The following is a 143499-nucleotide window of genomic DNA, read 5'->3' as shown; positions in this document are numbered from 1 at the left end:
CCTCCTTAGATCCTTCGCTCCTTCTCTCCTGCCTCCTTAGATCCTTCTCTCCTTCTCTCCTGCCTCCTTAGATCCTTCTCTCTTTATCTTCTGCCTCCTTAGATCCTTCTCTCCTTCTCTCCTGCCTCTTTAGATCATTCTCTCCTTCTCTCCTGCCTCCTTAGATCCTTCTCTCCTTCTCTCCTGCCTCCTTAGATCCTTCTCTCTTTCTCTTCTGCCTCCTTAGAACCTTCTCTCTTTCTCTCCTGCCTCCTTAGATCCTTCTCTCCTTCTCTCCTGCCTCCTTAGATCCTTCTCTCTTTCTCTCCTGCCTCCTTAGATTCTTCTCTCTTTCTCTCCTGCCTCCTTAGATCCTTCTCTCCTTCTCTCCTGCCTCCTTAGATCCTTCTCTCTTTCTCTCCTGCCTCCTTAGATCCTTCTCTCTTTCTCTCCTGCCTCCTTAGATCCTTCTCTCCTTCTCTCCTGCCTCCTTAGATCCTTCTCTCCTTCTCTCCTGCCTCCTTAGATCCTTCTCTCTTTCTCTCCTGCCTCCTTAGATCCTTCTCTCTTTCTCTCCTGCCTCCTTAGATCCTTCTCTCCTTCTCTCCTGCCTCCTTAGATCCTTCTCTCCTTCTCTCCTGCCTCCTTAGATCCTTCTCTCCTTCTCTTCTGCCTCCTTAGATCCTTCTCTCTTTCTCTCCTGCCTCCTTAGATCCTTCTCTCTTTCTCTCCTGCCTCCTTAGATCCTTCTCTCTTTTTCTTCTGCCTCCTTATAACCTTCTCTCCTTCTCTCCTGCCTCCTTAGATCCTTCGCTCCTTCTCTCCTGCCTCCTTAGATCCTTCTCTCCTTCTCTCCTGCCTCCTTAGATCCTTCTCTCCTTCTCTCCTGCCTCCTTAGATCCTTCTCTCCTTCTCTCCTGCCTCCTTATATCCTTCTCTCCTTCTCTCCTGTCTCCTTAGACCCTTCTCTCCTTCTCTCCTGCCTCCTTAGATCCTTCTCTCCTTCTCTCCTGCCTCCTTAGATCCTTCGCTCCTTCTCTCCTGCCTCCTTAGATCCTTCTCTCCTTCTCTCCTGCCTCCTTAGATCCTTCTCTCTTTATCTTCTGCCTCCTTAGATCCTTCTCTCCTTCTCTCCTGCCTCTTTAGATCATTCTCTCCTTCTCTCCTGCCTCCTTAGATCCTTCTCTCCTTCTCTCCTGCCTCCTTAGATCCTTCTCTCTTTCTCTTCTGCCTCCTTAGAACCTTCTCTCTTTCTCTCCTGCCTCCTTAGATCCTTCTCTCCTTCTCTCCTGCCTCCTTAGATCCTTCTCTCTTTCTCTCCTGCCTCCTTAGATTCTTCTCTCTTTCTCTCCTGCCTCCTTAGATCCTTCTCTCCTTCTCTCCTGCCTCCTTAGATCCTTCTCTCTTTCTCTCCTGCCTCCTTAGATCCTTCTCTCTTTCTCTCCTGCCTCCTTAGATCCTTCTCTCCTTCTCTCCTGCCTCCTTAGATCCTTCTCTCCTTCTCTCCTGCCTCCTTAGATCCTTCTCTCTTTCTCTCCTGCCTCCTTAGATCCTTCTCTCTTTCTCTCCTGCCTCCTTAGATCCTTCTCTCCTTCTCTCCTGCCTCCTTAGATCCTTCTCTCTTTCTCTTCTGCCTCCTTAGAACCTTCTCTCCTTCTCTCCTGCCTCCTTAGATCCTTCTCTCCTTCTCTCCTTCCTCTTTAGATCCTTCTCTCCTGCCTCCTTAGACCCTTCTCTCCTTCTCTCCTGCCTCCTTAGATCCATCTCTCCTTCTCTCCTGCCTCCTTAGATCCTTCCCTCCTTCTCTTCTGCCTCCTTAGATCCTTCTCTCCTTCTCTCCTGCCTCCTTAGATCCTTCTCTCTTTATCTTCTGCCTCCTTAGATCCTTCTCTCTTTTTCTTCTGCCTCCTTAGATCCTTCTCTCCTTCTCTCCTGCCTCCTTAGACCCTTCTCTCTTTCTCTCCTGCCTCCTTAGACCCTTCTCTCTTTCTCTCCTGCCTCCTTAGACCCATCTCTCTTTCTCTCCTGTCTCCTTCTCTCCTTCTCTCCTTCTCTCCTTCTCTCCTGCCTCCTTAGATCCTTCTCTCTTTCTCTCCTTTCTCTTTAGATCCTTCTCTCCTGCCTCCTTAGATCCTTCTCTCCTTCTCTCCTGCCTCCTTAGATCCTTCTCTCCTTCTCTTCTGCCTCCTTAGATCCTTCTCTCCTTCTCTCCTGCCTCCTTAGATCCTTCTCTCCTTCTCTCCTGCCTCCTTAGATCCTTCTCTCCTTCTCTCCTGCCTCCTTCGATCCTTCTCTCCTTCTCTCCTGCCTCCTTAGATCCTTCTCTCCTTCTCTCCTTTCTCCTTAGATCCTTCTCTCTTTCTCTCCGAACCTTTTAACTCAGATTTTCTGTTTCCTAGTTCCTCTTTAGCCTCTAACCTCGTGTTGTCTTCCTTACTGCTTCTCCGGACCTCCTCTCTCGCTTCCTGCCTGTATACTCCCCCCCCCTTGACCCCGCCTACTCCCCCCTGACCCCGCCTCCTCGCTCCTGAAGTCCTTGCGATGTACGAGAACGTGTTGAAATGTCCGACGCCGGGCTGCTCCGGTCGCGGACACGTCAACAGCAACAGGAACTCACATCGAAGGTGAGGCTCGAACACATGACCGGCAGAGCTCGCACGACACAGAGGGCAGAGAAACAGCGCCACCTTCTGAATATATATATATGTAGTTTTTGACTGATCTCATATAAACTCCAGTCTGATTAGCTCTGATCTGTATTTCGTTCTGATCTTCTCTGTGGGATAGTGACTGTGTCCTCTCTGCCCTCAGTCTGTCGGGATGTCCCATCGCTGCCGCGGAGAAAATGGCCAAAGTCCACGAGAAATCCAACTGCGGCGACATCGGCAGCAGCGGGAGCGGCGGCGGCGGCGGAGGAGGAGGAGGCAAGAGCCAGACGTCAGACCGAGTCCTGAGGTGAAGAACGGGAGAAACAGAGCCACTCCAGGGCGGGGCACTTTCCCTGACCTCTGACCTTCTGCTCCTCAGACCCATGTGCTTCGTGAAGCAGCTGGAGATCCCTCAGTACGGCTTCAAGACCAACGTCCCGACCACCACGCCGCGCTCCAACCTGGCCAAGGAGCTGGAGAAGTACTCCAAGAGCAGCTACGACTACAGCTACGACGGGGCCTACAGGAGGGGCCCGACCCGGGGCCCCCGAGACGGCTCGCCCCGGCACTACGACAGTGAGAGGAGGGGGGGTCACATGTCTGTCTCATCTGGTTCTGTATCAGTGAGAAGAGGGGGGGTCACATGTAGAGGAGGGGGGGTCACATGTAGAGGAGGGGGGGTCACATGTCTGTCTCATTTGGATCTGTATCAGTGAGAGGAGGGGGGGTCACATGTAGAGGAGGGGGGGTCACATGTAGAGGAGGGGGGGTCACATGTCTGTCTGTTGTTCCTGTATCAGTGAGAGGAGGGGGGGTCACATGTAGAGGAGGGGGGGTCACATGTAGAGGAGGGGGGGTCACATGTAGAGGAGGGGGGGTCACATGTCTGCCTGTTGTTCCTGTATCAGTGAGAGGGGGGGGTCACATGTAGAGGAGGGGGGGTCACATGTCTGTCCTGACTGATCACTTTCTTCCGTGTGGTCAGTGAAGCGCCCGGGCCGCTCCAGCCCCTCCAGCTCTTACGCCCCGTCCACCTCGTCCTCCGCCTCCTCCACCTGCAGCAGCTTCGACTACAACCACGACATGGAGGCGGCTCACATGGCTGCGACTGCCATCCTCAACCTGTCCACCAGGTGTCGCGCCGAGCACGCCCGCCTCACACAGGTAACCACGCCCCGCTCCATACAGGTACTATCATAGCCACTTTAGCATAGGGACCTCTGATGCTAACTATCATAGCCACTTTAGCATAGGGACCTCTGATGCTAACTATCATAGCCACTTTAGCATAGGGACCTCTGGTGCTAACTATCATAGCCACTTTAGCATAGGGACCTCTGGTGCTAACTATCATAGCCACTTTAGCATAGGGACCTCTGGTGCTAACTATCATAGCCACTTTAGCATAGGGACCTCTGGTGCTAACTATCATAGCCACTTTAGCATAGGGACCTCTGGTGCTAACTATCATAGCCACTTTAGCATAGGGACCTCTGGTGCTAACTATCATAGCCACTTTAGCATAGGGACCTCTGATGCTAACTAACCGGTGATTAGGAGCTATGTGCCGTCCCATAAGCCACTGCGCCTTTTGTTTGCCTGCACTCCACCAATAACTTTAAAGAAGAAGAAAAGCAGCTGTTGGTGATGTCACTTCCCTTTCCCCTGTTTAAGGACGGACGGATTGTTCAAATGCAGCTGAAGGTTTAGTTCCCTAACACAGATCTAACAGTCGACCCCTGAAAGGTTAAGGGTCAGAGGTCAGTGTTAGTGCTTAGAGGCTGTGATGTGATGGTTTCAGACGCAGCCACGCCCTCCTCACACAGGTACCACACCCCACCTCATACAAGTAACCCCCCCCCCTCCCCATTTTTATTGTTTTTTGTTAAAGTGCACACACAAACCCAAAAATAGCAAAGACATTCACGGAAAAAATAAATGCATAAATGTCACTATGCAGTTTGTAGCAAGATTTTTAAACTAAAAAAAATAAAGAGAGATTTTCTGAAAATATGAATAAATTTGACTTGACTAACTTTGTCAGCACCAGCTTTGAGTCTGGGCAACACGTCCGTTTCTTTTCCCCACATTTTTTTTCTTCCTTTTTTCCCCTTTCCTCTTTTCTCCTTCTTATTCCTCAATGCAGATTTTCATGACATTCTTTTGTTAGAATCCGAAAACATAGTATTGTCTTTCTGTCGCCTGTCTAACCCAGAGCCCGGTGGGGGACCCGGAGGACAGCGTGTCTCTGGACGTGGGGGGCCTCCAGGGGGCCGCCGAGGGGCCCGAGGATCCGGAGGGCAGTGGGACCGTCCTGACGCCCCTTCAGCCCATGTCGCCCCAGCGCCAGGTCCTGCACAGTCAGCGCTGCTACGGCCTGGACACGGAGTCCTGGGAGCTGCCCCTGGACTACAGCAAGATCAAGACCGACAAGGAGGTACGAGTAACGCTCCTCATCCTCGCCCTCATCCTCATCCTCGCCGCCGCCGTGAACGCCATCAGAGGACGTTTAAAGGAACAGGACACCGTTCTTCCACACTGAGATCTGTTCTTACCTGAGCTTAGACGAGTTGATCCGTACCTGTCTGGTCTTTGTGCCGTGGAAGAGCTCTTTCGCTTCTAACTTCACCCTGTTTGGAGCCATAGGAATACACTGGGAGAGGCCAAATGCAAACGACATCTTTGGTCGTTTTGCGTGACTGAGCGCACACACAAAGACCAGGCAGGTGCATGTAACGCTTTATGACTAGAAGGGTCGACTGTAACCAACCTGTGCCAGAAGAAGATTCGGCCACGGAGCCAGAGTGTGTGAATAAAACACATATACAGGAAGGAATGTTTCAAAAAATAAAATAAATAATAATAATAATAATGATGCATCGGTTTTATATCGCGCTTTTCTAGACACTCAAAGACGCTTGACATTGCACTATTCATTTACTCCATACTCGGTGGTGGTAAGCTACTATTGTAGCCACAGTTGCCCTGGGGTAGACTGATGGAAGCGAGGCAACCAGTCTGCGCCATCGGCCCCTCCGACCACCACCAACCACTCACTCACTCACTACATTCGCTCAGGCTTCCTGGTGTTACTAAACGGTCTCCCATCCAAATACCGACCAGGCCCTTCCCTGATTAGCTTCCAAGGTCTGACGGGATCGGGCAGAGCAAAGGCTGTGTGGCCACATAATAAATATACAAATACAAATAAATACAACAAATACAAATCAAAAACAATGCGGTGCAGAATGCACTTCAAAGAGGCTGTTTTTCTTTGAGTTTTCAGTTCAGTTCAGGTTCGTTTGGCAGGTCATTAGCTCGCCATCAAGAGGAGAATGTTGAAAGGTTGCGATTCGAAAAGGTCTGATGGTTCGATTCAGTTCTTTACAAAAAACCCGACCTGGAAAGAATGAAACAAATGAGCAGATGTATCATTAAGCTAAATTATCTACATTTACCTCTGTAGATTTTACAGATATTTTACAATCATGTGATTTATTTACGGTATTTATAACCATAAATTACATTGAAAATAACTATTTAACTGCTAAATAGTTGTACAATACAGTTTCATTACATTAGAAAACCATGTCTCAAATCAAGTGCACTTCAAAGGTTCAGAATACTCAAGAAATCCAAGAATAAATAAAATTACTTGAGTAGGGATTAAAATACTCAGATTCTCAGGTCTATAAAGTTGCGCAACAATAGGAAAAAAAACACAAAGCTACGTCGAAAAGCCAAAAAGTAAATAAAACAGAAACTCACAGCCGCTTTAATCACAAGCACAAAACCGGTGCAAAAGCGCAAAGCCAAGGGTCGCTTCTAGTAAAAGAAAGCGTTCCCTGCCATTCGCCACCAGCCACAGTCACAGGGAGGAGTGGGGGGGGGGGGGAAGTGACCTGGGATTAACCCCACAGGTAAAAGGAAACAGGGCTGTACGGGAAGCAGACCCGCAACATTAAAACTGCTTCAGGAAATGCGGGTCACACACACATCAACTCGTCTAAGCTCAGGTAAGAACAGATCTCAGTCTGGAGACGCGGTGGCCTGTTCCTTTAAGAGACTTCCTGTTTCGATCCGGCGCACCAAAATAAAAGCACCATCGTATTCATTATTTCAGCAGTTCATAAGTTCAACTTTCTATCTGCGTAACTATTACAAAACCTGCTTTCAACTCTTTTTGTTTTTCGTTCAGTCCCGGTCTGGCTCGTTTCAGGGCGAGGACCTGGACCCGTTCGCGGACCTGGACGAGGAGAGCCGTTTCCATGACGACCTGGCGCCCGGCTCCAAACATCGCTTCGGCTCCTGCAAAGAGCCCAAGAGGGAGCTCCTCGGGTAAGACCGGAATGAATGAAGGCTCTCCGCAAGGCTCTGTACTGGGGCCCATGTTATTTACTAATAAACATGTTATTCTGCTGACGATGGAGAGCTGTGTGTCTTGAATCTCCAGGCTGTGAATGAGAAGTGTCTTTGTGTTTCTTACTCCTCGTGCCCTCCGTGTGTTGCAGGCTGCCCAGTTGTCCGATGGCAGATAAAGGCCAGAGGAACCTGCTGTCGTCCAACGCCCCGGAGCTCAAGTGAGTGCTTCTCTTCCCCCTCCTTGTGCCTGTGGAGCTCCCCGTTCACTCTGTCCTCTCTCTGGGCTCAGGTGTCCCACTCCCGGCTGCGACGGCTCCGGACACATCACGGGGAACTACGCGTCGCACCGCAGGTCCGCCATCGGGGGCTCGCTCTCTGCCGCGTTAGGAGGACATCAGGGCGTACTGACCGTGTCTTCTCTGTGTCTCTGAGACAGTTTGTCCGGATGCCCTCGAGCCAAGAAGAGCGGCATCAAGATCCTGCACTGCAAAGACGACAAGGACGAGCAGGAGCCCATCAAGTAAGAGCTCCACGTGTGGGAATCACATTTACCGTCACACACAAACATGCAGGTGTCCAGGTTCAGTATAGAGGAATCAATTTGAAACCTTTGCTGTAGATTACTCTGTAAATATGAGTTTAAAAAGGAACTGTAAGAAGTGCGGGAAAGGCTGTGTGTGCAGAAGGCGGTCTTGTACAAACGTCTTCATGTCTGTCTGTCAGTGCAGGTGTCCGGTCCTGGTTAAGTCTCTGTCCTTGCAGGTATTCAGTCCTGGTTAAAGCAGTACTAAGTAACTTATTTACCTTAATAAATCCTCCCCGTAGTCCCTGTGGGGGTAATACAAGTGTTAATGGGATGATTGGAGGGTCTTTCATCGCCCCCTGGTGTCTCTGGCCAGAAAACCATGTTTGCAACTTGACTGCCCCCTGTGCGGAGAAAGCAATACACACTAATGTAATCACGAAGAAGAAGCTAACATGCTAACGGGCAAAGCTAACTGCGGGCTAACGTCACTTTAAACAGTATTTACAGCCAAGTTTGTGTGAAAAAAAATATTTCCGTATAATTGGATGCACAGTAACCCTCTCTCCCTTCGCCTTTCCTGTCAGTGTAGTATTTACTCACCAAGACAATTAATAAGTTAAAAAATCGTAACTTGCTACTACACCTGCAGTTACGCTTATGGCCTCTAGGGGGAAGAGTTACTTTGTACTGCTTTAACTCTCTGGGCCAGATCTTGTGACTGGCTCAGTCCGTGCGTAACTCTAAACGCAACGTGGCACACGCGTGATGTTGCATGTGGCGCAGGTTTAGGCGGCGCCACACGGGAGAGGGCGTTATTTAAGAAACAGAGGCCGACTGAGGCGTGGTTCAATACAAGCAGCACTCGCGCTGCTCTTCTGTGGCACCTTCACATTATGTTCCTCTTTACATCGCGCTGCCTCGTCTTCTTCCTTAGAATCGACGTCAAATTGAAAACAAAAGTGAAATTGCCTTGAAAAGTCTGAGCGTCGGTTACGCACGGGCTGACTTTGATACAGTAGATCAACGCGAACACCAAAACAACAGTTTTCCATAAATAAACCACACATGCCTTAAGTGCCACAACACCAGGTCTGATCTGAGTTTAAGGAAACGTTTCCATCGTGTGTCAGTCTTTACCTCCTGATGTTGCTCCTTGTGGAGCCACAGCTCAGTCCAAAAGAAAGAAGCGCATTTTACAGGGCGCAGAGCAACTTTTTGTTACTTTTCTAATTCAGCCGCTCCAAGAAATGTTCCAATTCGCTACAGTTTTCTTGTAACTGCTGCATAACTCTGCAACTCCTCTGCAGCCGACATGACAGTTTCTGATCAGTTCAATCCTGTACATTTGGTAACTTTGCGCATTCGAACGGTGTCCAGCGCGAGGCGGTACCTCTCTGTCCCGCCCGCTCACCTTCGATCTGCAGCAGCGGAGGGACACTTTTATTTCTTTAATCTTTATTAAACATTGCGCTGCATCAGAATGTTACGCATGTACAAGAGAACCCCCCCTCGCAAACCACCGCCTCCCGCAGGTCTGGGGAAAGTATGGGGAGGGGCCGGCACCACAACATCGCAATGCGAGTCTGTCCCCCCTCCTGTCCTGCCCACTTTTTGCGCCAGGTATGACACTGAAGATTGCAAGGAGCGCCACCGTCTGCGCAGTCGTCTGCTCTACAGCCTGCCCTATGAACCACAAGATCTGGCCCTCTGTCCTTGCAGGTGTCCTGGTTTAGTCTCTGTCCGGTCCCGGTTATATCTGTCCTTGCAGGTGTCCGGTCCTGGTTAAGTCTCTGTCCTTGCAGGTGTCTGGTCCTGGTTAACTCTCTGTCCTTGCAGGTGTCCTGGTTTAGTCTCTGTCCGGTCCCGGTTGTATCTGTCCTTGCAGGTGTCCTGGTTAAGTCTCTGTCCTTGCAGGTGTCTGGTCCTGGTTAAGTCTCTGTCCTTGCAGGTGTCTGGTCCTGGTTAACTCTCTGTCCTTGCAGGTGTCCGGTCCTGGTTAACTCTCTGTCCTTGCAGGTGTCCGGTCCCGGGGTGTGACGGTCAGGGTCATGTGACGGGGAAGTACGCCTCTCACCGCAGTGCGTCGGGCTGCCCTCTGGCGGCCAAACGGCAGAAGGACAGCTACATGAACGGCTCCCAGTTCAGCTGGAAGTCGGGCAAAACCGACGGCATGACGTGCCCCACGCCGGGCTGCGACGGGTCGGGCCACGTCAGCGGCAGCTTCCTCACGCACCGCAGGTACGACAACCCTCCAACCGAAACGTGGTCGTGGGCGAGGGTTCAAGGTCGGTTTTTAGACGAGCGAGAAGAAGCAAAACCTAAAACAACCCAGAAATCTACCATGGAATAATCCGGGACGACTGGTTGTTGTGGCCTATTTAGTTAATCTGGATTTACAGGACATGAAGCTCACAAACCCTTTGACACCAGCGTGATAATGTCCAGAAGGTCCTGGTGGAGCAGGTTCTGGTCTGCACACGTGTGTTTGGTGACGCCGTCTGTGGAGTCGGTGAGGCCAGGTTTTTGGTCTCCCTATCGCCGCACTAGGAGCGCTGTGATTGGCCGAGTGTCACCGGCTGGATATCACTGTGTATTTGAGTTATTAAACTCTACATTTGGCTTTATCCCTCACACTAACTTAGCTAAACACGCTGCTCACTGTTTTATCAACGAACCAGAAAAATATACAAACTTCTCTGTGACACAAAAAGGCGACAGGGATGCACCAATCTGATACTGGTGTCGGCTACAAATATACCACAAATACTGAATCGATGCCAGTTTTGGCTCTTACCGCTTGAAAAACACAAATCTAAGTGAACGGAAATGATGTACGTCATTATGAAGTTCAGGAACCCGGAGAATTCCATCGCTGAGTTAGTTTTAAACCTCCACAACAGTATGTTAAAGCTAGAGGAAGTATGCTAATGCTAACGTCAACTAATCACAGTGGGGACAGAAGCTATGATAGAAATAGTGCGACTGCTGGAGTGGTCAAGTGTTTGTGTTTTAGTTCATGAAGTCACTGATCTGCTCATATTTGTAATGATCAAATCATCAGATATACTGCACCACATTATAGCGACATATCCTCAGTAGTCCCTGGATACATAATGCTAATACTGTGTCTGCAGCTTATCCGGGTGCCCTCGCGCCTCGTCGGCCATGAAGAAGTCCAGACTGACCGGGATGGACATGATCACGCTGAAGCAGAGAGCCAGCAAAGGTCTGTTCATGTTTACCTTCATCACAGAGAGTTCCTGATGCTAATGATCCTGATGCTAATGATCCTGATGCTAATGTTCCTGATGCTAATGATCCTGATGCTAACGTTCCTGATGCTAATGATCCTGATGCTAATGTTCCTGATGCTAATGTTCCTGATGCTACTGTTCCTGATGCTAATGATCCTGATGCTAATGATCCTGATGCTAATGTTCCTGATGCTAATGTTCCTGATGCTAATGATCCTGATGCTAATGTTCCTGATGCTAACGTTCCTGATGCTAATGTTCCTGATGCTAATGTTCCTGATGCTAACGTTCCTGATGCTAACGTTCCTGATGCTAACGTTCCTGATGCTAATGTTCCTGATGCTAATGTTCCTGATGCTAACGTTCCTGATGCTCATGTTCCTGATGCTAATGTTCCTGATGCTAATGTTCCTGATGCTAACGTTCCTGATGCTAATGTTCCTGATGCTAAGGTTCCTGATGCTAATGTTCCTGATGCTAACGTTCCTGATGCTAATGTTCCTGATGCTAATGTTCCTGATGCTAATGTTCCTGATGCTAACGTTCCTGATGCTAACGTTCCTGATGCTAATGTTCCTGATGCTAATGTTCCTGATGCTAACGTTCCTGATGCTAATGTTCCTGATGCTAATGTTCCTGATGCTAATGTTCCTGATGCTAACGTTCCTGATGATAATGTTCCTGATGCTAACGTTCCTGATGCTAATGTTCCTGATGCTAATGTTCCTGATGCTAACGTTCCTGATGCTAACGTTCCTGATGATAATGTTCCTGATGCTAATGATCCTGATGATAATGTTCCTGATGCTAATGTTCCTGATGCTAACGTTCCTGATGCTAACGTTCCTGATGCTAACGTTCCTGATGCTAATGTTCCTGATGCTAATGTTCCTGATGCTAATGATCCTGATGCTAACGTTCCTGATGCTAACGATCCTGATGCTAATGATCCTGATGCTAATTTTCCTGATGCTAACGTTCCTGATGCTAACGCTCCTGATGCTAACGTCCCTGATGCTAATGTTCCTGATGCTAACGTTCCTGATGCTAACGTTCCTGATGCTAATGTTCCTGATGCTAACGTTCCTGATGCTAACGTTCCTGATGCTAATGTTCCTGATGCTATTGTTCCTGATGCTAATGTTCCTGATGCTAATGTTCCTGATGCTAATGTTCCTGATGCTAACGTTCCTGATGCTAATGATCCTGATGCTAACGTTCCTGATGCTAACGTCTCCCAGGGATCGAGAACGACGAGGAGATCAAGCAGCTGGACGAGGAGATCAAAGACCTGAGCGAGTCCAACGGTCGAGTGGAGTCCGACATGATCAAGCTCCGGACTCAGGTGCCGTCTCTGAACACGGACTTACCGACATACGACACGTGTGTGCCATGACTCTGACACGTGTGCCATGACTCTGACACGTGTGACTCTGACACGTGTGACTCTGACACGTGTGTACCATGACTCTGACACGTGTGACTCTGAAACGTGTGCCATGACTCTGACACGTGTGACTCTGACACGTGTGACTCTGACACGTGTGTACCATGACTCTGACACGTGTGACTCTGAAACGTGTGCCATGACTCTGACACGTGTGACTCTGACACGTGTGACTCTGACACGTGTGACTCTGACACGTGTGACTCTGACACGTGTGCCATGACTCTGACACGTGTGACTCTGACACGTGTGACTCTGACACGTGTGACTCTGACACGTGTGACTCTGACACGTGTGCCTTGACTCTGACACGTGTGACTCTGACTCTGACGTGTTCTGACGTGTGCAGATCACCACCATGGAGACCAGCCTGAAGTCTCTGGAGGAGGAGAACAAGGTGATCGAACAGCAGAACGACTCACTGCTGCACGAACTGGCCAACCTCAGCCAGACGCTCATCACCAGCCTGGCCAACATCCAACTGCCCCACATGGTACTTTATACTATATCTGTATACTGCACCAACATCCAACTGCCACACATGGTACTTTATACTATATCTGTATACTGCACCAACATGCAACTGCCACACATGGTACTTTATACTATATCTGTATACTGTGTCAACATCCAACTGCCACACATGGTACTTTATACTATATCTGTATACTGTGTCAACATCCAACTGCCACACATGGTACTTTATACTATATCTATATACTGCACCAACATGCAACTGCCACACATGGTACTTTATACTATATCTGTATACTGTGTCAACATCCAACTGCCACACATGGTACTTTATACTATATCTGTATACTGTGTCAACATCCAACTGCCACACATGGTACTTTATACTATATCTATATACTGCACCAACATGCAACTGCCACACATGGTACTTTATACTATATCTGTATACTGTGTCAACATCCAACTGCCACACATGGTACTTTATACTATATCTGTATACTGTGTCAACATCCAACTGCCACACATGGTACTTTATACTATATCTGTATACTGTGTCAACATCCAACTGCCACACATGGTACTTTATACTATATCTGTATACTGTGTCAACATCCAACTGCCCCACATGGTACTTTATACTATATCTATATACTGCACCAACATCCAACTGCCCCACATGGTACTTTATACTATATCTATATACTGCACCAACATCCAACTGCCACACATGGTACTTTATACTATATCTGTATACTGTGTCAACATCCAACTACCACACATGGTGCTTTATACTATATCTATATACTGCACCAACATCCAACTGCCCCACATGGTACTTTATACTATATCTGTATACTGTGTCAACATCCAACTGCCACACATGGTACTTTATACTATATCTATATACTGCACCAACATCCAACTGCCCCACATGGTACTTTATACTATATCTGTATACTGTGTCAACATCCAACTGCCACACATGGTACTTTATACTATATCTGTATACTGTGTCAACATCCAACTACCACACATGGTACTTTATACTATATCTATATACTGCACCAACATGCAACTGCCACACATGGTACTTTATACTATATCTGTATACTGCGCCAACATCCAACTGCCACACATGGTACTTTATACTATATCTATATACTGCACCAACATCCAACTGCCACACATGGTACTTTATACTATATCTGTATACTGTGTCAACATCCAACTGCCACACATGGTACTTTATACTATATCTGTATACTGCGCCAACATCCAACTGCCACACATGGTACTTTATACTATATCTGTATACTGCACCAACATCCAACTGCCACACATGGTACTTTATACTATATCTATATACTGTGTCAACATCCAACTGCCACACATGGTGCTTTATACTATATCTATATACTGCACCAACATGCAACTGCCACACATGGTACTTTATACTATATCTATATACTGTGTCAACATCCAACTGCCACACATGCTACTTTATACTATATCTATATACTGCACCAACATCCAACTGCCCCACATGCTACTTTATACTATATCTATATACTGCACCAACATGCAACTGCCACACATGGTACTTTATACTATATCTATATACTGTGTCAACATCCAACTGCCACACATGCTACTTTATACTATATCTATATACTGCACCAACATCCAACTGCCACACATGGTACTTTATACTATATCTGTATACTGCACCAACATCCAACTGCCACACATGGTACTTTATACTATATCTGTATACTGCACCAACATCCAACTGCCCCACATGGTACTTTATACTATATCTGTATACTGTGTCAACATCCAACTGCCACACATGGTACTTTATACTATATCTATATACTGTGTCAACATCCAACTGCCACACATGGTACTTTATACTATATCTATATACTGCACCAACATCCAACTGCCCCACATGGTACTTTATACTATATCTGTATACTGTGTCAACATCCAACTGCCACACATGGTACTGTTACTTGTACTCGTACTCTTCCTCGTACTCATACTCTTACTCGTACTCGTACTTGTACTCGTACTCGTACTCTTACCTCTCGCTCTCTTGTGTTACTGTTACTTGTACTTGTACTCGTACTCTTACTCGTACTTGTAGTCTAACCTCTCGCTCTCTTGTGTTACTGTTACTTGTACTCGTACTCGTACTCTTCCTCGTACTCGTACTCTTCCTCGTACTCGTACTCTTCCTCGTACTCTTACTCGTACTTGTACTCTTACCTCTCGCTCTCTTGTGTTACTGTTACTCGTACTCGTACTCTTACTCGTACTCGTACTCTTCCTCGTACTCGTACTCTAACCTCTCGCTCTCTTGTGTTACTGTCACTTGTACTTGTACTTGTACTCTTACCTCTCGCTCTCTTGTGTCACTTGTACTTGTACTCGTACTCTTACCTCTCGCTCTCTTGTGTTACTGTCACTTGTACTTGTACTCTTACCTCTCGCTCTCTTGTGTTACTGTTGCTTGTACTCGTACTTGTACTTGTACTCGTACTCTCACTCGTACTAGTACTTGTACTCGTACTCGTACTCGTACTCGTACTCTTACCTCTCGCTCTCTTGTGTTACTGTTACTTGTACTCGTGCTTGTACTTGTACTCTTACCTCTCTCTCTCTTGTGTTACTGTTACTCGTACTCTTCCTCGTACTTGTACTTGTACTTGTACTCGTACTCGTACTCTTACTCTTACTCGTACTCGTACTTGTACTCTTACTCGTACTCGTACTCTAACCTCTTTCTCTTGTGTCTCCGCAGGAGCCGATGAACGAGCAGAACTTCGACGCGTACGTGACCACGCTGACCGACATGTACACGCACCATGAGCAGTACTGCAGTACTCCGGAGAACAAGGCCCTGCTGGAGAGCATCCGCCAGGCCGTGCAGGGCATACAGGTGTAGCGCCCCCTGGAGGAGGACATACAGGTGTAGCGCCCCCTGGAGGAGGACATACAGGTGTAGCGCATTAGAGGAACAGCACTCTGGAGCCCAGGTTTCAGGGTTCTGCTCCACGACTCTCTGGTGTAGCGCCCCCTGCAGGTGGTCTCATTCCTCGGGGTTCTTTGGAGTCTATAGTTTTTACTTTACAGTAAGGCTGTCTCTACATCATCACGTCTTTTTAGTTACAAAACAAGCCCTGATCCACAGAGCATGTGCCAAACTCTACAAGCCACAGATCCAGACAATTTCACTACAACGCAAAGCAAATCTCTGCCCGACCTGCTGAAGGCCAGACCTGCTGAAGGTCAGACCTGCTGAAGGCCAGACCTGCTGAAGGTCAGACCTGCTGAAGGCCAGACCTGCTGAAGGTCAGACCTGCTGAAGGCCAGACCTGCTGAAGGCCAGACCTGCTGAAGGCCAGACCTGCTGAAGGCCAGACCTGCTGAAGGTCAGACCTGCTGAAGGTCAGACCTGCTGAAGGCCAGACCTGCTGAAGGTCAGACCTGCTGAAGGTCAGACCTGCTGAAGGCCAGACCTGCTGAAGGTCAGACCTGCTGAAGGCCAGGCCTGCTGAAGGCCAGACTCTGCAGGTGAAAATACAGACTTTTCACTCAGTGGTGACGGTCGTTTTCTCCAGGAGGATTTGAATGTGTGCAGGTTTAAGTGCACGTCTATGGAGGGTTCAAATTTTAGTTTTACGAAAATTGTAATAATTTGGCACAAAATTTCATTTGGTCGTTTCGATCAAAAAAGTCAATCACACCCGGGCCGTATTTTTCACGGTGTTGCCGTAGCGATGACCCGAACGTCCCATTTCCTGTCCTGTTTCCTCCAAAGTTAACCTGGTGAAAATGATCTACAGAAGTGTGGAATCAAAAGTTATTTAACGTACTTATCCTTCACATAAGCTTCAGTTTGCACTTGTGATACAAGTTCATACACAACTCAATCACTGCAATCGCCGTAAATATTGCAAATTCCAACTAAGACCCTTAAAGCAGCACTAAGTAAGTTGTTTGCTTTAATAAATTCTTCCCGAAGTCCCTGTGGGGGTAATACAAGTGTTAATGGGATGACTGGGGGGTCTCTGGCCAGAATAATACCGGAACAACCAATGCACACTAATGGAATCATGAAAAAGACGCTACCAGGCTAACGGGTAAAGCTAACTGTGGGCTAGCGCCACTTAAACAGTATTTACAGCCAAGTTTGAGAGAAAAACAATGATCTCCATTATGTAACTGGATGAACAATTTCCCTCTGTCCCTTTGTCTTTTCTGTGAAGTATTTACTCTCACAGACAATTAATGAGTAAAAAACACAACATGTACGACACCTGCAGTGGAGCTCATGGCCTCTAGGGGCAAGAGTTACTTAGTACTGCTTTAAATAAACAACAACATAAAAACAGTACCACACGTTTGTTAAAGAGGGGGTGTTCTGCTTTTTCCAGTCCCATAGCTCCAGTCTATATCTCACTACAATGATGACAAACCTTCTGTTGGTCTGTAAATGCAGTAAATTAGAATAACTGCCTTGTATAAAATGTCTCTCTCAAAATGGCTGTAGTGACTGTCTTGAAATAGGCCTCTGTCTCTTTAAGAACCTCTGAGCCTTTAGACACGCCCCCTCCACACGCTGTCTGTGGCATCAGTGGGGAGGGGGTTCTGCTGAGGAGCAGTGGTTGGTTACTCGGCTGGTGACGAAAGCTCGGAGGCGTCTCCAGGAGGTGGGGGCGTTCCTAGGAGGACTCAGGCAAACCTATCCCTAAAATGGCCGCCATCAGAGTTTTTACAGATTACTCAGAAATCCGTGAATGTGCCAAGGCAACACTTCAGCCATGTTTTTAATGAGGGAATGACAGAATAACAGGATGGAAAGCTTGAAAAAGTCCATTTTGCAGAATACCCCCCCTTTAAGTGTGAATATGCGAGAAAAAAACATTAAAAACTCTTGAAAACAATAATCAATATTTCTGAAACTCAGCAGAGAGTTACTGAACCAACTTATTTCTGAGACTCGTGAGTCAAAAATGCCGCAGCTACTGCTAAAAAGTATTATTTACTAAAGTCACTACTTCCTAGGTTAGCGTAGCAGCGTTAGCATTTATCTCCCCTAACCCGGAAGTACAGATTTAGGTAAATATGACTTTTATAGCAGTAGGTTCAGCATGTTTGGCTAATGAGTCTGAGAAATAAGTAGGTTCAGTAACTCTCTGTGGAGTTTCACAAATATTGATTGTGGTTTTAAAGTTTTTTGCAGTTTCTCGCACATCTGTGACGTCACCGCTTCACAAACGTTAAGCTTTGAGGCTCTATCTTCATACAGACGTTTCACATTGACGTCACTGATGATTCAGTTTCCCGTCTTCACCTGCAGCGTCTCAGCGTCACCAAACGATTGAGCTAAAACCTGAGTTTGTGCCTAAAGAACTGCCGTGTCTGTGATTCCCGTGATGATTCCCGTGACGAGGAGAACACGCGTGTGAGGCAGCCTTACTGTGAAACCATTTTCTATTGATTTTTTTCACGCTTTAAGAACATTTTGTAAATCTTCATACGACTTTGGCACCGTGTGTTTACATCTGTACATCTGTATATCTGTATCTACCGCTCGCTCCATTTCCTATTTATTAATTTATTATGAAAAAAGACAAAAATACCTGAAGGGCAATCACTGGGAAAAATCCAAGAGGTTTTTTTACGGCTTTAAAGTCTGACGGACTCTAAAACTCTGTGTTGGTGTAAACGTGACCATCATTTTCTACGGTGCTTCGACTTTGTGTTCACGCGTTTGGAGGAAAAGACCAGCGGGAAAAGAAAAGGAGACAATCCGCCATTTTGAATTGCGTTAGCGGTTTAGCGTTAGCAATATTAGCTCGGTTAGGATTTGCGTTTTCGGGGAATATGCAATTTCTTAAAGACGAGTGCGAGGAGGTTTTTACTCAAATGCGTTTTGTACAAATGTTTTACTACAATCAACGGGACGCGGACGACGATTTGCACAGACGGCGCGAGTTTGGTGCTTTTTTTTCCGATCTCGGTGTTGGTTTTAACGAGAAAAGTGAAGCTGGTGTTTGTAGATACGTAGATTGTGGAGGTTTTTCTTGGAGACTTTACAGGGTCAGACACAGACTGAGACGGGACGAGCTCCAGAACCAACGTTTCCACAGACACAGTGTGTTTAAACCCGGGCCTCACTGACGCCGTAAACATGGAGGCTGTAAACCTCCGGCATGTTCTCACCAAACACGTCAAAGGCGTGTGCACCAAACACGTCAAAGGCGTGTGCTTTAGTCTGTGCTGGACCAGCTTCTAGGAGCGTCTAGGTCTCGTAGCAAGATCTGAAACTCTTTTCAAGCTTTGGACACACGTCCAGCGCCTCCAATGCCTCCAGCGCCTCGAACACGTCCGACTCTAGAGCTGGGACCAGGGCCGGATTTATGCAGGGCTTACAGGGGCCAAGCCCAGGGGCCCGGCAGCCTGAGGGGCCCCTGGACATAAGGAGAAAAGAAGAGAGTTCCCTCTCCCTTTGCAGACTCCCTCACATGTACCTGAGACTAAACCAGGTCTAAAGCAGGACTAAACTAAGACTAAACCAGGACTAAACTAAGACTAAACCAGGACTAAACTAAGACTAAACCAGGACTAAACTAAGACTAAACCAGGACTAAACTAAGACTAAACCAGGACTAAACTAAGTCTAAACCAGGACTAAACCAGGACTAAACCAGAACTAAACTAAGTCTAAACTAAGACTGAACCAGGTCTAAACCAGGATTAAACCAGGTCTAAACCAGGACTAAACCAGGTCTAAACCAGGACTAAACCAAGTCTAAACCAGGACTAAACTAAGACTAAACTAAGTCTAAACCAGGTCTAAACCAGGACTAAACCAAGTCTAAACCAGGACTAAACTAAGACTAAACTAAGACTAAACCAAGTCTAAACCAGGACTAAACCAGGACTAAACCAGGACTAAACCAGGACTAAACCAAGTCTAAACCAGGACTAAACTAAGACTAAACTAAGTATAAACCAGGACTAAACTAAGACTAAACTAAGACTAAACTAAGTCTAAACCAGGACTAAACTAAGACTAAACTAAGTCTAAACCAGGACTAAACTAAGACTAAACCAAGTCTAAACCAGGACTAAACCAGGACTAAACCAGGACTAAACTAAGACTAAACTAAGTATAAACCAGGACTAAACTAAGACTAAACTAAGTATAAACCAGGACTAAACTAAGACTAAACTAAGTCTAAACCAGGTCTAAACCAGGACTAAACTAAGACTAAACTAAGTCTAAACCAGGACTAAACTAAGACTAAACCAAGTCTAAACCAGGACTAAACTAAGTCTAAACCAGGTCTAAACCAGGACTAAACTAAGACTAAACTAAGACTAAACTAAGACTAAACTAAGACTAAACCAAGTCTAAACCAGGTCTAAACTAAGCCTAAACCAGGTCTGAACCATTTTCTCAAAGTAAATGCACCTATTGGTTTGTTAAACTGCACGAGAATGCACCAAATTGCACCATTAAAATAAACAGGATCTCTGTGGGAGGACCCCCAGACCCCGCTCTTAAATGAGCCCCCCCTCCAGTCTGGCCGTAGCAAAGGTTCTTCCGCGAGGGCCACGGAGCTCAAACTGGGGTCATTATGTTTATATTTTTAAACTAGAATATGTTCAATTAGTTACTTGAACATGTTTAAGTCATAGACGATATGGGGGCCCGAAAACCTTTAGCCCCGGGGCCCATTCGACTTAAATCCGGCCCTGGTCGGGACTGTTGAACGTTTTGCCAAAATGTGCAGCTCGAAGCTCAGGCCCAGCTTAATGGTACCACAGGCCCCGGGGCCCCACCCGGCCCCTAACTCTACCCTCTGCTGCTCCTCCCTGTTTCCCTCTGGGCCAGGTGGGCGGGGCTACTCCAGGTCCACCCAGGAGCTTCAGAAAACACGTCGTCTTCTCCAATAAGCACAAACCCAAACGGGAGCCGACCATCAGGGCAATGCTGACAAAAAGTCACATCCTCATATTTTAAGTGCTATTTTCCACACAATTAAGAAAATAATCACGTTTTATCCGTTATTCTAACCCCAGAAGTAAACGTAATGAAGCCCCGCCCCCTCTCAGTCTGTGTCCAGCGTGTTTTTGTGGTAAACTGTACAAACCTGTCGTTCTGAATGTGAACCTGAGCCACGCGGCGACGCCTCAAACCTTTTACTCCGTCGTTTCTGGAGGAAGTGAAAAGAAAAGAAAAGAAAAAAAGTCCCTCCTTTGGACGGAGGCGAGCGGCGCGCGGCCTCGGAGGAAATGCATGCACTTTATCTGTCAGAAATCTGTGAAGCTCGAACTGTGAAAAATCAAAAGTCAATGCGGAGAATCCTGGAAGAATCGGAGAAGTTTTCAAATCCCAGTTCAGTTTGGAAACTACGTCAACGTACTGCATTCGTTTGGCTCATTTAAGCTTCTGTTTTTATGCCCTAGATTCCAGCACCGGGAGATTCTGAGCAGGTTTGTGCTGGGGTTAGGGAGCGTCAACAAATGTTTGTGCTTTGTGCTGGGGTTAGGGACCGTAAACAAATAACCATACCAGCAACTCAATGGGAAACAAAGTCATTTTACATCAATATCTGGAGGGACATTTGACCCAGTGACCCCAAACCAAGTAGCTTATATGAGTTTTGTAGGTCTTAGCTTTCAAATGAGACGTTTCACTGGGTGGCAGATGACATCACAGCGTTCTAAAGGCCAATACTATTGTATGGAGGAAAAATAATTTTGTTTTTGAGGACATTTTTGGTCTAGAACAGAAAGATCCTGGACCCGGTGACTGATATTAACCTCTTAACTCCCGCCTGAACCGAGAGCATTTTCTCCAGTTCAGCTTTACCCAAATCCTGTAGGCCAGTGTAACGCCTCATTTGAAAGCTAAGACCTACAAAACTCATCTAAGTGGATCTTTTTCCTCACGTCATCAGATTTTTTTCCATCCTTTTTTGGGGGGGTATTCAACTCATTTTTGCAACTTTTTAGTAATTTTTTTTTCTTCATTTTTTTTTTCATTTTTGTCACATTTTTGTCATTTTTTGTCAGATTTTTGTCATTTTTTCGTAATTTTTTTGTCATTTTTTGTCCATTTTTTGTCAATTTTTCGTCACTTTTCGTCACAAGTGTTAAAAAAAAAAATTGGTATTCAAGTCATTTTTGTAACTTTTTTGTAATTTTTTTTTCTTCATTTTTTGTTGATTTTTTGTCTCATTTTTGTAATTTTTTCGTAATATTTTTGTCATTTTTTGTAAATTTTTCGTCACTTTTCGTCACAAGTGTTAAATTAAGTATTTTCCTCCCCGACATGTTCCTCCATGTCCTCATGTGTAGAATGAGCTCAGACCTGTTCACCACAACTGCCTCTAAAATCCTGCCCTGTCACTCAAAACGGTGTTAATTCTGGTCTGAAGTGCCGTCATGCACGAGTTTAATGTAGAAGCTGCAGTTACACGTATGACCTGAGGTGGCAGTAGTGAGTATAAAATAGCCAACTTGCATCTAACCCCTTTAACCCTTAACTCCCACCTGAACCGAGCACATTTTCTCCAGTTTGGCTTTACCCCAATCCAAAAGCTTCTGGAAAAAAGGTGAGAAAAAGCAACAAAACTGAGACGAAAACAATGATGGAAATGTGACAAAAAAAGTGACGAAAAATGGATGAAAAAGTGACAAAAAATTGAAAAACAAAATACAAAAATTAGACGAAAAAATGACAAAAATGTGATAGAAAATGGACAAAAAGTTGACGAAAACAATGATGAAAATGTGACAAAAAAGTGAGAAAAGTTTGACAAAAAAGTGACAAAAAATTGATGAAAAATGGATAAAAAAGTGGCAAAAAAGTGACAAAAAAGTGGCATAAAATTGACAAAAAAATGACCAAAAAAATACAAAAATTAGACGAAAAAACGACCAAAATGTGATAGAAAATTGACAAAAAGTTGACGAAAACAATGATGAATATGTGACAAAAAAGTGAGAAAAGTTTGACAAAAAATTGATGAAAAATTGATGAAAAAGTGGCAAAAATGTCACAAAATGTCACAAAAATGACCAAAAAAAATGACCAAAAAAATGACAAAAAAGTGACAAAAAATTTGACCAAAAATTTACCAAAAATTTACCAAAAAAAATACAAAAATATCCTCACTGTCCCGAGTACAAACAGGATTATATTCCTCATAAAAATAAAGTCGAACTGGAGAAAATGTTCCTGGTTATGGCGGTTATGGGGGATGTTTTTCCATAGAGTTAAGTAATTTGTTGACGGTCCCTAACATGTTCTCATTAAAACAGAAACTTTCATTATTCAAGTGAATGTAATACGTTGCCATAAGGAACAGCTGCGGATTATTCTATCATTTTTTTAAAAGTTGACTATCATTTTTAAGTGTTTTTTTTACAATATTTATCCAAAATGACGACATATTTTTTTATTTCTTGTATTTATTTATGTGTTGGAAATGTGCGGCGTGAACCTGAAGGAGTTTTCCTGAGAAGCTTTCCTTTTATTTCCTGTACATTTCGACCGACCTTGATGTTTTTTGAAATGAATAAAGCACAAACTAATTTCTGCCATTTTTGAAGTACTCACCGACGACGACCGCGCAGTACTGGGACTTTTCCTGCTGCGCGTACTGCAGTACTTTTGGGGGCCAGTACTTTGTGACCGGGGCATGTTTCCGTTTAAACTCATACCAGTGGATTTTTGTTTGTTGTGAAAACACTGCTGCTGTCAATAAACGCTCTTCAAACCTCAGCCTGGCCTCGTCCTTCAGGGTCAGGAGGGGGCGGGGCTGATCACGGGGTCATGGGGAGGTCACGGGGTCATGGGGAGGTCACGGGGTCATGGGGAGGTCACGGGGTCATGGGGAGGTCACGGGGCACGGCGGTTAGCACGGTGGCACAGGGGGGTTTCTCCAGGTGCTCCATGTCCTACGCCGATGCTGAGGAGCCGATACTGAGGAGCCGATGCTGAGGAGCCGATACTGAGGAGGCGATACTGAGGAGTCGATGCTGAGGAGCCGATACTGAGGAGGCGATACTGAGGAGGCGATACTGAGGAGTCGATGCTGAGGAGTCGATGCTGAGGAGCCGATACTGAGGAGGCGATACTGAGGAGCCGATGCTGAGGAGTCGATGCTGAGGAGCCGATACTGAGGAGGCGATACTGAGGAGCCGATGCTGAGGAGTCGATGCTGAGGAGCCGATACTGAGGAGCCGATACTGAGGAGCCGATGCTGAGGAGCCGATACTGAGGAGCCGATACTGAGGAGCCGATGCTGAGGAGCCGATGCTGAGGAGCCGATACTGAGGAGCCGATGCTGAGGAGCCGATGCTGAGGAGCCGATACTGAGGAGCCGATACTGAGGAGCCGATGTTGAGGAGCCGATACTGAGGAGCCGATACTGAGGAGCCGATACTGAGGAGCCGATACTGAGGAGCCGATGCCGAGGAGCCGATGCCGAGGAGCCGATACTGAGGAGCCGATACTGAGGAGCCGCGATGCTGTGGAGCCGATGCTGAGGAGCCGATGCTGAGGAGCCGATACTGAGGAGCCGATGCTGAGGAGCCGATGCTGAGGAGCCGATACTGAGGAGCCGATACTGAGGAACCGATACTGAGGAGCCGATACTGAGGAGCCGATGCTGAGGAGCCGATACTGAGGAGGCGATACTGAGGAGTCGATGCTGAGGAGCCGATACTGAGGAGGCGATACTGAGGAGGCGATACTGAGGAGTCGATGCTGAGGAGTCGATGCTGAGGAGCCGATACTGAGGAGGCGATACTGAGGAGCCGATGCTGAGGAGTCGATGCTGAGGAGCCGATACTGAGGAGGCGATACTGAGGAGCCGATGCTGAGGAGTCGATGCTGAGGAGCCGATACTGAGGAGCCGATACTGAGGAGCCGATGCTGAGGAGCCGATACTGAGGAGCCGATACTGAGGAGCCGATGCTGAGGAGCCGATGCTGAGGAGCCGATACTGAGGAGCCGATGCTGAGGAGCCGATGCTGAGGAGCCGATACTGAGGAGCCGATACTGAGGAGCCGATGTTGAGGAGCCGATACTGAGGAGCCGATACTGAGGAGCCGATACTGAGGAGCCGATACTGAGGAGCCGATGCCGAGGAGCCGATGCCGAGGAGCCGATACTGAGGAGCCGATACTGAGGAGCCGCGATGCTGTGGAGCCGATGCTGAGGAGCCGATGCTGAGGAGCCGATACTGAGGAGCCGATGCTGAGGAGCCGATGCTGAGGAGCCGATACTGAGGAGCCGATACTGAGGAACCGATACTGAGGAGCCGATACTGAGGAGCCGATGCTGAGGAGCCGATACTGAGGAGCCGATACTGAGGAGCCGATGCTGAGGAGCCGATGCTGAGGAGCCGATGCTGAGGAGCCGATACTGAGGAGCCGATGCTGAGGAGCCGATACTGAGGAGCCGATACTGAGGAGCAGATACTGAGGAGCCGATACTGAGGAGCCGATACTGAGGAGCCGATACTGAGGAGCCGATACTGAGGAGCCGATACTGAGGAGCCGATACTGAGGAGCCGATGCTGAGGAGCCGGTGTTTTCACACGTGTGATGTTCCTGATCTGAGTGTCCTGGGTCTGGAACATCTCTGAGGCCTGGGTGTTTCTCCTACAGCCTCATGTTTCCATAGTGATGAAGGTCGTTAGTGTATTTATTTATTTATTTGCTCCTGTAACAGTAAGTGAGGAACACAGAGTTATTTAGATTTAGATTTCTCTCTCCTGAAGGACACTGAGCTTCACCAGAGACGTCTCACACATCCAGGAAACATCTTCACATCTTCACTATCACAGTTTTCCTAATTTTCCAGTCATTTTGGATCATGTTTCTCTGGTCCTCATGAGGCTTTTCTCTCATGTTATTAGACATAAAAGACTCACGTGTGTCATGTATGTGATGTTTCATAGATCAGTTTGGACAGTCCTGGGTCAGGAGAAGAGTTTGGACAGAAGTTACTTTTATGCAGTAATCCCAACAACACTGGTATTCAAGTATTCAAAAGTAAAAGTGTCACATTAAAATTCTATTACTCTCAAATGTACTTAATAAGCAAAGAGTAAAAGTAAAAGTATTCCCCACAGGTTTGTACTTAGACTGGACCTAGTAATACTACTCGAGTAAAGTCTCTACTGAAGTACTGGAGTAGATTTACTTTGACTGTGGAGGCTTGTCTTTGCTGGAGGATCTCAGTGTTATTATGGGATGTCGGGCAGTCGTCGTGGAAACTGAGAAACCCATCCATCACAGCTCGTCTCCCACGGCGACAGAAGCATCTGCTCTCACAGAAACAGAACATTCCCACTGCACGTGAAGGCAGCGTCACCACAGGCCCCAGTCTCCCCCTGGTGGACGGACAGCAGCACGACGGCCCTGAATCTGCCACAGAACTACACATGGGACCTGTGTCTTTAAAAAAACAGCTGTGCCAGAGGTTTGTGTTGAGTCACTGGACACGCCTCCAGTCTGTGGACACGCCCCCAGTCTGTGGACACGCCCCCTCCCAGACCAGGAAACGGAGAGAGAGACAGAGACGGAGAGAGAGCTGCTGCTGACGACTGTGAGGACTCAGCACTCACTCTGAAGACTGAAGACTCTGAAGACTCTGAAGACTCTGAAGACTCTGAAGACTGAAGACTCTGCTGCGACTGGACTGAGGTGAGTCTCGAGTCAAATGCTCTGCAGCTGTTCTTCTGCTCTTTTTCAAAACAAAACCATCAGACTTCATAGAGACGATTAAGTGAATATAGATTCATACATTTACATGTTTTCCTCTAAAGTCCACACGTGTGAGGAGGATCATGAGATTCTCTGTTCCGTAAATGTTCCTCTGTCTGTGGTCTCAGTTTGATCATCAGGCGTCTGGGCTGGAGCAGGACCTGAACTGTCCCATCTGCTGTGAGCTCCTCAGAGATCCTGTTCTTCTGAGCTGCAGCCACAGCTTCTATAAGGTCTGTTTGGAGAACAACCCCCTGAAGACCTGTCTGAGGACCTGCCCAGTCTGTAAGGACCATATCTACATGGATCCTCCACTGAACCTGGTGGAGACGTTCACAGAGGAGAGAAGGCAAACATCTCCACCTCCAGCTCTGCCTGAGTGCAGTCTTCACTCTGAGGAGCTGCGGCTCTTCTGTGAGGACCATCAGGAGCTGGTCTGCCAGGTCTGCAGAGACTCCAGGACTCACAAAGACCACAGCTTCAGACCCATCGAGGAGGCGGCTCAGGAGCTGAGAGAGCAGCTGAGGAGAGACCTCACACCTGTACAGGAGAACCTGAAGGTAAGAGACCTCACACCTGTACAGGAGAACCTGAAGGTAAGAGACCTCACACCTGTACAGGAGAACCTGAAGGTAAGAGACCTCACACCTGTACAGGAGAACCTGAAGGTAAGAGACCTCACACCTGTACAGGAGAACCTGGAGGTAAGACCTCACACCTGTACAGGAGAACCTGAAGGTTAGACCTCACACCTGTACAGGAGAACCTGAAGGTAAGAGACCTCACACCTGTACAGGAGAACCTGAAGGTAAGAGACCTCACACCTGTACAGGAGAACCTGAAGGTAAGAGACCTCACACCTGTACAGGAGAACCTGAAGGTTAGACCTCACACCTGTACAGGAGAACCTGAAGGTAAGACCTCACACCTGTACAGGAGAACCTGAAGGTAAGAGACCTCACACCTGTACAGGAGAACCTGAAGGTAACTAACTCTAACTCTCTCTGATGTTTCTCCTCAGGTCCTGGTTCTTTCTAACTCTCTCTGATGTTTCTCCTCAGGTCCTGGTTCTTTCTAACTCTGATGTTTCTCCTCAGGTCCTGGTTCTTTAACTCTCTCTGATGTTTCTCCTCCGGTCCTGGTTCTTTCTAACTCTCTCTGATGTTTCTCCTCAGGTCCTGGTTCTTTCTAACTCTCTCTGATGCTTCAGGTCCTGGTTCTTTCTAACTCTCTCTGATGTTTCTCCTCAGGTCCTGGTTCTTTCTGACTCTCTCTGATGTTTCAGGTCCTGGTTCTTTCTAACTCTCTCTGATGCTTCAGGTCCTGGTTCTTTCTAACTCTCTCTGATGTTTCTCCTCAGGTCCTGGTTCTTTCTGACTCTCTCTGATGTTTCAGGTCCTGGTTCTTTCTAACTCTCTCTGATGTTTCTCCTCAGGTCCTGGTTCTTTCTGACTCTCTCTGATGTTTCTCCTCAGGTCCTGGTTCTTTCTAACTCTCCCTGATGTTTCTCCTCAGGTCCTGGTTCTTTCTAACTCTCTCTGATGTTTCTCCTCAGGTCCTGGTTCTTTCTGACTCTCTCTGATGTTTCTCCTCAGGTCCTGGTTCTTTCTAACTCTCTCTGATGTTTCTCCTCAGGTCCTGGATCGGAGCAGAGCACAGTTGGAGTCTTCAGAGGCTCATATCACGGCCCAGGCCCGACGCGCTCAGACACAGATCAGAGCTCAGTTTGAGAAGCTGCACCGGTTCCTGAGGGAGGAGGAAGAGTCCAGGATGAAGGCTCTGAGGGAGGAAGAGGAGCAGAAGACTCAGAGGATGAAGGACATGATGGCGGCCGTGAGCAGAGACATGGAGGCCGTGTCCCAGAGCGTCTCAGAGCCAGAGGAGCTGCTGAGAGCCGCAGACGCCTCCTTCCTGCTCCAGTACAAGAGGCTGCAGCGCTGCCCCCTGGTGGAGGAGCCACAGATGGGACCAGGAGCTCTGATAGACCAGGCCAAACATCTGGGCAACCTGGGCTTCAACATCTGGAGGAACATGGAGAGCCTGGTGCAGTTCTACCCTGTGATTCTGGATCCAAACACCGCAGCCTCTCCACTGGTCCTGTCTGAAGATCTGAGCTCCGTGAGAGCAGGAGAGGAGCAGGAGGTCCCACAGAACCCAGAGAGAAGGAGATACGGTGTGGATGGATCTGAGAGGTTCTGCTCCGGGACTCGCAGCTGGGACGTGGAGGTCGGGGGGGCCGAGGACTGGTCTGTGGGCGTGAGCGGGTTCGTTCAGAGCGGAGAGGAGACTGTGGAGGGAGCCTGGTTCATACGTTGCTCTTCAGGTACATACTTGATCTTTACTCCCTCAGACAGAATCAGACGTCTCTCAGTGAAGGAGAAGCTGCAGAGAGTCCGAGTGAAGCTGGACTTTGGCACAAACACACTGACCTTCAGCGACCCCGACTCAGACACAGACCTCCTCAGCTTCACGGAGTCTTTCCCCGAGGGCCTGAGACCATGTTTACGCACAGGAGGGAAGGACGTTCCTCTGAAGATCTCACCGAGGAACATCACTGTGACAGAGCAGGACCTTCTCTTTATGTCGCCTTTACAAGGAGCTTCTAGAATCGGGTAAAGCTGAACTGTTGTGGTCAGTTCAGGTGGAGGTTCAGAGGTTAAGAGATCCTGAAAAACAAAGAGCTTAAAAGGATTTGTACTTTTTACTTGAAATACTTCCTCATCTTCAAGCTCTGACTCTCCTCTTTCCACACATGTAAAATAATCAGACTTTTTAACCCCTTAACTCCCACCTGAACCGAGCACATTTTCTCCAGTTTGGCTTTACCCCAGTCCAAAAGCTTCTGGAAAAAAAACTGTGATGAAAACAATGATGGAAATGTGACAAAAAAGTGATGAAAAATGGATGAAAAAATGACCAAAGAATGACAAAAATGTGACAAAAAAATGACAAAAATGTGACAAAAAAATGACAAAAAATTGATTAAAAAATTGACAAAAAATTGACAAAAATTGACAAAAATGTGACAAAAAATGACAAAAAAAATGACAAAAAAAAGACAAAAAATTGACAAAAAATGACAAAAAATTTATAAAAAAATTGACAAAGAATTGACAAAAAATTGACAAAAAATTGACAAAAAATGACTAAAATTTGATAAAAAAAATGGACAAAAAATTGATTAAAAAATTGACAAAAAATGACAAAAATGTGACAAAAAATGACAAAAAAACGATTAAAAAATTGATAAAAAAAATGACAAAAAAATGACAAAAAATTGACAAAAATGTGACAAAAAATGACTAAAATTTGATTAAAAAATGGACAAAAAAATGACAAAAAATTGACAAAAAAGTGATTTAAAAAAATGACAAAAAAGCTACAAACATGAGTTGAATACCCCACAAAAAAATGATGGAGAAAAAAAAATGTGATGACGTGAGGAAAAAGATCCTCTCGGTTCAGGCGGGAGTTAAGAGGTTAAACATCTTAACCCTTTAATTGCAAACTTTCGGACCCAAAAAATGAAATATTTCCAAAGTGTCAAAGGCAAAATGGGAGGTTTCAGGTCTGGCTGGTGCGGCCTGAGGTCTGTGAACTTTGACCCGCGGGATGTGTTTCAAAGTTAAAATTTGTCAACTTGTCGACTCAGCCCGACCAGAACATTTTTGGAACCTGCACTACGGTAACTTTGGGTCAGAAAGGTTTGAGTTTCATTTTTTTTAAAGGTACACTGCGTTAACATTTTTTCAAACCAACCTGTTTAAATCCCATATTCTACTGCCTTTCGTCACATCTCCATGGAGACGAGCCGGAGACGCACCCACTCCCGGTAAAGTGATGTCATCTCTTAGCAGGGCCGGACCGGGACTTAAAACCGGCCCTGGACTCTGACCAGTGTGGCCCAAATGAGCGTAAATGCACACAGCACAAATACATACTGACATTACCCAAATCTAAAAGCTCCTGAACTGGAGAAGCAACGGTGCAACGCCTCATTTGAAAGCTAAGACCTACAAGAGCGATTGCAACTTTTTGTCATGATTTTGTTGTTTTTTCATGACTTTTGTGGCTTTGTCATTGTGTTTTATCACTTTTTTGTTGCTTTTTTCATTGCTTTGTTGTTGTGTTTTTGTCTCTTTTTTGCTGTTGTTTTTTTGTCACGTTTTTGTTGCTGTTTTTTACGGCATATTTTTGTCCCGTGTTCATCCTCGTTTTCGTTTTTCTGTTTTGGCGCTTTCCTTTTGAGCTTTTAGATTTGGGCAAAGCTCGGTTAAGGCGATAAATTGGAGATTAAGGAGAAAATTGAGAGCTGAGCCGCTCACAGCATAATCACATGTTTGTTTGAGGTATTTTTCAATGCTGAAAATATCTATGGTAAAATAAAAGGTTGTATTTCAATTTTATTTTTGGGGTAAAATTCTACGCGGTGTGGCTTTAAGCAAGGGGAACCCAGGGTGCTGAGGGCGCTGCAGCACCCCCTGGTGGATAGTTTGTGAACTGCAGGCAATATCAACCCCTTAACTCCCACCTGAACCGAGCACATTTTCTCCAGCTTTACCCCCAGTCCAAAAGCTTCTGGAAAAAAGGTGTGAAAATAGCGACAAAACTGAGACGAAAACAATGATGAAAATGTGAAAAAAGTGAGAAAAAATGGACGAAAAAGTGATAAGAATTTGACAAAAAAATTCTAATAATTTGACAAAAAAGTGACAAAAAAGTCCCGAAAATTTGACAAAAATGAGACGACTGCCCAACAAAAAAAGTGATGAAAAAAAATGTGATGACGTGAGGAAAAAGATCCATTTAGATGAGTTTTGTAGATCTTAGCTTTCAAATGAGGCGTTACACTGGCCTACAGGATTTGGGTAAAGCTGAACTGGAGAAAATGCTCTCGGTTCAGGCGGGAGTTAAGAGGTTAATAAACAGGATTTATGCACAGAAAAAGTATTTCGGGGGTAAATTTTGTCCCTCAGCGCCCCCTAACTAAAACATCTTCCAACGGCTCTGGCTTTAAGTAATGTTATTTTCATACATGTGAAGAGTCAGACCTTCAAAATAAAATAAAAGTTTCAAAAATTATCAATCCTTCATTTTTTCATAGCCTTCTAAAGTTTCAAGCACTTTATTTTTTTTGTTTTGCAAAAAATGCTGCGACATAAAAAATTTTTTTTTTGTGTGTGTTTTTGGACAATGGACTGTAGTAACTTTGCAACAGAGAGTTGGCAATGAAAGGGTTAAAAATGTTATATTTTTTATATGCATATAGAGGAGTCAAACCTTCTTTCTAAAGTTTCAAGCATATTTTTGTGCCCACGGGCCCAGAGTTTTTAAAGGTGATGAAGGTTTATAATTTTATTGGAGTAATATTTGACCAGAAGTATCTGTACTTAAACCGACTCTGCATATTGTGTGTATTTTCTATGATACTATTCTGAATAATATGATAAATAAATGTCAGACTCGACCCTGACCTTTCCAACATAGTTCCTGAAATAAAAGAGTTGTTGGTGTTGTGATAAACGCAGTCTTCTCCTGCAGCGCCCTCTAGTGGCCGACAGCAGGAATCACAGACGACCGCAGGGGATTTTTAAACTTTATTATCAAAATACAAATAAAATCAGAAAATAAAAGTTCTTCAGACAAACATAAACAGCGGCTCCTCCTCAGTCCTCGCTCGGCGCCGCTTTAGCCGCTCCCTCTCGAGACAAGCGGTCCGCCTCCTCGTTCCCGTGGTAACCGGCGTGTCCCGGGATGTGCATCTGAAACGGCCGCGGGTTTAAAGGTCAGTGGTTCTGTGGGTCTGTGGGTCAGTGGTTCTGTGGGGTCTGAGGGTCAGTGGTTGGTTCTGTGGGTCTGAGGGTCTGTGGGTCTGTGGGTCAGTGGGTCAGTGGGTCAGTGGGTCAGTGGGTCTGTGGTTCTGTGGTTCTGTGGTTCAGTGGTTCTGTGGTTCTGTGGTTCTGTGGTTCTGTGGGTCTGTGGGTCTGTGGGTCTGTGGGTCTGTGGGTCTGTGGTTGGTTCTGTGGTTCTGTGGTTGGTTCTGTGGTTCAGTGGTTGGTTCTGTGGGTCTGTGGATCTGTGGTTCTGTGATTCAGTGGTTCTGTGGTTCGGTTCTACGGTTCTTACCCACGTGACCTGCAGCTCGGCGTTCAGCGCGTCCAGTTTGATGAAGTCGTCTTTGTTGATGATGTTTCCTCCAGATTTGAGTCTCCAGCCGTTCAGCTTCCAGGTCTTCACCCAACTGGTCACACCTGAGGAGGAGCCCGGCTTTATTATCAGACACATGGGAGACATCGCCCTCTAGTGGAGTCTGATGGATATGTGCATGTTCCTCCAGTCTGTAGCCGCTGCTGTCTCCCACAGAGGAAATGACCATATTTGGATTACAGCCTTTCGTGCTACACGGGGATACTGTCAGTGTCACTGTCAGTATTCGTGAATGAATAAGTGCGGGAACGACCAGGGAGCGACAGACATGTTTTAAACACTTTTTCAAAATTTCCCCACAATGTTCAGAACTTTTTCAAAATTGTCCAAAATTTTCAAAACTTGTTAATAATTTTTCCAAATTTTCCCAAACTTTCCCAACGTTTTCAAAATGTTAAACATTTTCCAACATTTCCAAACTGTTCCAATATTTTCCAAACGTTTTATTTTTCAAAATGTTCCCAGAATTTCCAAACTTTTTTTTATTTTCCAAACGTTCCAAATATATATATATTTTTTTAATGTTCCCAAAATTTCCAAACTTAATTTTTTTTCTAAATCTGTTCCAAACCGTCTCCCACAACCTGTAATCCCATTACTGGATGACCTCTGTCACAGCCTTTCGTGCTACACGTGGATACCAAACCTGTCTTTTAGTATTTGTGAATAAACGAGGCTCGTACCGTTGATGGTGAACTTGCTGTCCGTGTACAGCACCAGTTTGTGGATGTTGTTCTCCTTGGCCAGCTCCAGAGCTCTGCAGGCGGCCTGAGCACAGAGAGTCACGGGTTCAACTCCACACTTCAGCTGCATAAACACCAGCCAGATCAGGGGAAAGTCGTTAATGAGGCCTGACCTGGATCTCCGCTCTCTGATTGGTCTGTCGTCCATCCAGCCGATCCGCCACGTTCCTGAAGGAGAAGAATCCATCACGAACACCTCACAAAGAAAACTCAGAACAACGTCATCGTTTAATCCTGCACGCCGGAGCGTTTTCACCGTCACCATAGTTACCACAGTAAGGTTCATACTGACAGCGGGTGACGTGGGCCCCAGTAAACGCCGATCCCGGCCCGAGCCGAACTCTTCCCGTTGGATGAGCAGCATCCGTCTGTGTACACCACCACGCTGTCCCCTGCAGGCCACAGGGGGAAACGCAGGGAGAGTTACCACCAGAGAGTCGCCCGGACCTTAGCCCCAGGAACTTAGCCCCCGGACCTTAGCCCCCGGACCTTAGCCCCCGGACCTTAGCCCCCGGACCTTAACCCCCGGACCTTAACCCCGGACCTTAACCCCGGACCTTAGCCCCGGACCTTAGCCCAGGACCTTAGCCCAGGACCTTAGCCCAGGACCTTAGCCCAGGACCTTAGCCCAGGACCTTAGCCCAGGACCTTAGCCCAGGACCTTAGCCCCGGACCTTAGCCCCCGGACCTGAGCCCCAGGACCTTAGCCCCCGGACCTTAACCCCCGGACCTTAACCCCCGGACCTTAGCCCAGGACCTTAGCCCAGGACCTTAGCCCAGGACCTTAGCCCAGGACCTTAGCCCAGGACCTTAGCCCAGGAACTTAGCCCCAGGAACTTAGCCCCCGGACCTTAGCCCCCGGACCTTAGCCCCCGGACCTTAGCCCCAGGACCTTAGCCCCAGGACCTTAGCCCCAGGACCTTAGCCCCCGGACCTTAACCCCCGGACCTTAGCCCCCGGACCTTAACCCCCGGACCTTAGCCCCCGGACCTAAGCCCCCGGACCTAAGCCCCAGGACCTTAGCCCCCGGACCTTAACCCCCGGACCTTAGCCCCCGGACCTTAACCCCCGGACCTTAGCCCCCGGACCTCAGCCCCCGGACCTAAGCCCCAGGACCTTAAACCCCGGACCTTAGCCCCCGGACCTTAAACCCCGGACCTGAGCCCCCGGACCTGAGCCCAGGACCTTAGCCCCCGGGCCTTAGCCCCCGGGCCTTAGCCCCCGGACCTGAGCCCCCGGACCTGAGCCCAGGACCTTAGCCCTGGACCTCAGCCCCCAGACCTTACCCATGTAGGTGAAGGCGTCCGCGCTCTGGGCCTCCTGCTTCAGGCGTTTGGAGGGCGTTTCCTCAGGCTCCTCCTCCTTCACGTGGCGCCGCTTCGGCCCCAGGGGGATGTACTCCAGCGGCTCCGGGCCTCGTTTGGGGAGAAGCGTTGGGGACGGCTCCGAGCTCTGGGCTGAGAAGAATAAATCCAGGCTGAAAAATCATCCCAAAGACGTGGAATACGAGTTTCCCCGACCTCAAAAAACACTCACTGACTTACATATGTTGACGTGTTCAAAATAAAAACTATATCTAAAGAAAATAAAAACCCAGTTCACCCGTTTTCACTGTAGGGGGCGCTGCACAGGCGTTCTCTCCTCTGAAAAAGGCCCAGGCGTCTTTCTCTGCACCGAACTTCTTATAAACAGCAGCGGGAAACTTATCCACCTGCGCTTTGCATTCGTCCCTGAACAAAACAAAACAAAACATCAGCATTAGAGAGAGAAAACAAATTAGAACCAACCCCTCCTTAATGAACAACTCTTAAGTTTTCTATTTTACTCCAGCTAAGTAACACATTTGTTATTTCTCCATCCCAAAACCACAATTTAGTGCGTGGTTAGCATTCAGACAACAACAAATGCTTAAATGGAGGTTATTGTGAAGGAGGTTTGGAATGGCAACAGGCAAAGCTCGTTAAATACAATTTCAATCACCACAAATGTGCGGATAACAAACTGGAAGGTGTTTTTACCACGTTTTGTAGACTCCGGGCTTGAACCCTTTCCTCACCGCGTAGTAACACTTTCCCTTCGCCATGACGTCAGCGCCGCTCCAGACCGTCTTCCGAACTGCTCTGAAAAACCCGCCCAGTCTGAACATAACCGGGGTTAAAACGACAGCGGCAAACCCGAGCTCCGAAACATTGCGGCCACGACGTTCAGACGAAAGATACGTCTGATTCGGCTTGATTGGTAAACGTATTTAAATGATGATTCTGAATGAAAAAGGTGAATTGTAACGGAAAAGGTGCTAGCGGATGCAAGTCACTGAAGTAATCTCACCTTTTCGAATCAAAAACAAGATTGTTACGCGACTTGACAAACGTTCATTACATCTTTGACAAACACTGTGATCAAACCGCGCTCAAACTGATGATATAAAGCGGGAAAATGTTGAAGAAAAGACCAAAAGAAGTCAGAGCAACCCTGTCAACAGCAGCGCAGTTCTGTCAACCTTGGCAAATCTCGCGATGACTCTAAACGTTGCATTCGCGAGACACAGAATTTTATTTATTCAGCAAAAAAATCATACATTTACCTAAAATTTTACATCGGACATAAGCTGATTATGAATGTATAGCATTATTATTATTATTACGTTTGTGCCATCGTTGTATTTATAAGTATATTTACTTTGTCAAAAAACAAACAAAAGGCCATGTTTTCCATCATTTTGCTGGATTGGCTTTAACCCCCCTGAACCGAGCACGTTTTCTCCGGTTCAGCTTTACTCAAATCTAAAGCTTCTTGAAAAAATGGATGGAAACAAGGATGAAAACGCAATAAAAGAGCGACAAAAACGTGACAAAAATGCAAAAAGAAATACACAAAAGAGAAACAGAAAGGTAACAAAAATGCGATGAAAAAGTGATGAAAAAATGACAAAAAAGTGGCAAAACTTTTAAGAAAAAATGACAAAAAAGTGACAAAAATGTAATAAAAAGGTGACCAAAATTTTAGGAAAAAATGACCAAAAAAATTACAAAAATGTGACAAAAATGTGATGAAAAAGTGATGAAAAAGTGACAAAAATGTGATAAAAAAGTGATGAAAAAATGACCAAAAAAAGTGACAAAAAATCTATGAAAATATGACAAAAAAATGGCAAAAAAGGTACAAAATTTTGATAAAAAGGTGATGAAAAAGTGACTAAAAGTGACATATATGTGACAAAAATGCAAAAAAAACCCAAAAAAAACCCAACATACACACCCTAAGAGTCACCAAAAGAAAGGTGACAAAATGGTAGGAAAAAATCTTTTTGTTTAGATGAGTTTTGTAGGTCTTATAAGTGGGTAAGAGGTTAATAATTATCAACTTTTCCTGTGTCATATGAACGCACCTTTCTGTATGTGCCGTTTCCGAATCTCGCGAGACCTCTCCTGCCTCTCCGCTATGATTAACGCAACTCTCGCGATGATCCGGTCTCTTCCTTGGCCGTCGTAGACTGAGGTTAGTCGTGACATTTCGCCCAGCGCTCGCATTTCTGCTCAAAAAGTCACTTTAAAACCTTTATATCCCGCCATTTCTGCATCGGAACCCGAGATAAGGCTTTGATACGTTAGATTGAGCGGATAAATGACACCGATGGCTTTTAAAAGTGGTTGAATTTCGCCGTAGTAGCAGCGCGGCGGTGTGTGGAGTGTTAGCCGTTAACCGCTCGTATAACAGGCCGGACATGTGTTAGCACCGGGGCTAGCGCTGACTTTTACCGCAATACTCGCCCTCTGTGTGTGTTTAACACCCGCAAAGAGGATATCAGGCTTGGAAAAATGTAGAGAAATGTTTACAAACCCAGGAAAACGGAGTGCGATGTGTTAGCCTTGAGTTAGCAGCCCGTGGAAAGTCATGCTAACTTCTGTTTTCAGGGTGTTTTGTGCCTAATGCGGGTTTCTTCCAGTTTTGGTTGTTAAAATGTGATCTGTTATGCTTTTTTACTTTGGGAAATGTGCTTTATTTGCTTGTGCAGTAAAGGGAGACTTGCAGAAGTAGGTTAACGTGGTTGTCAGTGCTTAGCTTCTCTGTTAAAGTTATTTTGAAACTGATCTGTAAGTATTATTATAGATTTACTGTTAAATTTGTGTCTCAAGGTTTAGGGAATGCACTCAGAACTTATGCCACTTAAAGCACAACCATCTCTTGGTTCATCTTGACCCATGTGTTTCCTGTTTTTACTCATATTTTTGTATCTTTTCTCTCCAGAGACAAAGGCCATGTTCAGTACAAGCGCCAAAATAGTGAAGCCTAATGGCGAAAAGCCGGACGAGTTCGAGTCTGGGATTTCCCAGGTGAGTTTGCACCGAAACACATTTAAACTGAACTAAAGTGTGCGAACTATGGAGTCATTACAGTGTTTCTCACAACTGTGGTGCTCAGGGTTTCCACAGTCTAGAACAGGGGTGTCCAAAGTGCGGACCTCAGACCAATTTATGGTGGCCCTCGGCCTCTTGCTGTATCAGTACACATCACCAGAGATGGACCTTTTTTATTTGAAATGTAATAATTCTATACAATTCAAACCTAACAACTAACATTGTATTGTGAGACAGAGCTGGCATGAAGGTTTGAAGCTTAAATAGACGTATGGGGCACAATTTAAACCTCTGCTAGTCGAAGGTTTTGCGGCACTAACTACTGATCTACGGCCCTTCACCCCGTGTATGCTTCAATATGTGGCCCCCCATGAAAAAAGTTTGGACACCCCTGGTCTAGAATGATGTTGACTAGTCTGTTAAAGCCTTTAGTTTGTGCATCTATTTATATATTATGTCAATTTCTGACTTCTCTGACCTGTTTTAGTTCATGAAAGTGTTTAAGAATGACATATTTGAGTTATCGGTTAAATGTATGAGTTATTCCCAGTAAAACTAGCATGATCTTTAGTTCAGGTCACATTTTGCCGTCTCCATCTCTGGTTTTGTCTGGACGTGGGTGTTGCCGACAGTTCCGGCCCCCGAGTGGCGTTTGGGCGCGTAGCTCTCGAGCGCAGACGTACAGGTCCCCTTCCACGACGTCCCACACTGAGCTGCCCCGGCTCCGGCTGGAGGGCGGCGCCTGCATATTCCTACATCTCCCAGAGTCCTTTGGGCCGTGACTGGGCAGAACGACCATGCGGGAAACAAACCTTATAACACATGTCTTTGTTGTGATTGTGAGGAAGAGGCTCAAACTTTGATCATAGTCACTGAACTAAAGTAATGTTTGGTCCAGATTAATGTGATGGAGCTTCTTTATATCGAACTAAAGCCACACGTTTCAGCATTTGACCAGCGTGTTTTAAATTGTTTGGGTCGAACGCTGCTTAAGATGAAAAGTCACTAACAAAATCAGAAGTTCAATTTGTGACTCACATGGCCGGATAATTAGGCCGATGTTAGCCCGTTAGCGTTAGCATTCATAACGTAACCTCCCACCTGAACCGAGCACATTTTCTCCCAAATCTCAAAGCTTCTTGGGGAAAGCCTCAAAAACTGTACAAAACTTAACTAAAACTGGCAAGTGTTCAGGTGTCCGTCCTGAGCCGCTGCGACTGAGGGTCATGACCTTAACCTGGCTGCCTCTGCCTCCTCTAATCCTCTGAAATGAAGCAGCACCTCCTGGGTTTGTCCCTGTTTCAGAGCGTGGTGTCCTGCACTGGTCAGCTCGTCCTCCTGCAGCTCCACAAGTCTTTCCCCATTTCCTCGTTTGTCCCTTCCTTGTACCTGTAGCTCCTCTTGTGGCTCCTCCTCCTGTGCTGCAGGTGTGGGGGCTCTCGGTGCCTCTTCAGTGTCTCTAATGGGTTTAGCTGATGAGCTAGCTTTTGTTTACCTTTAAAAACCTGCTTCTACAGGACCATTGTGGACTCTGAAAGTAAATAAATCCATCAAAAGTATCCAGAAAAGCAATATGGAACAGAAACCACAAATGCAGCTGGACTAGGAGAGTGTTTTTGTTAACAAAGACACCACAAAATACAACAAAACATGAAACTAAAATGTGACAAAGCACAGAAAAGGTATCAAATACGACGAAAGACAGTCGGGGGTTCAGAGGTTTCGGTGCAAAACATTTAAATCTGGTTACTGTTTTTTTGATTGGGTTAATTTCACCAAAATCTGCTGCTTGAATCAAACATAGATTAAATTGTCAGGTTTATCTGTTCCCGCTGTTAAAGATGAATGACTGTTTTCACTGATCCGGACTGTTGTGTTCCAGGCTCTGCTCGAGCTGGAGATGAACTCCGACCTCAAGGCTCAGCTGAGGGAGCTGAACATCACCGCAGCGAAGGTTTGTCCTCGTCCTCCCGCTCTTACTCAAACCTCCTGGACGTGGGTGTTGCCGACAGTTCCGGCCCCCGAGTGGCGTTTGGGCGCGTAGCTCTCGAGCGCAGACGTACAGGTCCCCTTCCACGACGTCCCACACTGAGCTGCCCCGGCCCCGGCTGGAGGGCGGCGCCTGCATATTCCTACATCTCCCAGAGTCCTTTGGGCCGTGACTGGGCAGAACGACCATGCGGGAAACAAACCTTATAACTCTGACTGTAGTTTTTCTGTTGATGTTTAACTCTGAAAACTCCTGAAACTTTGATCTTATTGTTAGTGCCGTTAAACGATATCGGTTTGGTGTCAGGGAAAAAACTGCAGACACAAAAAAACATATTTAGATCCAAGTTGTTTATTTTTACATTTTCTTTCCCACACTTTTGCTTTTATTGCCACAATTTCTCCCAGTTTTCCCCCATTCCTTTCCCTAAATATTCCCCCATTTTCCCCACATCTCTTGACATTGGGGATGAACCCGATATTGTACATTTCAGATCTTCCAAACTTTATTCAGGTCTCTGGTTTAAGACGACAAATATGGGTATAGGAGAAAATGATATTTGGTTTTCGTTCCCTTCTCCGATACCTTTACTCAAAGCTCACAATGTGGGTTCATCTATTTTCTTCCACTTGTCCGTTTCCGGGTCGTGGTCACATTGCACCTGCCCTGATGGCGCCTCCTGCAGGTGGTGGGTCCACAGGACGGCCTCGTGGCTCTGGCCGGGCCGGGCTTTGATAAGGGGCTTCTGACTTGTTTGCCCTGGGAGACCCTACAGGGGCACATTCAGGCCCAAACCCTCCACCACGTAAAGGCGGCTCCAGGAGGGGGATATAGATACAGACGCATCTCGTCATAGAAGGGGGCGTGGCTTCACCGAGGGGGAAAATAGAATCTTTAGAGAAGCACAATTTTTCCACTCTTTTTAGCCATTTTCTGGTGGAATATGAACTTATTTATCACACAAATAAAGTCAAGTGTAAATCAGGTCCATATGGATATTTTGTCGCAACAGATTGTTCAGTAGAAGTGAAAAAACGGCAGTTGTAGCAAGCGCTAGCTAACCGTTAGCATTAGCCCGATGCTAACATGTAGCATCAGGTTAGCATTCTCCGTTATTCATGTATTCATGGGCTGTTGAACCACTTTGCTCCTCCCCATGTCTTTGTATCTTTATTTAGTAGAAACTATATTCATAATTCAGCATTTGTTACAGTAGTTTTTGAATAATTTGAGAAAGTTTACATTTTTTTTCAAAATTGTTTTCCCCCTTAACTGTTTTCAAACATGACCATATATGGGCGATTCCAGAGATGCCGTCTGTGTCTATAGGGTTCATCTCCAATATTGAGAAATATGTGGAAAAATTAGCATAATTTTGGAAACTGACAAAAAATAAGGAAAAATTGTGTGTGGAGAAAAAATGGGGCAAAAAAATCTGAAAGAGGGAAATATAAATAATGAGAAACTGGCATAAAATGGGGATTATATTTTCTTTTTAAATAAGGGGAACATATGTAAAATAGAAAATTGGGCAAATATTAAGCAAAAGGGAAACAATCAAGTCCCTGTTACTGCTGTCCCTGGACCAATAGCGTCAAAACTGTGTCTTAAATTTTTGCACATGAGTAGCTCTTTTGCTAATGTTCATGAGTAGATCTTTTACTTTTAAGTTTACTTTTTTAGGTTCCATTTTCCAGCCCTCGCCTGAATAATCCAGTCATAGCTTTGATCTGTCCTACATTCTGGACACACTTGGCTCTAAACCTCACAGTAGAAGCAGACCACAGACTGTGACCCTGTGAGCTGTGAACGATCCTTGTGTCTGTGTTTCCAGGAGATCGAGGTGAGCGGCGCCCGTAAGGCCATCATCATCTTCGTGCCGGTGCCTCAGCTCAAGTCCTTCCAGAAGATCCAGGTGCGTTTGGTGAGGGAGCTGGAGAAGAAGTTCAGCGGGAAGCACGTGGTGTTCATCGCTCAGGTGAGTGGGACGGTTACGAGATCCATGGCCCTGAACAAACGTGATGGTGGTTCCTCTGGACGTGGGTGTTGCCGACAGTTCCGGCCCCCGAGTGGCGTTTGGGCGCGTAGCTCTGGAGCGCAGACGTACAGGTCCCCTTCCACGACGTCCCACACTGAGCTGCCCCGGCCCCGGCTGGAGGGCGGCGCCTGCATATTCCTACATCTCCCAGAGTCCTTTGGGCCGTGACTGGGCAGAACGACCATGCGGGAAACAAACCAAATAACACATGTCTTTGTTGTGTTTGTGATTGTGAGGAAGAGGCTCAAACTTTGATTTAAAACTACACATAAGCTCGTAACTCTTAATACTTAACCTTAAAGTTTCCCACAACTGACTTTGAATTCCTTTGCCTGAACTCTTCTGATATGCAGAAGGGATTGTGAGAGCTAGAAATGAGTGTGGGCCAAAACTAAATCCCAGCACTGCAAAAAATCAATATCAAGCATTGGCTTAAATGACTGGAATTGAGGAAATGTTTCTTGTTTTGAGCGGTTTTCACTCATTTAGACACTTTTCCTGATCGGACCGAGTTTGCTTTGCTTGTTTGAGGACATTTCAGACCAGTTCTAGGGTAAATCTCGCTTGAAATAAGAAAGTAAAATTGCCAATGAGATAAGACCAATTTTCTTTCCCCATTGGCAAAGAAAATGACCTGAAATGAGGACGAAATGTATCGAAACGAGTCAAACATCTCAGAACAAGTGAAATAATCCAGGACAAATGCCCAACAACTTCTTAACTAGTCAAAACAACTAAAATGTGGATTATTGTGCTCAAATTGAGAGGTTTATACTGATCTAGTTAATGACTTTTTGCAGTGAGCTTTAATATACATTTCTTATTGTGACTTTTTACTGCGTGAGTTTCTCAAATCCAGCTGCGGGTTTGGTCTTTGAACATTAAAACTCTGATTACACAGAAACAAGAGGAGCTTCAGACACTGCAGAGGGTTTGGATGAGTCTAATGTAAACTCTATACCTGGTTTATTACAGGCAAGGTTTTCCACACGAATGTCTGATTAACCCCCACCTGAACTGAGCACTTTCTCCAGTTTGGCTTTACCCAAATCTAAAAGCTTCTTGAAAGAAGTGTTGAAATGGCAACAAAATCAAGGCTAACAAAGCAGCAACAAAACCGGACAACGCGGCGAGGAAACAGATCCGTTTAGATCAGTTTCGAAGGTTTTTTAAATGAGGCGTTTCTCTGGCCTGTAGGCTGTGAATACGGCTGCAAATAACGATTATTTTGGTAATCGATTAATCTACACATTATTTTTACGATTAATCGCTTGGCTGTGAAAGATGCAAATTGTATTTTTTCCATTTTTTTATCACATAAAGCTAAAGTGGCGCCGCTTCAGGACATGTTGATGGAGTAAACTTAAAGTAAACGTTTGTACGAGGCTCTTTGTCTCGTCCAATCAGAAGCAGAATTAGCACAAAGACAGATATTTATGAAATTTACAATGTACAAAACACTGCAGACCCAAACTTTAAAAACAAAGTAGGTTTTCATCCAAAATACATAACTGTCATGTCATTTTAGTCTGTGTTTACTAGAAAACGATTAATCCATTACTGAAATAGTTGACAAAGATTTTAGTAATCGATTAATCGATTAGTTGTTTCACCCATAGCTGTGAAGCTTTTAGATTTGGGTAAAACCGACCTGGAGAAAGTGTGCCCGGTTAAAGGAGCAGGCCATACTGAGATGTTACCTGAGCTTAGACGAGTTGATGTGTATCTGTCAGTCATGTGAAGGTTAGCGTTTAGCCTCAGCAAAGGTAAAGCTCCAAACTGGGGTGAGTTAAACAGTTACAGGAGTGTTTAAGCTCCAAGTCTAGTCACACATGAAACGTGTGGATAAAAAGGAACTATATTGTGAGGCGTATGAACACCTGGAGCTGTGATGTTCCTGCGCGGACGTGGAACTTACTGCGAGAGAAGCTAAAGTCGTTCTAATGAAGCTCGATACAGATGTTTTATTTGTCCTTTTGACTTAAACTTGAATAACAGTTTTTATTCCTTTGGTTCCAGAGGAGAATCCTTCCCAAACCCACGCGGAAAAGTCGCACGAAGAACAAGCAGAAGCGCCCCCGGAGGTAGGTCACATGACTCCAGCTCTGGTTTCCTCTGGACGTGGGTGTTGCCGACAGTTCCGGCCCCCGAGTGGCGTTTGGGCGCGTAGCTCTCGAGCGCAGACGTACAGGTCCCCTTCCACGACGTCCCACACTGAGCTGCCCCGGCCCCGGCTGGAGGCGGCGCCTGCATATTCCTACATCTCCCAGAGTCCTTTGGGCCATGACTGGGCAGAACGACCATGCGGGAAACAAACCTACTGTAAACACGACATGGCTCTGGTTTAGTTCGTTTGCCGTGATCCACATACCGACTGACACGATGAATATAAGTGGGGTCTATCGGGGGGAGAAGTTCAGGGACTGACTTTGGTTTCAGCTCAAATATAAGACAAGTTTAAACGGGAGAAAATGTGCTCGGTGCAGGTGGAGGTCGAGAGGTTAAAACAAAATGGTCTTATAGAATATTGTTTCATTGTTCTATAGATACAGACGCATCTCGTCATAGAAGGGGGCGTGGCTTCACCGAGGGGGAAAATAGAATCTTTAGAGAAACAATTTTCCACTTGTTTTTGCCATTTTCTGGTGGAAAATGAACTTATTTATCACACAAATAAAGTCAAGTGTAAATCGGGCCCATGTGGATATTTTCCCCCAGCAGATTGTTCAGTAGAAGTGAAAAAACAGCAGTTGTAGCTAGAGCAAGCTAACCGTTAGCATTAGCCCGATGCTAACATGTAGCATCAAGTTAGCATTCTGTTATTTATATATTTATATATTTATGGGCTGTTGAATCACTTTGCTCCTCCCCATGTCTCTGTATCTTTATTTAGTAGAAACTATATTCATAATTAAGCATTCGTTACAGTAGTTTTTGAATAATTAGAGAAAATTTTCATTTTTTCAAAATTGTTTTCCCCCTTAACTGTTTTAAAAAATGACCATATATGGGCGATTCCAGAGATGCCGTCTGTATCTATTTGTCAAACTTTATTTTCATACCTATAAAACTTTTAACACCACCAGCCCCATTTCAAAGAAGGAAAATAGCAAATAAACATTTTGTAGAGGCTGTAGAAGATCCTGAATGTTCGGAGCCTGAGACCCAGTTTGTTCTGTATCTAAATGAGGATTAACGAGGCTCATGGTTAAATCTGATGCATTTACACCAAAGGAAATGTACAAGTGAAGCAGTGGTTTCGCTGGGATCATATCCTCCTATCATTGTCCTTCATGAATGAATCACGCATTGGAAGCATTTCGTGTATGTCAGGGGAAAATGTAAGATCGCTGGATAAATGGAGTTAAACTAAACATCTGAGTCCTGGAACACGCTGCTCCTCAATATCAGGGCTCAGATCACACGAATACAAATGTAAAGTGGAGCTGATGTTAACGTTCATGTTAAAGAAACGGCAGGTGAACGGGACAATAGGCCTTGATGTGACCTCTGAGATCAAGTATGCAGTAGGTCATGACTTTATATCGCAAAATTAAAGGAATTGTGCCAATATTGAGCATTAACCTCTTAACCAAGTGCGTTTTCCCTTTGTCCAAATCTAAAAGGATGTTTTTTCTTCATTATTTTTAATCCGTTTTGTCAGAATTCGTGGCTTTATGTTTGGGGTTGTCACTTTTTTAGCTTTGTTGTAATGAAAATGCTGCATAAAAGAAACACATGTTTTTTGCTTCTTTTTTTTATCACTGTTGCCTTTTCATGGTTTTTAGGAACAACAAAAATTACTTTAGTCTAAACTTTTTGGGTAAAGCTAAACTGGAGAAAATGCAGGGGCTAAAAGGTTAAAATAAAACTGGCATTAAACACATTTTTGGGGGGAAATGACGGCATTGCTCTCCTGTAGTTGCATAAGTTTGAGAGAGAAGACCTTGAACAATACTTTCTAATCTGAATACATGTCAGGGTTTTTCTAGTACCAAGTTTATCCCATGTTTCCTGAAGTCCTTAAGTGTGTGTGGTCTGTTTCCAGTCGTACCCTGACCTCCGTGCACGACGCCATCCTGGAGGACCTGGTGTTCCCCAGTGAGATCGTGGGGAAGAGGATCCGAGTGAAGCTGGACAGCAGTCGCCTCATCAAAGTGCACCTGGACAAGGCTCAGCAGAACAACGTGGAACACAAAGTAACTGCTTTACGTGTGTGTGTGTGTGTGTGATGAAACCTCCTGGACGTGGGTGTTGCCGACAGTTCCGGCCCCCGAGTGGCGTTTGGGCGCGTAGCTCTCGGGCGCAGACGTACAGGTCCCCTTCCACGACGTCCCACACTGAGCTGCCCCGGCCCCGGCTGGAGGCGGCGCCTGCATATTCCTACATCTCCCAGAGTCCTTTGGGCCGTGACTGGGCAGAACGACCATGCGGGAAACAAACTCATGACTGAATGTTCTGAGCATGTGCAGCTCGGACACGGTTTACCTTGTGTTTCACCTTGTGTTTCACCTTGTGTTTCACCTTGTGTTTCACCTCGTGTTTGACCTTGTGTTTCAGGTGGAGACGTTCTCCGGCGTCTACAAGAAGCTCACGGGGAAGGACGTGGTGTTCGAGTTCCCCGAGTTCCAGCTGTAAATGAAAAGGCCGAATAAATTTGTTTACTGTTAATCTGTCGTCCGCTCTTCATTCACTTTGTCCAAACGGTTTTTAGTTTTGACAATCCGTGTTTTCTGAGGGACCGACGGGAGCTTCGTCTCTAATGTGAGCTTTTTAGTTCCTCAAACACTTTCTGAACTTTACTGTGAGACGTCTGAGGTTTCATGCTTCCAAACAGAACATTTATGTGATTATTTAACCTCTTAACTCCCGCCTGAACCGAGAGGATCTTTTTCCTCACGTCATCAGATTTTTTTCCATCATTTCTTTGTTGGGCGTTCAAATCATTTTCATCTCATTTTTTTGGGGTCAATTTTCCGTCACATTTTTGTCATTTTTTCGTCTAATTTTTTGTATATTTTGGTTAAATTTTGGTCATTTTTTGGTGACATTTTTGCCATTTTTTCATAAATTTTTCGTCACTTTTTTGTCACATTTCCATCATTGTTTTCGTCTCAGTTTTGTTGCCATTTTCACACCTTTTTTCCAGAAGCTTTTGAATTGGGGTAAAGCTGGAGAAAATGTGCTCGGTTCAGGTGGGAGTTAAGGGGTTAAACTTGGCTTTTGAGAAGCTTCAGTCTCACCTGAACCGAGCACATTTTCTCCAGTTTGGCTTTACCCAAATCTAAAAGCTTAAAAATAAGCGCCAAAATAGAAATGAAAACGAGATGTAAACAAAGTTACAAAAAGGCCATAGAACTTACAAGTGGCAAAAACTGGTAAAAAAATAAAGCAAAAAACAATTGGCAAAGCAGAAAAAATTGTCAAAAAAGCAGAAAAAACGAGAAAAAAAGCGGAAACAATTGCCAAAAAGCAACTAAAACCCAACAAAAAGCTGGAAAAATGCAACAAAAATGTGACCGTGATAACTCTCCAGTCAAGCTTTCAAATTTGGGGAAAGCTGAACATGACAGCGGGAGTTAAGAGGTTAAAGGAACAGGAACCGTGTCTCCTCTGAGATGTTCTTACCTGAGCTTAGACGAGTTGATTTGTGTCCGTGGAAGAGCTCGGTCGCTTCTAACTTCACCCCTTTGGAGCCATAGGAATACATTAGGAGAGGCCTAATGCTAACAGTCATATAGTCCCTTTAACCTCTTAACTCCCACCTGAACCGAGCACATTTTCTCCAGTTTGGCTTTACCCCAATCCAAAAGCTTCTGGCAAAGAGTAACAAAACTGATGATGGAAATGTGACAAAAGAGTGAGAAAACATTGATGAAAAAGTGGCAAAAATGGCCAAAAAATGTGACAAAAAAATGACAAAAATTTACCAAAAATGTGATAAAAAATTTACGAAAATGTAACAAAAATTTGAGAAAAACGTGACAAAAAAATGACAAAAAATGTGATAAAAAATTGACGAAAAAATGACAAAGCTACAAAAAAAATATGAAAAAATGACAAAAATGTGACGAAAAAAGACACAAAAAAAAGACAAAAAATCTACAAAAATGAGTTGAATACCCAACAAAACTGATGGAAAAAAAATCAGATGACGTGAGGAAAAAGATCCTCTCGGTTCAGGCGGGAGTTAAGAGGTTAAATAACTGGTTGCCTCCGTTAAATACTGACTGATGTTGACTTGACAGGCTGTGAAAACAAACTTCCTGCCAGGACAATTAAATCTAACACCTAAACACTAATCAGTCCCAAAATACTATTATATTTTCCCAAATCAAAGTCCCCACATTTCAGCCTAAGCGTGAGACAAACTGGGAAAAACGAGCTCTTCAGTTCATGAACGCACCACGAGGTTCTGTTTAAGTTTGAACCAGGCCTGTGGCAGATGCAACGAGACTGAGAGAGTTCATACAGTTTGATGGTCTGCACCAGAAGCTAAAGGTCTTCAGGGTCATGGTTGGATTGACAGAATAGAACTGGCAGTACCTTAAAACCACGATCTAAATTTCTTATGCATCCGGCGAACATCAGCTGCTACAAGTCGACTTTCCAACTCTTCATGACGTTTCTGCTTCACTGAAATAAACCTGATCATTTACAGCAGGTTTTATTCACATGAACTCCTCTCTCGTCTCCAGAAGAGCTTTTACCGTCACCTTTTTAAACAGACTTTATTAGGATTTCCAGAGTGACCTTTTGTGACCCAAGAATCGTGATCTTTTCTGTCCTCAGATCTGAGTAAACTGGACGGGAAGAACAAAAACATTGGAATACTTTGTGAGAAGGACCAGGCACCACTAAAACATTTCAATACTTTAACCTCTTAACTCCCGCCTGAACGAGAGGATCTTTTTCCTCAAGTCATCAGATCTTTTTCCCATCATTTTTTTGTTGGGTGTTCAACTCATGTTTGTAGCTTTTATGTCATTTTTTTTTTGTCATTTTTCGTCACATTTTTGTCATTTTTTCTGTCATTTTTTTGTCACATTTTTGTAATTTTTTCGTCAAATATTTATCACATTTTGTCACATTTTTGTCATTTTTTTGTCATTTTTCGTCACATTTTTTTCATTTTTTTTTTCCGTCAATTTTTTATCAAAGTTTTGTCATTTTTCTGTCACATTTTTGTCATTTTTTTGTCAAATATTTATCACATTTTGTCTCATTTTTTCTTCAATTTTTTGGTCAAATTTTTGTAATTTTTTCGTCAAATATTTATCACATTTCGTCACATTTTTGTCATTTTTTGGTCAAATTTTTGTCATTTTTTCGTCAATTTTTTATCAAAGTTTTGTCATTTTTTTGGTCAAATATTTATCACATTTTGTCACATTTTTTCTTCAATTTTTTGTCAGTTTCTTGTGCCATTTTTGCCACTTTTTTATCAATTTTTCATCACTTTTTTGTCAATGTTTTCTCACTTTTTTGTCACATTTCCATCATTGTTTTCGTCTGTTTTGTTGCTATTTTCTCACCTTTTTTCCAGAAGCTTTTGGATTGGGGTAAAGCCAAACTGGAGAAAACGTGCTCGGTTCAGGCGGGAGTTAAGGGGTTAAGATAAGAAGTGCCTAAGTCTAAAACCAGAAAGCACTTCTTAGTTTGCAAAAAATAATGAGAACCAGAGCAGAATATCCAAAAGTTAACGATCAAGCTCCTCCCCCTCCTCCTGATTGGACCTGACAGGCTGGTTCACAGGAAGAGCTCGTCTCATTGGTCAAAGTGGGAGGAGTTACAAAACTAATCAGTCTAGTCTTAATCAAAATGCAAAACCAGGAAGTCGATTTCACACATTTTATAACATTTGTAAAACTTTTAGACTTTCAGATCATCACTACAAAAGAGAAGTAAAAACACTTTCTTATTTTTACCTCCATTTTAACCAATTTTCCCAAAAATGTTATTTTTTCCCCCCATTGCTTGTGTTTCTTCCCCAATTTCTTTCCCCAATTTTGCCCCAAACATTCCCACTTCTTCCCAAATTAACCCGTTAACTCCCACCTGAACCGAGCACATTTTCTCCCGTTTGGCTTTACCCCAATCCAAAAGCTTCTGGAAAAAAGCTGAGAAAATAGCAACAAAACTGAGACGAAAACAATGATGGAAATGTGACAAAAAAGTGATGAAAACATTGATGAAAAAGTGGCAAAAATGTCACAAGAAATTGACAAAAAATTGTGAAAAAATGACAAATGTGACAAAAAAATTACAAAAATGTGACAAAAATTTGACAAAAAAATTACAAAAAATGACAAAAATGTGACAAAAAAATTACAAAAAATTGACAAAAAAAATGACAAATGAGAAAAAAATGTGATAAATTTCTAAAATTTGACAAAAATGTGACAAAAAAATGACAAAAATTGGACAAAAAAATGACAAAAATTTGACCAAAAAAATGACAAAAAAGTGACAAAAAAGAGTTGAATACCCAATAAAAAATCTGATGACGTGAGGAAAAAGATCCTCTCGGTTCAGGCGGGAGTTAAGAGGTTAAAAACATGTACACCCCCTTCCACTTTTCACTTTTTTCCCCTTTTAAATTTCAATGACCAAAAGCACCAAGAGTTAAATATGAAGATCTTTTATTTCTTTTCGGTTCCTGCTTTGATACTTCAGTTCTTTCGGTTCCTGCTTTGATACTTCAGTTCTTTGGGTTCCTGGCATTGTTAAACCAGCTCCGTGTGAGTCGGATCCTTCAGTGGCTTTGGTTTTATCTGGTCACATGAGTCCGTGTGTCTCTGCGCGGTGAATCAGAGCGGACACTGCTCTGACCCCGCGGCCGCCGAACACCCGTAAGGCCCCCCCCCGCGGTGCTTCCCCATGTGCGCCCGCAGGTTCCGCTTCCCCGCGAAGCTCTTCTCGCACACGGGGCAGACGTGCGGCTTCTCGCTGGAGTGCGTCTTCATGTGCGCCGTCAGGTGGCTGTTCTGGCCGAAGCGCCGGGCGCACACGGGGCAGCTGAACGGCCGCTCGCCCGTGTGCGTCCGCAGGTGCGCCGTCAGGTGGCTGCTCTGCGAGTACGACTTGCTGCAGACGGAGCAGCTGAAGGGCCGCTCCCCCGTGTGGAAGCGCATGTGCGCCGTCAGGTGGCTGTTCTGGGCGAAGGTCTTGTCGCACATGGAGCAGCCGTAGAGCCCCTCCCCCGTGTGCGTCTTCATGTGCGTGTACAGGTGGGAGTTCTGGGCGAAGGTCTTGTTGCAGACGGAGCAGCAGTACGGACTCTCCCCCGTGTGGATCCGGATGTGCTTCTGTAAGTCCCGTTTGCTCCGGTAGCACTTCTGACAAAAGGGGCACTCCTGCCTCCCGCCCTCGGACGCCGGCGCCGGGCCGGAGGAGCCGCTCTCGGCCGCCGGGCGCTCTGCCGCTGTGCCGTAGGTTTCTCCTTCAGCCTCCGTCTCCATCTGAGAGGAGGAGCATCTGAACTGCTCCCAGTCGTCCTCGTCGTCATCGTCCGAGTCAGACGAGCGCTCGGTCTGGCCTTCAGGCTCTGAGCTGACGTCCTCCCCCTGCGACTCCTCTCGGTGCTCAGATTGTCTCTGCTGAAGCAGTGAGGACTGTTCGCTCTTCACACAGACGGCGCTCGACTCCGGGACGGACCTGGAACATGAGGAGAACAAGGATTTAACCTCTTAACTCCCGCCTGAACCGAGCACATTGTCTCCAGTTTGGCTTTACCCCAATCCAAAAGCTTCTGGAAAGAGGTGTGAAAAAGCAACAAAACTGAGACGAAAACAATGACGGAAATGTGACAAAAAAGTGACGAAAAATTGATGAAAAAGTGGCAAAAATGTCGCAAGAAATGGACAAAAAATGGACAAAAAAAATGACAAAAAAATGACAAAAATGTGATAAAAAACAAAACAAAAAAGTGACGAAAAATTGATGAAAAAAAGGACATAAATGTGACAAAAAAAATTACAAAAATATGACCAAAATGTGATTAAAATGAACAAAAAAAAAAAAAAGTAAAATATGTGATGACGTGAGGAAAAAGATCCTCTCGGTTCAGGCGGGAGTTCAGAGGTTAAAGGTGTAAAGTGAGTGTGACGTGTGTGAAGGGGCGGAGCCTACACTGGCAGCGGCTCCTCCTCCTGTTTGACGCTCTGCTCCTCTGGCTCCTCTTCCTCCTCTTTAATCTGTGGCGTCTCTGGGGTTTCCTGGTTCAGATCAGGGCCAGGACTCAGCGACGGCGACGACTGGACACCTGCAGGAGACGACAGGAAAGAGATTCTATGACAGTCTGTGTTTTACTTAATTGACTCTGTGCATAACCTTAAATCATAACAACGCCGCCCAAGAAGTGACTTCCTGTTTCGATCCAGCACGCCAAAATAAAAGCATCTTATTCATTAGTTCAGTTCCATTTTGTTATTAATTTGCTTATCCTTTTGTCCAAATGTTATATTCACAATGTAAATATTCTAAGCAGAAACCCAACTTTACACATGTTTTTAGTGATACTCTCATATATTAAGATTTTGGAAGGTTCTGAAAACAAAAAGGCTCTAAAAACTGTCAGTATTTGCTCAAAATACAATATATTTGTAACTGAATAATTGTATTGTACAATTCTGTTACCCCCTGGCATACTCTGTACTCTGTATATTCATATACTTTTCCAATAAAATGTATTTTATTTTATTGATCTTTAATTACCCAGGATAGTCCCACTGAGATTAAGAATCTCTTTTTCAGGGGAGTCCTGGCCCCAGAGGAGAATCTATTGTACATGTTTTTAGTGGTAGGGGAAACCGGAGTACCCGGAGGAAACCTGCGCAGACACGGGGAGAACATGCAAACTCCACACAGAAAGGCCCCGTCCTCGTGGGAATCGAACCCGGGACCTTCTTGCTGTGAGGCGTGAGCGCTAACCGCTGCACCACCGTGCCGCCGCCCCCCCCCCCCCCCCCCCAAAAAAGTTGTCTTTCTGTCTAATTATTAACAGACAAAACGCTTAAAATGTGTGATTTAATTATATTCCTGTGATGTCGTAAGAACCTGCTGAACTGATGAATGAGACGAGCTGTGCTTTTATTTTGGCGCGCTGGATCGAAACAGGAAGTCACTTCTTGGGCTGTGTTGTTATGCTTTGAAATGATGCACAGAGTCAATTATAGCCTCGTTCTGTTGCTAATTTAAAATCTTTCAATCTTGTTTTGACACAGTTTGATTAAGGCTGAAACTAATCGATTAATAATTCATCGTTTTCTCGTAAACACAGACTCAAGCTGAGCAAAAATGACATAAAACTGTTGTGTTTTTGATGGAAACTTACTTTGTTTTTATAATGAGTGTCCGTTAGTGTTTTGTACATTGTAATAATCGCCGTCTGGTCGGCTTCAGTCACTTTGAACATTACTAAAGACTGACCTGACAAACCATCTCTGACAAAAGCCTCTAAAAGGTCAAAGCAAAAGAAGTTAGATGTTCTCAAAGTGCTGGAGAGGACGGTCAGGAAAAGGCCATTCAAAAGTGTGGAGGGACTGAGGCATCAAGAGCTATTATTAGATATTTTACTTTTTTTCCATCTTGTTTTATCCACAAGCAAAAGTTAAAAAAAAACAAAAAAAAAACAGCAGAGCATTATGTGATCGTGATTAGCGCAGAAGCTTTAGATAAACTTTAACTTTAACCCTCAAACAGAAACAAACCAAAGCTACAACCGACAGGGAGCGTCTTAACCTCTTAACTCCCGCCTGAACCGAGAGGATCTTTTCCCTCACGTCATCACATTTTTTTTCATCACTTTTTTTGTTGGGTATTCAGCTCATTTTTGTAATTTTTAGTCAAATTTTTTTTAATTTTTTTTTATCATATTTTTGTAATTTTGTATCACATTTTGTCACATTTTTGTCAATTTTTCATATTTTTTTTTATCACATTTTTGTAATTTTTTGTCAAATTTTTGTACTTTTTTTAATCAATTTTTTATCACATTTTTGCAATTTTTTGGTAGCATTTTGTCACATTTGTCATTTTTTGGTCAAATATTTATCACACTTTTGTCATTTGTCAATTTTTTGTCATTTTTTTGTCAAATTTTTGTAATTTTTTGGTAGCATTTTGTCACATTTGTCATTTTTCGTCATTTTTTTAATCACATTTTTGTCATTTTTTCGTCCATTTTTTGTCAATTTCTTGTGACATTTTTGCCACTTTTTCATCAATTTTTCGTCACTTTTTTGTCACATTTCCGTCCTTGTTTTCGTCTCAGTTTTGTTGCCATTTTCACCCCTTTTTTCCAGAAGCTTTTGGATTGGGGTAAAGCCGGAGAAAATGAGCTCGGTTCAGGTGGGAGTTAAGAGGTTAAACACTTTCTAAAGAGTCAAATAATAACGAAATAGAGTCAGGCTAACGGATTAGCATGACTCTAATCGGGCAGGGATGCAGATCGCGCACTGACACGGAGCGCAGGCCGAAGCTAGCCGCCGCCATCTTGGATTAGCCCGGTTTGTTTTTCCCTGTTACAGTGGAATTATCTGGTGTTATTTAAACGTTTCCTGCTGTGGCCTCGGTCCTGAACACACGGCACTTAAACCCCGGGGACCCTCACCCGCTGCGGGCTGCAGGAGCGCGAAGAGCCGCTGGTTCCTCTGGTTCCTCTGGTTCTTCTCCTCTTTATACAGGCTCAGCTCCTGCTCGTACTCCGTTATTGTCCTCTCAAACAGCACAAAGATCTCCTCCGCCGCCGCCGAGAGCCGCTCCGTGACCAGAGCCCTGAGAGTCTGACCCCTGGACATGTTTACCACACTGTTTTTAGCTTTAGCTCGGAGCTAACAGCTGCTGCGGGTTTGTCAGGGGACAGGAGCGGCTCTGCGCATGCGCGAGGCCATGACATCAGGAATAATAATAATAATAATAATCAGAGGAGGTAAAGGAGCCAAAATATTTACTCAAGTGAGAGTAACGGTACTCAAGGAAAAAGTAAAAAAGTACTTTGTTACTTAACCTCTTCACTCCCACCTGAACCGAACACATTTACTCCAGTCTAGCTTTACCCAAATCTGATAAAATAGCAACGAAAACAAGAATGAAAAAAGAGCGACAAAAACACGACCTAAGAGTGAAGAAAAAGCAAAGAAAAAAAGAGATAAAAAGAGACAGACGGGTCGTGCTCACTTGCTGTACTTGTCGTGCAGGGGCGGGACTGGGACTGAAACCCAGCCCTGGACTCTGGTCAGTCTGGCCCAAATAAGCGTAAATGTGACACTTCCACAAATACATGTTAACCTCTGACCCCCCGCTTTAACCGAGAGCATTTTCTCCAGTTCGGCTTTACCCAAATCTAAAGGCTTCTTGACTGGAGAGCGACACTGTAGCGCCTCATTTGAAAGATAAAATCTAGAAAAGTGACGGTAACTTTTTGTCACGTTGTCGCTGCATTTTTGTCATGTTTTTGCTGCTTTTTCATTACTTTTTTGTGGCTTTTTGGCGTGTTTTCGTCACTTTTTCGTTGTGTTTTCGTCTCTTGTTTTTCTTTTTTTTACATGTTTTTTCATCGCTCTTTTCATTGCTTTGTCGTAACGTTTTCGTCACATTTTGTTGTGTTTTTGTCACTTTTTTCTTGCTTTTTTGTTGCTTTTCCAGCACATTTTTGTTTTTGGATGCTTTTCTTTTCAGCTTTTAGATTTGGGTAAAGCTCGTTTGCGCCCGGGGGTGAGGGTGAGGTAAAGTGAGAGGCCAGACCAGTGGCCCTTCTGTGCTCTTCCAGAATACAGGACATATGGCCAGTTTTGTTGCTCAATCATTTGGATGTTTTTTCATCTTTGTTGCTCAGTGACTTTTCAGTCAGAGACAGGATTTTCCTTTGCACTTTTGTTTATGTTGATGCTCTTTAATCAAATACACCAAATATAAATATTCAAAATATATTTATTTTGTTTTAAATGGAGGGAAAAAAATCGGATCGAATCGTAAATCCAGTTTTTTACATCTCGCGCTCCTTGTTCTTTATAGAATTATTCTGTTTTCTCTGAAGTTTTTTGAGATTTTCACAATGTTTTGTTTCACACAATTCGTTGAAAATAAATCAGATTTTTCGCTGTGACAAAGTACGAGGTCGCTTTGTTCCCTTAGTTTATTCTGTCACGTTTAGTTATGTTCAGGTGTTCATTGTTTCCACATTTGTCCTTTACTAAACAGTGAAGCTAAACTATCCCGGGTTTGTTTTGTTTGTTTGACATTTTCATTTAAGCATCACACACTCGATTTAGTTTAAAATCTTTATTTTGTGTAAAATGTTTAGTTTGTGCAACACATCAAACGGGTCATACTTACCACCTGGTCACAAAGAGGAGGTGTGGCCTCGTTTGGCAGCCATTTTAAAATCTCGGGGCGTCCCATTGACCAGTCCATGTGCAGGGGGGGGGATTTGTTTTGAGTTTTGTGTTTCTTTAACATTTGTTTGCTTTTGTTCAGTGTTTTGCAGGGCCGGGCTGGGACTGAAACACAGCCCTGGACTCTGACCAGCGTATCTGTGACACTTCCACAAATACATGTTTTAACCTCTGACCCCCTGCCTTAACATTAACGAGTGCATTTTCCCCAGTTCGGCTTTTTATTATTATTTTTCTGATCGGCATCATCAGCAAAAAGAGCGGGAAAGGCGGTCGTAGAAACAGAAGCAAAATCATTCATATAAATAATAATGGTCCCAAAATTGACCCTTGTGGTGCACCATACTCCACGGAATTCCTTTTAGATTCATGTTTTTTTATACTGGGCTTTACCCAAATCTAAAAGCTTCTCGACTGGAGAGCAACAATGTAAAGCCTCATTTGAAAGCTAAGACCTACAAAAGTGATGGAAACTTTTCTTCACGTCGCCACATTTTTGTCATATTTTTGTTGTTTTTTTCTATCATTTTTTGTTGTGTTTTTCTCACGTTCTTGTTGACTTTTCATCCTCTTTTTCTCGCTATTTTGCAGCTTTTCTTTTTAGCTGTTAACTGTCCCAGAAGGCAGTGCGTCATGTGTTCGTCTCCGGGGGGTGGGGGCGTTCCTAGGAGGACTCAGGCAAACCTATCCCTAAAATGGCCGCCATCAGAGTTTTTACAGATTACTCAGAAATACGTGAATGTGCCAAGGCAACACTTCAGCCATGTTTTTAATGAGGGAATGACATACCGTAAATGCTCTAATATAGGCCGGGGCCTTTATTTACTCAAGGGCATCTTGGACCAGGCCTTTATTGGAACCAGGCCACAATTAGAGACAGGCCTTTATTTCTATTAGAGCAAAACGGACGACCAGGAAAACGAAGAAAAACGAGATTTGTTTCCATTTGCACCTAAAATATTAGGTTTATTAATGAACATTTCAAACCCTCTCCCAGCGGCTGGAACATTGACGCCTTTTATTTTGTCGGGACAACAGGAAGTGTTTCGTTGCTGTTAGCAGAGCTTTGACATCAGTGTCACTGCAGGTTTCTGTTTCGTTTTTACCGGACCGGATTATTTGTTGTTATCTCGTGTAAAAGGCGAGTTTAGACGGAGCGTTTGTGTTTGTGATCGATCATGAGACTGACCCGAGAGAAGACGAGACGCTCGCGCTGATGGGAGGAGTTATTTTGAGGCGTGGGACTGACCTGCACACGGAGCAGCTGGACGTGCTTTGAAGACGCGATGGAGACTTTATTAAAACCCTGGAGGGTCACACAACATTTGCCCTGTTTCCAAATATGGTCACAGGAGGTTTGAAAAGTGGCTAAATCTGTGTCAAAGTTACGCTGGGATCAGCTCCTCCGCAGCGTCTCCCTCGGCCCGGGTTCAGTTTGTTACTTCCTGCACGTGAGTTTTCATTTACACCAGTGTGAGACAAACTCCTAACATGGGGAATATTTCTACTGCTATAGTTTCTAATAAAAGCCCCGGCCTGTTTTAGAGACCGGCTTTAATTTGCCTCCGCCAGCCGCAAACCCGGCCCCTGTCGGAGACCCGGCCCCTAATGGAATACAGGGCAGTATTAGAGAATTTACGGTAATAACATGATGGAAAGCTTGAAAAAGTCCATTTTACATAATACCCCCCCTTTAAAGGCATTTTTTGTTTTTGGCGGTGATGACGGTGAGGAGCTCAGACCCGCGGTGTGCGTCACGTGTTATCCGGTCACCGCCCCCAGAACAATAAAACTGTTTCACTGTAGATGTGATGATCAGGATCCAGACTCCGCCTCCGCAGTCACAGGTTCGGGCTCGTCACAGGTTCGGGCTCCGCGTGTTTCCTCATGTGTTTGTTCAGCTTGTACTTCTCCACATAGGTTTTCTTGCAGACGGCGCAGCTGAACGCTCCGCTGTGAGTCCTCATGTGTCTGTTCAGGTCGCTCACCTGCACAAACCTTTTACCGCACACCAAACAGCTGAAAGGCCTCTCCCCTGAGTGATACCGCTCGTGCGCAGCGAGTCCCGCCTTCCTCACAAACGCCTTCTCGCACACGGAGCAGCTGAAAGGCTTCTCCCCCGTGTGCGTCTTCCTGTGCGTCTGCAGGTCACACCTCTCGATGAAGGTCTTGCCGCAGACGGAGCAGCTGTAAGGCCTCTCCCCCGCGTGGCGTCTCAGGTGAATGTTCAGATCGCCCTTCTTGCTGAACGTCTTCCCGCACACCGAGCAGAGGTGAGGCTTCGCCCCCGTGTGCGTCTTCACGTGCGAGTCCCGGTGGAAGCTCCCGATGAAGCGCTTATCGCAGACGGGGCAGCTGTACGGCCGCTCCCCCGTGTGGTGCCTGGCGTGGACCGTCAGGTTCCTCTTCAGGGTGAACGCCTTCCCGCACGCGCCGCAGCTCCACGGCTTCTCCCCCGTGTGGGTGAGCGCGTGCGACTCCAGGAGGCAGCGGTGCGCGAAGGCCTTGTCGCAGCGCGAGCACCTGTACGGCCGCTCCCCCGTGTGGCTCCTCGCGTGCGCGTTCAGCCCGCTCGCTTTGCTGAACGCCTTCCCGCACACCGAACACACGTGAGGTTTCGCCCCCGTGTGGGTTTTCGCGTGCGAGTCTCGATGGCAGCTCTGGAGGAAGGTTTTGTCGCAGACCGAGCAGCTGTAAGGCCGCTCCCCCGTGTGGCGCCGCATGTGAACCGTGAGCTGGCACTTCAGAGCGAAGGTTTTCTCACACCGCTCACAGCTGTGCGGCCGCTCCCCCGTGTGCGACAGCATGTGCGCGTCTAAGTGGCCGCTGTACACGAACGCTTTCCCGCAGATGGGGCAGCTGTACGGCCGCTCCCCCGTGTGGCTCCTCGTGTGGGTGGTCAGGTTGCTCTTGTGGGCGAACGTCTTGCCGCAGAAGGAGCAGCCGAACGGCCTCTCCCCCGTGTGGACTCGGACGTGGATCTTCAGCACGTGCTTCATCCCGAACCTCTTCTTGCACACCGGGCACTCGTGCTTCTTCTCGGCGCCGGCGGCTCCGCCCTCGTGCGTCCTCATGTGACGCGCGAGGACGAACTTCAGGGCGAACGTGGCCGCGCAGACGGGGCAGCTGAAGGGCTTCTCCTCCGCGTGCGCCCGGATGTGGTTTTGCAGGAGCCGTTTGGCCTCAAAGCTCTTGGTGCAAACCGGGCACTGGTGTTTCTTCTGCTTCTCCGGCGCTTCGTCCCCGCGCTGCTCCGGGTGCCGCCGCTTCACGTGAGTTCGTAAATGACTCTTGAGTCTGAACCGGCCGTCGCAGACGCAGCAGCCGTGAGGTTTGACCCCCGTGTGGACCGTCGTGTGCGTCTTCAGGTAACTCTTCTTAGAAAACGCTTTGTTGCAGACGGAGCAGCTGTAAGGTTTGAGCTCTGTGTGGATTTCCATGTGTGACCTGAGGTTGTTGTTCTGGGAAAACGTTTTGTTACAGACGGAGCAGCTGAAAGGTCTCTCTCCGGTGTGAACTCGGATGTGATTGTCTAAACCACATTTCATTGGGAATCTCTTGTTACAAACTGAGCACCGGTGCTTCTTCCTCTCGGCTCCTGCGGCTCCTGGCGGGTCCTCCTCGTGCACAGAGGCGCTGGGCTCTGGGGCAGACTTGCTTTGGGGGAACAGGCCGGTGCTTCGTGCAGCTGGAGGACTGGACGGTTCCCAGTCGTCGTCGTTGTCAGTGTCAGACGAGTGCTCGGTTTGTCTCTCAGTCCCTGAACCGTCCTCACCCTGCGTCCCCTCTCGGTGCTCAGTTTGCCTTTGCTGAAGCAGTGAGGGCTCTTCACTGTTCACAGACTCCGGGACAGACCTGAGAAACGATTAAAAACACAGATTTAAACGTGTAAAGTGAGTGTTTGTCAGTGAAGTGTGAGTGTGAGGTTTACACTGGCAGCTGCTCTTCCTCCTGTTTGACGCTCTGCTCCTCTTCCTCCTCTTTAATCTGCGGAGTCTCTGGGGTTTCCTGCTTCAGGTCAGGACCAGGACTCAGCGAGGGCGTCTGAACACCTGCAGGAGACAACGGGAAACACATTAAAGAGGGGGTATTATGCAAAATGTACTTTTTCCAGCTTTCCATCATGTTATTCTGTCACTCCCTCATTAAAAACATGGCTGAAGTGTTGCCTTGGCACATTCACGTATTTCTGAGTAATCTGTAAAAACTCTGACGGCGGCCATTTTAGGGATAGGTTTGCCTGAGTCCTCCTAGGAACGCCCCCACCTCCTGGAGACGCCTCCGAGCTTTGGTCACCAGCCGAGTAACCAACCACTGCTCCTCAGCAGAACCCCCTCCCCACTGATGCCACAGACAGCGTGTGGAGGGGGCGTGTCTAAAGGCTCAGAGGTTCTTAAAGAGACAGAGGCCTATTTCAAGACATTCACTACAGCCATTTTGAGAGAGACATTTTATACAAGGCAGTTATTCTAATTTACTGCATTTACAACAGAAGGTTTGTCATCATTGTCGTGTGATATAGACGGTGCTGTGGGACTGAAAAAAGCAGAACACCCCCTCTTTAATGTGCAGTAATTAGTCGCACGTGTTTGCGCCTTTACCTTCCCACAGCTCGATAATTGTAAATCATCTTTTCAGAAAATTCAAACTGGAATTCCCCAAGGAACAATCCTGGGTCCCGCTCTCTTTAGTTTAGAGATGCACCGATCCAGCTTTTTTGCTTCCAATACCGATACTGAGGGTTTGAGTATCTGCCGATATCCGATATTAACCGATACCAAGAGACTTTCCTGTTTCTTTTTTTTACCTGTTACGACCGTATTTTCCCCCGTCCTGGAGCTCGGTCCAGACTCTCACAGTTTTAGTCGGTGAAAGTTGTGTTTTAAAGCTGTGGAAGCCAAATGTAGTATCGGTTCAGTGTCAGATATCTGTATCCTAAGCCGATCCCCGATATCGTCTTGTTTCAGTATCGGCTCTGATATATCGGGGCATGAATAATCTCCCTCAGGTCGGTCCCGAAATCAACCTGCAAATGTTCTGACGACGCTGTGGGTCACGGATCGGGAAGAATCGTGCTGTGAAGAACTGACCTCAAACAGTGGGGCGATCGTTCTTTCAGGGTTGTAGCGCCAAAACTGTGGAACAGCCGCCCCTCAGTCTGCGTGTTCTCACTGAGCTGTCCCTCTTTAAGTCTAGATTGAAGACACATCTTTTCAAACTAGCTTTTAAGACTTAGATCGCACTTGTTTTATTGATTGATTTTTTAATATTGTTTTATCTGTCTGTGAAGCACTTTGGTCTTCCTTGTGTTGTTGTAAGGTGCTATACAAATAAACTTTGATTGATTGATTGATTGACCCAGAGTTTAAACTAGAACTAAAATCCACGGAAATGCCTTGAAACTGTTGAAATCCTTGATAACGCCTTGAAACCTTTGAAATTCTTAAACCTGCTGAACTGAATTGGGGGAACTATATTCTAAGGCGTAATAATACCTGGAGTAGTTCAACATCCACACAGTAAAGTGAAGATATTACTGCGCGGATGTAGAACTACTCCTGGTATTATTACGCCTTAGAATGTAGTTCCCCCTTTGGTAGCTTCTGTCTTCACCTGGTTTGGAGCTATAGAGGAGGAGAGGCTAAATGCTAACGCCGCCTGTGTTTACGTGACTGAGGACACGCGTGAAGATCAGACAGATACACATGAACTCGTCTAAGGTAAGAACATGTCTCAGTGTGGAAACACTGGCCTGTTCCTTTAAGCTATTGTTGTATTGATTCAAACTTCAGTTCTCTCTTTATTTGTATCAACACGCATGATTGTCAACACGCAATTCTTCACTTTTTTGTTATTTTTTCATCATTTTTTCATCATTTTTCCATAGTTTTTTCGTACATTTTCCATCATTTTTTTCTTCAGTTTTTCTTAATTTTTTCGTCCATATTTTGTCCTTTTTTCATCACGTTTTCATAGTTTTTTCATATTTTTTCGTCACTTTTTCATAATTTTTTCATACATTTTTCATGCATTTTCTTGTCACTTTTTTTTTTTGAATTGTAGTTTTTTTGGCCTTTTTTCATAATTTTTTCGTACATTTTCCATCATTTTTTTTCTTCAGTTTTTCGTCCATATTTTGTCCTTTTTTCATCACGTTTTCATCGTTTTTTCATATTTTTTCGTCACTTTTTTGTAAATTTTTTGTCACTTTTTCATCATTTTCTCTTTCTTTTAAATTAGTTTTTCATACTTTTTTTGGTAATTTTTCATCAGTTAAAAAAAAAACGTCACTTTTTCAGAATTTTTTCGTCACTTTTTTGTATTTTTTTCGTCACTTTTTTGTCACTTATGAAATAATTTTTTCATACATTTTCTCGTCACTTTTTTTTTTTTTAATTGCAGATTTTTTGTCCTTTTTCATCATTTTTTCGTAAATTTTTCACTTTTTCAGAATTTTTCATAATTTTTTAGTACATTTTCCATCATTTTTTTTCTTCAGTTTTTCTTAATTTTTTGTCACTTTTTCAGAATTTTGTCATCATTTTCTCTTCATTTTTTTTATTGCAGTTTTTCACACTTTTTTTGGTAATTTTTCATCAGTTAAAAAAAAAAACGTCACTTTTTCAGAATTTTTTCGTCCATATTTTGTCCTTTTTTTCAATCACTTTTTCATATTTTTTTGTCACTTTTTAAATAATTTTTCATACATTTTCTCGTCACTTTTTTTTTTTTAATTGCAGTTTTTTTGTTCTTTTTTCATCATTTTTTCGTAAATTTTTCACCAGTTTAAAAAAAAAAATCGTCACTTTTTCATATTTTTTTCATATTTTTTTGTCACTTTTTTTGCAATTTTTTGTCACTTTTTCAGCATTTTTTCCATACATTTTTAATAATTTTTTAGTCACTTTTTCATTATTTTACCAGTGTAGAGCCGTGTAGAGCCAGTGTAGAGCCGTGTAGGGCCAGTGTAGAGCCGTGTAGAGCCAGTGTAGAGCCGTGCAGAGCCAGTGTAGAGCTCTCGGAGGATCTTCAGCGCTTTCCTTCCATCGTCTGTGGCTTCTCTCCTCACGAGGGAAAGGCTTTTCTCATCCAACACTTGAAGAAGCTCCGCATAAGCTTCTTTATTTCTCTCCTCGTTGTATTTCTCCTCTTCTTCTTCTTCGTCTGGCTCGTCCAAAATGGCGCCCTTTAGCCCAAGTTTCCGCAAGTGTCTCAAGAATGTCCTTTCCCACAGCTCGTACTTTGTTTCGTCCCCGTTAAAGAACAAACGGCTCCTCCGGTTTCCTCCGTCCATCTTTTTAAGGACGAGAAAACGGCGATAACTCTGCCTTCAGCGGAGGAGAAACATCATAGCTCTGCGTAACTGTCCCACAAGGCAGTGCGTCATGTGTTCAACTTCCGGTGTTGGACTTTTCAGTGTAAAAGAGGATGGTTTGGACGAGAAAGTATTATTGTTTAACCCCTTAACTCCCACCTGAACCGAGCACATTTTCTCTAGTTTGGCTTTACCCCAATCCAAAAGCTTCTGGAAAAAAGGTGAGAAAATAGTGACAGAACTGAGACGAAAACAATGATGAAGATGTGACAAAAAAACGACAAAACATTGACAAGAAATTGACCAAAAAATGATGAAAAAGTGGCAAAAAATGACGAAAAAATGACAAAAAAAATGACCAAAAAAAAAGACAAAAATGTGACAAAAAAATGACAAAAAAAATGACAAAAAAAAAAGGCAAAAATGTGACAAAAAATTATGAAAAATTTACAAAAAATTGACGGAAAAATTATGAAAAAGAGTACCCTGGCTAACACCTGACAAAAATCACAAGTGATATTTCGTCTGGCGTCACCAATTCATATTCCCGTAGGAGAGGTGTGGTTTACGATGGTCCACAGTCGTTTATTGGGCGCATTCATGCGTCTGCATGAGGCCACAGCCAATCGTATCATCGTATGAAAACTTGTAAACTTTCGACAAAACTATTTAGAACACGGCCTAAAGCTCGATCGAAAAACACCATCGTGTCTGCTGCTGCCATGTTGGATCTACTATGTTTGATAAACTACAAGCTTCCGTATATGGAACAGCTCGTCATCGTCTCGCCGTCCCTCCTCGCTCTGTGATTGGTTCCCAAATCCATGCGAACATTTCGGCCATGGTCCCCAGGCTGTTGTGCAGATCCAAATGATTCGAGCGCTCACAACAGCCGGGCGTTAGCCAGGTTAGAAAAAGAGGCAAAAATGTCACAAAAAATTGACAAAAAGAGGACAATTTTTTTTAACAAAAAATGACCCAAAGAAATGACAAAAAATTGACAAAAATTTGACAAAAAAAAAGATAAAAAGTGACAAAAAATGTACTATTTGACAAAAAAATTACAGAAAAGTGAGTTGAAACCCCCACAAAAAATGATGGGAAAATATCTGATGACTCAGATAAAACAGCGACAAGTAAAAGACTTTGTTTCTAGATTTTTCAATAGTGATTTCAAAGTATGAAGTTCTTTTAACTGAAACTCCTTCTGTAGCTCATGAGTGCGGAGCAGGAGGTCCTGAGAGGAGGAGGTCCTGAGAGGAGGAGGTCCTGAGAGGAGGAGGTCCTGAGAGGAGCAGGAGGTCCTGAGAGGAGGAGGTCCTGAGAGGAGGAGGAGGTCCTGAGAGGAGGAGGAGGTCCTGAGAGGAGGAGGTCCTGAGAGGAGGAGGAGGTCCTGAGAGGAGGAGGAGGTCCTGGGACCTCATGTTTGTAATAAAGCTCCAGGACACACAGTGTTCAAAGCAAAGAATCTGTGGAGCCAATTATGAATATAACGTCACAAATATAACGTCATAAATATAACGTCATAAATATAACGTCATGAATATAACGTCACGAATATAACGTCACAAATATAACGTCATAAATATAACGTCACGAATATAACGTCACAAATATAACGTCATAAATATAACGTCACGAATATAACGTCATAAATATAACGTCATGAATATAACGTCATGAATATAACGTCACGAATATAACGTCATAAATATAACGTCATAAATATAACGTCACAAATATAACGTCATAAATATAACGTCATGAATATAACGTCACGAATATAACGTCACAAATATAACGTCACGAATATAACGTCATAAATATAACGTCATAAATATAACGTCATAAATATAACGTCACAAATATAACGTCACGAATATAACGTCATAAATATAACGTCATGAATATAACGTCACGAATATAACGTCATAAATATAACGTCATAAATATAACGTCATGAATATAACGTCATAAATATAACGTCACGAATATAACGTCATAAATATAACGTCATGAATATAACGTCATGAATATAACGTCACGAATATAACGTCACAAATATAACGTCATAAATATAACGTCATGAATATAACGTCACGAATATAACGTCACAAATATAACGTCACGAATATAACGTCATAAATATAACGTCATAAATATAACGTCATAAATATAACGTCACAAATATAACGTCACGAATATAACGTCACGAATATAACGTCACGAATATAACGTCACAAATATAACGTCATAAATATAACGTCATTAATATAACGTCATGAATATAACGTCATAAATATAACGTCATGAATATAACGTCACGAATATAACGTCATAAATATAACGTCACGAATATAACGTCATAAATATAACGTCATAAATATAACGTCATGAATATAACGTCACAAATATAACGTCACGAATATAACGTCATAAATATAACGTCACGAATATAACGTCACGAATATAACGTCATGAATATAACGTCATAAATATAACGTCATAAATATAACGTCATAAATATAACGTCATAAATATAACGTCATAAATATAACGTCATGAATATAACGTCATAAATATAACGTCACGAATATAACGTCATAAATATAACGTCACAAATATAACGTCACGAATATAACGTCACAAATATAACGTCATAAATATAACGTCACGAATATAACGTCATAAATATAACGTCACGAATATAACGTCACGAATATAACGTCACGAATATGACGTCATAAATATAACGTCACAAATATAACGTCACGAATATAACGTCATAAATATAACGTCATAAATATAACGTCACGAATATAACGTCATGAATATAACGTCATGAATATAACGTCATGAATATAACGTCACAAATATAACGTCATGAATATAACGTCATGAATATAACGTCACAAATATAACGTCATGAATATAACGTCACGAATATAACGTCACGAATATAACGTCACGAATATAACGTCATAAATATAACGTCATAAATATAACGTCATAAATATAACGTCACGAATATAACGTCATAAATATAACGTCATAAATATAACGTCATAAATATAACGTCATAAATATAACGTCACGAATATAACGTCACAAATATAACGTCACGAATATAACGTCACGAATATAACGTCACGAATATAACGTCATAAATATAACGTCACAAATATAACGTCACGAATATAACGTCACAAATATAACGTCATAAATATAACGTCATAAATATAACGTCACGAATATAACGTCATGAATATAACGTCATGAATATAACGTCACGAATATAACGTCATAAATATAACGTCACGAATATAACGTCACGAATATAACGTCATGAATATAACGTCATGAATATAACGTCATGAATATAACGTCACAAATATAACGTCATGAATATAATGTCACGAATATAACGTCACGAATATAACGTCACGAATATAACGTCATAAATATAACGTCATAAATATAACGTCATAAATATAACGTCACGAATATAACGTCATAAATATAACGTCACGAATATAACGTCACGAATATAACGTCACGAATATAACGTCACGAATATAACGTCATAAATATAACGTCATGAATATAACGTCATAAATATAACGTCATATAACGTCACGAATATAACGTCACAAATATAACGTCATAAATATAACGTCACAAATATAACGTCATGAATATAACGTCATAAATATAACGTCATGAATATAACGTCATGAATATAACGTCACGAATATAACGTCACGAATATAACGTCACGAATATAACGTCATGAATATAACGTCATAAATATAACGTCATAAATATAACGTCATAAATATAACGTCATAAATATAACGTCACGAATATAACGTCATAAATATAACGTCATGAATATAACGTCATAAATATAACGTCATATAACGTCACGAATATAACGTCACAAATATAACGTCATAAATATAACGTCACAAATATAACGTCATGAATATAACGTCATAAATATAACGTCATGAATATAACGTCATGAATATAACGTCACGAATATAACGTCACGAATATAACGTCACGAATATAACGTCACGAATATAACGTCACAAATATAACGTCATAAATATAACGTCATAAATATAACGTCACGAATATAACGTCACGAATATAACGTCACGAATATAACGTCACGAATATAACGTCACGAATATAACGTCACGAATATAACGTCACAAATATAACGTCATAAATATAACGTCATAAATATAACGTCACGAATATAACGTCACGAATATAACGTCACGAATATAACGTCACAAATATAACGTCATAAATATAACGTCATAAATATAACGTCATGAATATAACGTCATGAATATAACGTCATGAATATAACGTCACAAATATAACGTCACGAATATAACGTCACGAATATAACGTCACAAATATAACGTCATAAATATAACGTCATAAATATAATGTTATAACGTCACGAATATAACGTCACAAATATAACGTCACGAATATAACGTCATAAATATAACGTCATAAATATAACGTCATGAATATAATGTCACGAATATAACGTCACGAATATAACGTCACGAATATAACGTCACGAATATAACGTCATAAATATAACGTCATAAATATAATGTTATAACGTCACGAATATAACGTCACAAATATAACGTCATGAATATAACGTCACAAATATAACGTCATAAATATAACGTCACGAATATAACGTCATGAATATAACGTCACGAATATAACGTCACGAATATAACGTCATGAATATAACGTCATAAATATAATGTTATAACGTCACGAATATAACGTCACAAATATAACGTCATGAATATAACGTCACAAATATAACGTCATAAATATAACGTCACGAATATAACGTCACGAATATAACGTCACGAATATAACGTCATTAATATAACGTCATAAATATAACGTCATAAATATAATGTTATAACGTCACGAATATAACGTCACAAATATAACGTCATGAATATAACGTCACAAATATAACGTCATAAATATAACGTCACGAATATAACGTCATGAATATAACGTCACGAATATAACGTCACGAATATAACGTCATAAATATAACGTCATAAATATAACGTCATAAATATAACGTCACGAATATAACATCATAAATATAACGTCATAAATATAACGTCATAAATATAACGTCACGAATATAACGTCATAAATATAACGTCATAAATATAATGTTATAACGTCACGAATATAACGTCACGAATATAACGTCATAAATATAACGTCATGAATATAACGTCACAAATATAACGTCATAAATATAACGTCATAAATATAACGTCATAAATATAACGTCATAAATATAACGTCATGAATATAACGTCATAAATATAACGTCACGAATATAACGTCACGAATATAACGTCACGAATATAACGTCACGAATATAACGTCACTAATATAACGTCACGAATATAACGTCATGAATATAACGTCACTAATATAACGTCACTAATATAACGTCATAAATATAACGTCATAAATATAACGTCATAAATATAATGTTATAACGTCACGAATATAACGTCACGAATATAACGTCACGAATATAACGTCACTAATATAACGTCATAAATATAACGTCATAAATATAACGTCATAAATATAACGTCATAAATATAATGTTATAACGTCACGAATATAACGTCACGAATATAACGTCACGAATATATCGTCATGAATATAACGTCATAAATATAACGTCATAAATATAACGTCATAAATATAACGTCATAAATATAACGTCATAAATATAACGTCATAAATATAACGTCACGAATATAACGTCATGAATATAACGTCACAAATATAACGTCACGAATATAACGTCACAAATATAACGTCATGAATATAACGTCACGAATATAACGTCATAAATATAACGTCACGAATATAACGTCATAAATATAACGTCACGAATATAACGTCACGAATATAACGTCACGAATATAACGTCATAAATATAACGTCACGAATATAACGTCACGAATATAACGTCACGAATATAACGTCATAAATATAACGTCATAAATATAACGTCATGAATATAACATCACAAATATAACGTCATAAATATAACGTCATAAATATAACGTCATGAATATAACGTCACGAATATAACGTCACGAATATAACATCACAAATATAACGTCATGAATATAAAGTCATGAATATAACGTCATGAATATAACGTCACGAATATAACGTCACGAATATAACGTCACGAATATAACGTCATAAATATAACGTCATGAATATAACGTCACGAATATAACGTCATAAATATAACGTCATGAATATAACGTCACGAATATAACGTCACGAATATAACATCACAAATATAACGTCACGAATATAACATCACAAATATAACGTCACGAATATAACGTCACGAATATAACGTCATAAATATAACGTCATGAATATAACGTCATGAATATAACGTCATAAATATAACGTCATAAATATAACGTCATAAATATAACGTCATAAATATAACGTCATAAATATAACGTCACGAATATAACGTCATAAATATAACGTCATGAATATAACGTCACAAATATAACGTCACAAATATAACGTCACGAATATAACGTCACAAATATAACGTCATGAATATAACGTCACGAATATAACGTCATAAATATAACGCCACGAATATAACGTCACGAATATAACGTCACGAATATAACGTCATAAATATAACGTCACGAATATAACGTCACGAATATAACGTCACGAATATAACGTCACGAATATAACGTCATAAATATAACGTCACGAATATAACGTCACGAATATAACGTCACGAATATAACGTCATAAATATAACGTCACGAATATAACGTCACGAATATAACGTCACAAATATAACGTCATAAATATAACATAAATATAACGTCATGAATATAACGTCACGAATATAACATCACAAATATAACGTCATGAATATAAAGTCATGAATATAACGTCATGAATATAACGTCACGAATATAACATCACAAATATAACGTCACGAATATAACGTCACGAATATAACGTCATGAATATAACGTCATGAATATAACGTCATGAATATAACGTCACGAATATAACGTCACGAATATAACGTCATAAATATAACGTCACGAATATAACGTCACGAATATAACGTCACGAATATAACGTCATAAATATAACGTCACGAATATAACGTCACGAATATAACGTCACAAATATAACGTCATAAATATAACATAAATATAACGTCATGAATATAACGTCACGAATATAACATCACAAATATAACGTCATGAATATAAAGTCATGAATATAACGTCATGAATATAACGTCACGAATATAACGTCATAAATATAACATAAATATAACGTCATGAATATAACGTCACGAATATAACATCACAAATATAACGTCATGAATATAAAGTCATGAATATAACGTCATGAATATAACGTCACGAATATAACATCACAAATATAACGTCACGAATATAACGTCACGAATATAACGTCATGAATATAACGTCATGAATATAACGTCATGAATATAACGTCATGAATATAACGTCATGAATATAACGTCACGAATATAACGTCATAAATATAACGTCACGAATATAACGTCACAATCGTCCAAAACAGGCTTAAAAGCAGCATCACAAGTTTCTTTCAGGCTTCAAATGATAAGCAAGACTTAATACAAAGTAGAACCCGAGATTTCATTTTAATCAGTGTCTCCGTTTTTTAATATGGGGCTTAACAGATAAACAATCATCAATGAAAATTCCAAGATATAAGATAAGACAAGATAAGATGGATCGAACCCTGGGGTCCACCGGAAGATACTGTTAAAGGATTTTTTATTTTGGACCTTTACACATTGTGTCCTTCTTGCCAGATCATTTTCAGACCATCCAACAGTGTGGCCTGACAATCCAATTGTCTGTAGTTTCTCGCTCAGTACCGAGTGATTCACTGTGTGGAAAGCTTTCGAGAGGTCAACAAAGAGGTCAACAAAGAGGTCAACAAAGAGGTCAACAAAGAGGTCAACAAAGAGGGCGGCACAATGTTGCTTTTTATCCAAAGATTCCATTATGTCATGTAAAACCTTCATGGCTGCTGTTGTAGTGCTGTGCTGCTTTCCAAATCCTGATTGCAAAGGACGATCAGACGCAGTAAGGACCTCTTTTAGTCGGGCACCGACTAAAGACTCTAAAACCAGTCCAGGCCAGGACAGAGAGCTTCGAGACGGTCTGTACTGTCTGCTTTTAGAACATACAGAGGGCCAAAAGTATTTGGCCAGTTACTATTGGATTTGAGTGTGTGTGCATATATGCATATATATATATATGTATGTATTATGGTGCACGTTGCACATGTCCAAATGTTGAACATACAACACATCACATCACCAGCTTTGTCTTTTGAACTGAATGCGTTTTTTTAAAAAGGACGTAGATCCTGTCCATGTCATGACAAGCACAAGGTCAAGCCTGCAGAGGGTGCAGGAAGAAGAATCTGCTAACAATGTGAGACAAGAAGAAAAAGCCCTTCCTGAGGTTTCTATGCAGCTGATACTAAATGTTGCCAGTGTCCCATGTTGTTAAAGACATGGATGTTTCTCACACTGCACATTTACCTATGACTACGTGCTGGAGAGGATAAATATACTTGGACCATAATGGTATTTTTGGAGAATAACCTTGGATTCTTGAGCAGTATATCATTCATACGGTCCCCACATGGACTACTTTCCAAGGTCAAACATTTACAGTGTAAGGAGGTCGGCGATGACAAACAGACTGATATTATGACTGTGTAGCTTTGTTTGGGGTAAGGTATTCCTTTTTAAAGAGCAACTCACCCTCAAAGCCACTTTTTTTTTGCTGATAAACTGTATAAATTAATGTCCTATAGTGTTGTCCACATATCCAGTGCCTCATTTGAAAGCTAAGACCTACAAAAGTTATTGCTGCATTTTTATCCCATTTTTGTCATGTTTTGGTCTGTTTTTATCCCCTTATTGTGACATGTTTTTGTTGCTTTTTCCAGAAGCGTTTGGGTTCAGGTGGCGAGAGATTAAACCTTAAATACGAGACGATGGTTTATTTTATGGTATATTTTAAAAGCGACACAGAGACACCGGTGAAACTAAAGTGTGACCAGACTCAGGACCTGCAGACGGACGTTTGTATCAGTTACATTATTATGTTTAAGGCTCATTCATCCTTCACAAGATGCAAGAACCTGCTGTTCTTGCGCCCTGAGCTGCAGAACAAAATGAAGTCACTTTAGCTTTGGAAACGTTTTATAACTAACGTTTCCAAGACAAAAGTGACTCCATTTTGTTCTGCAGCTCAGGGCGCAAGAACAGCAGGTTCTTGCATCTTGTGAAGGATGAATGAGCCGTTAATCTAATTTTATGAGATTTTTAACTGTGTTTTTTACACTTAATAATCAAATGATGACGAAGGCTTGACATACGTGACTTATGTCATGAGTCTGAGTCACACACGAGTCTCAGATCGAGCGACAGAAACAAAAACACTTTCACCCATTCTCATTCTCTGAGTTTCACCTACATTTGAACCTCTCACCCTTAACCTTCACCGAGGTCAGTTTCACCCAAATCTAAACGCTTCTGGACTGGAGAGCAACAGTGTGACGCCTCATTTGAAAGCTAAGACCTGCACATGTGTGTTTGTGTCACATGTTTGGGTGTTTTGGGTGTTCTTGTGAATGAATAACTGAAGTTACTCATGTCCTAACAAGCGCAGAGGGAGGCGCAGAGGGAGGAGGAAGGCGTGGGGCGAGGTCAACACTCCCGTGATCATCTCATCTGTCTTTCCGATCTGTCCCGTGTTCAGGGCAGGCCTACACGCTCTGTCAGCCTGTAGTCCTGCCCCATCACGGAAACGTCGCGCGCTTTACGAGGGACGTGTCTGTGTGAAGGTGTGTGTTTGCGTGTGTGTGTTTGCGTGTGTGTGTTAGCTTGTGTGTTATCCTATGTCAGCCTGTACTCCTGCCCCATCACGGAAACGTCCCGCGCTTTACGAGGGACGTGTCAGTGTGAAAGTGTGTGTTAGTGTGTGTGTGTTTGCGTGTGTGTGTTAGCTTGTGTGTTATCCTATCGTCCCACGCTTTACGAGGGACGTTCCCGTGTTCAGGGCAGGCCTACACGCTCTGTCAGCCTGTAGTCCTGCCCCATCACGGAAACGTCGCGCGCTTTACGAGGGACGTGTCGGTGCGAAGGTGTGTGTTTGCGTGTGTGTGTTTGCGTGTGTGTGTTAGCTTGTGTGTTATCCCATCATCCCGCGCTTTACGAGGGACGTGTCGATGTGAAGGTGTGTGTTAGTGTGTGTGTGTTAGCTTGTGTGTTATCCTATGTCAGCCTGTAGTCCTGCCCCATCACGGACACGTCCCGCGCTTTACGAGGGACGTGTCGGTGTGAAAGTGTGTGTTAGCTTGTGTGTTATCCCATCGTCCCACGCTTTACGAGGGACGTGTCAGTGTGTGTTAGCTTGCGTGTGTGTGTTAGCTTGTGTGTTATCCTATCGTCCCACGCTTTACGAGGGACGTGTCTGTGTGAAGGTGTGTGTTTGCGTGTGTGTGTTAGCTTGCGTGTTATCCTATGTCAGCCTGTAGTCCTGCCCCATCATGGACACGTCCCGCGCTTTACGAGGGACGTGTCGGTGTGTGTTAGTGTGTGTGTGTTTGCGTGTGTGTGTTAGCATGTGTGTTATCCTATCGTCCCACGCTTTACGAGGGACATGTCGGTGTGAAAGTGTGTGTGTTATCCTATCGTCCCGCGCTTTACGAGGGACGTTCCCGTGTTCAGGGCAGACCTACAAGCTCTGTCAGCCTGTAGTCCTGCCCCATCACGGACACGTCCCACGCTTTACGAGGGACGTGTCGGTGCGAAGGTGTGTGTTTGCGTGTGTGTGTTTGCGTGTGTGTGTTAGCTTGTGTGTTATCCTATGTCAGCCTGTAGTCCTGCCCCATCACGGACACGTCCCGTGCTTTACGAGGGACGTGTCGGTGTGAAAGTGTGTGTTAGCTTGTGTGTTATCCTATCGTCCCACGCTTTACGAGGGACGTGTCTGTGTGAAGGTGTGTGTTTGCGTGTGTGTGTTAGCTTGCGTGTTATCCTATGTCAGCCTGTAGTCCTGCCCCATCATGGACACGTCCCGCGCTTTACGAGGGACGTGTCGGTGTGAAGGTGTGTGTTAGTGTGTGTGTGTTTGCGTGTGTGTGTTAGCTTGTGTGTTATCCTATGTCAGCCTGTAGTCCTGCCCCATCACGGACACGTCCCGCGCTTTACGAGGGACGTTCCCGTGTTCAGGGCAGGCCTACACGCTCTGTCAGCCTGTAGTCCTGCCCCATCACAGAAACGTCCCACGCTTAACGAGGGACGTGTCTGTGTGAAGGTGTGTGTTTGCGTGTGTGTGTTTGCGTGTGTGTGTTAGCTTGTGTGTTATCCTATGTCAGCCTGTAGTCCTGCCCCATCACAGAACCGTCCCGCGCTTTACGAGGGACGTGTCGGTGTGAAGGTGTGTGTTTGCGTGTGTGTGTTTGCGTGTGTGTGTTAGCTTGTGTGTTATCCTATGTCAGCCTGTAGTCCTGCCCCATCACAGAACCGTCCCGCGCTTTACGAGGGACGTGTCGGTGTGAAGGTGTGTGTTAGCTTGTGTGTTATCCTATCGTCCCGCGCTTTACGAGGGACGTGTCGGTTTTCAGGGCAGGCCTACACGCTCTGTCAGCCTGTAGTCCTGCCCCATCACAGTTTCTCCTGATCTACATGTTTTTAGCGTTCGGACAAACCCGTCCCTCGCATTGTCTGCCTCTCCCACTGCCTCTTTTCTTCTGTGTGGTGTCTGTCCCCGGTGTGTCTCCTCCGCCTCCTCTTGGGCGTCTCCGGCGTCTCGGTCTCGGGCTCCTCGTCGTTCTTTGGCACCTCCCTGATTTCAGCGACAGACCTTTTGAATCTGGGATTGTGTAAGTCTTGCAGCTCCCGCTCAGAGACCTCTGTCTGCCTGAGCTTTGTGTCGTCCGTGAGTTGGTCTTTCAACAATTTACTCTTGTCCGTCTTCCCCGTCGCTTCAAACCAGTCCCTCCAGGATTGGACTTGATTCTCTTTGTCCGCGAGCTTCTCATTAGCTTTGGCGAGTTCCTCTTCTCTGTCAGTGAGCTTTGTTTTAGCATCCGTGAGTTGGTCTTTCAACAATTTGATCTCGTCCGTCTTCAATCCCTGGACATCGATTTTCCCAGCTGCCAGAGACTTAAACCAGAGCCTCCAGGATTCGATTTGATTGTCTTGTTCCTTGAGCTTCTCAGTAGCTTCGGCAAGAACCTCTCTAGCCTCGGCGAGCTGTCGCTTCAAAAACTTGACCTGATGGACCTTCATCCCCTCGACATCTATTTTGCCCGCCCTTAGAGACTGGTACCATGCCTGCCAGTGTGTGACCTGGTCCTCTTTCTTTGCGAGCTGGGATTTTACTAATTCGAGCTCTTCTTGAGTCTGGGCGTACCCCTGTCTCCAGCTCTGAACCTGCTGTTCCTTGAATGCTAGCTTGCGGTTTGCCTCAGCTAGCTGCTCTCTGAGCAGTTCCATCTCATCAGTTTGGCTCCGTGCGTCCTCCGGCTTGCGAGAATACCACGTTCTGAGATCAGGGCCGAAGTTGTCGTTGTCGTCCGGGTCGACCTCGGCCTGACAGTAACTCCCGGCCCACAGCTCCTTCCAGCGCGAGTCCATCATCTGCTCCATGTCTGCGTTTCTCAAAGACTTTTGCCTTGTTTATCGGCGGTAATCTGTCGTTTCTCGAACACCTCTGTGCGTAAATGTCAGAGTGAGTATTATCTTAAGATCCCAGAGACAGCACGACGAACGATAATGTCAACATCCCACGGGCCAATCACAGAAGGCGCCTTGTTGCCAGGTTACGCACAGCATTCCGTACCACTACCATATAAGGCACGCTCCGCCCACAGCAGGAAGGAACTTTGGAATGTGGTGTGTTCTTCTAGAGTCACATGACGATGACATCATCTCCGTGACATTTATTTAAAGACTCTTTCGTAAACTCCACTGTCCTTAAAGTGCGCACAACACATTTGGCCCAGTTTTCTTTAGTTTCACTTCCTTATCCGACACTGACAGGAAGTGACATCGATCAAGGCAAACCATTTGAAACCGTTGCCGTGCCGACCATGCCGCGTCAATGGAAGATGGCGGGTGAATGGGGGAAAATGAAATCCAGAGATATGGATTTGAAACTCCTGCTGTCGATCACTGACCTGAATATGAGGAAAACATGTATTGCAGGTTTTCTGTCATTTTATGTTTTGTCAAAATAAGGTGTTATTTCACCGACAACGTCTAAATAATGTCACATTTAAATGTATGGGTTTATTTCGTCACATTTTAGTTACTCTTTTTTTTCTGAGGGAATTTTGAATTGTGTTTAACTTTTGAATAAGCTCTTGATGTTCCTCAAGTCGCTGCCTGTGCTGTAGACCTGTTCTCTTCATAATAGTATTGAGATGTTTCTTATTGATATGACTGTGGCCTCTTTTAGCCTCACTACAACTGTGTAGTAAATATATCTCTTTACTTTGTATTTTCTGAGGAGTTTGTAGTCGCTCAGATGAATTAACCTCTTAACCCCCACCTGAACCGAGCACATTTTCTCCAGTGTGGCTTTACACAAATCTAAAAGCCTCATTTAAAAATAGAAACGCGACAAAAACACAATCATTTAAGCCACGACGCTGGTAAAAGTCCAATATAATACGGCCCTAACTTTAATAAACCTGAACAGTGTGGTTATATTTACAATCTCATAAATAATGTTACAAATCCACACGAGAGTGCATTAGCTGTGAGGGGCGTTAGCAACATTAGCAACAGTAGCAACATTAGCAACATTAGCAACATTAGCCAGTAGCTACAGCAGTTTGATTATTTTCTCTGCAGCTACATTTCGCTCCGTGTGGACCTGCTGTGTGTCTTTATCTTTAGACGCTGGGTTAGTTTTACACATTAATAAAGCTTTTGGGCATAAAACCGCTTCAGAATCGCCATAGCCGTTAGCCGCTAGCTAGCCGCTCGTTAGCAACATTAGCCTATGGCTTGTAAACAGTGCAGACCCAGTGCTGAGGAAAGCTTCAGTTCAGCTTCAGCATCAGTCTGCAAAGTTACGCCAACACTGTGTGAATGTGCAGGAGTCTGAGTTCGACATGACTATAAAGCTAACGTATAGCTAGCCTATAAAGCTAACATATAGCTAGCCTATAAAGCTAACGTATAGCTAGACTATAAAGCTAACGTATTGCTAGCCTATAAAGCTAACGTATAGCTAGCCTATAAAGCTAACGTATAGCTAGTCTATAAAGCTAACATATAGCTAGACTATAAAGCTAACGTATAGCTAGCCTATAAAGCTAACGTATAGCTAGCCTATAAAGCTAACGTATAGCTAGCCTATAAAGCTAACGTATAGCTAGCCTATAAAGCTAACGTATAGCTAGCCTATAAAGCTAACATATAGCTAGCCTATAAAGCTAACGTATAGCTAGTCTATAAAGCTAACGTATAGCTAGCCTATAAAGCTAACATATAGCTAGCCTATAAATAGCTAGACTATAAAGCTAACGTATAGCTAGCCTATAAAGCTAACGTATTGCTAGCCTATAAAGCTAACGTATAGCTAGCCTGTAAAGCTAATGTATAGCTAGCCTATAAAACTAACGTATAGCTAGCCTATGAAGCTAACGTGTAGTTAGCCTATAAAGCTAACGTATAGCTAGCCTATAAAGCTAACGTATAGCTAGCCTATAAAGCTAACGTATAGCTAGCCTATAAAGCTAACATATAGCTAGCCTATAAAGCTAACGTATAGCTAGTCTATAAAGCTAACGTATAGCTAGCCTATAAAGCTAACATATAGCTAGCCTATAAATAGCTAGACTATAAAGCTAACGTATAGCTAGCCTATAAAGCTAACGTATTGCTAGCCTATAAAGCTAACATATAGCTAGCCTGTAAAGCTAATGTATAGCTAGCCTATAAAACTAACGTATAGCTAGCCTATGAAGCTAACGTGTAGTTAGCCTATAAAGCTAACGTATAGCTAGCCTATAAAGCTAACGTATAGCTAGCCTGTAAAGCTAACGTATAGCTAGCCTATAAAGCTAACGTATAGCTAGCCTGTAAAGCTAACGTATAGCTAGCCTGTAAAGCTAACGTATAGCTAGCCTATAAAGCTAACGTATAGCTAGCCTATAAAGCTAACGTATAGCTAGAATGTGCTGTGTGTCGGAGGCTAAACTGAGCGGCTCCGTGCGCGCTCTGCTCCCGTTTGATGCTCGATGGCGGTCAGTGAGGAGAGCGCTGACCTCTCAGGTGGACCGTGTGGTCAGTGAGGAGAGGGCTGACCTCTCAGGTGGACCGTGTGGTCAGTGAGGAGAGGGCTGACCTCTCAGGTGGACCGTGTGGTCAGTGAGGAGAGCGCTGACCTCTCAGGTGGACCGTGTGGTCAGTGAGGAGACCGTGTGGTCAGTGAGGAGACGGCTGACCTCTCAGGTGGACCGTGTGGTCAGTGAGGAGAGGGCTGACCTCTCAGGTGGACCGTGTGGTCAGTGAGGAGAGGGCTGACCTCTCAGGTGGACCGTGTGGTCAGTGAGGAGAGGGCTGACCTCTCAGGTGGACCGTGTGGTCAGTGAGGAGAGGGCTGACCTCTCAGGTGGACCGTGTGGTCAGTGAGGAGAGGGCTGACGCCTGTTTAGACGCAGCTTTTCAAGATGTTAAACCATGTGGAGGTTTGTAGAAGCGACTGTAGCCAGAATGAACCTACTATATCTGGTTGATCTGCTATAGGGGCATATTCTAAAGTATATCCTCAGTGGTTTTCCTGTGAATCATCAGTACAAACAATGTGTTTGCAGGTCACGTGTGTAAAATGTGAAGTCTTTAGATCGACTGACGTGGACAAAGTGTCGCCACAATGACGGAAAAATGTGTTTGGAGAAAAAGGCCTTGAAATGGCATTGTCCCAGTTAAGTCAATGGGGGAACATTGAATCAGCGCAATATTTAAAGGTTATAAAACGTTATAAATGTTATTGTGAAGATTAGGTGTATTTTCTGTTTCCGGGTGAAAGTTTATATGTTCAGAGACCAATGTGGCTCAAAACCTGAACACTGAAAAACATAGTTTTGCCTGTAGTGTCTCCCCTTAAGGAGAGACGCTGCAGGTGAAAAGGGGAAAACAATGAATGTAGAGATTTCATTTTGAAACTTCTGCTGAGCATTACTGACATGAATATGAGAAGAAAAGCTATTGCACGTTTTCGGTCTTTTTATGTTTTCATATAAAAATCAGCCGTTTTTGCATAAAAATGACCAACATAGACGATACATCAGATACATCAAATGGACTTTTTCAAGCTTCACATCATGTTATTCTGTCACTCCCTCATTAAAAACATGGCTGAAGTGTTGCCTTGGCACATTCACGTATTTCTGAGTAATCTGTAAAAACTCTGATGGCGGCCATTTTAGGGATAGGTTTGCCTGAGTCCTCCTAGGAACGCCCCCACCTCCTGGAGACGCCTCCGAGCTTTCGTCACCAGCCGAGTAACCAACCACTGCTCCTCAGCAGAACCCCCTCCCCACTGATGCCACAGACAGCGTGTGGAGGGGGCGTGTCTAAAGGCTCAGAGGTTCTTAAAGAGACAGAGGCCTATTTCAAGACATTCACTACAGCCATTTTGAGAGAGACATTTTATACAAGGCAGTTATTCTAATTTACTGCATTTACAGACCAACAGAAGGTTTGGTCATCATTGTAGTGGGATATAGACTGGTGCTATGGGACTGAAAAAAGCAGAATACCCCCTCTTTAAGTCAAATAAACCTCGACTAAAATGAAAAGACATTTTGTTAAGAGACTAAATGAAAGTGTCAGACTGAGCTCGGCTCCTCTGGGTGTCGTCTGTGTGTGTGTTTCTGTAACGTGTCCTTTAGTCTAAATGTGTCGTTACAGATGGAACAGCTGAATGGTCTCTCTCCTTTATGAACTGGAATGTGTGCTTGTAAATAACGTTTCTGACTAAACGTTTTCTTACAGACGGAACAGCTGAATGGCGTCGTGTCTGTGTGAAGCTTCATGTGTGCAGTTAACCGGTTGTTTCTGGGGAACGCTTTGTTACAGACTGAGCAGCTGAAAGGCCTCTCTCCGGTGTGAACTCGAACGTGGCTTTCTAGAACACTCTTCGTCCCGAATCTTTTATGGCAAACGACGCACTCGTGCTTCTTCTCCGCTTTGTCCCGGGCGGCCTCTCCTGTGTGAAGCCTCATGTGGCGGCCGAGATCAAACTTATGGGAAAACGCCTTCTCACAAACCGAGCAGCCGAAGGGTCTCTCTCCCGTGTGAACCCGGACGTGATTCTGTAGGACCTGCTTCGACACGAACCTCTTGTTACAAACCGAGCACTGGTGCTTCTTCCCCTCGGCTCCCAAGTGGCTTCTCTCATGAGTCGAGAGATTGATCTGTTGGGTGAATGTTTTACTACAGACCGAGCAGCTGAAAGGTCTCTCTCCCGTGTGAACTCGGATGTGATTTCGCAAAACCGGTTTCGACACAAACCTCTTGTTGCAAACCGAGCACTGGTGCTTCTTCTCGGCTCCGTCGCAAGTGCGTTTCCTCACGTGTTCAGCTCCATCGTTCTGGCGTGTCTCGTGCACAGAGGCGCCGGGCTCTGGGGCGGGCTTGTGTTTGGGGAACAGGCCGGTGCTTCGTGCAGCCGGAGGAGCGGGCGGTTCCCAGTCGTCGTCATCGTCCGTGTCAGACGAGCGCTCGGTTTGTCCCTCGGTCTCTGAACTGTCCTGCGTTTCCTCTCGGCGCTCGGTTTGTCCCTCGGTCTCTGAATGTGGCTCTGAGCTGACGTCCTCTCCCTGCGTCTCCTCTCGGTGCTCGGTTTGTCCCTCGGTCTCTGAATGTGGCTCTGAGCTGACGTCCTCTCCCTGCGTCTCCTCTCGGCGCTCGGTTTGTCCCTCGGTCTCTGAACTGTCCTGTGTTTCCTCTCGGCGCTCGGTTTGCTGAAGCAGTGAGGGCTCTTCGCTCTTCACACAGACGGAGCTGGACTCTGACCTGAAACATGATTAAAAACACGGATTTAAAAGTGTAAAGTGAGGATTTGTGATGTTCACGGTGATGTTTACACTGGCAGCTGCTCTTCCTCCTCTTTGATCAGAACTTCCACGATCTCCTCTTTAATCTCTGGGATCTCCGGGTCAGGACCAGGGCTCAGCGAGGGCGTGTGGACACCTGCAGGACACAGAGAGAACTACATCATTATGGGGGTTTTACAGATGACTCGTCTGAATCTTCCTCTGTCAGAACGTCACAGGTTCAGTTCAGTGAGGAAGATGATGAAGACGATACAGACGGGCTATTGTTGCATCACTGAGTCAGAATGTTTATCTGAAACAGAAACAATGAAATAAATATGAATGAACTTGTTGGTGCCAAGAGGAACACGTTTTACTCTCTCTCTCTCTGCCTGTAAAACGACGTCTCAAAATGAACATCATTGTTTTAAGTAAGGACTAAACATCTCGGAGCCGCGTTAGTCGGTTCTAACGCCCGACACAGTGTTGTTCCTCCTGCATTATAACGTCTAACGCGGCTCCTCGTTGTTTAATCCGCTTATACCAGGGTCCCACAAACCTAACATTTATAATAAATGTGTTTTTCATTGACTAAAGTCACTAAATCTGCCAGACTACGGGACTATTTTGTGTGGGTTATTAGCCGGTCACTGAAGGCTGGTCTCAGAGCGAGTCATTCTCCGCAGCTATTACGAGGATCTCAGTCAGGCTCAACGACACAACATCAGCACAGAATCACAACACAACAGGACTAACCCGGAAACACTTTATGCGGCACTCGTGGGCAGGAGTTATTTACCTTTTACGCTGTTTAACCTGAAGCTAAAGCTAGCTAGCTCAACCAGCTCAACTGTTTATGGAAACAGCTGCGGTGGAGTCGCTCACACCTGGGCCCCCCCAACTCAAACTTTTATGTTTGACTTTACTAATCCAGACAAATATGCTTCACCTCTGAACTCCCGCCTGAACCGAGAGGATCTTTCTCCTCACGTCATCAGATTTTTTTCCATCATTTTTTTGTTGGGGATTCAACTCATTTTTGTAACTTTGTTGTCATTTTATGTCACATTTTTGTCAATTTTTATCAAATTTTTGTCATTTTTTTGTCACATTTCCATCATTGTTTTCATCTCAGTTTTGTTGCTCTTTTCACAGCTTTTTTCCAGAAGCTTTTGGATTGGGGTAAAGCCAAACTGGAGAAAATGTGCTCGGTTCAGGTGGGAGTTAAGGGGTTAAAGAAGAGACACATTTATCTCCTGTTTGGGCTCCTCAGTGACTCCACATACGAGAGGAACATCTCCCTGAGCTCAGTCCAGGCCTGGTGATGATGATGTTCACGAGCTCCCCGGTCTGCAGCGCCCTCTGGTGTTTGGACGGGACGCTCCACAGCCTGAAAACACCTGGTAGTCTCACCAGTGAAGAGCCAGTGTAATCAAATCAAATCAAAACACCTTTATTCATCCCAATGGGCAATTCTGTTCACTGCTCTCTGGTCATAAACACAGTAAATGGAGACACATACGGCTATTGTCATTTGTGTAGAGCTCTCGGAGGATCTTCAGCGCTTTCCTTCCATCGTCTGCGGCTTCTCTCCTCACGAGGGAAAGGCTTTTCTCATCCAACACTTGAAGAAGCTCCGCATAAGCTTCTTTATTTCTCTCCTCGTTGTATTTCTCCTCTTCTTCTTCTTCGTCTGGCTCGTCCAAAATGGCGCCCTTTAGCCCAAGTTTCCGCAAGTGTCTCAAGAATGTCCTTTCCCACAGCTCGTACTTTGTTTCGTCCCCGTTAAAGAACAAACGGCTCCTCCGGTTTCCTCCGTCCATCTTTTTAAGGACGAGAAAACGGCGATAACTCTGCCTTCAGCGGAGGAGAAATCACACCAGCGGTAACGTCAAATGGAGACGTTCGTCCAACTTCCGGTGTTGGACTTTTCAGCGTAAAAGCTACGTTTGAAAACCTGATCGAGGCTGTTATTTCTTTTACAGTTTCGTGATACAAATACACCTCATGTACAGGCGAAACTCGGAGGAACAGAATATCCTTCAAAAGTTCAGTTATTTCAGTATTCCAACTTAAAATGTGAAACTAATATATGACGTAGACTCAAAGTGACACATGTCGAGCCTTTGTTATGATGTCGATGATTATGGTTTACAGTCCATTTTCGCAATATTCTAAATTTCTGAGATATTTTATTTGTTTCTTATTACTGTAAACTGTAACAAAGGCTCGACATGTGTCACTTTGTTTGTAATGAGTCTATATCATGTATTAGTTTCACATTTTAAGTTGAATTACAGAAGTGAATAAAAGTAGTTTCCCGAGTTTCACCTGTATATCGTTTTCATTCATTTTTTGTCATTTTTTCGTAAATTTATCGTAATTTTTTTGTCAATTTTTTATCAATTTTTTATCATTTTTTCGTAATTTTTTCGTAATTTCTTCGTCGATTTTTTATCAATTTTTTGTCATTTTTTGGTCAATTTTTTATAATTTTTTTGTCATTTTTTCGTAAATTTTTCGTAATTTTTTTGTCAATTTTTTTATCAATTTTTTATCATTTTTTCGTAATTTTTTTGTAATTTTGTCAATTTTTTTATCAATTTTTTGTCATTTTTTCGTAAATTTTTTCGTCATTTTTTTGTAATTTTTTTGTCAATTTTTTGTAATTTTTTCGTAAATTTTTTGTCATTTTTTTTGTCAATTTTTTATCAATTTTTTGTCATTTTTTGGTCAATTTTTTATAATTTTCTTGTCATTTTTTTTAAATCAATTTTTTGTCATTTTTTCGTCCATTTTTTTGTCAATTTTTTATCAATTTTTTGTCATTTTTTGTAATTTTCTTGTTAAATTTGTATCACATTTTTGTCATTTTTTGGGACATTTTTGTCACATTTCCATCTTTGTTTTTGTCTCAGTTTTGTTGCTATTTTCACACCTTTTTTCCAGAAGCTTTTGGATTGGGGTAAAGCCAAACTGGAGAAAATGTGCTCGGTTCAGGTGGGAGTTAAGGGGTTAAAGAAGAGACGCGTTTATCTCCTGTTTCGGCTCCTCAGTGACTCCACATACATCCTTTACTCTATAGTGAAATACATAAATAAACTACAAGGGTTTTAAATGTATGTGAGATGTTAAGAATCTTTATGAACAATATTCTTCAGACTTTTTACAGGTGTTGCCACAAACCTCAATGCAGTAGTACGTATAGTATATATGCTCCTATATACAACTCAAATACGCTCGTTACATGAGGTGTGCGTCTTAAATTATGACTTATTCTACATTTTAGTTTTTACTTCAATATCTTTAAAGGGGGGGTATTATGCAAAATGGACTTTTTCAAGCTTTCCATCATGTTATTCTGTCGTTCCCTCATTAAAAACATGGCTGAAGTGTTGCCTTGGCACATTCACGTATTTCTGAGTAATCTGTAAAAACTCTGATGGCGGCCATTTTAGGGATAGGTTTGCCTGAGTCCTCCTAGGAACGCCCCCACCTCCTGGAGACTTAACCCCTTAACTCCCACCTGAACCAAGCACATTTTCTCTAGTTTGGCTTTACCCTAATCAAAAAGCTTCTTGGGGAAAAAAGCACCAAAACAGCCACAAAAAATGAGAAGAAAACAAGGATGTGAACGCAACAAAAAAGTGACAAAAATTCAACAAAAATGTGACAAAAATTCAACAAAAATGTGACAAAAACTCTAAGCTCTAAACTAAAAAAGAAAAAACATAAAAAAGGTGACACAACACAGCAACAACGCGAGGAAAAAGATCAGTTTTGTGGGTCTTAGCTTTCAAATGAGGTGTTACACAGGCCTATATAATGGCCAAAGAGGACAGAATGCATTTGGTTTAGGCGGGAGTTAAGAGGTTAAAGGCTCAGAGGTTCTTAAAGAGACAGAGGCCTATTTCAAGACATTCACTACAGCCATTTTGAGAGAGACATTTTATACAAGGCAGTTATTCTAATTGACTGCATTTACAACAGAAGGTTTGTCATCATTGTAGTGAGATATAGACTGGTGCTGTGTGACTGACAAAAGCAGAACACCCCCTCTTTAATTCGTTTCCCAAAAATCCGCTTTCACAATATTCATGGACTTGTTACTATTAAACCACAGTCTTGACTAAATTCTGTTGAGTTTGTTTGTAAATCCTTTCCTGAGCAAAGAAGCGTCGTATCATCAGTAAATAATATGAATTTCATTTTGGTAGAACTTTGACAAAGACCTTTTAAAAATAGTAACAACACTTTTGGCCCCAAGAATGATCCTTGTGGCAAACCTTTCACAGGTGCCTCCTCCCGTTTTTCATGAACTAATCCCATTTTTATTTAGTTTTTTTTTTTAATTTACAAACATTTATACATACATTAACCAGGTGTAAAATACTAGAGGACAAACTGAATATGTGAGATGTACAGATGTAATACAGATGTGATACAGATGTGATACAGATGCGATACAGACACATCGACTCACTGTCAGAAGGAGACTGGAAGCTTTTTTATCTTGTGTGGAAAATGTAATGAGCCAGTTTAAGGCGAGACACAGCAGGCGAATAGGATGTATGTATATTTACAGATTTCAACTTGAAACTGTTGCTGTCGATCACTGGCATAAATGTGAGAAAAAAATACAAGGCAAGTTTTCTGTCATTTTATCTTTTCATATCCGAACAAGGTGTTTTATGCCTAAAAATGCCCCAAATTTCCCATCTTTTCAGCGACGAAATCTGAATAATGGATAGAGCTACATTCAAATTTATGGTTTCATTTTATTGATGAATGAGTTACCAATACTTTCTCTGAGGGGATTTTGGATTTCTTGTTTAGTTTTAAAATAAGCTGTTTTTTAGTGGAAAAGTTTGTAAAAATGTAATTTTCGCCTTATTTTTTGACATTCAAGACTCAATAAATGGGGCTTAAGGGATTAAATAATAAAAAATCCCTCTGAAAAAATCTTCCAAATATTGTTCAGTCCAAGGCTGGAAAATGTGAAGTCTTTAGGTCCGACTGACGTGGACATAGTGTCGCCACAATGACAGAAAAATGTGTTTTGAGAAAAAGGCCCTTGAAATTGCGTTCTCCCATATAAGTCTATGGGGGAACATTGAATCAGCGCAATATTTAAACATGTTACTGTGAAGATTAGGCATATTTTCTGTTTCCGGGTGAAAGCTTATATGTTCAGAGACCAATTTGGCCCAAAACCTGAAAAAATGTAGTTTTGCCTGTAGTGTCTCCCCTTAAGTATACGTATATTATAATGTTCAAATATGGGGGGGGGGCATCATGCTGTGGGGCTGCTTTTCCTCAGCGAGGACTGGGGAATAAAACATCCCACAGACTGAACAACTGCGTGTTCTTCTATGGATTCCAGACTAACCCTCACAAGTCTTCCCTCCTGTGTAAAGTCTCGTGTCTTTTTAGGCCGTGCTTGTGGACAAAGGTTTTCTCACAGACCGAGCAGCTGAAAGGCCTCTCCCCCGTGTGATGCTTCAAGTGTGCGTTTAGATGCTTCTTTTCCACAAAGGTTTTATCGCAGACCGAGCAGCTGAAAGGCCTCTCCCCCGTGTGATGCTTCATGTGTGCGTTTAGTTTCTTCTCTTCAACAAAGGTTTTATCACAGGCTGAGCAGCTGAAAGGCCTCTCTCCTGTGTGATATTTCATATGAAGAATTTGATTCTTCTTTTCGACAAAACGTTTCTCACAGACTGAGCAGCTGTAAGGCTTCTCTCCCGAGTGATATTTCATGTGCAGATTTAGAGCAGACTTTTTGCAAAATGACTTTTCGCACAGTGAGCAGCTGAAAGGTCTGTCTCCCGTGTGGTTTCTCATGTGTATCGTTAGACTAGTCTTTTCAACAAAGGTTTTATCACAGACTGAGCAGCTGTAAGGTCTCTCTCCTGTGTGTAATCTCATGTGATCAGTGAGGCTACTTTTTCGGGTGACTGTTTTCTCACACACTGGACAGCTGTATGGCTTCTCCCCAGTGTGACATTTTAAATGCCGAGACAAATTAGTGCGTTGGACAAATGTCCTCTTACAGATGGGACAGCTGAAAGGTCTCTCTCCGGTGTGAACTCGAATGTGAATTTGTAAAATCTGTTTTGTCATGAATCTCTTCTCACAAACTGAGCACTGGTGCTTCTTCCCCTCGGCCTCTTCAGCTCCTGACAGGTCCTCCTCGTCCACAGAGGCGCCGGGCTCGGGAGCAGACTTGTATTTGGGGAACAGGCCGGTGCTTCTCGCAGCTGGAGGACTGGACGGTTCCCAGTCGTCGTCATCGTCCGTGTCAGACGAGTGCTCAGTTTGTCCCTCACTTTCTGAGCCGATGTCCTCGCCCTGCGTTTCCTCTCGGTGCTCAGTTTGTCTTTGCTGAAGCAGTGAGGGCTCTTCATTCTTCACACAGACAGTGCTGGACTCTGGGACAGACCTGAAACATTATTAAAAACATAGATTTAAAAGAGTGAAGTGACTCAAGAACCTTTATCAATAATGTAAAGTGTTGGATCCTACACAGGCAGCTCCTCTTCCTCCTGTTTGACGCTCTGCTCCTCTTCCTCCTCTTTAATCTGTGGAGTCTCTGGGGTTTCCTGCTTCAGATCAGGACCAGGACTCAGCGAGGGCGTCTGAACACCTGCAGGAGACAAAGGGAAATACATTATTAGAAGCAGCAGCTCATGTTTTTAAAGGACACTAGTTAGGGATGCACCGATACCGATACCAGTATCGGGTATCAGGCCGATACCACATACTCGTACTCAATCATGAGGTCCCGATACCAGAAACCGACAACATTTGACGTGCGGCCAGTGCAGCTACGAGGCGCAGCTCTCAGCTGAGGAGAGAAGAAGCAACAAACTGGAGAATAGTTTAGTGTAAACACAATAATCCACATAGAGCTGACTTTATTACAGACTGCGCTCTCTAAACCAGAGTCTGAGCTGGATTTAACCAGAGCTAAATGTTGTTAGTGCTGCAGCGTCTGCAGTGTTTACAACATACAGGCTAACGTTGCTAACTCGCTGCTAGCAGTTTTGGCCATTCTGATGCCGTTTTATGCCCAGGGGTTTATTCATCTGAAAAACTAACCCAGCGACTAAAAAGTCCTCAGAAAATCCAAATTAAAGACATACAGCATGTTTATATTGAGGGAAAATGAGCTGCAGCAGAACAATGAAAACGCTGTAGCTACTCGCTAAGTTACTACAAACACACGAGAAAATCTACAGGAGCTGAAGTAAAGACGAAAAGAGACCATTTAAGCAACATCTCAATACTATTGTTAAATAAAAACACATAAATGAATAAAGCTCAGGCATTGGGAGCTTTAGGACATGGGCTTTTCTGTCTGTGATGGACAGAGGCATAAAAATAAAAAATTATATTGAATGAAAATAAATTAATGGCATCAGCACAATTCTGATATAACTGCTCTTAAATGTGTCGCCTACTTTACTTAAGGAAATGTACATGAGTAAATGAACTAATTACAAACCAATCTGCTGTGAAAAAAGTAAGAATGAAGAAAATGCCTTGTACTCGTATCGGTATTCGGTATCGGCGAGTACTTAAATCCAAGTACTCGTACTCGTATCGGTTATAGAAAAAGTGGCATCGGTGCATCCCTAGTTCTAGACCACACTCACTGTCATCAAGGTGTAAAGGAAGAACTGAAGTCAAGCTGCATTAAAGTACCTACAACAAAATCATCCAAGACGCCTTTCTGAGTTCTGACCGGACTCACCTCAGGGATTTGAACCAGTTTTTTATACAAAACAAATCGTTTATTGTTTCCGCAAATGTGGAAAAGTTAGTCCCTCCAACGTCTATAGTTTATTATTATTATTAGGTCCAAATAATTACATGTTAATCACTGGGCTGTTAGTGTCACTAGGGGGGGGTTGCTTGGATGAGCACCTGCCCTTCAAAATACTGCGGTCAAGCCAGCCGTAACGTTGTTTTGTAGTGCGCGATTATTGCCGCTAACACGGTCGGCCAATGCGCTCAGGCTTAGGGACCGTCAACAATGTGTTGTACGTCCTTTTAAACGTCGATTATTACCACGACTGCATGAGGCCAATGCACTGATTAAAAGGGACCGTCAACAACATAATGTACGTGCTCTTAAACGTAGACTACTGTGAATGCGCGAGACCAATGTACGGAGAATTAGGGACCGTCAACAATGTGATTTCGCCTCTAAAAACGGAATCTTTCCGACATTTCGGACGGTATTAAAGAGTCCTTTGAAAGGTTTCACTCATTTCTCAGTGGGTTATTTTTACTCACCTCTCACACTCATTATGTGCCTAATTTTACCCAATTTCACTGTAGAATTTATGAATAAATACACAACCAATATGACTATTTGGTCATTTTGACGTCTCACACTCACTATGTATAAATAAATAAAGCACTCGGATAAGTTGTGTTTACAATTGTACCTGTGAGGGAATACATTTTGATTGATTTTTACAAAACGGGCCTCTGTCTTCTTTTCCTCTACAAACGAGTACGCCGACAGAATTATAATATTAGTATTAGAAATAAATTAGAAATTAGAAATTAGAAATAATTTCGGCCGCTTTACACTCGGCTCTCAAACCAGACACCTCCGGTCCCTGGCTGCGCCTCGAAATTCTGGTCATAAAAATAACTTTTTGTTTAATCATTCATAAAGCACATTTCTTGTGGCCAGCACAGATTCAATGTGCCTGTGAATAAAATAAATACATGACACAACATTAAAAGCAGAACTCAAATACATTCCATCCATCCATTTTCTTCCGCTTTATCCGGGGCCGGGTCGCGGGGGCAGCGTCTCAGCAGAGATGCCCAAACTTCCCGATCCACACACACCTCCTCCAGCTGTTCTGACCCCGAGGCGGCACCAGGCCAGCTCGGAGACATAGTCCCACCAGCGTGTCCTGGGTCTTCCACGAGGCCTTGTCCCACTAGGACATGCCTGGAACACCTCCCGCGGGAGGCGACCAGGAGGCTCCGGAACAGATGCCCGAGCCACCTCAGCTGCTCCTTTCGACGTGAAGGAGCAGCGACTCTACTCCGAGCTCCTCCCGGGTAACTGAGCTCCTCACCCCCAGCCACCCTGCGAAGGAAACTCATTTCGGCCGCTTGTATTCGCGATCTCGTCCTTTCGGTCATGACCCAAATCTCATGACCATAGGTGAGGGCGGGAACGTAGATCGATCGGTAAATCGAGAGCTTTGCCCCGACTCAGCTCCCTCTTCACCACGACAGACCGATACAGCGACCGCATCACTGCTGACGCCGCACCGATCCGTCTGTCCATCTCACGCTCCATCCGTCCCTCACTGAGAACAAGACCCCGAGATACTTGAACTCCTCCACTTGAGGCAAGGACTCCCCACCGACCTGTAGAGGGGAAGGAGAACCATGGCCTCAGATGTGGAGGTGCTGATCCTCATCCCGGCCGCTACACACTCGGCTGCAAACCGCCCCAGAGCAGCTGAAGGTCCAACAGAACAACATCATCCGCAAACAGCAGAGATGAGACTCTGAGGCTCCCAGACCGGACACCCTCCGGCCCCTGGCTGCGCCGAGAAATTCTGTCCATAAAAGTAATGAACAGAACCAGTGACAAAGGGCAGCCCTGGCGGAGACCAACACGCACCGGGAACAGGTCTGATTTACTGCCGGCAATTGCGAATTGAACTCCCCACCCGCACTGTACACAGTGTTGGTGAAGCACTGCTTCCCCCTCCTGAGGCGCCGGATGGTTTGCCAGAATTTCCTCGAGGCCGACCGATAGTCTTCCTCCATGGCCTCCCCGAACTCCTCCCAGACCCGAGTTTTAGCCTCCGCGACCGCACGAGCCGCAGCACGCTTGGCCTGCCGGTACCTCTCAGCTGCCTCAGGAGTCCCACAAGCCAACAAGGCCAGGTAGGACTCCTTCTTCAGCTTGACGGCATCCCTAACTTCCGGGCGCCACCACCGGGTTCGGGGATTGCCGCCGCGACAGGCACCAGAGACCTGACGGCCACAACTACGAGCAGCCGCATCGACAATGGAGGAGGAGAACAGAGTCCACTCGGACTCCATGTCCCCAGCCTCCCTCGGAATCTGGGTGAAGCTCTTCCGGAGGTGGGAGTTGAAGACCCCACTGACAGAGGGATCCGCCAGACGTTCCCAGCAGACCCTCACAACACGCTTGGGCCTGCCAGGTCTGACCGGCTTCCTCCCCTGCCAGCGGATCCAGCTCACCACCAGGTGGTGATCGGTTGACAGCTCAGCCCCTCTCTTCACCCGAGTGTCCGAGACACGCGGCCGGAGATCAGACGACACAACTACAAAGTCGATCATCGACCTCCTGCCTAGGGTGTCCTGGTGCCACGTGCACTTATGGACACCCTTGTGCTCGAACATGGTGTTCGTTATGGACAAACTGTGACTAGCACAGAAGTCCAATAACAGAACACCACTCGGGTTCAGATCGGGGAGGCCGTTCCTCCCAATCACTCCCTCCCAGGTCTCACTGTCGTTACCCACGTGGGCGTTGAAGTCCCCCAGCAGAATAATGGAGTCCCCAGTCGGAGCACTATCTAGTACCCCTCCCAGGGACTCCAAGAAGGCCGGGTACTCTGCACCGATGTTGGGCCCGTAGGCCGAAACAACGGTGAGAGACCTGTCCCCGACCCGAAGGCGTAGGGACGCGACCCTCTCGTCCACTGGGGTGAACTCCAACACGTGACGGCTGAGCTGGGGGGATATGAGCAAACCCACCCCAGCCCGCCGCCTCTCCCCGCGGGCAACTCCAGAAAAATGGAGAGTCCAGCCTCTCTCCAGGAGTTGGGATCCGGAACCCAAGCTGTGCGTGGAGGTGAGCCCGACTATATCTAGTCGGTATCTCTCAACCTCCCGCACAAGCTCAGGCTCCTCCCCCCAGCACAACCTCCCGCACAAGCTCAGGCTCCTTCCCCCCAGCGAGGTGACGTTCCATGTCCCGAACGCCAGAAGCTGCGCATGTGGACCAGGTCGTTGAGGCACCCGCCTCTGACCGCCACCCAGTCCTCTCCGCACCCGACCCCTACGGATCCCTCTGCGGGTGGTGAGTCCACAGGAGGGCGGGCCCCGTGGGCAGAGACCCGGCCACCAGACGCTCGCGTTCGGGCACCAACCCCAGGCCTGGCTCCAGGGTGGGGCCCCGGCTGCGCCATGCCGGGCGACGTCTCGGTCCTTGAATGTCGTACGTCCATGAGGGTCTTCTGAACTGCTCTTCGTCTGACCCGTCACCTCGGACCTGTTTGCCATGGGAGACCCTACCAGGGGCATAAAGCCCCAGACAACAGAGCTCCTCGGATCATTCGGGCACTCAAACAACCCCACGTTAAGGCAGCAGTTCACGGGGTTGCTCAAATACACGCGCTCAGAGCCCACAGAGCCGGATTCATTTTGCTTCGGCCAAATGTAGCAACAAAACTCCGGACGCAAGGACTTTTTTTTTGCAAATCTGATATTGGGAAGAGTTTGGGCTGGATCTTGTTAGCGGCACTTGCTGATTGTTTTTTGTATATATTTTTTTATATATGTAAACGGAAAAAGGACCGTGAAATTGGGTCAAATTAGGCACATAGTGAGAGTGAGAGGTGAGTAATAATAACCCACTGAGAAATGAGTGAAACCTTTCAAAGGACTCTTTAATACCATCCGAAATGTCGGAAAGATTCCATTTTAGAGGAGAAATCACATTGTTGACGGTCCCTAATTCTCCGTACATTCGTCTCGCGCATTCACCGTAGTCTACGTTTAAGAGCACGTACATTATGTTGTTGACGGTCCCTATTATTCAGTGCATTGGCCTCATGCAGTCGTGGTGATAATCGACGCTTAAAAGGACGTACAACACATTGTTGACGGTCCCTAAGCCTGAGCGCATTGGCCGACCGTGTTAGTGGCAATAAGCGCGCACTACAAAACAACGTTACGGCTCACTTGACCGCAGTTTCAAAATGGTCGTGTCTCACCAGTGTAGAGCCGTGTCTCACCAGTGTAGAGCCGTGTCTCACCAGTGTAGAGCCGTGTAGAGCCAGTGTAGAGCCGTGTAGAGCCAGTGTAGAGCCGTGTCTCACCAGTGTAGAGCCGTGTAGAGCCAGTGTAGAGCTCTCGGAGGATCTTCAGCGCTTTCCTTCCATCGTCTGTGGCTTCTCTCCTCACGAGGGAAAGGCTTTTCTCATCCAACACTTGAAGAAGCTCCGCATAAGCTTCTTTATTTCTCTCCTCGTTGTATTTCTCCTCTTCTTCTTCTTCGTCTGGCTCGTCCAAAATGGCGCCCTTTAGCCCAAGTTTCCGCAAGTGTCCCAAGAATGTACTTTCCCACAGCTCGTACTTTGTTTCGTCCCCGTTAAAGAACAAACGGCTCCTCCGGTTTCCTCCGTCCATCTTTTTAAGGACGAGAAAACGACGATAACTCTGCCTTCAGCGGAGGAGAAACATCACAGCTCTGCGTAACTGTCCCACAAGGCAGTGCGTCATGTGTTCAACTTCCGGTGTTGGACTTTTCAGTGTAAAAGACAGAACTGTAAAAACTACATACGTTTTAACCTCTTACCCCCCGCCTCAACCGAGCGCATTTTCTCCAGTTCAGCTTTACCCAAATCTAAACGTTTACAGCCTGAAGGCCAGAGCGACGCTTCATTTGAAAGCTTAGACCTACAAAAGTGATCAGAACTTTTTGGTCACATTGTCGTCACATTTTGTTGTCGCGTTTTCGTTACTTTTGGTTGTGTTTTCTTTGTGCTTTTTTTCACTTTTTGTTTTTGTTTTTACTTTTTTTTTTTTTTTTTTTTTTTTGTACTTTTTTTTTTTCTTTTCATTTTTTTGTCCTTTTTGTCACTTTTGCTTTTTTTTGTCACTTTTTGTCGTGTTTTCGTTACTTTTGGTTGTGTTTTCTTTGTGCTTTTTTTCACTTTTTTTTGGTCGTTTTTACTTTTTTTTTTCTCACTTTTTGTTGTGGGTTTTTTTTGTAAACATTTTTTTTTATTTAATTTTTTTGTCCTTTTTGTCACTTTTTTATTGTGCTTTTTTCACTTTTGCTTTTTTTTTTGTGTCACTTTTTGTCGTGTTTTGGTGACATGTCTCTGTTTAAGGCCGGACTCTTGTGTTTAAAAGTCTGTGGGTTTTTATCATTTAAGCAGAGCGTGAAGAGCGCTGGGCCCAGGACGGACCCCTGAGGAAAACCACAGCTCTTTCCACTAAAAACAAACGTGTTTAAGGTGAACCAGTCAGAAAAAAAAACACTCCCAACCAGGACACACATTTTATTCTTTTCATTCAGACATTTAAAAACAACAACATTTACGGATCAAACATTACAAACGTTCAGCTGAAAGGTTTTTGTCTTGTGTAAATTCTCGTGTTTTTTTAAAACGCTCTCGTGGACAAAGGTTTTGTCACAGACTGAGCAGCTGTAAGGTCTCTCCCCCGTGTGATATTTCATATGTAAAAGCAAATTCTTCTCTTCAACAAAAGTTTTATAACAATCAGAGCAGCTGTAAGGCCTCTCTCCCGAGTGTTGTTTCATGTGTGTGTTTAGAGAACCCTTTCGGAAAAAAGTTTGCTCGCACAGTGAACAGCTGTAAGGCCTCTGTCCCGAGTGTTTCCTCATGTGTATGTTCAGACTCCGTTGTCGGGTGAATGTTTTGTCGCAGATCGAGCACGTGGGAAGTTTCCCCGTGTGGATCTTTACATGTGTGGTGAGCTGACTTTTCTGTTTATATGTTCTAGTACAGAACGAGCAGCTGAAAGGCCTCTCTCCTGTGTGAACGCGGATGTGATTCTGTAAAACCTGCTTCGTCACAAACGTCTTGTTACAAACCGAGCACTGATTCTCTCCTCTGTGCGTCTTCATGTGCGCAGTGAGATTCTTCTTCTCGGCGAACGTTTCCTCGCACAGTGAACAGCTGAAAGACCTCTGTGAGTGCTTCCTCATGTGCATGTCCAGAGTCCTCTGTCGGGTGAATGTTTTGTCGCAGATGGAGCACGTGGGCAGTTTCCCCGTGTGGATCTTTACATGCGTGGTGAGCTGACTCTGCTGTTTATACGCGACCTGACAGAACGAGCAGCTGAAAGGCCTCTCTCCTGTGTGGACGCGGATGTGATTCTGTAAAACCTGCTTCGTCGCGAACGTCTTGTGACAAACCGAGCACTGATTCTCTCCCGTGTGAGTCCGCACGTGTGCAGTGAGGTCTTTCCTCGTGGCGAACGTTTCCTCGCACACAGAACAGCTGAAAGGCGTCTCTCCTGCGTGAATTCCGATGTGATTTTGTAAGTTCTGTTTCCTCCCAAATGTCTTGTTACAAACTGAGCACCGGTGCTTCCTCTCGGCGCCCCCTGGTGTGTGCGTCCTCATGTGCACAGTCAGATTCTTACTTTTGGCGAATGTTTCCTCACACAGAGAACAGCTGTAAGGCCCCTGTGAGTGGGTTTTCATGTGTGTAGTTAGATGACTGTTTTGGACAAATGTTTTATTACAGATGGAGCAGCTGAAAGGTCTCTCTCCTGTGTGAACTCGGATGTGATTTTGTAAATGATGTCTCAACACAAATCTCTTGTTACAAACTGAGCACCGGTGCTTCTTCCCCTCGGCCTCTTCAGCTCCTGACAGGTCCTCGTCGTCCACAGGGGCGCCGGGCTCTGGAGCAGACTTGTATTTGGGGAACAGGCCGGTGCTTCTGGCAGCTGGAGGACTGGGCGGTTCCCAGTCGTCGTCATCGTCGGTGTCAGACGAGTGCTCGGTTTGTCCCTCACTCTCTGAACTGTCCTGCGTTTCCTCTCGGTGCTCAGTTTGTCTTTGCTGAAGCAGAGAGGGCTCTTCGCTCTTCACACAGACGGCGCTGGACTCTGGGACAGACCTGAACAATGATTAAAAACATTGATTTAAAAGTGTTATGAGTATTTGTCAGTTTAAAGTGCTGGATCCTACACTGGCAGCTGCTCTTCCTCCTGTTTGATGCTCTGCTCCTCTGGCTCCTCTTTAATCTGTGGAGTCTCTGGGATTTCCTGCTTCAGATCAGGACCAGGACTCAGCGAGGACATCTGGACGCCTGCAGGAGACAGAGAGAACTACATTATGATGGAAAAGAAGACTTAAGTTCTGAAGAAGACTGTTTTACAGATCGCTCGTCAGCTGAGTCTCCCTCAGTCAGAAGGAAAAGGCAAAACTCCAAAGGTTCAGATCAGTGGGTTTATTGAAGCAGATGAAACCTTATCACTTAACACATCTACACATCTGTAAATACAATCCTGCTGTTGTTCCATATTTTACCTTTTATTATTCATCTTATTCATTGAACATTCTCCTGTGTGGCCCTGAAGCCTCATAGTTTCAAATTGTGCAGCTTATTTTGATCCAGTTTCTGTGTTTTGTGAACCTGTTCTCAAACCACGTACGTGACTTTGTTTAATAAGGTTTATGACGGTGGAAAAATCAGGGCGTCCATTTTCAGGCCATTCAACCAAAAGTGGAATGAATGAGGGAAGATCGTCTGAGAACTTTTAATCTACACGTGAACAAAACATTTTCTTTGTTTCGAACGTGAAAAGGAAACGACAGAAGTGACACCAGTTACTTCAGCTTCACAGAGGAGACGGTTTTAACGTCTTAACTCCCACCTGAACATGTTTTCTCCAAATTCTCCAAATCTAAAAAAACAAAACAAAAAAGTGACAAAAATCCAGCAAAAAAATGACAAAAAAAATGACAAAAATCCTGCAAAAAATGACAAAAAAAATGACAAAAATCCAGCAAAAAATGACAAAAAACTGCAAAAAAAGACAAAAAATATTACAAAAATCCAGCAAAAAAAATCCAGCAAAAAATGACAAAAATCCAGCAAAAAAAAGACAAAAATCCAGCAAAAAAAAGACAAAAATCCAGCAAAAAAAGACAAAAAAAAGACAAAAATCCAGCAAAAAAAAGACAAAAATCCAGCAAAAAAAGACAAAAAAAAGACAAAAATCCAGCAAAAAAAGACGAAAAAATAACAAAAATCCAACAAAAAAAAGACAAAAATCCAGCAAAAAAATGACAAAAAAATGACAAAAATCCAGCAAAAAATTACAAAAAAAGACAAAAATCCAGCAAAAAAAAAGACAAAAATCCAGCAAAAAAAGACAAAAATAAAAGACAAAAATCCAACAAAAAAAGATGAAAAAATAACAAAAATCCAACAAAAAAATGACAAAAGAGCAGCAAAAAAGTAATAAAAAAGAGGCAAAATCACAAAAGGGAAATAAAAAGTGACGACAATGGCAAAGAGGAGAGAATGGGTTTGGTTTGGGCGGGGGGTCAGAGGTTAAACTGAGCTGCTAAACCCACTGTGACATTTACCTGTGTAACTTTTTGCTTTTTTCTGCTACTACAGCTTCAACTTTTATCCTGTCGCTTTTATATTGTTATTAAATGAAAATCCTGCAGCCCAACATGTAGCTTTGCAGCTTATGAGCAAATGGCACATGGTTCATTCAGCAGCTAAGCTACCGCTGCTAACGCTAACGATAATGTTTGTTTTAAAACCCAGAGAATCATTCATTAGATCTAATCCTGAACATGTTTGATGAGTTTGAATATTCACCGATTCAAAGTGCATGATCCACGGCCACCAGGGGGAGCTGCTTCCTCAGTAATGAGCCCTGACGGATGTTCGCTTTCAATAAACTCACTGATATAAGTTTCCACAAAATGTTTCTGACTCTGGTTTGGAAAACTTTATCCCCAGGACAAGAAACGTTCCTTTTTCCACATATATATAAACACTAATGCAATTTTTAACTCTCAAAAGGGGACGTTCCCGGATGTTGCTCCCATCAAAACACTGTTGTTGTGTCTTAGATGTAGCACTTAGCTAGCACCCACCTAGCTAGCACCCATTTATCATTTGTTTTTCATTCTCAACTGTCGATTCTGACTCTTATAATCTTGTAAATGTAACCTTAAGTATACATAAAGAACAAAACAAAGCTCCCGCTAGCTAACAGTGCTGTTAGCTGTTAGCTCCGTGTCAGCTCAGGCTAACCCCGGGCTGTGTCTCACCAGTGAAGAGCTCTCGGAGGAGCTTTAGCGCTTTCCTTCCACCGTCTGTGGCTTTTCTCCTCCGTCCATCTTTAAAGAGCGAGAAAACTGTGAAAACACGTGTATATTTAGCGGCGCAACTTAGCAGCATCTGGGTCAAAGGGATAATGCGTCATTTCCTCAACTTCCGGTGTTGGTCCTTTCAGTGTAAAAGAAATACATTTTAAAAACTACATAAGTTTTAACCTCTTACCTCCCGCCTGAACCAAATGCATTCTGTCCTCTTTGGCTGTTATATAGGCCTGTGTAACAGCTCATTTGAAAGCTAAGACCCACAAAAGGCGGCACGGTAGCGCAGCGGTTAGCGCCTCCGCTTCACAGCTAGAAGGTCCCGGGTTCGACTCCCACCAAGGACGGGGCCTTTCTGTGTGGAGTTTGCATGTTCTCCCCGTGTCTGCGTAGGTTTCCTCCGGGTACTCCGGTTTCCCCTACCACTAAAAACATGTGCAATAGGTGAATCCTCCAGCCAGGTGATTCTGACCATCAGCCTGGCTCCACATCATGGAGATGGGTCCCCGGGCGCGGCACTGCCGTCGACCACCGCTCCTTACGGGTTGCCCCAGCGGCATCGAAGGATGGGTTAAATGCAGAGGACAAATTTCCCTACGGGGACAATAAAGTTAACAAACAAACAAAAAACGGATCTTTTTCCTCGTGTTGTTGCTGTGTTGTGTCACCTTTTTTTTAATGTTTTTTTTTTTTTTTTTTTGGTCAAATTTTTGTTGAATTTTTGTCACATTTTTGTTGAATTTTTGTCACTTTTTGGTTGAATTTTTGCCATTTTTCTTGCGTTTACATCCTTGTTTTCTTCTCATTTTTTGTGGCTGTTTTGGTGCTTTTTTCCCAAGAATCTTTTTGATGAAATGTGACAAAAAATTTGACAAAAAATGTACAAAAAAGTGAGAAAAATAGAGAAAAATGTACCAAAAAATATTGACTAAAAAGTGACAAAAAAGTGACAAAAAATGTACAAAAAAATTACCAAAATGGGAATTTTTTTACAAAGATTTGATGAAAAAGTGACAAAAATTTGATGAAAAAATGGAGAAAAATTTGACAAAAAATTGAGAAAAAATTGTCGAAAATGTGACAAAAAAATGGACAAAAAAGTGATAAGAATTTGACACAAAAAATGCGAATAATTTGACGAAAAAGGGACAAAAAAGTCAAGAAAATGTGACAAAAATGAGACGACTGCCCAACAAAAAAAGTGAGGAAAAAGATCAATTTAGTTTTGTAGGTCTTAGCTTTCAAATGAGGCGTTACACTGGCCTACAGGATTTGGGTAGAGCTGAACTGGAGAAAATGGGATCCGTTCAGGTGGGAGTTAAGAGGTTAAGAGCTGTTGAAAAATGGCCAAAGACACGAGAAAGTTTGGTTCAACATCACCTTAACTGAGAGGTTAAGGACTTGAGAGGTCAATGTTTGTGGGATATCATCATTCAACCCCTTAACTCCCACCTGAACCGAGCACATTTTCTCCAGTTCGGCTTTACCCAAATCTAAAAGCTTCTTGACCGAAGAGCTGCAGTGTGATGCCTGATTTGAAAGCGAAGACCTACATACAAATGTGACTGAAACCTTTTGACTCGTTGTCGGTGCATTTTTGTCATGTTTTTTGTTGCTTTTTCATGACTTTTTTCGTGTGGCTTTTTCGTGTGTTTTCGTCTGTTCTTTTGTTGCTTTTTTCATCGCTTTGTCGTCGTGTTTTCGTCACTTTTTTGCATAGCCGTGAAAAGATGTTTCAGTTAGGGGGCGCTGAGGGACAAAATTTACCCCAGAAAAGTGAGAAAACATTGACAAAAGTGTGACAAAAAAATGACAAAAATGTGACAAAAATTTGACGAAAAAATTACACAAATTTGACGAAAATATGACAAAAAAGGACAAAAATTTGACCAAAAAATGACTAAAAATTGACAAAAAAATGACCAAAAAAATGACCAAAAAAAGACAAAAAAAAGACAAATATGTGGGGGAAAAAATGACAAAAATTTGACGAAAAAATTACGAAAATTTGACAAAAAAAAATACTAAAAATTGAAAAAAATAAATTAATAAAAAAAACAATAAAAATGAAAAAAAAAAAGGAACACCACAGCTCTTTCCCTTCTTCTAAAACAAACGTGTGTGTGTGTGCGGTGAACCAGTCAGAAAAAACACTCCCAACAAGGACACACATTGTTTCCTCTTTATTCTTTTCATTCAAGCAAGTAAAAAAAAAAAAAACATTTCAAGATTAAACATTAAATGCGACATTAAAAGACGGGCAGAACCGCACGAATACTGTTCAATCAGATGGGCCGATCAATATACATTCATAAACTAACTATTTTACAAACAGAATCATCGTAACTAGTTATTGAACAACTCTGATGTGGAAGATTTCACTTAAAGAACAAGAAACACTGACTACAGGAGGTTAAACGACCGCTACGTTCATGCAGTTTCCTCCGCTTTAGTTTCCCCGTCTGACGGCGCGGTGATACAAAAGAACTCCTCCCTGTTCGGCTTCACGCAGACTCTCGTCTTGTGTAGATTCTCGTGTTTTTTCAGGATACTCTTGTGGACAAAGGTGCTGTTGCAGATGGAGCAGCTGTAAGGTCTCTCTCCCGTGTGGTATTTCATGTGCAACATCAAACTCCTCTTCTCCACAAAGGTTTTATAGCAGGACGTGCAGCTGAAAGGCCTCTCCCCCGTGTGCTGCTTCATGTGCGCGGTGAGGGAATCCTTCCGGCAGAAGATTTTGTGACACACGGAGCAGCTGTGCGTCTTCTCGCCCGTGTGCCTCCTCATGTGGATGGTGAGGCTCCTCTGCTGGGAGAAGGTCTTGCCGCAGATGGAGCACTTGGGCCGCTCCCCCGCGTGGATCTTCAAATGCGTGGTGAGGTGGTTCTTCTGTTTGTACGTGCGGTCGCAGAACGAGCAGCCGAACGGCCGCTCTCCCGTGTGAACTCGGATGTGATTTTGCAGCTTGTGCTTCGTCAGGAAGACCTTGTCGCAGAACGAGCACTGCTTCTCGGCCGCCTCGCCGGCGCCCTCCCCCGCGTGCGTCCCCGCGTGCTCCGTCAAATCCTTCTTCTTGGCAAACGTTTCCTCGCACAGGGAGCAGCTGTACGGCCGCCCCCCCGTGTGCTTCTTCATGTGCGCCGTGAGGTTGCTGTTTTGGGTGAACGTTTGCTTGCAGATGGAGCAGGTGAAAGGTTTCTCTCCGGTGTGAACTCGGATGTGGTTTCGTAGGATCAGTTTGGTCCCGAACCCCCGGTTACAAAAGGGACACAGGTGTTTCTTCTCGGCCTCCTCACTAGCGCCCCCTCCTGTGTGCGTCTTCATGTGCGCGGTTAGAAGATACTCCTTGGCAAACACGACCTTACACAGTGAGCAGCTGTAAGGCCCCTCTCTTGAGTGGATTTTCATGTGTGTGGTTAGATTACTGTTCTGGGCAAATGTTTGATTGCAGATGGAGCAGCTGAAAGGTCTCTCTCCCGTGTGAATTCGAATGTGTTTTTGTAAACCATCTTTCCGGTCAAATCTCTTGTAACAAACGGAGCATTGGTACTTCTTCATCTCGGCCCAGTCGGTTTCTGACAGGTCCTCGTCGTTGGCAGAGGCGCCGGGCTCCTGGGCCGGCTGGTTCTGGGGGAAGAGGGCGGTGCTTTTGGTGGTTGAGCTCCTGAAGAGTTCCCAGTCGTCATCGTCGTCGGTGTCGGAGTCGTCTCTCTTCACACAGACGGTGCTGAACTCCGGGACAGACCTGGAAACAGGAGAAGTGTGAGGGTTTGTCAGTGAAGTGTCATAACTCCCACCTGAACCGAGCACGTTTTCTCCAGCTTTACCCCAATCCAAAAGCTTCTGGGAAAAAGGTGTGAAAGTAGCGACAGAACTGAGACGAAAACAAGGATGGAAATGTGAAAAAAGTGACAAAAAAGTGACAAAAAAAATTACCAAAATGGAAAAAAAATTGACAAAGATTTGACGAAAATGTGACAAAAAATGGACAAAAAATGTTCAATAAAATGACAAAAATTCTACAAAAAAGTGAGAAAAATTTGACGAAAAATAGAGAAAAATGTACAAAAAAGTGACGAAAAAGTGAGAAAGATTTGACGAAAAAGTGACAAAAAATGTGACAAAAAATTTGACAAATAATGGAGAAAAAAATGGAGAAAAATTGGACGAAAAAGTGAGAAAAATTTGATAAAAAATTGAAAGAAAAAAAAAGACGAAAAATTGAGAAAAAATGGACGGAAATGTGACAAAAAAATGGACAAAAAATGTACAATAAAATGACAAAAATTCTACAAAAAGTGAGAAAAATTTGACAAAAAAGTGACAAAAAAGTGACAAAAAATGTACAAAAAAATTACCAAAATGGAAAAAAAATTGACAAAGATTTGACGAAAAAGTGACAAAAAATGAGAAAAAATTGATGAAAAATTTGACAAAAAATGGAGAAAAAAATGGACAAAAAAGTGAGAAAAATTTGATAAAAAAATAGAGAAAAATGGACGAAAAATGAGAAAGATTTGACGAAAATGTGACAAAAAATTGACATAAAATGTACAATAAAATGACAAAAATTCTACAAAAAAGTGAGAAAAATTTGACGAAAAATAGAGAAAAATGGACGAAAAAGTGACAAAAAAATGGACAAAAAAGTGATAAGAATTTGACAAAAAAAATTCGAATAATTTGACGAAAAAGGGACAAAAAAGTCACGAAAATTTGACAAAAATGCGACGACTGCCCAACAAAAAAAGTGAGGAAAAAGTTCAATTTAGTTTTGTAGATCTTAGCTTTCAAATGAGGCGTTACACTGGCCTACAGGATTTGGGTAAAGCTGAACTGGAGAAAATGCTCTCGGTTCAGGCGGGAGTTAAGAGGTTAAAGCGGCGGAGCTCACACTGGCAGCTGCTCCTCCTCCTGTTTGACGCTCTGCTCCTCCTCTTCCTCCTCTTTGATGCTCTGCTCCTCTTCCTCCTCCTGTTTGATTCTCAGCTCCTCTTCCTCCTGTTTGACCATCTGTTCCTCTTCCTCCTCTTTAATCTGTGGAGACTCTGGGGTTTCCCGCTCCAGATCAGGGCCAGGACTCAGGGACGACATCTGAACACCTGCAGGAGACAGAGAGAAAGACATTATTATGGGGAAAGAACTGCTGTGTGTGTTTCTAATGTCAGGTCAGATGCAGCTGCTCTGTGATGGTCTCAGGTCTGTGCTGGTCTCAGGTCTGTGCTGGTCTCAGGTCTGTGATGATGGTCTCAGGTCTGTTAGAGACGATTGTGGAGCAGAAGCTTCATGAAGTCCAAGAGCACAGACAGGTCCGGGATGAAGTTATTGAGAAGTATAAAGCTGGTTAGAAAAGGTTAGAAAAACAGCGATTTTTATTCTAATTTTCAATGGCTTTAAACCCCTTAACTCCCACCTGAACCGAGCACATTTTCTCCAGTTTGGCTTTACCCCAATCCAAAAGCTTCTGGAAAAAAGCTGTGAAAATGGCAACAAAACTGAGACGAAAACAATGATGGAAATGTGACAAAAAAGTGACGAAAAATTGATGAAAAAGTGGCAAAAATGTCACAAGAAATCGACAAAAAATTGACGAAAAAATGTGACAAAAATGTGACAAAATATGACAAAAATTTGATAAAAAATGACACAAAAAAATTGATATAAAAATTACCAAAAAAATGATACAAAAATGTGATAAAAATGTGACAAAAAAATGACAAAAAAGTGACAAAAATGAGTTGAATACCAAACAAAAAAATGATGGAAAAAAAAATGTGATGACGTGAGGAAAAAGATCCTCTCGGTTCAGGCGGGAGTTAAGAGGTTAAATCCTTTGTGGGTTTGTTGTTTGAAAACAGTAACTGGAAATGGAAATAATCGGCAAAAATCGCGGCCCAATATATAAAGCTACTGACAGAAAATGTAATTGTAATCTCTGCACTGATGATGTTTGTTTGTTATTGGAAACCCCATTCGCTTCCACCATAGTGGTCGAGAAACTTCTCCCATTAAAATGTTAGAATAAAACAAAACTTACAAAACATAAGGAATAAAAGTACAAATAAAATGTAATAAATGACTACAGTGCAATCACATATTAAACAGATTTTAATTTACAGAAACAACACGACCTCTGCTGCCACGACTTCAGTGACTTCTTAAATGAATTCAAACTGATGTTGTTGGTCGTGAGTTTCATTTCCTGTTTGAATGTTCGAACGCTGAAGCCGTCGTTCACAGAGAACTCACGTCTATGTTCAAACTTATTTCACTGATGCAACATGAAAGTGAAAAAGTATTTTTTAAACTTGCTTTTGAAAAAAGGTTCTTCCTTTACTGAAACGATATTTGTTAAAATGAGTTTTGTTTTGTGAACTTGTGCTGGTGGATGTGGTCGTGATTTGTGAGCACTGAAATAAATAAAGAATGGATTATGCTCCGTCCACACCAAACTCGTTTTGGCGCCTCCAAAGCGTAAGGTTTACATTTAAAATACATGGAGGACGCGCCTCCGGGGGGCGTCAAGATGTCCCGCAGCGCGTCACGCGCCTCCTCCGCGGCGCGTTTTGAGGTTTTTCGCGCTTGGCGAGCGTTTGACGCCTCCAGGGCGTCGAGCGCGGCCGACGCTCGAGTTGGGAAATGTTGCACTTTTTGGCGAAATTCGCGAGCGTCGACCAATCAGGAGCTTTCTCCCACAGTGACGTACGTTGTAGCTGAGCCACCGGGGCAGATTCTACGCCGGCCCCACAGATGTAAACAAGTCACAAGTCACGGACGTTTAGCTTCTTTGTGAACCGGAGCTACAGCCGCTCTAGGACTTTTTTTTTTTTAGAAAGACACATCAGTGCTTCTTTATCTAAACACCAGGATTAAAAGCGGCGGAAGTACCGTTGAAAGCGACTCTCGTGCGAGCGCAGCTCCTGGAGCAAATGGTGAAACTCGCCAAACTGAGAACGCCTTCGGACGATCTCATGAATCAAGACACGGCGCCGACGAGCCCGTAGACGACGTTGTCTGGCTTTATGAAGCAATAACAGCCAAGCCACTCTCTCTATGTCATCCATGTTGATAACTGATAACTGACAACGGCAACAGAGATGCTCCTCCCAACGCGCTCCACGACGACGCTCTTGACGCGCATCGAGAGCGTCTTGACGCTTGGTGACGAGCGTCTGACTTCAATAAGCACAGGCGTCCAACAACGGGCGTGACGCGCGTTTTTGACGCCCAAATCGAGTTTGGTGTCAACGCTCTCACGCCACAGATGAAGCGGAGGTGAAAACGTCGCTGATACTGGGTGGTTGTTTGAGAGGATTTATTGTCAGATTGTGATGAAATGTCATTTGATTCTCAGGATAATCTGAGGCAAAAGTCTGAAAAAGAAATGAATTGGTCTCGATGGATGTTTGTACAAACAGAGGTCGCCGAGTACACGTCAATAATCCATCGTAACTTTGTGTTTCAGTAAATAATCATAATCTAACCCTAACGTGATGCTGATGAGAACATGTTTTAGAAGCTCTTGTTCTGACTCATCTTTAGATTTAGCTAAAGCGTGACTTCGCTAACACATGTCATGACATTAAACATTTGATTAGCAATTTATTCTATGTTTAAAGCAAAGCAAATGACATTGATTCTAATGATAAAACTTACTCCGTTTACAAGACTGAAGCTGTAGTTCCGACAAGATGAAACATCCAACTGCACACCAGCTTTTAGGCAGGATTTACTGAGAAGAACTACATTCATCTGTTTAAAACCGCCGTTGTTTTCACCTCCACATCTGCGGCGCACTGAGATACCCGGATGCTGGAAGAGCCCCATAAATCCTCCCCGTCGTCCCTCTGGGGGTAATACAAGTGTTAATGGGATGATTGGAGGGTCTTTCATCGCCCCCTGGTGTCTCTGCCCGGAAAAGCACACGGTGTACCGACCCGGAGGCCCCAACACACACTAATTAAATCAACACGAAGAAGCTAACGGGCTAACGGGCAAAGCTAACTGCGGGCTAGCCCCACGTAAACAGTATTTACAGACACGTTTGAGTGAAAAAAAAATATCTTCATTGTGTAATCGGATGCTACTTTAAATATCATGATTTCCTACCGCTAAGCATCATGGGATTTGCAGTAGTATCAAACTAAAAGGTAAAATACTCTGGGGTTGTTGTTGTGCCTTAAGTAGCATCAAGCTAGCGCCCAAACTGTGACACCGCGTAATGTTGTTACTTCACTTTTCCTTTTTTCTTCTTCTCAAACGTCAACACTGACACTTAGGATTCTGTAAACTAGAAGTATATATATATAAATGAATGAAAAACAACGCTCTCGCAAGCTAACAGTGCCGTTAGCTCTGTTAGCTCCAGGTCAGGCTAACCCCGGGCTCGGTCTCACCGGTGTAGAGCCGTGTAGAGCCAGTGTAGAGCCCTGTAGAGCCAGTGTAGAGCCGTGTAGAGCCAGTGTAGAGCTGTGTAGAGCTGTGTCTCACCAGTGTAGAGCCGTGTCTCACCAGTGTAGAGCTCTCGGAGGATCTTCAGCGCTTTCCTTCCATCGTCTGTGGCTTCTCTCCTCACGAGGGAAAGGCTTTTCTCATCCAACACTTGAAGAAGCTCCGCATAAGCTTCTTTATTTCTCTCCTCGTTGTATTTCTCCTCTTCTTCTTCTTTGTCTGGCTCGTCCAAAATGGCGCCCTTTAGCCCAAGTTTCCGCAAGTGTCCCAAGAATGTCCTTTCCCACAGCTCGTACTTTGTTTCGTCCCCGTTAAAGAACAAATCCCTCCCCCGGTTTCCTCCGTCCATCTTTCGCCTGTAAAATACTGTAAAAGCTCGTATATTTAGCGGAGGAAAAACATCACAGTTCAGCGTGACTGTCCCAGAGGGCAGTGTTTCACTTCCGGTGTCGGACCTTTCAGTGTAAAAGAGGATGATGCGGAAAACATCTGACTGTGACTTACGAATGTGCCTCTGACAGATTCAGGACAGATGTGAATGAGAAATGATTATTGTTTAAACGTGGCTATAATTCTGAATGTTGAACATGTTGAAAAAGCAGATTTTCTTTTTTATCCATATGTTTGCAGCGTCATACCGACACCTCTGACGTAAACAAACCAAACCGTTGGAAATGAATTGAGCCAGTTCTGGTTAATTAAAAAGTACATGCCCCATAAACACAATGTTACGAGTGAGCGAGCGAGGGCACCGTGACGAATATAAAAATACATTATTATATATTAGGGCGGCTCGATTATTGAAAAAATAATAATCACGATTATTTTTGTCATAATTAAAATCATGATTATCCAAACGATTCTTTGTTGCCTTTAAATAAAAGTCTATCTTTATTTGATTTATTTATTAATCAAAACACTCTGATGATATTTTATGTTTTCTGGACAGTCATAAAAGTACAAATGATTTCAAGTTTGCCTCGATTAAAGAGAGGTCCCTGTTTCACACCTGCCCCCTGCTGGCCGGCCCTCACACCTGCCCCCTGCTGGCCGGCCCTCACACCTGCCCCCTGCTGGCCTCACACCTGCCCCCTGCTGGCCGGCCCTCACACCTGCCCCCTGCTGGCCGGCCCTCACACCTGCCCCCTGCTGGCCAGCCCTCACACCTGCGCAAGCACACTGAGCAGCGCGGCCTGATGACATCATCACACAGCGCTGTTTGTTTTTACGTCAGGCAAAAGCAGGAGCCGTGGCTCGTGAAAGCGAAGGGAAAATAATCCCAGCGCCGTGAAATAACGCAAGTCTGCTTTGAAAAAAAAAAAAAAGAAATTGAAAAAAAATTGGAAAAAAAAAGGTGAAAAAAATAATATTATTGATTTTTTTAGATTATGCTGGTTTTGTAATGGTTTACTGTTGTAATCGAAATCGTAATCGAATTTCGATTAATTGCACGGCCCTATTATATATTATTACTCAACATTCATTTCATAACGATGACGTAATATGACGCTGATGCCAAAAGAAGTCGGCACTTGGTTAAATATGGTTAAGTTATCTGTACTTTTAGAGATGAACAAACCTCCCCCGTCTCCCCCAAACCAACAAAGACATGGATGTTTTGTGAGGCTCTGTTTAAATAAACCAGGACTGACTCTTGAGTATAAAAGGCTGTATCATTTATAAAGACGATGAAGAGGGCTGGTCCCAGGACAGACCCCTGAGGAACACCATCACCTGACACGGCTCTTTCCATTTCATCGACAGATAAACGTGTGTGGAGTGAACAAGTCAGAAAAACAACTCCTAACAAGGACACACATGGTTTCCTCTTTATGCTTTTAATTCAGGCAAACAAACAAAAAACTAGATTTAAAGCCGCACCGCGTAGAATTTCATCCAATAAATACAATTGAAATACAAGCATTTATTTTATGACAGATATTTTCATCATTGAAAAACACCTCATAAATGTACAAACAAGCATTCGTGAGGCTCCGCCCTCCTCAGATACGACTGTAAACTTTACCGGGAGCTGGTTCGTCTCCAGCTCGTCTCCATGGAGACGTGACGAAAGGAAGTGGAATATGGGATTTAAACAGGTGAGTTTTTCATCCAAATCCATTCTTTTATCACACACGGCAAAAACAGCATTTTCTGTATCATTAGGAGCATGTTTTGTTTAGTCCAAAATGTTACGCAGTGTAGCTTTAAAGAGGTTAAATGTTACATTTGTTACATACAAACATCACTGAGACAGTGATGGACAGAACCGCCCTTTCTTAATAGATACATTCACATCATATCAACGCACATTTATAAGATGATTATTTTGCATTATGAATATTAAAACAGTATAATTGTAACTAATCATTAAACACATTTTATGTGACGCACATTAGTAAAGGAAGAACATAAAGCTGGAGCTCCTGCAGCTGTTCTCAGGGTCTGAAACTGCTGCTGCTTTGGATCAATGAAGTCGCCTCTCGAGTCTCGAGTCCAGGCTGAAACAAACCCGTTCATTTTTAGCATTATTGTTTTAAATGTTTTAAATATTTATAGATTCAGAGCTCGACGCCGGATCATCTGTGCGAACGAGCAACAAGTGCGCGGATGTTTTACAAGAGAGTAAACACTTAAAGTGTTTTATGAGTTCACACAGAGCTGTGGTTTAAAACTCTTTCATATTTGATGCTAAAGATAAATGTGATTTTTTACGTCCCGACTCGGACACGGCCGGTAGAAGTGGATGTGACTGTTTCACTTTAATGTTTTACATTTGCTAATTAATATTGTTTAAAAGTGCTTCTTTAGTCCCTGCACTGAGACGCTCTGAGTAAAGTAACACTTTACTTTAGTACAGTTTCACTGAAGTACAAGGCTTCAGCATCTGATGAAACGCTGGAAGGTTTTAGTCCTTGTGCTTTGAGCCTGCGCCCGTTAATACATGCTGTCACAAACTGAGCAGCTGTAAGGCTCTTGTCCTGTGTAAATTCTCATGTTTTTTAAGACACGCCTTTTCAACATAGGTTTTATTACAGACTGAGCAGCTGTAAGGCCTCTCTCCAGTGTGATATTTCATATGTACATTTAGTCTCTTCTCTTCAACAAAGGCTTTATCACAGACTGAGCAGCTGTAAGGCCTCTGTCCTGAGTGATATTTCATATGTAAAACTAAACTCCTTTCTTCAACAAAGGTTTTATTACAGACTGAGCAGCTGAAAGGCCTCTCTCCAGAGTGATACTTCATGTGTACAGTGAGTTTATCCTTTCTGTAAAACGTCTTGTCACACAGTGAGCAGCTGAAAGACCTCTCCCCCGAGTGCATCCTCATGTGTGCAGTCAGGTTACTCGGCTGTGTGAATGTTTTGCCACAGACTGAGCAGCTGTTCGGCCGCTCCCCCGTGTGGATCTTTAAATGTGTCGTGAGCTGATTCTTTTGCTTGTATGTTCTGTCACAAAACGAGCAGCTGAAAGGCCTCTCTCCTGTGTGAACTCGGATGTGATTTTCTAGAATGTATTTCCTCCCAAATGTCTTGTTACAAACTGAGCACTGGTGTTTCTTCTTGGCCGCCTCACCAGCGCCCCCTCCTGTGTGAGTCCTCATGTGTTCAGTTAGGTTTAGCTTTTTCACAAATGTTTCCTCACACACTGAACAGCTGTAAGGCCTCCCTCCTGTGTGGATTTTCATGTGTGCCGTTAGATTACTATTAAGGCAAAATGTCTTCCCACAGACGGAGCAGCTGAAAGGTCTCTCTCCTGTGTGAATAAGGATGTGTCTTTGTAAAACATCTTTACGTTCGAATGTCTTGTTACAAACTGAGCACCGGTGCCTCTTCGCGGCCGCCTCACCAGCGCCCCCTCCTGTGTGCGTCCTCATATGTGCAGTCAGCTCATTACGTTTAGCAAATGTTTCCTGACACAGTGAACAGCTGTAAGGCCTCTGTCTTGAGTGAATTTTCATATGTGCAGTGAGAGTGTTATTATAAGAGAATGTTTTCCCACAGACTGAGCAGCTGAAAGGTCTCTCTCCTGTGTGAACTCGAATGTGAGTTTGTAAGATGTATTTTGACCAAAATCTTTTTTTACAAACGGAGCACTGGTGCTTCTTCCCCTCGGCCCCTGAGTGGAGTCTCTCATGACTCCAGAGGTAGCTCTTTCGGGCAAATGTTTTCCCACAGACTGAGCAGCTGAAAGGCCTCTCTCCTGTGTGAACTCTCATATGATTCAGTAAAACGTATTTCGTCCCAAACCTCTTGTTACAAACTGGGCACTGGTGCTTCTTCCCCTCGGCTCCTGAGTGGAGTCTCTCGTGACTTAAGAGAGAACTCTTTTGGGCAAATGGTTTCCCACAGACTGAGCAGCTGAAAGGCCTCTCTCCTGTGTGAACTCTGATATGGCTTTGTAAGACTGATTTCATCCCAAATGTCTTGTTACAAACTGAGCACCGGTGCCTCTTCGCGGTCGCCTCACCAGCGCCCCCTCCTGTGTGAGTCCTCATATGTGCAGACAGATTACACTTATGGGAAAATGTTTTATTACAGACTGTGCAGCTGAAAGGCCTCTCTCCTGTGTGAACTCTGATGTGATTTTCTAAAACGTATTTCCTCCTAAATGTCTTGTTACAAACTGAGCACTGGTGTTTGTTCCCGGCCGCTTCACCAGCGCCCCCTCCTGTGTGTGTCCTCATGTGTTCAGTTAGATTTGGCTTTTTCACAAATGTTTCCTCACACACTGAGCAGCTGTAAGGCCTCCCTCTTGTGTGAACTTTCATGTGTGCCGTTAGATTACTATTTCGGGCAAATGTTCTCCCACAGACTGAGCAGCTGAAAGGTCTCTCTCCCGTGTGAACTTGGTGGTGATTCTGTAAAACCCGTTTCGTCCCAAATCTCTTGTTACAAACTGAGCACTGGTGCTTCTTCCCCTCAGGTCCTGACAGGTCCTCGTGGTTCACAGAGGCGCTGGGCTCCTGTGCAGACTGGTTTTTGGGGAACAGAGCTGTGCTTTTGGCAGTTGAACACCTGAATTGTTCCCAGTCGTCGTCATTGTCAGTGTCAGACTCTTCTCTCTTCACGGAGTCAGTGCTGGACTCTGGGACGGACCTGAAAATGATTAAAAACATAGATTTAAAAGTGTGATGTTGTGCAGGGTTCGTACAGATTTATCAGCCACATTTACATTAAGCATCTGTTTTTGGTTGGGATTTGTAGGAGGCGTTGAGAAAGACCAATGAGCCCTGAGACAAACACAGCTGCTACGTTGTTTTTTATCCTCCTCTGCGGGTTTCCTTCAGCTCACTGTATGTTTGAGTTTAGTTAAGTTTGCTCGTCTGACGTGTGAACTGCTCTGGTTCTGGGAGCGGCACAGACAGGGAGAATCCTATGTTTCATAAAATTAAATGAAATTATATTATATTTAATTCAATACATTATTTTAAGTTTTATTTTATTTTAAATATATATATCAAAGAGGGGGTGTTCTGCTTTTTTCAGTCCCATAGCACCAGTCTATATCACACTACAATGATGACAAACCTTCTGTTGGTCTGTAAATGCAGTAAATTAGAATAACTGCCTTGTATAAAATGTCTCTCTCAAAATGGCTGTAGTGAATGTCTTGAAATAGGCCTCTGTCTCTTTAAAGGAATAGGCCACCGTTTTTACATACAGAGATATGCTCTTACCTAACTTTAGCCGAGTTAATATATCCCCGTCTGGTCTTTGTCCGTGCGCTCACACATACGCAGCCTCTCCCACATGTCACATAGCTCCAAAAAAGCTCACGATAGAAGCTACCAAGCTCTTCCACGTGTTCCCTATTTAAATAAAGTTACGTGAAGTGTTTTCATGCGAAGTATATTTACACAGAAATGTAACGTGTCGATTTTATAAGCAAATAAAAAGGGGGACTATATTGTGAGGCGTAATGATACGAGGAGCACAGCGTCCGCGCAGTAACTCCTAAAGGTTATTGACGGAAGCGGGGAAGTCTTTAGGAGTTACTGCGCGGACGCTGTGCTCCTCGTATCATTACGCCTCACAATATAGTCCCCCTTTTTATTTGCTTATAAAATCGACATGTTTCATTTCTGTGTAAATATACTTCGCATGAAAACACTTCACGTAACTTTATTTAAATAGGGAACACGTGGAAGAGCTTGGTAGCTTCTATCGTGAGCTTTTTTGGAGCTATATGACATGTGGGAGAGGCTGCGTATGTGTGAGCGCACGGACAAAGACCAGACGGGGATATATTAACACGTCTAAAGTGAGGTAAGAACATATCTTAGTATGTAAAAACGGTGGCCTATTCCTTTAAGAACCTCTGAGCCTTTAGACACGCCCCCTCCACACGCTGTCTGTGGCATCAGTGGGGAGGGGGTTCTGCTGAGGAGCAGTGGTTGGTTACTCGGCTCGGAGGCGTCTCCAGGAGGTGGGGGCGTTCCTAGGAGGACTCAGGCAAACCTATCCCTAAAATGGCCGCCATCAGAGTTTTTACAGATGACTCAGAAATACGTGAATGTGCCAAGGCAACACTTCAGGCATGTTTTTAATGAGGGAATGACAGAATAACAGGATGGAAAGCTTGAAAAAGTCGATTTTGCATAATACCCCCCTTTAAATATATAAAAAAAAAAGAGTTCATCAGTGGCACAAAAACTCCATATATATATGCACATATACAGTGCCTCTCGTTAGTATTCATACACCTTGAACTTTTGCACATTTTGTCATGTTTACAACCCTAAACATGAAGATTTTATTTTGATTTTTTTACTGAACGTTCACACACAAGTAACAGACAACTGTGAAGTGAAAGTGAAATGATACATGATTCTGTTATTTTTCAGAAAATAGAAAAGTGAAAAGTGTGTGTGACAAAGCTTGAGTTGTTTTGTGAACAGCAGTTTTCAGGTCTTTCCACAGATTTTCAATAGGATTTAGGTCAGGACTTTGACTGGGCCATTCTAACACATTAATATGTTTTTATTGAACCATTCCATTGTAGATTTATCTTTGTGTTTCGGGTCATTGTCCTGCTGAAGGTGAATCTCCGCCCCAGCCTCAGTTCTCTTTCTGACTCCAGCAGGTTTTCCTCCAAAATGTCTCTATATTTGGCTCCATCCATCTTCAAAACTATTCTTACAGTCTCCCCAGTCCCCACTGAGGAAAAGCAGCCCCACAGCATGATGCTCCCCCCCGTATATCTGACACTGGGGATGGTGCACTCAGGACCATGAGCAGTGTTAGGTTTGCTCCATACATAACGTTTGTCTCATCTGACCAAAGCTCCTTCTTCCACATGGAGCTGTGTCCTCCATATGACTTCTACAAACTTCAAACAGGATTTCTTATGTTCTCCTTTCAATAATGGCTTTCTTCTTCCACTCGTCCATGAAGGCCAGATTTGTGTAGATACGACTTATAGTTGTCCCATGTACAGATTCCCCCAGCTCAGCCGCAGGACTTCAGCTCCTCCAGAGTTATCTTGGGGCACTTGGTTGTATTTCTGACCAGTGTCTCCTTGTTCAGTTTGTTAGTTTAGGTGGACGGCCGTGTCTTGGTAAGTCTGCAGTGGTGCTTTACTCTTTCCATTTCTGAACGATGGATTGAACAGTTGCTCTTGGAGATGTTTAAATCTTGGGAAATCTTTGTATAACTTAATGCTGCTTTAAACTTCTCCACAGCTTTATCCCTGACCTCTCTGGTGCTCCTGGACCTTCATGATGTTGTTTAGTGACCAACACACTCCGACCACAGCTCTGAGGGCCTAAAAGAACAGCTGAAATTATACTGAGAGTAGATTACACACAGGTGCCTCTATTTAACCGTTAGGCCAAGGTGTGAACATTCTGGAGTCATTAGGAATGTTTTAAAGGCAATTTAATGCACTCAGAAAATGCTGTATGATACTTATGCAAGCCCCACTTTTCACTTTTCTATTTTCTGAAAAATAACAGAATCATGTATCATTTTGCTTTCACTTCACAGTTGTCTGTTACTTGTGTGTGAACGTTCAGTAAAAAAATCTAAATTAAATCTTTATGTTTAGGGTTGTAAACATGACAAAATGTGCAAGTTCAAGGTGTATGAATACCTACGAGAGGCACTGTAAATACACACATACACATTTTCTATAATATTTTAGGATTTCTAAATAAGTTTGGTTATAAAATTGCACGACTTTTCCAGGATTTCCAGCCTGGGATTTGTTGTCAGTGAAACGTGAGTGTGATGTTTACACTGGCAGCTGCTCTTCCTCCTGTTTGACGCTCTGCTCCTCTTCCTCCTCTTTAATCTGTGGAATCTCTGGGGTTTCCTGGTTCAGATCAGGGCCAGGAGTCAGCGAGGGCGACTGGACGCCTGCAGGAGACAAAGGGAACTACATTATTATGGGGAAAAGACTCATGTGTCTCAGTCAGAAGGAAAAGGCAAAACTTCAAAGGTTCAGCTCGTTGGGTTTGCAGAGGAAGACTGAGTGGGAGCAGGAACATGGAGACGAGAACAAATACATTCAAAACATGGAGGAGGTGAGGATGTACTGGATGATGGCCGTGTAGAACTGCACCAGCGTCTCCGTCGGCAGCTTAAGTTTCCTGAGCTGCTGCAGGTGGAAGAACATCCTCTGCTGGGCCTTCGTAACCCCTTAACTCCCGCCTGAACCGAGCACATTTTCTCCAGTTTGGCTTTACCCCAATCCAAAAGCTTCTGGAAAAAAGGTGGGAAAATAGCAACAAACCTGAGACGAAAACAATGATGGAAATGTGACAAAAAAGTGAGAAACAATTGATGAAAAAGTGGCAAAAATGTCACAAGAAATTGACAAAAAATGACAAAAAAAATGATAAAAAATGGACAAAAAAAGTGACAAAAAATGACAAAAAAAATGATAAAAAATTGACGAAAAAAGTGACAAAAAATTGATAAAAATGGACGAAAAAATGACAAAAAATGACAAAAATGTGACAAAAAATGACCAAAAAATTGACAAAAAATGACAAAAAAATTATTAAAAAATGACGAAAAAATTACATAAAATGTGACAAAAAATGACAAAAAATTGACAAAAAAATTATCAGAAAATGTCAAAAAAATTAACTCAAAAATGACAAAAATTAGTTGAATACCCAAAAAAAAAATGATGGAAAAATAATCTGATGACGCGAGGAAAAAGATCCTCTCGGTTCAGGCGGGAGTTAAGAGGTTAAACATGTTAGAACTACATTTCCCATGATGCACCGCTGAGGACGGGAGAACTAAAGCAACATTGACAGTAAAACAATAAAAGCCAGTTCTCTAAGTGTCGGTCAGAAAAAGGCCTGAGGTCAATGACTCCACTCATTACCGTGATATTTGTGTTTCTTTAACTGCTAATGACGCATGGGCGGATCCGCTCAGAGAGAGGGGGCGGGGTTAAGGGGGGGGGTATTATGCAAAATTTTTCAAGCCTTCCATCCTGTTATTCTGTCATTCCCTCATTAAAAACATGGCTGAAGTGTTGCCTTGGCACATTCACGTATTTCTGAGTAATCTGTAAAAACTCTGATGGCGGCCATTTTAGGGATAGGTTTGCCTGAGTCCTCCTAGGAACGCCCCCACCTCCTGGAGACGCCTCCGAGCCGAGTAACCGACCACTGCTCCTCAGCAGAACCCCCTCCCCACTGATGCCACAGACAGCGTGTGGAGGGGGCGTGTCTAAAGGCTCAGAGGTTCTTAAAGAGACAGAGGCCTATTTCAAGACATTCACTACAGCCATTTTGAGAGAGACATTTTATACAAGGCAGTTATTCTAATTTACTGCATTTACAGACCAACAGAAGGTTTGTCATCATTGTAGTGAGATATAGACTGGTGCTATGGGACTGAAGAAAGCAGAACACCCCCTCTTTAAGTTGCAGTAATTAGTCGCACGTGTTTGCGCCTTCACCTTCTCACAGCTCGATAATTGTAAATCATCTTTTCAGAAAATTCAAACTGGAATTCCCCAAGGAACAATCCTGGGTCCCGCTCTCTTTAGTTTAGAGAGGCACCGATCCAGCTTTTTTGCTTCCAATACCGATACTGAGGGTTTGAGTATCTGCCGATATCCGATATTAACCGATACCAAGAGACTTTCCTGTTTCTTTTTGTTCCTGTTACGACCGTATTTTCACCCGTCCTGGAGCTCGGTCCAGACTCTCACAGTTTTAGTCGGTGAAAGTTGTGTTTTAAAGGAATAGGCCACCGTTTTTACATACTAAAATATGTTCTTACCTCACTTTAGACGTGTTAATATATCCCCGTCTGGTCTTTGTCCGTGCGCTCTGTCACGCAAACGGAGCACATACGCAGCCTCTCCCACATGTCACATAGCTCCAAAAAAGCTCACGATAGAAGCTACCAAGCTCTTCCACGTGTTCCCTATTTAAATAAAGTTACGTGAAGTGTTTTCATGCGAAGTATATTTACACAGAAATGTAACGTGTCGATTTTATAAGCAAATAAAAAGGGGGACTATATTGTGAGGCGTAATGATACGAGGAGCACAGCGTCCGCGCAGTAACTCCTAAAGGTTATTGACGGAAGTGAGCGGGGGAAGTCTTTAGGAGTTACTGCGCGGACGCTGTGCTCCTCGTATCATTACGCCTCACAATATAGTCCCCCTTTTTATTTGCTTATAAAATCGACACGTTACATTTCTGTGTAAATATACTTCGCATGAAAACACTTCACGTAACTTTATTTAAATAGGGAACACGTGGAAGAGCTTGGTAGCTTCTATCGTGAGCTTTTTTGGAGCTATGTGACATGTGGGAGAGGCTGCGTATGTGTGAGCGCACGGACAAAGACCAGACGGGGATATATTAACACGTCTAAAGTGAGGTAAGAACATATTTTAGTATGTAAAAACGGTGGCCTATTCCTTTAAAGCTGTGGAAGCCAAATGTAGTATTGGTTCAGTGTCAGATATCTGTACCCTAAGCCGATCCCCGATATCGTCTTGTTTCAGTATCGGCTCTGATATATCGGGGCATGTCCCGAAATCAACCTGCAAATGTTCTGACGACGCTGTGGGTCACGGATCGGGAAGAATCGTGCTGTGAAGAACTGACCCAGAGTTTAAACTAGAACTTATAATCCACGGAAATGCCTTTAAACCGTTGAAATTCTTAAACCTTTTCTGTCACTTTTTCCTAATTTTTCCTAATTTTTTCGTACATTTTCTTTCTTCAGTTTTTCTTAATTTTTTCGTCCTATTTTCATCACGTTTTCAGTTTTTTCATATTTTTTTTGTCACTTTTTCAGAATTTTTTCGTCCATATTTTGTCCTTTTTTCAATCACTTTTTCATAGTTTTTTTCATATTTTTTCGTCACTTTTTGGTAATTTTTTCATACATTTTTCATGCATTTTCTTGTCACTTTTTTTTTTTTTTAATTGTAGGTTTTTTTGTCCTTTTTTCATAATTTTTTCGTCCATATTTTGTCCTTTTTTCATCACGTTTTCATAGTTTTTTCATATTTTTTCGTCACTTTTTTGTAAATTTTTTGTCACTTTTTCAGAATTTTTTCATCATTTTCTCGTCATTTTTTTTTAAAATTAGTTTTTCATACTTTTTTTGGTAATTTTTCATCAGTTGAAAAAAAACGTCACTTTTTCAGAATTTTTGTCCTTTTTTTCAATCACTTTTTCATAGTTTTTTCATATTTTTTCGTCACTTTTTGGTAATTTTTTCATACTTTTTTCATACATTTTTCATGCATTTTCTTGTCACTTTTTTTTTTTAAATTGTATTTTTTTTTGGCCTTTTTTCATAATTTTTTCGTACATTTTCCATCATTTTTTTTCTTCAGTTTTTCTTAATTTTTCGTCCATATTTTGTCCTTTTTTCATCACGTTTTCATAGTTTTTTCATATTTTTTCGTCACTTTTTTGTACATTTTTTGTCACTTTTTCAGAATTTTGTTGTCATTTTTTTTTTAATTGTAGTTTTTCATACTTTTTTAGGTAATTTTTCATCAGTTAAAAAAAAAACGTCACCTTTTTCATAGTTTTTTCGTCACTTTTTTGTATTTTTTTCATAACTTTTTTGTCACTTTTTAAATAATTTTTTCATACATTTTCTCGTCACTTTTTTTTGCTTAATTGCAGTTTTTTTGTCCTTTTTTCATCATTTTTTCGTAAATTTTTCATCAGTTTAAAAAAAAAAAAATCGTCACTTTTTCAGAATTTTTTTGTCCATATTTTGTCCTTTTTTTCCATCACTTTCATATTTTTTTGCAATTTTTTCGTCACTTTTTTTGCAATTTTTTCAGCATTTTTTCCATACATTTTTTATAATTTTTTGTCACTTTTTCATTATTTTACCAGTGTAGAGCTGTGTAGAGCCATTGTAGAGCCGTGTAGAGCCCGTGTAGAGCTCTCGGAGGATCTTCAGCGCTTTCCTTCCATCGTCTGTGGCTTCTCTCCTCACGAGGGAAAGGCTTTTCTCATCCAACACTTGAAGAAGCTCCGCATAAGCTTCTTTATTTCTCTCCTCGTTGTATTTCTCCTCTTCTTCTTCTTCTTCGTCTGGCTCGTCCAAAATGGCGCCCTTTAGCCCAAGTTTCCGCAAGTGTCCCAAGAATGTCCTTTCCCACAGCTCGTACTTTGTTTCGTCCCCGTTAAAGAACAAACGGCTCCTCCGGTTTCCTCCGTCCATCTTTTTAAGGACGAGAAAACGGCGATAACTCTGCCTTCAGCGGAGGAGAAATCACACACGAGTTAAATGTCCCAGAAGGCAGTGCGCATGTTTAACTTCCGGTGTCAGACTTTTCAGTGTAAAAGATGGTGGAAAACAGCTGACTTGGACTTCTGAATGTGAGATTATTGTTTAACCTTTTAACTCCCGCCTGAACCGAGAGGATCTTTTTCCTCACGTCATCAGATTTTTTTTGTTGGGTATTCAACTCATTTTTGTCACATTTTTTTTTTTTTTTTTTGGGGTCATTTTTTGGTCTTTATTTTGTCATTTTTTGTCATATTTTTGTAATTTTTTTGTCAAATTTTTGTGACATTTTTGACACTTTTTCATCAATTTTTCGTCACTTTTTTGTCACATTTCCGTCATTGTTTTCGTCTCAGTTTTGTTGCTTTTTCCCAGAAGCTTTTGGATTGGGGTAAAGCCAAACTGGAGAAAATGTGCTCGGTTCAGGTGGGAGTTAAGGGGTTAAAGCTGCATTGTTGAACTTTTCATGCAAAGAACAAACAGCTGGATTATTTTAGGTATTTTTATTATAAAGAGAAGAAAACTTGCACTCGGAGACGGCCACGTGAGGAGCCAAACAGACACATTTTACTTTCACCATTTAGTGAAGCACTAAAGAGCTCATTTTCTCAGCGAAACAAGAGACTTCACAGACCCGGCCTCTGCTCGGACTTTCCAACACTTTTCATACACCAGTTTCGTGCTAGAGCTGGGTGACTTTCCTCCCAAAACATCTGCGATTTGTGTCTAAAAAACTCAATTCACCCCATTTAAAACAAAGTAACTGAACTGTAAATATATTTTAGAAACATATATGTGAGTTTTAGTAGAAGAAAATCAATGATTGTAGCAATAGAGTGCAAAATGTAAACAACAACAACAACGACGACCTTTGTAATAAAAGTTGGAAAAATGGGAAAGTTGATGCTGCGACGCTCTGAGATAAACAAGACACAAGTGTTTCCTAAACTTTGCAAACGGAGTGAAACAGCGCCCCCAATTAGCCGCTGGTGGCCAAAAAGTGTACTGCATCCATGTTAACCATTGAGAATGAATGGGAGAGAGTTTAATATAATAGATCCATGGAGAGAGTTAACTCCTAAAGACTTCCCCCGCTCACTTCCGTCAATAACCTTTAGGAGTTACTGCGCGGACGTTTTGCTCCTCGTATCATTACGCCTCACAATATAGTTCCCCTTTTTATCTGCTTATAAAATCGACATGTTACATTTCTGTGTAAATATACTTTGCATGAAAACACTTCACGTAACTTTATTTAAATAGGGAACATGTGGAAGAGCTTGGTAGCTTCTATCGTGAGCTTTTTTTGGAGCTATGTGACATGTGGGAGAGGCTGCGTATGTGTGAGCGCACGGACAAAGACCAGACGGGGATATATTAACTCGACTAAAGTGAGGTAAGAGCATATCTCAGTATGTAAAAACGGTGGCCTATTCCTTTAAATGTGCTCCTGTCAATCAACAGTGGTTGCGCATGAATCACTCGAGGGGGGGGGCCGAGGGGGGTGGGGGGGTTTGGTGCAGTGGCTTATGGGACGGCACATAGCTCCTAATCACCGGTTAGTTAGCATCAGGGTCACTATGCTAAAGTGGCTATGATAGTTAGCATCAGAGGTCCCTATGCTAAAGTGGCTATGATAGTTAGCATCAGAGATCCCTATGCTAAAGTGGCTATGATTGTTAGCATCAGAGGTCCCTATGCTAAAGTGGCTATGATAGTTAGCACCAGAGGTCCCTATGCTAAAGTGGCTATGATAGTTAGCATCAGAGGTCCCTATGCTAAAGTGGCTATGATAGTTAGCACCAGAGGTCCCTATGCTAAAGTGGCTATGATAGTTAGCATCGAGGCTCCTTTTCCTAACTCCTTCCTAACTGACAGACCAATTCAGAAGCTTCTTGTCATGGCGGACGCTGACGCACATCCGGTTTGGCGTAAGAGCTCTGACCAGTCTGCTCGTTCCGGACGCAGCCTTAGTGTTGACCAGGCGCACAAGTAGGTCACTCTCTGGTGGGCCAAATTTGGCTCGCGGGCCCCACTTTGGGCAACCCTGCTCTAAGCTAAAAATATTTTTTAAAAATCTATCTAATATGAATCGATTTGACCAACACGATTTTTAAATCAAATCGATTTTTTTCCCAGCCCTGTTTTGTGTTTGTATCTCCTCCTGTTTGTCCCACACACACAAATCCTTTATGGTCATGAACCTCCGTTATGTTTTAGTCTAGAGAAAAGTAGACCCGCCGGGCGTGGAGGGATACACACACAGTACACGGAGCTGCTGTGTGGCCACATTTATCTTCTGAAAGACAGATGTGAACAGCTGTAAAGATCAGTTACAGACGTCTCCGGTGTGAACTCAGACGTTCTTCTGTAAAACCTCCTCCTCGTGGACCGGTGACTCCTCCTCGTGGACCGGTGACTCCTCCTCGTGGACCGGTGACTCCTCCTCGTGGACCGGTGACTCCTCCTCGTGGACCGGTGACCAGGCGTGAGGTCGTCTCATGTGTTTGACTAAATTGTGCTTCAGTCTGAATCTTTTATTACACATTGAACAGCTGTAAGGTTGCTCTCCTGTGTGGATCGTCTCGTGTCTCTTGAAATTACCTATTTGTGAGAATAATTTATTACAGACTGAGCAGCTGTAAGGTTTCTCTCCGGTGTGGACTCGAGTGTGTATTTCTAAACGACATTTATCCGTGAATCTCCTTTTACAAACCGAGCACTGGTGCTTCTTCCCCTCAGCGCCAGAGTGGACTCTCTCATGATTCGAGAGCGAACTCTTCCGGGCAAATCTCCTGTTACAAACTGAGCACCGGTGCTTCTTCCCCTCGGCTCCTTCAGCTCCTGACAGGTCCTCCTCGTGGACGGAGGCGCTGGGCTCTGGGGCAGACTTGTATTTGGGGAACAGGCCGGTGCTTCTTACAGCTGGAGCGCCGGATGTTTCCCAGTCGTCGTCATCGTCAGTGTCAGACGAGTGCTCAGTTTGTCCCTCACTTTCTGAACTGTCCTCTCCCTGCGTTTCCTCTCGGTGCTCAGTTTGTCTGGACTCTTCTCTCTTCACACAGACTCTGGACTCTGGGACAGACCTGAGAAATGATTGAAAACATAGATGTAAAAGTGTAAAGTGAGTATTTGTCAGTGTAAAGTGATCCTACACTGGCAGCTGCTCCTCCTCCTGTTTGATGCTCTGCTCCTCTTCCTCCTCTTTAATCTGAAGAGTCTCTGGGATTTCCTGCTTCAGATCAGGACCAGGACTCAGCGAGGACATCTGGACACCTGCAGGAGACAAAGGGAAAAGAACTGTTTTACTGAGTCGTCCTCGGTCAGAAGGAAAAGGCGAACTCAGCGTTTAATGAGGAAGATGAAAAGGAACAGATGATGATCCTGACGGGCTCTCAGTGCATTAGTGAGTCTGTGTTTATCTGAAGCAGGAAGTCACAACAGAAATGTACATTAACAAACTTGTTGGTAAATTATTGCTGTACAGACTCTGGTAAAAAGACACAGGTGCTCGTCATATAATTAGAATCTCATGAAAAAGTGCATTTACTTCTGTAATTCAACTTAACCTCTTAACTCCCGCCTGAACCGAGAGGGTCTTTTTCCTCACGTCATCACATTTTTTTTCCATCATTTTTTTGTTGGGTATTCAACTCATTTTTGTAACTTTTTTGTCACTTTTTATCACATTTTTGTGAATGTTTAGTAATTTTTTTGTCAAATTTTTGTCATTTTTTCCGTCAATTTTTTGTCAAATTTGTGTCATTTTTTCGTCAATTTTTCGTAATTTTTTTGTCAATTTTTTATCACATTTTTGTCTTTTTTTGTCAAATCTTTGTCATTTTTTTGTCAATTTTTTTTCATTTTTTTGTCAATTTTTTTTCATTTTTTTGTCAATTTTTTTTCATTTTTTCGTCATTTTTTCGTCCATTTTTTATCAATTTTTTGTCTTTTTTTTATCTCATTTCTCGTCAATTTCTTGTCAATTTCTTGTGACATTTTTGCCACTTTTTCATACATTTTTCTCACTTTTTTGTCACATTTCCATCATTGTTTTCGTCTCAGTTTTGTTGCTATTTTCACAGCTTTTTTCCAGAAGCTTTTGGATTGGGGTAAAGCCAAACTAGAGAAAATGTGCTCAATTCAGGTGGGAGTTAAGGGGTTAAACTGTGAAACTAATATACGATATAAACTCAAGTCATTACAGGCAAAGTGACGAATATCAAGCCTTTATTTGTTTCCATTCTTATTATTATTGTAAAAATGTTTTATTTTGAAATGCCCTATAAACCATAATCAACAAAATCATAACAAAGACATTGGAGTGGAATGACTCTTTATCATACATTAGTTTCACAGTTTACGTTGAATAACAGAAGTGAACTTGAATGAATGTTTGTTTCATGTGTTGTGTATATTGTGGCCTGAGACACAGATGAACTTATTTACATGTGGACTTTAAGGACTCATGTCACCTTCTGTTGGTCTGTAAATGCAGTAAATTAGAATAACTGCCTTGTATAAAATGTCTCTCTCAAAATGGCTGTAGTGAATGTCTTGAAATAGGCCTCTGTCTCTTTAAGAACCTCTTAACTCCCGCCTGAACCGAGAGCATTTTCTCCAGTTCAGCTTTACTCAAATCCTGTAGGCCAGTGTAACGCCTCATTTGAAAGCTAAGATCTACAAAACTCATGTAAATGGATCTTTTTCCTCACGTCGTCAGATTTTCTTTCCATCATTTTTTGGGGGGTTTTCAACTAATTTTTGTAACTTTTTTGTAATTTTTTTGTCAAATAGTAACATTTTTGTCACTTTTTGTCACATGTTCATCATTTTTTCATCATTTTTCTGTCATTTTTTTGTCCATTTTTTGTCAGTTTTTTTGTCACATTTTTGTCATTTTTTCATCATTTTTTTTGTCAATTTTTTGTCCGTTTTTTTTGGTCACGTATTTGTCATTTTTTGTCACATCTTCATCATTGTTTTCGTCTCAGTTCTGTTGCTATATTCTCACCTTTTTTCCAGAAGCTTTTGGATTGGGGTAAAGCCAAACTGGAGGAAATGTGCTCGGTTCAGGTGGGAGTTTAGGGGTTAAGAACCTCTGAGCCTTTAGACACGCCCCCTCCACACGCTGTCTGTGGCATCAGTGGGGAGGGGGTTCTGCTGAGGAGCAGTGGTTGGTTACTCGGCTGGTGACGAAAGCTCGGGGGCGTCTCCAGGAGGTGGGGGCGTTCCTAGGAGGACTCAGGCAAACCTATCCCTAAAATGGCCGCCATCAGAGTTTTTACAGATGACTCAGAAATACGTGAATGTGCCAAGGCAACACTTCAGGCATGTTTTTAATGAGGGAGTGACAGAATAACATGATGGAAAGCTGGAAAAGTCCATTTTGCAGAATACCCCCCCTTTAAGTGTGAAAATAATGCACCATTTGTAACTATTGAGTCCAATACATTAATATTGATGAACAGAGCGAAGCATCATGGGATCTGCAGTATTATTAAACTACAGGGTAAAACACTGGGGTTATTGTTATTGTTACAGATGTAGCAGCTAGCTAGCACCCAAACTGTTAGCCCGTGCTGTGTCTCACCAGTGTAGAGCTTGTTCTTCTGGCTCGCGCTCTTTCGCTCACGTTTCCGGAAGTTTCCCTTGAACAAAACTTCCCGCAGCTCGCGCTTTGTTTCGTCCCGGTTTATTTTCAGAGCGAGAAAACGGTTAAAAACTCGTGCATTTCGCGGCGGACGCGCGCACAAAAACACACAACTTCAGCGGAACTGGTTCGTACGGAAGTCGCGTCATACGTTCAACTTCCGGTTTTGAACTTTTCAGCGTAAAAGGACAGAGTGCGGTCGTTTCAGTTTCTAAGGTTTTTTTCATCTAAAAAATGAATCTTACATCATGTTGACCAAGTGCATTTTCTCCAGTTCGGCTTTGCCCAAATCTAAAAGCGTCTGGACGGGAGTTACAGCCTTTAGGCCCAGGAAACGCTTCCATTTAAATCTTTGCCCCACAAGTCTATGTTAAATGATGATTATTTAGACAACACTCTGCATAAATATATATTTTTATTCATCCGTTATCGATACAGACATGTCCCTCGACACTAAACGCCTCCTCTTTGTAAAATGCACAGACTTTTCAGATCCGGGATTGTGGAGGTTCGATCCCGTGTTCGCTTCAGTTTCCCCAAATCACTAAGAACATGTACAAAAGGCCAGAATCAAAGAGTGTGAGTGAGTGAGTGGTTGGTTGTGGTCGGAGGGGATGGCACAGACTGGCAGCCTTGCTTTCGTCAGTCTACCTCAGGGCAGCTGTGGCGGCAGTAGTAGGAGTATGGAGACCGGGACTGAAAAACAGCCCTGGACTCTGACCAGCCTGGCCCAAATCAGCGTAATTATGACACTTCCACAAATACATATTTAACCTCTGACCCCCCACCTTAACATTAACGAGAGCATTTTCCCCAGTTCGGCTTTTTATTATTATTTTTTTGATCGGTATCATCAGCAAAAAGAGCGGGAAAGGCGGTCGTAGAAACAGAAGCAAAATCATTCATATAAATAATAAATAATAATGGTCCCAAAATGGAACCTTGTGGTGCACCATACTCCACGGAATTCCTTTTAGATTCATGTTTTTTTAGACTGGGCTTTACCCAAATCTAAAAGCTTCTCGACTGGAGAGCAACAATGTAACGCCTCATTTGAAAGCTAAGACCTACAAAAGTGACGGAAACTTTTCGTCGCCACATTTTTGTCATATTTTTGTTAGTTTTTTAAATCATTTTTTGTTTTGTTTTTCTCATGTTTTTGTTGACTTTTCATCCTCTTTTTCTCGCAATTTTGATGCTTTTCTTTTTAGCTTTTAGATTTGGGTAAAGCTCGGTTGAGGCGGGACCGGTGGCCCTTCTCTGCTCTTCCAGAATGGACATATGGCCGGTCCGCCCCTGTGTGGAGTGAATGAATAATGCAGCGCTTTGAGAACAGACATGTAATAGTATAAAGAGCAGATGATCAGACGGGCTTCACAGGCCCCGCCCCTGATTGTAGTTTTGTGTTTGTGACTCCTCCTCCTCCTGTTGGTCCGCGTGATCGACCAAACGAGGCGTCAAAGCACAGAAAGCGACACCACTGAGCTGTGTCACGTGACCAACACTTCCACTGTGTCATTTTGTATCATGTCGTGAGCAGCAGCGAGCAGCAGGGGGCGCCAGAGAGCAACACCTGGCTCATTTTGTCACTTGGGATGTATGGCCGATCCTGTGAGTGCTCTCGAGCGCCCTCCTCAGGCCGCCCTCATCTTTAGGCACTTTTGGTTTCTTCTCTTTCACGTCCACAATGAAGTGCAGCAAAACCACAGTTACAGACTCGTACTTTAGTTAGGTGTTAAACTGTGCAGCCCTGTGAGCAGAGCGTCCGGTCTATGATCAGAGGGTCATGAGTTCGAGTCTGTGTGTGACCGGTGGACTTCTGCGCTGTGTAGTTCATGCAGTTTGTGATGTGTTAAGGAGACACAGCGGTAACTTTTGGAGGCGTCTCCGTTTACTCTGGCAAAATATAAACAAAAATACAATCAGCAAGTGCCGCTAACAAGATCCAGCCCAAACTAAAGGACAATGTTAGCATCTCCCCGCATTACTTCACATGAATAAATTAAAACATCGGGGTGTGGATGAAGCTCAATATCAACGTAAATACAAATTAAGAAAGGAAGAAAATAAATGCTAAATATTGACAAACGGACTCTTAAAACATTGGATTACAATGGATGACTGACCTCTTCCCAATATCAGATTTGCAAAGGGAAGAGGCAGAGGTCAAGGGTCAAACCCCGAATATATACGAGGGGCATCTCAAAAGTCAACGAAGAAGAAACAAAAACATAGAAGAAGTGGCTGGAGGACCAAGTCTGCACAGTGTATGGACACAATTCTGTGTAATTAAACCGTTATTACTTATGAACGGGTTACATGTGATGGTTCAGTCGTTTGACTTGACATCCACTGAGGAACCACATCACAAATGTACTTGGTGCCCTGTTGGTGTCACAAGGACGATCCTTCATTCATTCATTTGCTTCTATAGAACTCCACAGTCCCGCCTCCTCTCCACAGTCCCGCCTCCTGCTCCACAGTCCCGCCTCCTCTCCACAGTCCCGCCTCCTCTCCACAGTCCCGCCTCCTCTCCACAGTCCCGCCTCCTCTCCACAGTCCCGCCTCCTCTCCACAGTCCCGCCTCCTCTCGCTTTGAGACCGTATTGATTTGGAATAAAGTCTTTAACTCTCGGGCTGAATCCAGCTCTGTGGTTCTAAAGCGAGCGCAGAGTCAGACGCAGGTGAAAAAAGCACGTCTGAGATCCATCTAGTTTAACTGCGAGCCTTCGTCCTAGAACTACATTACCCAGGATGCTCGGGAGTCCCATGATCTACTACCAGGCTTTTGATTGGTGGAGCTTCACGTTCCCACACGTGTTTATTTATTGTAATGTAGAAAACATATTATAAACAATGTATTCAAACATAATGCAGGCAGATAGTTTACGTTTTATCCAGATCTAACACTGAGAGTCAGAAAAACGTCAAAAAAAATGTTCCAACGATCCAATTAAACGAACCACCATCATTTTTATTCACATTAGCAGATTCAGATTGTTTAATAGTGAAATAATATAGAACTTTTGTCTGCAAAGTAACAGAAACTGGCCGTGTTTGCTGAAAACCTGGTTGCCTTGACCAGCGGGCGCGATGTTGCAATGGTTCTTGGGATACGGAGTTTCTACAGTCAGGAAGTGAATGATGTCACAGCCTTGTACCTTTGCCTTTTCTTCAACATGTCGTCTTCTTTTTGGATTGAAATGAAACATTTTATGGTCACGAATTGCTACAGAGCTGATTAGCTTTTGCGCTGACGTTAAACTCTTAATATTTGAATTTTTGGAAACTCGACGGTCGTGTAGACGGGGGTTTTTTGCTTCCGGAGCAACAAGACCACAAGGGGCGGGACTGTGGAGCTCTATTCTCATCACCCAGAGCAGTTTTCCTCTTTCTAAATGATCTCTCTCAGCAGGTTACACTCAATCCTGACGATTTGGTTCACATTTCTGAACGATATTAAATGAGCTCAGTCAGTGTTTTGTTTGCTTTTGCTTTCTCACCACCAGATGGCGCCGATAAACCTGCCAACACAGTGTGATACTGGGCGGAGTTCCACGTCTGATCGGTGCATTTAATCGAAAAATCGAAAGTGTGAATTCAGACGTTATTGTGTAAAACCTCTCCGGCCTCTGGTGACTCCTCCTCGTGGACCGGTGACTCCTCCTCCTCGTGGACCGGTGACTCCTCCTCCTCGTGGACCGGTGACTCCTCCTCGTGGACCGGTGACTCCTCCTCCTGGACCGGTGACTCCTCCTCGTGGACCGGTGACTCCTCCTCCTCGTGGACCGGTGACTCCTCCTCCTCGTGGACCGGTGACCAGGCGTGAGGTCGTCTCATGTGTGTCACTAAATTGTTCTTTAGTCTGAATCTTCTATGACACATTGAACAGCTGTAAGGTCGCTCTCCTGTGTGGACGCTGATGTGATTCCGTAAAACCGTCTTCGTCACAAAACTCTTTTTACAAACTGGGCACTGGTGCTTCTTCTCGGGCCGATCGCCGCCGCCCTCTGTGTGCTGTGCTCTGCTGTGTGTTTCTAAGTAATATTTGGTCGTGAATCTCTTTTTACAGACTGAGCACTGGTGCGTCTTCCTGTCGGCTCCTGAGTGGATTCTCTCATGACTCGAGAGATTACCATTTCGGACAAATGTCTTCCCACAGACCGAGCAGCTGTAAGGTCTCTCTCCTGTGTGGATTCTGAAGTGAATTTGTAACACCTGTTTCGTCACAAATCTCTTGTTACAAACTGAGCACCGGTGCTTCTTCCCCTCGGCTCCTTCAGCTCCTGACAGGTCCTCCTCGTCCACAGAGGCGCTGGGCTCTGGTGCAGACGTGTATTTGGGGAACAGGCCGGTGCTTCTTACAGCTGGAGGACTGGACGGTTCCCAGTCGTCGTCGTCGTCAGTGTCAGACGAGCGCTCAGTTTGTCCCTCAGTCCCTGAACTGTCCTCTCCCTGCGTTTCCTCTCGGTGCTCAGTTTGTCTGGACTCTTCTTTCTTCACACAGACGGCGCTGGACTCTGGGACAGACCTGAAACATGATTAAAAACATAGATTTAAAAGTGTAAAGTGAGGATTTGTCAGTGTAAAGTGCTGGATCCTACACTGGCAGCTCCTCTTCCTCCTGTTTGACACTCTGCTCCTCTTCCTCCTCTTTAATCTGTGGAGTCTCTGGGTTTTCCTGCTTCAGGTCAGGACCAGGACTCAGCGAGGACATCTGGACACCTGCAGGAGACAAAGGGAAACACATTATTATTGTTAAAAATAGTTTAAAGTGACATCTCACAAAGTGCCCAGTGCTGTAGTGAATGAAAACTGCCAAGATATAAACAATAACAGCGATCCTTCCTATTGGCTGCAACCTTTAGATTTGGGTAAAGTGTAGAGAGTAGTAGTGTCTCACCAGTGTAGAGCCGTGTAGAGCCAGTGTAGAGCCGTGCAGAGCCAGTGTAGAGCTCTCGGAGGATCTTCAGCGCTTTCCTTCCATCGTCTGTGGCTTCTCTCCTCACGAGGGAAAGGCTTTTCTCATCCAACACTTGAAGAAGCTCCGCATAAGCTTCTTTATTTCTCTCCTCGTTGTATTTCTCCTCTTCCTCTTCTTCGTCTGGCTCGTCCAAAATGGCGCCCTTTAGCCCAAGTTTCCGCAAGTGTCTCAAGAATGTACTTTCCCACAGCTCGTACTTTGTTTCGTCCCCGTTAAAGAACAAACGGCTCATTTTCAGTTAAATAAAACCGTGATAACGCTCATATTTAGTGGAGGGACAAAAAAACAATAAGAACTTTGCTGTGACTGGTCTGCGGGGCCGCGCTTCCACTTCCGGTGTTGGACTTTTCAGTGTAAAAGCACTGTGGTTTCAGCAAAAAACACAACTGCGCATGTGCAAAGCTCTATGACAAAAACAAAATAAAAAAAGCTTAATATTCAAAGTTGAAAAGAAGAAAACAACAGCTTATTAGTTATTCATGAACAAAAACACCATTTTAAATTGAAGATTTATTCAAAACAGTAAAAGTTATAAGCGTTATTTTATTTAATTATTTTTTAATGTAATGTACGACAAAGCACTTGAACACAACACACTCGTGATTTCCAGCGTGTCCAAAGTTAAGTATAGGTATTATGTGATATATTGTACCACTACCACTATAGAGCACTCATTTTGTTAGAAATACAAGTATTTTCTGGAGGTATTTTTCAAACCCGGACGACAAAGCGCTTAGATTCAGTTAACTCCGCCCCCTCTCTCCGCTCATGCAACTTTTGCAGTAGTACAACTATAAACATCACAGCAAAAAGTTAAGTTACTTCACGATGCAGTTATAAGGAGTTGACATCTGCAACACAGCTTCATAAACAGCTAGCACACACGCTAGCACGCTCACGCTAACACAGAGACGCTAACACACAAATGCTAACACACACACGCTAACACACATGCTAACATACACGCTAACACAGAGACGCTAACACAGAGATGCTAACACAGAGATGCTAACACAGAGACGCTAACACAGAGACGCTAACACAGAGACGCTAACACAGAGATGCTAACACACACATGCTAACACACACACGCTAACACACATGCTAGCATACACGCTGACACAGAGACGCTAACACAGAGACGCTAACATGCACGCTAACATGCTAACACACACGCTAGCACACATGCTAACATGCTCACACAGAGACGCTAACACACACGCTAACACAGAGATGCTAACATGCACAAGCTAACACACACGCTAACATGCTAACCCACATGCTAACACACACGCTAGCACGCTCACGCTAACACACGCACACACTTACACACACACAAGCTAATACACACGCTAACACACGCTAACACAGAGACGCTGACACAGAGACGCTAACACACACAAGCTAACACACACACGCTAACACACATGCTAGCATATACGCTAACACAGAGACGCTAACATGCACAAGCTAACACAAACGCTAACATGCTAACCCACATGCTAGCACACACGCTAACACAGAGACGCTAACACGCGTTAACACACGCTAACACAGCGATGCTAACACAGAGACACTAACACATGCTAACACACAGACGCTAACACGCACAAGCTAACACACGCTAACACACACGCTAACAGACGTTTTGACTCACCTCCTTCAGGTGTTCACATTATGGAACTCGCGTTGGTTCTAAAAGTGAATCCACTTTGATTCTGGTGAAGCTTCACAAACATCAGAGACAGAAACATTATTTTGGTGAAAGTTGAATAAAATCTCTCGCTTCCAAACGTGCATTTTTACACCATCTGTTCTTGAACCATTTTCTAACCGACAGAAGGTCAGAAAGAGCTTCTTCTTCACAATGACTTAGTTCGACTCAGTTTGTTTTCTCTGCAGGGGCAGCACAGACACATCAGGCATTTCCTTTTTTATTCATTCTTACAACAGAAATAATGAAAAGGCTGTTTTACAAATGAAAATCAGGCCGTTGGTGAATCCAGTGAATGGATGAATGAAGCATAAAAGGAAATATCATTACAACATGGTTAAATATGACGATACAGAACCTTTAAACAAAGTATAAAACTGGATCGACTGAGACTTTCCGTGGTCGCTCGAGGCTCCGTCTCCGAACAGCTGAAAGGTTCTAGTCCGTGTGTTTTACCATATGTGCTTTAAGCCCGCGCTTGTCGGCGTAGGCTTTCTCACAAACTGTACAGCTGTAAGGCCTCTCTCCTGTGTGAGTTCTCATATGGGAGGTTAAATTACTGCTCGTTTTAAATGTGCCCTTACAGACTGGACAGCTGTAAGGTTTCTCTCCTGTGTGAGTCCTCATGTGCGTCGTCAGGTGACCACTTTGTTTAAACGTAGCCCCACAGACTGCACAGCTGAAAGGTTTGTCGCCTGTGTGGGTTCTTTCGTGCTCGGCGAGGGTGCTCTGCTGGGCAAACGTTCTGCTACAGACTGTACAGCTGTAGGGTTTCGCTCCCGTGTGAACTCTCACGTGCTCAGTTAGATTCTTCTTCTGGACAAAGGTTTTATTGCACACTGAGCAGCTGAAAGGCCTCTCTCCCGAGTGATATCGCATGTGTACAGTGAGCGCACTCTCTCGGATAAAGGTTTTATTACAGGCAGAGCAGCTGAAAGGCCTCTCTTTTGTGTGAAGAGTCAAATGTTCGGTTAGATTTCCCTTTTGAGCAAAGGTTTTCGCACAGACTGGGCAGCTGTAAGGTCTCCCTCCTGTGTGAATCCTCATGTGTACAGTTAAATTACTCTTCTGGATGAATGTTTGCTCGCAGATGTGACAGCTGTAAGGTCTCTCTCCTGTGTGAACTCGGAAGTGTCTTTGTAAAATCTGTTTTGTTCCAAATCTCTTGTTACAAACTGAGCACCGGTGCTTCTTCCCCTCGGCTCCTTCAGCTCCTGACAGGTCCTCCTCGTACACAGAGGCGCTGGGCTGTGGAGCAGACGTGTATTTGGGGAACAGGCCGGTGCTTCTCGCAGCTGGAGGACTGGACGGTTCCCAGGCGTCGTCGTTGTCAGTGTCAGACGAGTGCTCAGTGTTTCCCTCGCTCTCTGAACCGTCCTCTCCCTGCGTTTCCTCTCGGTGCTCAGTTTGTCTCTGTTGAAGCAGTGAGGACTCTTCTCTCTTCACACAGACAGCGCTGGACTCCGGGACAGACCTGAAAAACAATGAAAGCATAGATTTAAGGCGAGACGCTGCAGGTGAAATGGGGGAAAATGTATATTTACAGAAATCAATTTGAAGCTTTTGCTGTAGATTAACTGGCATAAATGTGAGCGACAGTAGCGCAGATGGTAGAGCGGGTCGTCACATGATCGGAAGGTCAGGGGTTCGAATCCCACCTCCTGAAAGTGCACACTGTCGTTGTGTCTTTGGGCAAGACAGTTCACCCACATTGCCCCCAGTGTCTGCGTACATTGGTGTATGAATGAGAGCATGAATGGGTGAGTGGATCCTTGCTGTAAAGCGCTTTGAGCCTAATGTAGGTGGAAAAGCGCTTTATAAGTTGAGACCATTTACCATGTGAGAAAAAAATACAAGGCAAGTTTTCTGTCATTTTATCTTTTCATATAAGAACAAGGTGTTTTATGCCTAAAAATGCCCCAAATTTCCCATATTTTCGGCGACGAAATCTGAATAATGGACAGAGCTACATTCAAACTTACAGTTTCATTTTATTGATGAATGAGTTACCAAGACTTTCTCAGAGCGGATTTTGGATTTCTTGTTTATTTTTAAAATAAGCTGTTTTTTTGTGGAAAAATTTAATTTTTGCCTTATTTTGTGACATTTAAAACTCAATAAATGGGGCTTAAGGGATTAAATAATAAAAAATCCCTCTGAAAAAATCTTCCAAATCTTGTTCAGTCCAAGGCTGGACAATGTGAAGTCTTTAGGTCCGACTGACGTGGACATAGTGTCGCCACAGTCTATGGGGGAACATTGAATCAGCGCAATATTTAAACATGTTATTGTGAAGATTAGGCATATTTTCTGTTTCCGGGTGAAAGCTTGTATGTTCAGAGACCAATTTGGCCCAAAACTGAGGATTTGTGAGTGAAATGTGAGTGTGATGTTTACACTGGCAGCTGCTCTTACTCCTGTTTGACGCTCTGCTCCTCTTCCTCCTCTTTAATCTCTGGGGTTTCCTGCTTCAGATCAGGACCAGGACTCAGCGAGGGCGACTGAACACCTGCAGGAGACAGTGGGAACTTTATTATTATGGGGGAACAGCTCATGTTTTAAAGTGTGGCACCATTTTAAACATGAGTCAAACTGAAGAAAAGATGTGATTCTTTTCCACTCCATTCGCATTTGATCTGAACGTACCATTAAATGTGTGATTGCGCCTCTGATGAACTGAGTTTTTCAAAATGAACTTCTCGTACTCACAGATTTATGACCCCAGAAAAGGTCAGCACGAGGTCAAACATGTTCAAGTTATGCTGGGTTTTGTTTGTAGGCTTTCTACATAACCCCTCCCTCCCAAACAGACAGTATCCGTATCATTTAAGTATGAAGAGGGCTGGACCCAGGACAGAGCCCTGAGGAACACCTCCATCCCCCGACACGGCTCGTTCCATTTGTTCCAGTCAGACACGAGCTCTCGTTCCTAACAGCTCTTTATTCTTCCAAAGTTAAAAAAACAAGACACATTTCACGATAGAACAAACCGTTACATTTGAAACAGAGAAACTGGGGAAGCACCGATACGACAGCACATGCTCGTCCTCAGTAACGAGGTCCCGACACTGGAGGATTCTCTCATGGAAATACAAAACTCCACACAGAGCCCACTTTACTACAGACTGAACGCTCTGACTCAGAGTCTGCGCCGGAGCTAAACGTCGTCTTCATTGTTCCTCAGCGAGACACAGGCTAATGTTGCTAATGTTGCTAATGTTGCTAATGTTGCTAATGTTGCTAATGTTGCTAACGGCTCTTATTGCATCTGGAAAACTAATCCAGCGACGAAAAACCCCACTCAGAGTCAAGAGTGTCCGTAATGTCCCAAATTCAGCAGCAGAAAGAATGAAAACTCTGTGGGCGACACAAACACACGGGGAAATCCACAGAGTCGTATCTGGATCAGTAACACTAAGTAACTCCATAATGTTATTAAATAAATAGAAACATGAATACAGCACAGGCATTGAGTAACTTTGGACATGTTTTGTTCTGTCTGGGATGGACTTAAAGGAACAGGCCAGTGTTTTACATACTGAGACATGTTCTTACCTTAGACGAGTTCATGTGGACCCGTCTGGTCTTCACGCGTGTCCTCAGTCACGTTAGCACAGACGGCGTTTCACCTGGTTTGGAGCTACAGAGGGGGAGGGGCTAAATGCTAACGCCGTCTGCGTTTACGTGACACAGGAACACATGAACTCGTCTAAGCTTTGCCTGTCCTGCCAAACTACAGGCTTTTTCTGATATATTTCAAAGACGTAGGACCTTTCCGAAACCACTCCCCCCCCCCCCAACACTCAGTCTGCGCCTGCCGGAGGGGGGGTGGGAGAAAAGCTCCTTCTCAGTGAGTCTGCATCGACACCACACTTAACAGGTGTGTGTTACACTGAGAGCCGTCCCACGAGCAACACACCAAACAACTTCAGTTCCGCGTTTACTTCGGACTTAAGAGTTCATTTGAACAACTTTATCGTCATATAGACGTTTATTAATGAAAAAGAAAGTGACAGTGAGACTTAACATGAGTTTATTGGGAGGAGAAGTTCTCACTTGTGAGTAGGGCTGAAACAACTAATCGATTAATCGACAACTAATCGATTACTAAAATAGTTGTCAACTATTCCAGTAATCGATTAATCGTTTTCTAGTAAACACAGACTAAAATAGAGCAATAAAAGACATGATAATTATGTATTTTGGATGAAAACCTACTTTGTTTTTTAAAGTGAGGGTCTGCAGTGTTTTGTACATCGTAAATTTCATAAATATCTGTCTTTGTCTCGTCCAATCAAAGCAGAATTAGCACAAAGAGCCTCCTACAAACGTTTACTTTAAGTTTACTCCATCCACGTGTCCTCAAGCGGCGCCACTTTAGCTTTATGTGGTCAAAAAATTGAAAAAAAATACAATTTCCATGCACCTTTCACAGCCAAGCGATTAATCGATTAATCGTAGAAATAATCGGTCGATTAATCGATTACCAAAATAATCGTTAGTTGCAGCCCTACTTGTGAGTTTGAAGAAGCTAAATTATATCATGTAAATACGACATATTTGAATCTGAATTACTTTGTAAACTCGTAAGAACCTTTTGTTTATTTAAAAGTCTGATCAGTTGAACTTGTGATTTTTGCCACATTATGGCTGTGAGGACGGTGGGGGAGAGGGTGTCTGAAAGTCACAGCTCGAGTTTCTCTGATGAGTGAACCTCTGGAGGTCCTTCACTGAGGCCTGAGGGGAGGGTGTAGGGGGAGGGTGTAGGGGGAGGGGGGAGGGAATGGTTTCGGAAAAGCCCATATAGTCTGGGAGTAAACATGATCTCAATGATTTCCCGGTGAGCGTGATTGACAAACGGCATCAACCAATCAGAGCAACGCCGGATACGTCGCAGCAACAAGCAGCAGGAAGCCTTTCCAGAAACGTCCTTATTTACGAGGAACGTTTCCAACGCTGCTTCCTGCTCCGGTTTTAGGGATTTTTTGGTTTCAAATGATTTAAAACAGACGAAAGAGCAGAAGAAAACATCGCATCACTCGCCGCGCCGCCATCTTTAATGTTTGGGTCGAGTGTGGTAGCGGCTCCGCCTCTTGGGGGAATGAAGTCCCGCCTCTCGGTGCGTGATTGGACCGACGTGGGTAAAATGGTGAAATGATCGGCTGCGAGGAGCTGCGTGTCCGGCAGGTCTGAGCTCAGGTCAGAACGTCTCAGTCTGTGAAACACTGGTCTGTTCCTTTAACCATCTCCGTCTAACACCTTTAGAAATGAACAACGTGAGACCCAAGAAACAAATCAACAAGTCTCAGAAAACAAGGGAATGATGGGCAATAAAAAATAACATTGAATGAAAAATAAATACAAGTACTCAAGTCACAGTACTCGTATCGGTTTGAGAAATAGTGGCATCTATAGTAATACTGGGGAGTTGTTGAGCCTCCAAGTCAACAGCTGAAGGGTCTGGAAACTGAACAGCCGAAGGGTCTGGCCGCGGTTGACCTGTGAACTGAACAGCCGAAGGGTCCAGCTCCTTGTGCGTCCTCATGTGCACCTTCAGCCCATAGTTGTTGACGAAGGTCTTGTGACACACGGAGCAGCTCTGCGACCCGATGTGGGTGCTCATGTGCGAGGTCAGGTGGCTGCTCCGCCTGAACGCCCGCTCGCAGAGAGGACAGCTGTACGGCTTCTCTCCGGTGTGGATCCTCACGTGCGCCGACAGCTGACAGCGCTGGTTAAAGGTGGTCCCGCAGATCTCGCAGGTGAACGGCTTCTCGCCCGTGTGGGTTCGCTCGTGGACCGCGAGGTTGCTCTGCTTCGCGAAGCTTTTCTGACACACGAAGCAGCTGAAGGGTTTGGGCCCCGTGTGGATCTTCATGTGCTCGGACAGGTTCTTGCTGGTGATGAAGGTTTTGTTGCAGACGGAGCAGCTGAAAGGCCTCTCCTCCGTGTGATATTTCTCATGATCCGTCAGAAAATCCTTCAGGGCGAAAGTTCGTTTACAGACCGTGCAGCGGAACGGCTTCTCTCCCGTGTGAATTTTCATGTGTACATTTAAATTACTCTTTTGTGAGAAGGTTTTCTTACAGATGGAGCAGCTGTACGGCCTCTCTCCTGTGTGAACTCGGACGTGTCTGATCAAGTCCAGGTTATATCGGAACCTCTTAAAACAGAACGGACACTGGAGCGCCTTCCCCTCGGCCCCTTCGGCTCCGGGCAGGTCCTCCTCGTGCCCCGAGGCGCCGGGCTCTGGGGCAGACGGGTTTGGGGGGAACAGGCCGGTGCTTCGTGCAGCTGCGGCGCCGGGCGGTTCCCACTCGTCGCCGTTGCCGGTGTCGGGAAAGCGCTCGGTTTGTCTCTCGGTCCCTGCACCGTCCTCTCGGCGCTCGGTTTGTCTCTCGGTCCCTGCACGTTCCTCTCGGCGCTCGGTTTGTCTCTCGGTCCCTGCACGTTCCTCTCGGCGCTCGGTTTGCCTCTCGGTCACTGCACGTTCCTCTCGGCGCTCGGTTTGCCTCTCGGTCACTGCACGTTCCTCTCGGCGCTCGGTTTGTCTCTCGGTCACTGCACGTTCCTCTCGGCGCTCGGTTTGCCTGTGCTGGAGCAGTGCGGACCCTCCTCTCTTCACACAGCCGGCGCTGGACTCGGGGACAGACCTGGAACACGAGGAAAGGTCAGTGTTTGGTCAGGGAAACGTGTGATGTTGAAAGAGGCAGAGCTTACACTGGCAGCGGCTCCTCCTCCTCTTTGATGATCACTTCCACCACATCCTCTTTCATCTGCGGAGGCTCTGGGGGTTCCTGCTTCAGCCCCGGGCCAGGACTCAGCGAGGGCGTGTGGACTCCTGCAGGACACAACCAGAACTGCATTAACACTGTTTGAACAGATATTACATGGACCATGGTCAGCGTCTCCTCCAGATAAAGGGAAACAGCAGGAGAACAACAGACTCTGAGAAGCTCTTCCTGGTCTGGGGTTTCCATGACGCTAAAGTGCGAGACTTCAGCTTCCTGGATCTTCGGGAGCCGGAGCGGATTGAAGAGCTTCCTTTACTTCCGTATCCGCCGCCATTGCCAAATCCAGCGCAAATGCTACTGCTGACCTACAAGCCCCGCCCCCCCCGACTCACTGAATGTGACCGGAGTTTACGGATGACCCAACGCTCCCTTTTGGCCATTTTACATGTTTCTACCTCCAGCCAAAATGGTCTTCAGATTAAGGGTCCGATACTGATTGGCCGATCGCCGATATTAATATAATTAGATTAGTTTTTCTATCAAAGAGCTGATCATTTATTGAAATAGTAAAAGTTTCATTCAGAGAAACAGATAAAATGGGGACATGGATGGGTCGTAGCTGATCTGCTCCGCTGATGTTCGGAAAGTGTCGGCTCTGTGATCCTGTGTGAAGCTCCTGAACGTGTCAGTGTTGAACTCTGACAGCAGGGGGCGCCGTGTCTTCATGTTTAGGAGGTACTTCAGAGGGAGCGCGTGACGGTAAATCCCCATGACCAAAACATCAACACGGGACTAATACGATTTACGTTGATGTAACTTTCAAAATCATTTCCCAAAGAAAAAGAAACTCATTTTAAAATCACACGCAGTAATTATCCTGTCGCAAAGTCACTAAAACATGGGCTGTGAGTCACGTGACAGACTTTTACAAGAGTCGATATTTAAGAGCAATATATCTGCTCTTAAATGTGTGTTAAATGTGTTAAATGAAACCTGGTTAGAATCAAATGTCTGGATTCAGATAAAACCTCCGGCACAAACGGCCGTCAGAGCGAAGCAGCTTTTTGTTTCCTGTTTGTCGAGTGCAGTTCTCAGGACGGTCTGGTGTTGGGTCTGACTAAAGGTCGGGCTCCTCTCACTCACAGAAGCTCTGATAATCGGACTGACCAGTGGATTCGGGGGTGTTATGCAAAATGGACTTTTTCCAGCTTTCCATCATGTTATTCTGTCATTCCCTCATTAAAAACATGGCTGAAGTGTTGCCTTGGCACATTCACGTATTTCTGAGTAATCTGTAAAAACTCTGATGGCGGCCATTTTAGGGATAGGTTTGCCTGAGTCCTCCTAGGAACGCCCCCACCTCCTGGAGACGCCTCCGAGCTTTCGTCACCAGCCGAGTAACCAACCACTGCTCCTCAGCAGAACCCCCTCCCCACTGATGCCACAGACAGCGTGTGGAGGGGGCGTGTCTAAAGGCTCAGAGGTTCTTAAAGAGACAGAGGCCTATTTCAAGACATTCACTACAGCCATTTTGAGAGAGACATTTTACACAAAGCAGTTATTCTAATTTACTGCATTTACAGACCAACAGAAGGTTTGTCATCATTGTAGTGTGATATAGACTGGTGCTATGGGACTGAAAAAAGCAGAATACCCCCTCTTTAAGGAAACATTTGCCAAAGACGTTTCATATCCAGGAGCTGTTTTTTCTGCCGTGCTGTGACTTTGCTCCCGGAGCTCAGAACGAAGAACTGAGTCTCTCATTTACTCCGAAGTCATTGATGATTAAAATACACAACCTTTAATCGATATCGGCCGAGCGGTCAGGGGGGGTCACAGGGCGGTCGGTGTTTTACCAAAAGTTTAATAATTTGGCAGAAAATTCCATTCACACCCGAGCCACAAGTGTCAGGGTGTTGCCGTAGCGATGACCAGAAATCACTTGTGACACTTCCTGGTTTATCTGGTTTTAACCTGATGTGGACTCGACACACGGTTCTTTTTAAACTTCTGTTACACAAAAAACATTTCTTTAGTCTTTCCTGACATCATTCATCAAATCATTTTTTCCATCCACAATAAAGGCTTATTTTGTTTTTTATTTTATTTTCCTGGAGAAACAATGAGCTGCATTATTCTGAACAGATTTTTATATTGGATGTAGTTTCTGATTTTTAACTGTGTTGAGAAGCCTTTGTGGTGCAAAGCAAATAAACTAAACTTTTATCTGTTGTTATTTCAGCCGGAAATGAACATGAACCGACTCAAACCAGTGTTTCACCTACAGGATAAATGTTGCTTTTTAAGTCATTTTATTTCTCACTGTTGTTGATTAACCTCTTACCACTCGCCATTCTCTCCTCTTTGCCATTGTCAACACTTTTTATTTCCCTTATGTGTTTCTGTCACTTTTGTGCTGTATTTTTGTCACTTTTTTTTTTGCTGTATTTTTGTCTTTTTTTGTTGGATTTTTGACACTTTTTTCTTGGATTTTTGTCACTTTTTTGCAGGATTTTTGTCACTTTGTCGCTGGATTTTTGTCACTTTTTTGTTGGATTTTTGTCAATTTTTTACAGGATTTTTGTCATTTTTTTGATGGATTTTTGTCAATTTTTTGTTGGATTTTTGTCACTTTATTCTTGAATTTTTGTCACTTTGTCGCTGGATTTTTGTCACTTTTTTGTTGGATTTTTGTCAATTTTTTCTTGGATTTTTGTCATTTTTTACAGGATTTTTTGTCATTTTTTACAGGATTTTTTGTCATTTTTTACAGGATTTTTTGTCAATTTTTACAGGATTTTTTGTCATTTTTTTGCTGGATTTTTGTCAATTTTTTCTTGGATTTTTGTCATTTTTTACAGGATTTTTTGTCATTTTTTACAGGATTTTTTGTCATTTTTTACAGGATTTTTTGTCATTTTTTTGCTGGATTTTTGTCACTTTTTGTCAATTTACATCCTCATTTTCTTCTCGTTTTTTGTCGCTATTTTGAAGAAGCTTTTAGATTTGGAGAATTTGGAGAACAGGAGAAAACATGTTCAGGTGGGAGTTAAGAGGCTAAACTGTGAATTAAAACATGAAGCTGATCTTCAACAGTATTCATGACGTCATTGTACCAGTTTTTTAACCTCTTAACCCGGCGCAAGAGAACTGAGCGTAACTGTCGCCGCGTTATTGTCACGTTATAGAAGCGTTTTTGTTGCTTTTTCATCGTTTTTTCCCCACAGTTTTGTCACGTGTTCGTCTCCTCCTCTTTGGCCGCTTTGTTCTTGTGTCATTGTTGCTTTTCGGACATGTTTTGTTGCTCTTTTGTCACACTTTTGTTCCAGAAGCTTAAAGCCAAACCGTGGACAACGCGCTCGGGTCACGTGGGGGTTCAAAGGTTAAATCAAAGGAGACACTGTGGCTTTAAATAACGTGACTTTATCCCAAACAGCATTTCCTCTCTCTGTGCTGACTCTTTTCTTTTAGAGCTATGTTAGCATTATATTATTATATGGGTTTATTTATCCGTTAGCTCCCGTTAGTCCCGTTAGCTCCGTCCGCTCAGGCTAACGGGACTCACCGGTGTAATGCTCCCGGAGGATCTTCAGCGCTTTCCTTCCATCGTCCGCAGCTTCTCTCCAGACCAGGGCCAGACTTTTATCGTCCAGCACCTGAATCAGCTCCGCGAAAGCCTCTTTATTCCTCTCTCCTTGGTCTTTGTCTGCGTCGCCCAAAATGGCGGCCTTTAGCCCCAGCAGCCGTAAGTATCCCAGGAATTTGAATTCCCACAGCTCGTATTTTCTCTCGTCCCCGTTGAAGTACAAGTTACTCCAGCGGGGTCCTCCTTCCCTCCGGGCCCCGCTGCCCGTGGCTCGGATCATTTTACCGGAGAGGACGGGAGAGAGTCGTTCATTTAGCGGAGGATTAGAGGAAAACACCGCACAGCGAGTAATTCCTCCAACTTCCGGTGTGGGACCTTTCAGTGTAAGAGCGCAAAATACAAACAAAGCTTTTTCTTCTCCTCTCTTTCTTCTTCTTCTTCTTCTTCTTCTTCTTCTTCTTCTTCTTCTTCTTCTTCTTCTTCTTCTTCTTCTTCTTCTTCTTCTCTCTTTCTTCTTCTTTTTCTTTTTTCTTATTCTTATTCTTATTCTTATTCTTCTTTTTCTTTTTCTTTTTCTTTTTCTTTTTCTTCTTCTTCTCTCTTTCTTCTTCTTTTTCTTGTCTTTCTTCTTTATCTTCTTTTTCTTCTTCTTTATTTTTTTCTACTTTTTTTCTTGTTCTATTTTTTTCTACTTTTTTCTTCTACTTTTTTCTTGTTCTATTTTTTTTT

The 143499-nt window shown here is 43.6% G+C and overlaps 7 protein-coding genes across 10 annotated transcripts in view; 2 read left to right on the top strand and 5 right to left on the bottom strand.

Annotated features, from left to right (window-relative positions):
• The window catches only part of myt1la (myelin transcription factor 1-like, a), a 50525-nt gene extending 34586 nt beyond the window's left edge, over window positions 1–15939 (top strand). For both annotated transcript variants that reach the window (XM_079572213.1, XM_079572212.1), the window contains 14 exons: window positions 2513–2603; window positions 2791–2934; window positions 3007–3203; window positions 3613–3791; window positions 4843–5064; window positions 6847–6965; window positions 7139–7207; window positions 7279–7341; window positions 7426–7509; window positions 9532–9753; window positions 10650–10741; window positions 12011–12114; window positions 12566–12709; window positions 15500–15939. In XM_079572213.1, coding sequence (XP_079428339.1) covers window positions 2513–2603; window positions 2791–2934; window positions 3007–3203; window positions 3613–3791; window positions 4843–5064; window positions 6847–6965; window positions 7139–7207; window positions 7279–7341; window positions 7426–7509; window positions 9532–9753; window positions 10650–10741; window positions 12011–12114; window positions 12566–12709; window positions 15500–15643 — 1874 coding nt within the window. In that variant the 3' untranslated portion in view covers window positions 15644–15939. The remainder of the gene's footprint in view (window positions 1–2512; window positions 2604–2790; window positions 2935–3006; window positions 3204–3612; window positions 3792–4842; window positions 5065–6846; window positions 6966–7138; window positions 7208–7278; window positions 7342–7425; window positions 7510–9531; window positions 9754–10649; window positions 10742–12010; window positions 12115–12565; window positions 12710–15499) is intronic.
• A 16184-nt stretch (window positions 15940–32123) lies between these two features.
• rnaseh1 (ribonuclease H1) lies at window positions 32124–35929 on the bottom strand. Of its 3 annotated transcripts, none has more exons than XM_079572418.1 (8): window positions 35465–35929; window positions 35040–35176; window positions 34733–34903; window positions 33735–33838; window positions 33560–33614; window positions 33387–33471; window positions 32623–32747; window positions 32124–32258 (listed from the first exon to the last, which is right to left on the bottom strand). In XM_079572418.1, the coding sequence occupies exons 1-8, from the start codon at window positions 35590–35592 to the stop codon at window positions 32185–32187; spliced, it is 879 nt and encodes a 292-aa protein (XP_079428544.1). In that variant the 5' UTR covers window positions 35593–35929; the 3' UTR covers window positions 32124–32184. The 3 variants fall into 3 exon arrangements, with proteins under 3 accessions (XP_079428544.1, XP_079428543.1, XP_079428542.1); XM_079572417.1 differs by having other exon boundaries at window positions 33739–33838; window positions 35049–35176; XM_079572416.1 differs by having other exon boundaries at window positions 33739–33838; window positions 35465–35926.
• Window positions 35930–36897: 968 nt separating this feature from the next.
• On the top strand, window positions 36898–46503 carry rps7 (ribosomal protein S7). The gene is made up of 7 exons (XM_079572396.1): window positions 36898–36944; window positions 37695–37780; window positions 39687–39758; window positions 41629–41772; window positions 43852–43916; window positions 45881–46031; window positions 46393–46503. Exons 2-7 carry the CDS (start codon window positions 37706–37708, stop codon window positions 46468–46470), a joined length of 585 nt encoding a protein of 194 aa, XP_079428522.1. The 5' UTR covers window positions 36898–36944; window positions 37695–37705; the 3' UTR covers window positions 46471–46503.
• Window positions 46504–50642: 4139 nt separating this feature from the next.
• Window positions 50643–54632, bottom strand: LOC306974693 (uncharacterized protein; the record flags this gene model as incomplete). Its single annotated transcript, XM_079572066.1, has 3 exons — window positions 50643–51489; window positions 51964–52096; window positions 54446–54632. The coding sequence occupies 3 exons, from the start codon at window positions 54630–54632 to the stop codon at window positions 50643–50645; spliced, it is 1167 nt and encodes a 388-aa protein (XP_079428192.1).
• Window positions 54633–87174: 32542 nt separating this feature from the next.
• Window positions 87175–94234, bottom strand: LOC306974692 (uncharacterized protein; the record flags this gene model as incomplete). The annotated part of the gene is made up of 3 exons (XM_079572065.1): window positions 93900–94234; window positions 88306–88426; window positions 87175–88222 (listed from the first exon to the last, which is right to left on the bottom strand). The coding sequence occupies exons 1-3, from the start codon at window positions 94207–94209 to the stop codon at window positions 87175–87177; spliced, it is 1479 nt and encodes a 492-aa protein (XP_079428191.1). The 5' UTR covers window positions 94210–94234.
• An 897-nt stretch (window positions 94235–95131) lies between these two features.
• Window positions 95132–98927, bottom strand: LOC306974691 (uncharacterized protein; the record flags this gene model as incomplete). Its single annotated transcript, XM_079572064.1, has 3 exons — window positions 98861–98927; window positions 96752–96872; window positions 95132–96680 (listed from the first exon to the last, which is right to left on the bottom strand). The coding sequence occupies exons 2-3, from the start codon at window positions 96862–96864 to the stop codon at window positions 95132–95134; spliced, it is 1662 nt and encodes a 553-aa protein (XP_079428190.1). The 5' UTR covers window positions 96865–96872; window positions 98861–98927.
• A 2411-nt stretch (window positions 98928–101338) lies between these two features.
• LOC306974690 (uncharacterized protein) lies at window positions 101339–143133 on the bottom strand (the record flags this gene model as incomplete). The annotated part of the gene is made up of 4 exons (XM_079572063.1): window positions 142750–143133; window positions 130362–130480; window positions 123258–123301; window positions 101339–102653 (listed from the first exon to the last, which is right to left on the bottom strand). The coding sequence occupies exons 1-4, from the start codon at window positions 143048–143050 to the stop codon at window positions 101339–101341; spliced, it is 1779 nt and encodes a 592-aa protein (XP_079428189.1). The 5' UTR covers window positions 143051–143133.
• Between the last annotated feature and the right edge of the window lie 366 nt (window positions 143134–143499).

The sequence above is a fragment of the Gobius niger genome (genome assembly GCF_951799975.1).
Source record: "Gobius niger genome assembly, chromosome: 15".
Classification (NCBI taxonomy): domain Eukaryota; kingdom Metazoa; phylum Chordata; class Actinopteri; order Gobiiformes; family Gobiidae; genus Gobius; species Gobius niger.
The sequence above is the reverse complement of the archived record's forward strand: the minus strand, read 5'-3'. Positions and strand labels throughout refer to the sequence as shown.

Bases quoted from the DNA above. Each gene is read 5' to 3' on its own strand.
- rnaseh1 (XM_079572416.1), bottom strand. From the start codon at position 35,592: ATGTTCAGACTGGGCGGGTTTTTCAGAGCAGTTCGGAAGACGGTCTGG. The intron at 33,839-34,732 runs GTAAGGTCTGGG...TGTGGCCTGCAG, and splicing joins GGACGCCTTCACCTACATGG to GGGACAGCGTGGTGGTGTAC. The intron at 32,748-33,386 runs GTACGAGCCTCG...GCTCCTCCTCAG, and splicing joins CAGCAAGTTCACCATCAACG to GTGTGACCAGTTGGGTGAAG.
- rps7 (XM_079572396.1), top strand. From the start codon at position 37,706: ATGTTCAGTACAAGCGCCAAAATAGTGAAGCCTAATGGCGAAAAGCCG. The intron at 39,759-41,628 runs GTTTGTCCTCGT...CTGTGTTTCCAG, and splicing joins TGAACATCACCGCAGCGAAG to GAGATCGAGGTGAGCGGCGC. The intron at 46,032-46,392 runs GTAACTGCTTTA...CTTGTGTTTCAG, and splicing joins AGAACAACGTGGAACACAAA to GTGGAGACGTTCTCCGGCGT.